The following is a 104,511-nucleotide window of genomic DNA, read 5'->3' as shown; positions in this document are numbered from 1 at the left end:
TGTTGAAGAGGTTTTCCCTGCTGTGCTTCATTTCACCCAGCTCCTTTATCTGTCTGTCTGTCTGTCTGTCTGAGGGCTGAGCTCTGGGATCTCAATTCTGTTTTATTGATCTGGAAGTCTGTGGTAATTCCAGCACCACAGTATTGATTTCTGTGACTTTATAGTAGAGTTTACTAATTTTATTTATTTATTTGTTTATTTATTCATTAGTGATGCAATATCATTTTTCTTGAATTAGAAAGTTGAAAGTTGCTGGTTTTTGGGAGGAGAAGAAAAGGAGTATGTGTTCAGGAGAAAACACGGGCTTGAGAGGCGAACACGAAAGCAAAGAGATACTGAAAAAGGCAGGTGAGATCTGTACTCCAGGGAGAACCGGGCTGGAAGGCAGGCCAGCTTTAGGGCATAGTTTCAAGTCAGGGAAAGAAATAACACCCCTACCCCCCCTGCCCCCGAACCCCTCCCACAGCATCCCCACTATCTTCTTTCTTTCTTTTCTTTTCTTTTCTTTTCTTTTCTTTTCTTTTCTTTTCTTTTCTTTTCTTTTCTTTTCTTTTCTTTTCTTTTCTTTTCTTTTCTTTTCTTTTCTTTTCTTTTCTTTTTTTTTTGTGTGTGTTTGTGTGTGCTTTTTGGGTCCACTCAGCGATGCTCAGGGGCTACTCCTGGCTCTCTGGCTACTCTGCGCTCAGGAATCACTCTTGGAGGTGCTCAGAGGACCATATGAAATGCCGGGGATGGGACCCGGGTTGGTTGCTTGCTCTCATACGGGAGAGTTTAATTACTCCATGTAAATTTTAACAGTCTTTTTCTATGTTCCAAAGGAATACTGTGGGAATTTCTGTGGGGACTGAATTGAATCTGTATAGTGCTTTGGATAGGGTGCTTATTTTAATGATGCTAATTCTTTCAATCCATGAACAAGTGTTATATTTCCATTTCTTTGTATCATCTATTTCTTATAATGGTAATTTATTGCTTTCTTTGTTTGCAAGCATAGACTGTGTATGACTGATGCCGGAAATTGAACCTAGGTCTCATGCATGCAAGGCATGTGCTTTTACCACTGAGTCATGTTCCCAGCTCTCATGTTGTTTTTCTTTTTCTTTCTTTCTTTTCTTTTTTTTTGCCACACCCTGCTGTGTTCAGGGCTTACTCCTGGCTCTGTGCTCAGGAATCATTCCTGTTGGTGCTCAGGGGACCGTCTGTAGTGTCGGGGATCAGATCAACCTCGTGCAAGGTAAGTGCCTTAACCTCTGATTCTCTCCAGCCCCCGTCATCCTAATTTTCATCCTAACTTCTCTGTTTTGGTCTCATTGATTTCTGCTCCTCACTTTATTTTCTTTCTTATAGATTCCTTGTGTGTACTAATTTGCTCTTTTTTTCTATTTTTAAAAATGGTTTCAGGGGCTGGAACAGTAGCACAGCGGGTAGGGCTTTTGCCTTGCACGCCGCCGACCCGGGTTCAATTCCCAACATCCCATATGGTCCCCTGAGCACCGCCAGGAGTAATTCCTGAATACACAGCCAGGAGTAACCCCTGTGCATCGCCGGGTATGACCCAAAAAGCAAAAAAAAAAAAGTTTCAATCAAATTTTTATTTATTTTTTATTCAATTATTATTATTATTTTTTGCTTTTTGGGTCACACCTGGCGATGCACAGGGGTCACTCCTGGCTCTGCACTCAGGAACTACTCCTGGCGGTGCTCAGGGGACCATATGGGATGCTGGGAATCGAACCCGGGTTGGTCGCGTGCAAGGCAAACGCCCTACCCGCTGTGCTATCGCTCCAGCCCCTCAATTAAAATATTTTTAACTCAAGGATTGTATTTAACTATGTTGCTCATTTTCCAAATATTTGAGATTTCTAATTTGAGTTTTATTCTATGATGGTACAATAAATGATTTAACGTGTTTCAAAAAGAATGTGTTCCTTTTAATGGCCCAGAATATAGTGTATCTTGGTGAATATTCCAAGTTTTCTTGAGATGAATGTGTATTCTGTTGATAGACCAAGTTTGTCTCTGCATTTGTTTCAGGATCCTGTGTCCATGGTGACTTTCTAACTCTACTGCCACTAGTTGCTACTGAGAGAGCTATATCTTCTTTCAGTTCTATTTGTTTTGTTTTGTGTTACATTAAGCTCTTTTCTTAGGCACCCATACATTTAGAATTGTTATCCTTTGGGATAATTTATACCTTTGTCATGATTGTGAAATGCTTTTTGTCATCCCTAAAAATATTCCTCGTTTTGAAATTTACTTTGCCTGCTATTAATGTAGAAATTCAGTTTTTTAAAGATATACACTTTTCCTCTTCCTTTATTTTTATCTTATCACTGATTTTTTGTTTTTGTTTTTTTGCTTTTTTGGATCACACCCAGTGATTCTCAGGGGTTACTCCTGGCTCTGCACTCAGGGATTACTCCTGACGGTTGGGGGACCCTATGGGATGCTGGAGATCAAACCCAGGTCGGCCACATGCAAGGCAAATGCCCTACCCACTGTACTATCACTCTGGCCCCTTATCACTGGTTCTATCTTTACTGTGAGTTGCTCATTCAAAGCACAAAGTGGGTTTTTCCTTTTTCCCCTTTGTTTTGTTTTGGTTTATGGCTTACTTCTGGCTCTGCATTCAGGGGTCACTCCTGGTAGGGCTTGGGGGACCATTTGGGTTCAAATGATTGAACCGGGGGTTGACTGTATTCAAGGCAGGTGCTCTGCCCCCTGTGCTATTACTCTGGCCCCTTTCTCCTAAACTTCAGTTTGTGGCTTTAGTTGGTATATTTAGACTCTTTACATTAAGAAAATAATGTCTTGTCTTCTGTTTGCTCATCTGTCTCTCTAGCTCCATCTCTGACTTCCCTTGGATCAAATTGAATACATTGTATAACTCTTTTATTTTTGCTACTGGCTTTTAACTTATATCTCTAAATTTTTTTCAGTGTCTATCCTAGATTTTGCAATAACTATCTTTAAGCAATCAGGGTATCTTGAAACAATATAAACATCTAACTCACTTAAATATAAACATCTAATACCAATATTCTGTAGATTATCCCCTTTATTATTATTATTATTTTTTTGTTTTAGGGCCACACCTGGCAGTCCTGAGCGCTTACTCCTGGTTCTGTGCCCAGGGATCACTCGTTGGCAGGGTTTAGGAAAACATATGGGGTGCCAGGAACCAAACCCGGTTGGTCTCATGTAAGGCAAAACAGTCTGCCAGCTGTCCTATCTCTCTGTCCCTGTCCCACATTTTTTGTAATCTTGCCATACATTTACTTTTTTTTTATAAGCTATAAACATATATCATAAGTTTTGGCAAATCAGCTTCCAAATCAGTACTTGGCAAACTACCTAGCAGCTGGCCAAATCTGGGCTGCTACTTGGTTTTCTAAATGAGGCTTATCAGAAGGATTACAACTGCAGCCAATAATTTATGGCTTCTATTGTGCTACAGTTACAGGGTAAGTACTGACCAAACAGACTTTATGGTCCACAAAACCTAAAATAGTTGCCTATTGCTCTTCAGAAAGAAATTTTGCCAATGTTTGCTTTAGACCTGTGTTGCCAAAGCCTGGTACCCAAGAGTGACTCAGGGGATGGTTGTAGCCTTGGATGTAACTGAGGGTGCTTTCTGATTGTTTGTTCAGAGCTCATAGAAGGTGAATTTTTTGCTTGGGGGTGAGAGTGTGGGGGGTTGTTGAGTGATTTTATTTTTGAAAGTGGATAAACAGGCCAAATAAGTTTGGGAATCTCTGGTTTAGACAGTCTTTGATCTTTTATCTTTCTGAGGAGTTAAAAGCAAAATTAGATAAAAATTAAAAATAAGCTAAAGTACTTTTAACATTTACCTCTTTTTTTAATTTTTATTGAATCACCATGTGGAAAGTTACAAAGTTCTCAGATTTATGTCTCATTTATACAATATTCAAACACCCATCCATTCACCAGTGCCCATATTCCACCACCAAAAACCCCAGTATACCCCCCACCCCCGCCCCCCCCATCCCCAACTGTATAACTGATGAATTTCACTTCATTTTCTCTTTACCTTGATTACGTTCCATATTTCAACACAAAACTCACTATTGTTGTTGGAGTTTCTCCCCAAGAAAGACAGCCCTACTACCAAGGAAGAATTTGATAATTAGTTTTCCATTAAAAGATTGTATGTTTTCAGTTTTTAGAAAAGGTCGCGTGGGCACGGTTCGGAGCTGTCCCAGTCCCGCATCCCGGAGCCGTGTTAGTTGCTGCTCAGTGTTGCCGGGGCTCCATCTGGAGAAGGTGTGCTGGCTGTACCTCCTCCGTCTGGATCCCCGGTGTTGTTGGCTCGGTCTCGGGTCCAGAGCATTCTCCGGCCGCTTTGCACACCAGAACGCCCGGCTTCTTCTCTGTTGAATGTGGCAAGATGGCGCCGAGGGTGGGTCGAGGGCGTGACTTCCGGCGGCCAGACATTTACCTCTTTTGTGGGGGAGGGTTCAAGTGGTGCTCAAGTGTCCTGGTGCTCAAGTGGTCTCCTGTCCTGGGGGTCGTTCTCCTGATGACCTCAGCCAGCCAGGCTAGCAGCTCCATTCAAGGACTGATGATGTGGCAGTGTTCCCGCCCTGTGGAACTGGGGATTACCTGGACCACCTCGGCAGTGCTGGAACCACTGGTGATGCTGGGAGACAATGTGGTGCTAGGGATAAAACTGGGGTCCACAGCATGCAAGACGAGCACCTTAGCCCGTGTACTTTCTCTTCAGCACCCTAGCCTCTATTTCTTTTGTATTGTTTTTGTTTTTGTCCCACTTCTGGCAATGCTCAGTGTTTACTTCTGGCTCTGCTCTCAGGAAGTACTCCTGGCAGTGCTCTGGGCACTATTTGGGATGCTGGGGATCAAACCCAGGTTGATTGCGTGCCCTGTTTCTTAAAAGAGAAAGTATGTTTCCAGAACTCTAGATGGGTGTACATAGGTTCTGTCTGTGTCATATTTTTGCCTGAAGTACTTCTTTTAACTTTTTTTTCTTTTGTAATGCTGTCTGTGGGCAATGAATTACCTGGGTTTGTTTTTTTCTAAGAAAATCTAGTTCTCTTCTTTTTCCAGTTAAGGAAAAATTCACTTAACAGAAAATTAAAGATCAACTTTCCATTTGGGGCTACACTGCTGGCTGTGCTTACTCACGGCTCCATGCTAGGGGATCACTCCTGGTTGTCCTCAGAACTGACTCTGTGAAGGATGGACCTTACCTACTGTACTACCTCTCCTGCCCTGTTTTATTATTTTATTTATTTTTAGGCTCCTCCCCAGTCCTTTGAAAGTACTCTGGTCTCACTCGCAGGGAAACCCAGCTCTGTTAGGGCCTAACTCAATGTTAGGGCCCAGTGGTGCCTGTGGTACTGGGGATTGAACTCAGGGCCTCACTCATGCCAGGCATGTGCACCAGTTCCAACATTAACTGTCTTTAAGAACATTTCAGTGGCATTTTTTTTTCTTTTTGGGTCACACCCAAAAAGCACAGGGGTTACTCCTGGCTTTGCACTCAGGAATTACTCTTAGCGGTGCTCAGGGGACCATATGGGATGCTGGGAATCGAACCCCGGTCGGCCGCATGCAAGGCAAATGCCCTCTCCGCTGTGCTATCCCTCCAGCCCCTCAGTGGCATTTTGTACCCCGAAATGTTGCACCGTCATCACCTGCATCTGCTGCCAAGACATTTCTTCAATCCCAAAGGAAATTGCATACTTCCCCATTCCTCAGCATCCACTTTCTGGATCTGAGACTTCATCTATTCTGGGTGCTTCAAATGAATACATAATGTGATTTGGAGATCCTTTGATTGGACTTTTTTCACTTGACATTGTATCATTGTGAGATACACAATTACAAAGTTGTTCATGATTGGGTTTCAGTCTCTCTCCCTCTTCTCTCCTCTCTCTCTCTCTCTCATTCTCTCTCTCCTTTTGGTATTATGCTTTGCAGTACAGGTGCAAGAAGGTTATTATATATGTCAGCACACAGTTCTTGTCTAGAGTGATCATTTCCAACTGTCATTGTCCTAGAGGTCCCTTCTTTTAACATCATGTCTTGAAGGTTCATCCATGTTGTGATATGTATCATCACAGCATTTCTTTTTTTTTTTCCTTTGATTTTGGGTCACACCTGATAGTGCTCAGGGCTTACTCTTGGCTCTGTGCTTAAGAGAGAGATTTTGGGGCCACTCCTATAGGCTTAGGGAACCATATGAGGTGCCAGGGATTGAAATTGGGTCAGCCACATGCAAGGCAAGTTCCCTCCCTGCTGTACAATCATTCTCACCCCATTCTGGCATTTCTTTATTCTATTGTATGAATATCCTTTGTTTCATCTATCCAACTGCTGGTTCCAATATTCGGCTATTGTGAATAGGCAACACTGAACATTTATGTGTGAGAGTTCCTGTTTTCATTTCTTCTGGGTTTACCTAGGAATGGAATTGCTGGTTCATATTCTATATTTAACTGTGTGGGGAACCATCAAACTGACGACCGCAACAGACATATCGCTTTACAGTCTGACCATCCTTACACAAGGTTCCTGCTTTTCCACGTTCTCCACACTTTTGTGATTTTTCTGACCCTTTGGGGTTGCTTTTGTTGTTGTTGTTGTTGTTTTCTTTCTTTTTGAGCCACACCTGGCAATGCTTAGGTGCTCCTTCTGGCTCCACATTCAGGAATGACTCTGGGTGGTGCCTGGGGGAACATATGGGATGCTGGGTGGAGCCAGGATAGAACCCCGGGTGGATGTGTGCAAGGCAAACACCCTATCCGCTGTGTTATCTTTCCAGTCCCAACCTTTTGTTTTGTTATGTTTTTTCTGGCAGTGCTGGGGATCAAACTCAGGGTGTGCACACAGGCAAATGCTCCACAGCTGAGCTACGTCAGGCTCTCTGACTCTGCACACCCCCTCCTAGCACCCGCCAAACTCCTTGGTGTGAGCCAGTATTTTGTTGTGGTTTTGATTTTCATTAATGATATTGAGAAAAAAATGTTTTCGATTGATCAAGTTCAGTTTATCTGATTTTTCTTTAGCTGCTTCTGCTTTTGGTGACACCTAAGAAACCATTTCAAAGAGTTAGCCGGAAATATCCCTACGCTTTCATCTAAAAGCTTTATTTTTATTTTTCATTCATCTTTTGTTAATTTTCACATGTTGTTTCAAAGGTTCAGCTTAGAAATTCCATTTATTTACATTTGTTAAAAAGACTATCCTTCCCGGGGCTGGAGCGATAGCACAGCGGGTAGGGCGTTTGCCTTGCACGCGGCCGACCCGGGTTCAAATCCCAGCATCCCATATGGTCCCCTGAGCACCACCAGGAGTAATTCCTGAGTGCAGAGCCAGGAGTAACCCCTGTCCATAGCCAGGTGTGACCCAAAAAGCAAAAAAAAAAAAAAAAGACTATCTTTTCCACAGCTTATGGTCTTGACATTCTCGTTCAAATTCAGTTGACCACTGATGTGAACATTCATTCTTAAGCGCTCGCTCTCTCTCTCTCTCTCTCTCTCTCTCTCTCTCTCTCTCTCTCTCTTATTTCTATTGATTGGGAACATTTTTTTAAATTTTTAATTTTTTATTGATTTATCTTTTGGAGGGGTCTCTACCACAGGGTGGGGCAAGCAGGGTAGGACCCCAGCAGGTCCAGGGATGAACAGTACACTATTTTGACCCCTGTCTTTTTTGGGGGTGTGGGTCTGGGATCACACCTGGTGGTGCTCAGGGTTTACTCCTATCTCTGTGCTCAGGGATCACTCCTGGTGATGTTTGGGGGACCATCTGGGGTGCCAGGGATTGAACCTGACCTGCTGAATGCCAGGCAAATGCCCTATGTGCTGTACTATTATTCTGGCCACTCTGATTCTTGTCAGTCTTTCCTTCTGCTAACACCATACAATTTTTATTTCTTTATCTTTGAAGTAAGTTTTAAAATTGGGAAGTGTGACTCCTCCAACTTTGTTCTTTTTGAAGATTGTTTTGACTATTTGAGGTCTCTTGACATATGAACTGAAGAATCAGCTTTTCCATTTCTCAAAAAAAGAGCCATCTGGATTTTGTCTTGGACTACATTGAATGTGTATGTCATTTTAGGAAGTATTGGTGGTGGGAAACGTACACTGATGAAGGGATGGGTGTTGGAACATTCTATGACTGAAACCAGCTTTGTAACTGTGTATAACTGTGTACAACTGTGCATCTCATTGATTCAGTAAAAAAGGGGGGGAGAATAAATCTCTTAGTCCATAATATTGAGATAATATTCCATTTATTTAGTTGTTTCATTTCTTTCAATAGTGTTTTGTGGACCTCAGTGTTTACTACTTACATTCCTTGGTTAAATATATTCCCAAGTACTTTATTCATTTTGATACAATTGAAAATAAAGGTCTTTGGGGCTGGAGCGATAACACAGCGGGTAGGGTGTTTGCCTTGCATGCAGCCGACCTGGATTCGATTCCCAGCATCCCATATGTTCGATTCCCAGCATCCCATATGGTCCCCTGAGCACTGCCAGGGCTCATTCCTGAGTGTAGAGCCAGGAGTTACCCCTGTGCATTGCTGGGTGTGACCCAAAAAGAAAAAAGAAAGAAAGAAAAGAAAGGTCTTTATTTTCTTTTTGGAGGAACAACATTGGCAGTGCTCAAGGCTTACTCCTGACTCTGTTCTCAAGGATTACTCCTGGAGGGCTTGAGAGACCATATGAGGTCCCAGGAATTGAATTCAGGTTGGATGCATGTAAGGCAAGCACCTTCCCCGCTGTATTCACTCCAGTCCCAATTTTTTAAGTTTTTGTTTTGTCTTGGAGTCACACCCAGTGGTGCTTGAACACAGATTAGCCACGTGCAAGGGCTTACTATCTCTCCAGCCCCAAATAAAGTTTTTTGTTTTTGTTTTTTGCTTTTTGGATCACACCCAGTGATGCACAGGGGTTACTCCTGGCTCTGTACTCAGGAATTACTCCTGGTGGTGCTCAGGGGACCATATAGGATGCTGGGAACTGAACCCGGGTCGGCCATGTGCAAGGCAAACACCCTACTGGCTATGCTATTGCTCCAGCCCCCCAAACAAAGTCTTTAAATATCCTTTTTGGGTAGTTCATTGCTTGCGTACACTAACTGTAGATAAATGTTTGGTTCTTGTGTGTTGACTGTATACTAAAACTTGGCAGGATTCATTTCTTAGCTTTAATGCTCTCTCTCTCTCTCTCTCTCTCTCTCTCTCTCTCTCTCTCTCTCTCTCCCTCCGTGTGTGTGTGTGTGTGTGTGTGTGTGTGTGTGAGAGAGAGAGAGAGAGTGAATTTTCTTTAGGTCATTTCCGTGTATAGGGTAATGTCAGCTGTGAATAGAGATAGCTTTACTTCTTTCTTTTCAAGTGGGCTGTCTTTTGTTTCTTTTTTTTTTAATTTTTATTGAATCACCATGTGGAAAGTTACAAAGTTCTCAGGTTTATGTCTCAGCTATACAATATTCAAACACCCATCCATTCACCAGTGCCCATATTCCACCACCCAAACCCCCAGTATACCCCCCGCCCCCGCCCCCCACCCCCAACTGTATAACTGATGAATTTCACTTCATTTTCTCTTTACCTTGATTACGTTCCATATTTCAACACAAAATTCACTATTGTTGTTGGAGTTTCTCCCCAAGAAAGACAGCCCTACTACCAAGGAAGCATTTGATAATTAGTTTTCCATTAAAAGATTGTATGTTTTCAGTTTTTAGAAAAGGTCGCTCAGGCGCGGTTCGGAGCTGTCCCAGTCCCGCATCCCGGAGCCGTGTTAGTTGCTGCTCAGTGTCGCCAGGGCTCCATCTGGAGAAGGTGTGCTGGCTGTACCTCCTCCGTCTGGATCCCCGGTGTTGCTGGCCCGGTCTCAGGTCCAGAGCATTCTCCGGCCGCATTGCTCACCAGAACGCCCGGCTTCTTCTCTGTTGAATGTGGCAAGATGGCGCTGAGGGTGGGTCAAGGGCATGATTTCCAGCAGCCGGGACCACCTGGAGGCTGGGCTGGTGTTGCCCCACTCCAGTGCCACCCCCCCCCCCGTCTTTTGGTTCTTTTTCTTTGCATAAGTCTGATTAGATCTTCCAGTACAATGCTGAATAGAAGAGGTGAGAGTGAGCCCAGACTGGAAACCCTAATATTGTTCCTGATATAAGAGGAGAGTACCCAGTATTTTACTGTTGATTTAACTCTGAGTTGTTTCCTATCTGTCTCTTCTCACATTAAGGATAGCTGCTTTTTATTTCTTTTTGGACCACACTCTGCAATGTTCAGGGGCTCCTCCTGGTTCTGCACTCAGGGGTCTGGGAATCAAACTGAGATCAGGTTTGTGCAAAGCAAGCACCTTCACCCCTCCTGTGCTATTCCTTCAACTCCAAGGATGTCGCTTTTCATTCTTAGTTTGATAAGAGGTGTCTCATAAAAGTGTATTAAATTTTTCTTCAACCACTTTTTCTGCATCACTTAATACGAATATGTGGGATTTTCTTCCCTTTCCATTGATGTGATATATTAGATTGATTTTTTCAGCTTAAATCATCTCACTTGGCCATGGTACAAAATTATTTCCTATGCCATTAAATTTGGTTTGCTGGTATTTTGCTATGCTTCCATGTATATTCATTGGTAGGTTTTTTTTTTTTTGTCTGCATGCTGCTGTCTGGCTGTGGTACCGAAGTATTTTTTACCTCATAGAGTAAGTTGACAAATACTCCCTGATTTTTATTTTTAAGATGAGTTTTAGAAGGCTTTGGGGTCAATTATTTAAATAAAATTTAAATTCTTAAATAATGAATAAATTCTAGTAGAATTTGCCAGAGAAAACATTTTGTCTTGGTTTTTCCTTTCAGAGGAGATTTTGATTATAGCTTCAATCTCTTTGTTAGTTATAGGTCCATTTAAATTTTGTATTTATTCTTTGTGTGTGTGATGCTGGGGATAAAATCCAGGGCTGCATCCATGCAAGGATCTACTGCTGAATTACATCCTCAGTCATCTATTTCTTCCTGAGTCCATTCTGGCTGTTATTCATTCATACTAAAGATTCAGAAATGCTTCCATAGGAAGAAACTTATAAAGTATAATATGTATGAAATGGATTCAGAGAACTCATGTTTGCATCTTCCTGCATTCATGGCAAAAATCAACCCTAAAACGTGGATTGATCTACACAGAAACCAACCTGAAACTAAACAGTTTCACAGTGAGAATCAGGAGATCCCTCAGAAGGATTGGAGGCTGAGAAACCCTCACCAATTAAGAAACCTCACTGCAGGGGCTGGAGTGATAGCACAGCAGATAGGGCGTTTGCTTGCACGCGGCTAACCTGGATTTGATTCCCAGCATCCCATATGGTCCCCTGAGCACCGCCAGGGGTGATTCCTGAGTGCAGAGCCAGGAGTGACCCCTGTGCATCGCCGGGTGTAACCTAAAAAGAAAAAAAAAAGAAGAAAAAAATAGAAAAACCACTGCAGAGCAAGAAACTGTGCTCAGGATAGATCTTTGTCCTGGGGAGAGGGAGTGTGGTGGAGTGCAGTGAGAGAGGCTGGGGTGAGAGAGAGAGGGTGCTAGTGGAGTTACGCTGAATACCCAGCATCCCAACCCTGCTTTACTTACGAAACAGGAAGTCAAGGACAGAAACTCAGGCTTAGACAGAGGTCAACCGAGGCCATCTTGATCACCTTCGGTTACCTTGCTGGTGGAAGCCACATGGAATTGTTTCCATAACAACAGACCCCGAGGGCACATTCTTGAGGAATTTCCTGATAACTCCCTTCCTGACACATAGCTATGCTAGCTGAGGACTAGGTGTCATGCTTGTTTATGACCTAGACGACACGCAGACCCATCCCTCTCGGTCCGCATCTGAGTCCTAGCAAGCAAACCGACCAACCAGCCGAAAGCATCCTGAGTCCAGAAGTCCGAGGAGAGCTTAGTCGATCAGGATTTCAGTTTTCCATCTGCTTATGGGCACTCTGTTTTACACAGTAGGTCTGCTGACCATGAACATCAGCAGCCTAAGGCATCCCGCTTTATGCAATAAAATAAAAACCAACTGGTCAGATAGCATAGGGGTTAAGATAGCTGTTTTACACTCAGTCAATCCCAGTCTGATCCCTGGCACTACATATGGTCTCCCAAGCACCTCTAGGAATGACACCTGAGCACTGAGCTGGGTGTAAGCCTTGACCAAAACAAAATCAACTGAGATAACACAGTATTTACTGCCCACAGTTATTTTTGATGAGTGTCACTACTTGCTTAGCTTGTGACAAAAGCATATAAACCTGCTGGTTTCCCCAAACCTATCTTGGGACATCTCTACTGACATTTTATTCAGTGCATTTGTCTGAATAAAACTTTCTCTGTTTGAACAACCCATTACTCTCAGCTCAGATATTTGAACCCCAATACTGGGGGCCTCCTAATGTAGAACAGGTCAGCAAGGAGTCCTCACTGCCTTCTTCTGTCCCAGCCAAGCCTGGAGAACACCCTCTTTTATTTCCGGCAGGGTAGAGGCCACGCCTAGCAGTGCTCAGGAGTTACTCCTGGCTCTGTACTCAGGAATCACTTCTGGTGGGCTCAGGGGACCATATGGGGATCAAACCCGGGTCAGCCGCTTACAAGGCAAATGTTCTGCTCTATCATGCCAGCCTGACGACCCCTTCTTCGACTGAAGCCCTGGACTCCTTTTAAACGCCCCCCGGCAGGTAGCACAGTTAGTCCTACCCGTGACTGTGACTGGGCAAAGGTGACCGAACCCTTGTTCTGTTCAAGCTTGGTGCATAGTCCCCGGCAGCCACGTAGGAGAGAAACACCCTTGATTGCCATCTGGACCTGTTCCAACTTGCCATCTTGAACCCTCCCCGCCCTCTTCACACCTGGCCCACAGGCACTCCCGGGATCTTGCAAGCTCAGATTTCTAGCTACCACCCAAGTCTGGTCAGATTTCACAAACAGATGCGCCCCTGCACCCTGACCACCAGGAAGTCAAGGCTTGAAACTTTGGTCGCTGCCAAGACCCGCCCAGATACTCATGCAGCCGACCAGTGCTCAGGTTTGCTTGCCCTCATCACTACTGTCACTCCAGGTATTTGCCTCCACGAATCTGCCAGTCACCACAGAAGCAGATACGGCGCTCCAGCTACCATGGCGCACACATGCTGACAAGCCTGTGACGGACCACAGCTGTGGCCAAATACTCGCACCTGTGAACCCGGGAGCTGTCCAGGACTGCTAGGTCTCATTTGCTGCTACTGGATGCTGGTGAGTGCGAACTCCCAATGGTCTCCCAGGCCCACATGAGCTCAGAGTCACAGCCAGCCCTGGTCCTTGCCTTCATGACTTCCCCAGTCACTGCTCAGACCCACACAAATATGAGTCCTGGCATCAGGACCTCACAGAGCACCAGATATAATAAGGAAACAGAGGGACTCACTCTCACTAGTGGATGGTGAGGAAAAGTCTAGAAAGAAACCCAAGTACTTCAGAGCTATGGAACCTCCCTGATGAAGACTTGAAGCAATAATCCTAACGATGCATGCAGAAATAAGGAAGTCAACTGAAGAGAACTGCAATAATAGAAGAGATAATATGCGGAAAATTCAAGCAGAAGTCAGTGACTGGAGGACACAGTGTCACTGTATCACTGTCATCCTGTTGCTCATCGATTTGCTCAAGCGGGCACCAGTAATGTCTCCATTGTGAGACTTGTTGTTATTGTTTATGGCACACCAAATATGCCACAGGTAGCTTGCCGGGCTCTATAGTTGAATTAAAAATTATAATAGATGTAGGAGCTTATTAGCAGAATGATGGAAACTGAAAATAAAATCCGTGAGTGAGGATAAAGTAGAAACCATGGAAAAATTACCAGAAAAGGGGAAACATTGGGTTTTGGATATTGGCCATACTAGGCTGTGTTCAGGGGTCTCTCTTGGTACTGTGCTTGGGAGTGACTTCGGGTGGGCTTGAGGGACCATGTTGGATGCCAGGATTAAACCCAGGTTGCTCATTCACAAGGCAAGCATCCTATTTATTGTACTATCTTTTCAGCCCCATAGAACAACTTCTTTGTTTTTTGGGCCACACCCACTGGTGCTCATGATTAGTTATGGCTCTGCACTCAGGGATCACTCCTGGCAGGGCTCAGGGAACCCTATGGGGTGCCAGGATCAAACCCAGGTTGGCCTTCTGCAGAGTAAATGCTGTACTATTGTTCCAGCCCCAGAAGACATTTTAAAAAATTATTTATTTATTTTATTGAATCACCATGTGCAAAGTTACAAAGTTCTCAGGCTTATGTCTCAGTTATACGATGCTCAAACACCCGTCCTTTCACCAGTGCCCATATTCCACCACCGAAAAAAAAACCCAGTATACATCCCACCCCCACCTCCCAAACACCCCCCCTGTATAACTGATAAATTCCACTTCCTTTTCTCTTTACCTTGATTACATTCCATATTTCAACACAAAACTCACTATTGTTGTTGGAGTTTCAACACAGAACTCACTATTCTTGTTGGAATTTATCCCCCAAGAATACAGCCTTATTGACAGGGAAATATTTGATAATTAGTTTTCCACTGATGAGAATGAAGAGATAAAAAAGTCACGCGGTTACAATTTCTGTATTTTATAGCTAAGTCCAGGGAGATTTAAGTTGGAAATTGAATCACTTCCCTTCCTGGAGCAGCATGGAGCAAAAGCTTAGTTCACAGTCTGGATACATGGTTGCAAGCACTCGCTGGAACCCCAAGTCATATAGCTGGCTCTGGATCCTGCTTGTTCAGCAGCCAAGCGGCTGTGCAAAGGCATGGCCACCCGGGTCGAATCTCGTGGAGCTCGAGCCGGCTCCGGCCCTGGCCCAAGATTCCCAGAAAAACATTTTTTACCGAAGATGATGTAAAGAGATTTCTGGAACAACATAAAAAGAAACCAAATTTATGTCTAAGGAACTCTACAGGAGGAGAAGTAGAGAAAGGGGCAGATTTCTTATTTGAAGAAATAATAGGCTAGAACTTCACCAGACTGAGGAAGGAACCAGAAAGCTAGATCCAGGAAGCTCAGAGGTTGAAACAAAATTAACCCAAATAGACGCCAAGATAAATATCATTAAAATGGCAAAAATTCAACATGAAAGAATCGTAAAAGCAGCAAGAAAAAAACGAAGACTCACATAAAAAGGAACTTCTGTAAAATTATTCTACAAGTAAGAAGGAAATGGTATGACACAGCCAACGTGTTGAATGGAAAAACCTCCAATCAGAAAATGAAAAAAATTTCAAACAATCTAACCTCACATCTTAGGGAAGTAGTAAAAAGAAGAACAAGGGAAACCCAAAGTCAGTAGAAGGAAGGAAATAATTTTTAAAATTAAAAAGCCAATAAAGGGGCCAGAGTGATAATAGAGCGGGTAATGCATTTGCCTAGCATGTGGTTGACCTGAGTTCAATCTCTGACATTCCATATGGTACCCTGAGCACTGCCAAGAGTGATGTCAGTAGTCCTAAGTGCAGAGCTAGAAATAAATCCTGAGCATTGCTACGTATGGCCCAAAAACAAAACAGAAAAAAAAAAGAAGGAAGGAAAGAAAAAAAGGAAGGAGGAAGAGAATGAAAGAAAGAAGGAAAGAAAGAAAGAAAGAGAGAGAGAGAGAAAGAAAGAAAGAGAGAGAGAAAGAAAGAAAGAGAGAGAGAAAGAAAGAGAAAGAAAGAAAGAAAGAAAGAAAGAAAGAAAGAAAGAAAGAAAGAAAGAAAGAAAGAAAGAAAGAAAGAAAGAAGAAGAAGGAAAGGAAGGAAGGAAGGAAGGAAGGAAGGAAGGAAGGAAGGAAGGAAGGAAGGAAGGAAGAGGAAGGAAGGAAGGACAAATTAAAAAGTATATATCATGGTATAAATACCATAGTATATATATTTTAACGCCACACAAGCCTCAACCTTTAACAACATGTTAGTAATCTCTTTTTTTTCTTTCGCTTTATTGAGTCACACCCGGTGATACACAGGGGTTACTCCTGGCTCATGCACTCAGGAATTACTCCTGGCAGTGCTCAGGGGACCATATGGGATGCTGGGAATTGAAAACGGGTTGACCGAATGCAAGGCAAACGCCCTACCGCTGTGCTATTGCTCCAGCCGCCCCTCCTTTCTTTTTTTTGCTTTTTGGGTCACATTCAGCAATACTTAGGGATTACTCCTATCTCTTTGCTCAGGAATTACTCCTGGCCATGCTTGGGGGACCATATGGGATGCTGGGGATTGAACCCCGGTCGGCTAGGTGCAAGGCAAATGCTCTACGTGTTGTACTATTACTCCAGCCCCTTTTAAATTTTTACTTATTATTATATACAAGGAGAGGAGGAGGAGAAGAAAAGAGGATAGAGAAAGAAGGAGAAGGAGATTCAAGGAAATGGGAAAATATTCCATGTGCTTTAATTAGGAGAATTAACATTGTTAAAATGATCCTTTTGAAAGCATTATGCAAATTCATGAATCTCTATCAAAATTCTAGTGGTGTTATTCAAGGGCATAGAGCAACATTACTAAAACTTTTATGGAACCAGAAAAGATCTCAAATAATCAAAGAAATTCTGAGAAAAGGATGGAAGACATCACATTCCCTAACTTTATACATAATACATAGCTACAGTCATCAAAACAGCTTAGTATTGAAATCCAAGCAAACCAACAGACCAATGAAAGAGAACTGAGAGCTCAGAAATAAATCCTTACAAACATCGCAGCTAATTTATGACAAAGGAGCTAAGAGCATAAAATAAAGAAATCTCTTCAACACAGTGGTATTGAGAAATCTGGTTAGTCACGTGCAAAATGACATGGGTCCACAATCTCATCCCAAATGAGATTGTACAAATGTCAACTCATAATGGATTAAAGACATAAATATTAGATCTGAAACCAGGAGAGGTTTCAAACAATTGAAGAAAACACCAGCAAAGCACTCCATAATGATGGTTTCAGTGGTGCCTTCCAGGGTTCTACTCCATCAGCAAGGAAAAAAAAAAACTCTAAAATAAATATTTGGTATTACATTTGAAAAAAACTTCCGCACAGTGAAAAAAAAACTATCATTAAAAGAACAACTAAAAAAAATCCAACATACTACTGAACTGGAGGAGATATCTGCATATCACATCTGACAAAGGGTTAAAACTTAAAGATATATGAAGATCTCACAGAACTCAAAACCAACAAAAACACAATCAACTCCTTCAAATAAATGGGTAGAAATCTAAAGAGACATTTATCCAGGGAAGACATGTGATGACCAAGAGAAATATGGAAAAAAAAAGCTCATTTTCACTTAATATCAGGGAAATGAAAATCAAAATGACTATGAAGCATCACTTCACACCTCTGGAATGACCTTTGCCAAAAAGGCCAGCAGTAACCAGTGCTGGGAGATGTGCAAAACAGAAACCCTCATTCAGCGTTGGTAGGAACGTCCATAGGCCCCATGGCATGCAGCTCTCTAAAAATTTAAAATGCCAGAGCTACCGTTCGATCTAACCGTTCCGCTGATAGCTATTGATCCCCAGAACACACAGGCATTAGTAGGAAAGGACACATACACACCTAATGCTCATCACAGCCAAGATCTGAAGTCAATCTGCATGCACAACAGAAAACTGGGCAATGAAAATGTGACAGGGGGCCAGGAAGAGGTCTGGGGTCAGGGTCCCATGCCTTGCGTGTATAGAGACCCGAACTCAAACCCTGGCACTGAATGCCCCACACCCCAGCGCTGTAGGGAATAGCTCTGCACCCCCTCAGAATCACTGGGCTGGGCCTTAAGCTGTCTAGATAGCCAGCTGAGCATGGCTTAGGAGAATCCTTCCCACGATCACGATGACGAAATCCCCGTTAATCGTCGATTTTTCGAACAGGCTCAGTAACCTCTCCATTCGTCCTTTCCCTAGGATCTTAGAAGTCTCTCTCAGCTCGGCCCTCCCAATGATGTCACACTGGGGGCTCTTTCAGGGTCAGGGGAATGGGATCCAGCTTGTTACTGGATTTAGCATATGAATACATCATGGGAAGCTTGCAAGGCTGTCCCATGTGGGCAGGAAACTCTCAGGAGCTTGCCAGTTTCTCCCAGAGGGAGACATAGGCTACAAGATATCACGTGGCCGCAAAGTGGCCATGCGCTTCTGGGAGCTTGCTTTTAAGTCTCACCTGGTGAACCCCTTCCCAAAACAAAGAAATCTGGTTTGCTTTGAGGCCACGCCCGGTGAGGCTCAGGGGTTCCTCCTGGCTCTGCATTCAGGAATTACTCCTGGTGGTGTTTAGGGGACCCTGTGGGATCTGGGGGTTGAACCAGGGCCGGCCGTGGGCAAAGCAAGCAGCATCCAGCCCGATGTACTATCTCTCCAGCCTCCAAGCGAGAGGGATTTGATATATGTGTACCAGATAACACCACTCAGTCTTTGGAAAGATGAAGCCAGGCCTTCTGCTACTCTGGCTGGAGAGGGAGCCGACGAAGAGAAATAAATCAGAAGGAGAGAGACAAATACTGGATGATGTCACTCATGTGCCTTATATACGGAAACAAAGAAAGGGAAGAGACCACGGCCACTGCAAGCAAGTCCTGGGCGCTGACCACAGAGCTGAGGGGAGGGGGTACGGCAGGGAGAGGGACAGAGGGTCGAACGTGTGTGGGGGGATGTGGGCACTGTGGTGAGACCTGCGGTGTGGGAGCAGCGAGTCCCCAGGCCTTAGAAACATTTGCATCTTGTAAGGCAACAAATCCCCAATAAAAATTAAAGAGGAGTGAAATGCATCTCACATGCCTGAGTGCATGGAATAATGAGCCTTTTCCTGGATCAACGCGAAATGCGACTTTTCCATTTCTAGCAGTGACTGTATACCATGATATCTGGAAATACAAGGGAAAGCTACTAGAGGCCGGAGTGATAGTATTGCAGGTAGGGCCAATCTGGGTTCAACTCCCAGCATCCCACAGGGTCCCCCGAGCCCTGCCGGGACTGAACACTGAGTGCTGAGCTAGGAGTAAGCCCTGAGTCGGGTGTGGCCCAAACACAAAAACATCATGGGAACTGCTGAAAGCCTGAAGAAAGAGTTAAGAGAAAGTCTAGGAAAAAGGGTGTAGAGGAATGCTAACTTCCTGAATAAGTCTAATAGATTCCCTAAAAATTAGCATGCTTGGGCTGGAGCGATAGCACAGCAGGTAGGGCGTTTGTCTTGCACGCGGCCGACCCGGGTTCGAATCCCAGCATCCCATGTGGTCCCCCTGAGCACCACCAGGAGTAATTCCTGAGTGCATGAGCCAGGAGTGACCCCTGTGCATTGCCGGGTGTGACCCAAAAACAAAAACAAAAAAATAATAATTAGCATGTTTGCAAAAATAATCCACTGAAGAAACCATCTCCAACCAGCTGCTTGGCTGTGGACCCCACATGTCCCATTTGTGACAGGCACCATGGCTGGGGGATTTGCTGTCTGGGCCTCCGCCTCCCCGTGTGTTGTGGGGAGTAAGTGGCCACCCAAGTCAGAGGGCCCATGGAGAGCCGGGGCTGAGTGCCCTGTAAGGAGAAGTAGCCGGGCTCCCCGGCTGCCCAGACCAGCCAAGGTCCCCTTGCCCAGGGCCACCGGAACACCTGAGAGACCCCATTGATGGTGTTGCCCTGGCCCTGGACATGTCTCCTGCCAGGGCTCTCACTTAGAGGGGCCCTCTCCCCACTCCTGGTCAGACGGGCCCTCCCCAAAGCCAGCCCCTCCCCCGCCCGAGAGCCTCGGCTTTGTTTTCTTCTACAGACCCAAGATTTCCAAACCCTGCGGTCGCCGCGCACTGATAAAAGGGGAAGACGCTAACTAGGAGGAGGAAAACAAGTTCCTGCCCCAGTGTGCGGGCGCCTGTCCAGCCGTGCTGGCCATCGGGAACCCCAGCCCGGCCGCAGCGCAGCCCCTCGGAGCCATGGGCCCAGCAGCTCTGCTCGCCCTGCTGGCCACAGCGTGGCAAGGTAAGAGCCAAAGGGGGTAAGCCCCCGAAAGGGGTAAGCCCCCAAGTGGGACTCCCGGAGTGAGAGGGCAGCGGGCCCCTCCCTAGTCTCTGCTCGCTGCTCGCATCTCCTCAGGCCTGGACAGCCGGTGCAGGGTGCGGGGGGAGCTCCGGAGGGGCTGCGGAGAGAGAAGAGGGGAGAGGGGTAGGACGCCCCTTGGAAGGGTCGTGGTGTGGGCTCGTCAGGGGCAGGGGCGCACCCACAGTCTGCAGGTCCAGGCTCAGCGAGCCTCAGGAGCAGCCTGGGACTCTACACGCGTTTCTTTTCCTTTCTTCCTCGGGGGACGCGGGGGTGCAGTGGGGAGTCCACTTGGCATTGCTCAGGGGCTACCCCCAACCTGATTTGGAGGTGTCTCCAGCAACGCTGGGGGGACCCTGTGGTGCCAGGGAGGCAGCCCAGGCCTCTCGCCCGCAGAGCCTGTGCTCACCCCTTGGACGGTCTCTCGGGCCTGACTGCGCTCTGCTGACGCGTTCGCAGGGGAGGCCGGTGCCGTCGTGAGGAGGGTGGGAGTGAGCCCTGGTCGCTGCCAGGGGTCCCGTAGGGAGACTGGGACACGGTCAGCAGAGACGAGAGCCCAGCCGCACTGGTCTGGGGCAAGCAGAGGCGGATCTGAAGGGGTGAGCATGCAGAGCTAGAGGACGGCTTGACAGGAGCCCGGTGCCTCCCAGCCAGACCTCACCTGCCTTGGCTGCAGGACCGCAGGGTGGGGACCGTGGCGGTGATGCAGAGCCCCGAGACGAGGCTGTATTGCATATTTAACAGGGGGTCTTGTGGGAGGCCGGGGGCTGGGGACTGGGGTGGGGGGAAGGAAGCTTCTGCTCTGGTCTCCCTTCATCCCGGGCCCCAAGGAGGAGGTGGCCCAGGGACGGTCTCTCTTCTGACCCATCAGCCACCCGCACGCAGTAGGAAGACAAATGGTTTGAGCTGTCTTGGGCCTAAGGTGCTGACCCCTGAGTCCATCTGAGGTGTGACAAAGGACTCCCCCGTTCTGGACAATCTGGGATGTCGCATGGTCTCTGCCCAGCTGCCCCTCACACATGTTTGGCACCCCAGCCCAGAGGGAACAAGAGATGAGAGCTCAGGGGGGCACCTCACTTCAGCCCCTAAAAGTGACGAGGAGTTATTGGGTACAGGGGCTGCTGTCACCCCCGCCCCCCCCAGACCCAGAGAGTCTGGCTTGTCCCTGCCACTGGCACCAGGGCCCTCTGTATCTCAGAGAGGAGGGCGTGAGAGTGTGTGTAGTTGTGTGCATGTGAGAGGTCCGTATTGTGTGGAAGTGTGTGTGCTTGTGTGTATGTACGTGTGTGTGCAGTTTGTGAGAGTATGTATGTGTGGTTGTGTTTTTGGCTGTGTGTGGTGTGTCCGGTTCGATTCCTTTGCCCCTCTCAGAGAGCCCAGCAAGCTACTGAGAGTATCTCGCCCGCACGGCAGAGCCTGGCAAGCTACCCGTGGCGTATTCAACATGCCAAAAACAGTAACAAACAAGTCTCACAATGGAGACGTTACTGGTGCCCGCTTGAGCAAATCGATGAGCAACAGGATGACAGTGACAGTGACAGTGGTCTGTGGGAGTATATGTATGTGTGTGGTTCTGAGTGTATGTATGTGTGGGGGGTGTGGTTGTGTGGTACGTGTGTGATTTATGTGTATGTTGTGTCTGGTTGAATATGAGTGCACTTATGTGTGTGGTTGTGTGTGAGTGTACGTGTGTGGTTGTGTATATATGTGGTTTGTGAGTGCATATATGTGCGCAGGTAGGGGTATATGCATGTGTGTTGTGTGTATGTGTGTGTTGTGTCTGTGGTTGAGTATGAGTGTATCTGTATGTGTGGTTGTGTGCGTGGGTGGGTGTGCTGGGGGGGTGTAGGGGAGCTGACGAAGTGTCTGTCAGACAGTCGGAAAGTCTGGGGGCCCTCAGAGCTTTGGGGAGCTGTGGTAAGAGGGTGAGGACTGGCCTTGCACAAAGGGGCCCTTGATGAGTGTCGCACAGGCCATGAGGCTGGGCCTGAGCTGTCGCGCCTTCCCGCCAGCCGGCCAGCAGGAAGTCGGGGGAGAAGTGGAGAGTGTCAGCCCTGTCCTGCGTGAACATCTGGGGCAGCAGGACAGGATGAAATAGGACAGAGTCTCTCGCCACCCGGGGGTGCGGGGAGCGAGGCGCCTGGGTGGGTGGAAAAGCAGAACAGAGTCTGCGTGTTGGATGCTCAGGACAGCGCCTGGCAGTCTGTTGGCCCGAGCCAGGAGTCACGCTGGGGCTGTGGACAGGGCTGCCTGGTGCCAGTCACTTCAGGGGTCCTGGGCACTCCTGGCCCCTCCCGCGGTCCCTTCCCGCCGAGCCATCCGAGGAGCTCTCTCCAGAGCTGGGGCCTGAGGAGGGGGTGATGAAAGCTGAACGTGGGAGCAGGGAGGTGGAGGGGACCCTGAGCACCTTCCCGACCAGGCCCACCAGCGTGGGGACGGACGAGGCCCCGGGGTGCAGTGGTCTCTGCCCCCAACCCATCCCCGTTCCCTCTGCCTGGAGCAGAGACAGCGGCCGGGGTCAGGAAGCAGAAGTGAGGGCTTCCTAGGAGAAGGGCCGAGCGGGCGGAAACAGGGGGGCAGGGGGCACAGATCCCTCAATGTGTTTCCGCCTGCGCAGTTGGGTGGGGGTGGGGCTGGCAGCCCCTCCGGGCCCTGAATCAGCTCTCACTTCCCTCCCGCACCCTATTTTCGTCCCTAGAAAAGTGCTGACGCGGCAGAGGCCACAAGGCCCTCTTCCCGGAGGGCCTGACATGGGTTTCAAGTTCTCTTTTCTCCTTCAAGAAAAGTTTCCTTAAAAGAGATTGGGGTCAGCCTGGAGAGACGGGCCAAGGGTTAAGGTCCCTTGTGGCTGGCCTGCCTGGGGCTGACCCTGGTCCTGTCCCCAGCACTACGTGGCTCTGAGCACTGCTGGGGAGACCCCGATCATCCCTGGTATCACAGCACAGGGCCCGAGCAGCAACCGTACCCCGGGGCCTTGTCATTGAACCGCCAGCCTGGTTGTCTGAGAGGTCTCCTCCTGAGCACTGCTGGGGAGACAAACAGCGTGATTGCAGCTGGGGGGACTGCCACGAGGCCGGGGACCCTTCTAGGACACTGCAGGGTTGGGAGGTTAAGAGACGCCTGCTTAAAAAAAAAAAAAATGCCTGCTGTTTGCCTGAGATTTCTTTTCTTTTCTTTTTTTTTTTGGCTTTTTGGGTCACACCCAGCAATGCACAGGGGTTACTCCTGGCTCTGCACTCAGGAATTACTCCTGGCGGTGCTCAGGGGACCATATGGGATGCTGGGAATCGAACATATGGGATGCTGGGAATCGAACCGGGTCGGCCGCATGCAAGGCAAACACCCTACCTGCTGTGCTATCGCTCCAGCCCCTGCCTGAGATTTCTTGTCCACCCCTGAGCATGTATGGAGGCTGAGCATTTGCCCAGAGAGGGGCAAGGCCTCCTTCCAAGTGACCCTGTGAACCCCAGGGAAGTCCAGCCCCACCAGTCCGCCTCTTGGGGGGATCCACTCAGGCCTGGCTTGTGTCCCCCAGCCCAAGGGGTCCCGGTGATCGAGCCCAGCGGGCCCGAGCTGGTGGTGGTGCCCGGCATGTCGCTGAGCCTGCAGTGTGTGGGGAATGGCAGCGTGGAGTGGGACGGCCCCATCTTCCCCCACTGGACCCTGGGCATGGACGCCCCCAGCAGCACTCTGACCACCACCAACACCAGCTTCCTGCATACGGGGACCTACCGCTGCACGGAGCCTGGGGACCCGCAGGGCGGCAGCGCGAGCATCCACGTCTATGTCAAAGGTGAGGAGTCAGCCCCTCCCCCCCCCACCCAGACCCGGCCCAGCAGACCCAGGGGCCCCTGGGTCACTGACACCCTCCCAGGAATCCCAGGATCAGACTTCACCACGGTGCCCATCTCCCACCTGCTCTGTGTCCTGACATGTCCACTGGTGTGCTGACCCAGTTCAGCGGCCCCGCTGGGCAGCACACACTGAGCCTCCCTGCCGGGGGCGCAGGCCGGACAGGTTCTCTGAGTCCCCCCCCTTCCCGCCGGGGCGGGGATGGAGGGCTGTGGTGAGCCCACGTCCCTCTGCTGCAGACCACCTCCGGCCCTGGAGACTGCTGGCCAATGAAGTGACGGTGATGGAGGGCCAGGACGCACTGCTTCCCTGCCTGCTCACGGACCCCGAGCTGGAGAACCGTGTCCAGCTGCTGAGGGCGCGGAACCGCCCCGTTCTGCGCCAAACCAACTACTCCTTCTCTCCCTGGCACGGCTTCACCATCCACAAGGCCAAGTTTATCGAGAGCCAGACCTACCAGTGCGGCGTGTTGATGGGCAAGTGGATGGAGACATCTCTCGGGATCAACCTCCGAGTGCAGAGAGGTGTGCAGGGCGCGGGCCGGGGAGTCCCCACTTCCTCCTCACCTCCCTTCCAGTCCCAGCATGGTCTTCCTTGCAGCTTCTGGGGGGACAAGAAGGGTCAGAGTGGACCCCAGCAGGGCAGCAGCTTGAAGAGCCCACCCCACCCCTCCCGAGACCTCAAAGCTGGCAGTGGAGAGGCAGGGCTAGGGCAGGACATGAACCCCCAAGCTAAAAAAATAAAAAAATTTCCCTGGGGCCATAGAGATAGTCCAGTGGGTAGGGTGCTTGCCTTGTATGCAGCCTACCCAGGTTCAATCCCCAGCATCCCTTAGGGTTTCCCAAAGCACGGCCAGGAACGATTCCTGAGCACAGAGCCAGGAGCAACCCCTGAGCATCGCCAGGTGTGGCCCCCAAACTAAATCAAATCAAATCAAACAGACTGAGAGGAGGAGGAATCGTGGAAGTGCAGCTTTAGCCCAGAGGCAGCCGCAGGGAGTCTGGGGGTGGGCTGGGCTCTTGACACCCCAGAGCACTCAGCAACTGTACTCATCACCCGCTCGTGTGCCTGCAGCTGGGCCCAGCCACTCGAGGGGGGTGGGGGAACCAGAGGCTGCAGAGGGAGCAGGGCTGGCCCCCAGCACAGGCTATCAGGGGCAGGGGCCCCGTTTCCCACCTGCCCGCTGGGTGGTGGCTGGATTCTGTCTGGAGTCCTGGGTCTTGAGCTGGGACGTGGTCAGCGTCCAGGAGCCCGGCAGCACAGCTCTCCTTCGGGTACTGGAAGCCACAGAGGCTCTCGGCTCCCCTCGCCTTGCAGTCCCGGGCCCTTGATGTGTGACCTTGATGAGGCTTTCGGTGTCTCTGTGCCTGGAGGATAGGATTTGATCGCCTTTCTACCCTTGGGACCAATGTGGATCCAATGCCAGGACTTGTCAGTGCCGGCGTGACCGCTGGTGGGGGGCTGTCTTCCCACCGGGAGGCAGGTTCAAAAGTCCACAACACGCCGATGAACAGGAAGCCAAGCTCAAGGGAGTTGCATGTGCGAGCGGCCAGCTGGGATTTAGCTGGGATCAGCTAAACGGGTGCAGAAGTCCTCACTGAGGATTTTTTGAGATCCAGATCAGAAGGATGGGGCTGGGGAGAGCTTAAGGGCTGAGGCACATGCCTTGCACGTGGCCAAGCAGGGTTCCATCCCCAGCACCCCATACTGTGTTCCTGAGCACCACCTGGAGTGCTTCCTTGAGCGCAGAGCCAGGAGTTCAGTCCTGAGCACCGTTTGCATGTGGCCCCCACAACTCAAGGGGTGTGAGATGGGAAAGATTGGGGGGCCAGAGCGATAGTGCAGGGGTAGGGGGCTTGCCTTGCCTGCGACCTGAGCACCACCGGGTGTGGTCCCCAAACCAACAAAAATGCGAATTTAAATAAAAGTACAATACATTAAAAAATGAAGAAGGGTGAGAATAGACACCCCTTCTGGCTGGGGATGCCAAGCGTTCCAGGAGGACTGGCAGATGCCAAGGCTGGCTCAGGGCAGGGCTGCCAGTGTGGTGAGAGAAAGGCTGTGTGGCAGGGGCTTTGCCTTCATTGCCGAGAGCCTCGAGGGGAAGCACGGGAGAGAGGCTTGATCCAACTGTCTCTGACGGTGTCAGGGTTCAGACCCAGGGCCTCAGCACCCGAAGGGGTGTGCTTTACGCCGGCACCTCGCAGAGGCTCTCAGACTGGCAGGCCAACGCTGGGCCTGCCGGGACGGCACTGCAGGGGGTCAGCTGGCACACTGGTGGTGCTGGGGGTCTCCGGGGCTACACCCACTGTACTCAGGGGCTGCATACACTGCGTGCACCTTAATCCCCACACTGTCTCTCTGTCACCTCTTTCAATGTATATTTTTTGTTTCTGTTTGTTTGGGGCTGGAGCGATAGCACAGCGGTTGGGCGTTCGCCTTTCACGTGGCCGACCCGAGTTCGATTCCTCCGCCCCTCTCGGAGAGCCCGAGTGGCAGAGCCTGGCAAGCTATCCGTGCATATTGGATATGCCAAAAACAGTAACAATAAGTCTCTCAATGAGAGACGTTACTGGTGCCCGCTCGAACAAATCGATGAGCAACGGGATGACAGTGTTTTGTTTTGTTTTGTTTCAGAAGGGGGGGCACACCTAGAAGTGCTCGGGGTTTATCCCTGGCTCTGCACTCAGGGATCACTACTGGTAGGAGTCAGGGAAGCATAATGGGTGCCAGGGATCAAACCTGTGTCGGATGCATGCAAGGCAAGCGCCCTACCCGCTGTGCTGTCTCTCTGACCCTCAATTTATTTATTTTAATTTTTTTAAAATAAATAAATAAATTTGGGTGCATGGCAGAGCCTGGCAAACTCCCCGTGGCATATTTGATATACCAAAACCAGTAACAATAATGGGCCTCATTCCCCTGACCCTGAAAGAGTCTCCGATACAGCAGTGTTAGAAAAGATGAGTAAGGAGAGGCTGCTAAAATCTCAGGGCTGGGACGAATGGTGATGGAGATGTTACTGGCACCCGCTCGAGTAAATTGATGAATAATGGGATGACAGTGATACACTGATACAGTGATATTTTGGGGTCACACCCAGCGATGCACAGGGATTACTAGTGGCTCATGCATTCAGGAATTACTCCTGGCGGTGCTTAGGGGACCATATGGGATGCTGGGAATCAAACCCACGTCGGCCGCGTGCAAGGCAAACACCCTACCCACTGTGCTATCACTCCAGCCGCCTCAATTAATTTTTTTAAAAACTCACTCTGCTGGAAGGAGTCTGCACTGCTGGGGGCAGTGGGCATCGGGGTGTGCTTGGGCAGCTTCTAGGAGGCTGAAGAGTCCAGAGCAGAAAAAGGAAGTGGTGGAGGGAAGTGGCCTTTCCTAGGCTACTAAGGAGACGAAAGGTGTTTGGGGGAACTGAGTCATCCAGGCCTGGAGCAGGTTGGGGACAGGCCTGCATCCCGGGGCACGTGGAGGGAGCCAGGGGCAGTGGCGGCTCCGGGTGTGCATGGTCCTGTCCTCCTGCCTCAGTCATCCCGGGGCCACCCACCTTGACGCTGGTGCCTTCGGAGCTGGTGCGGATCCGAGGAGAGGCTGCCCAGATCGTGTGCTCGGCCAGCGACGTGGATGTCCACTTCGATGTCTTCCTCCAGCAGGGAGACACTAAGGTCAGAAACCTCGGGGTGGGGGGCAGGCGGGGAGAAGAGTCCCTGCAGGAATCAGACCCCCGTAGCCACTCTGAACTGGTTCAGACGCACAATTCAGGCCCAGGCCGCCGCATGGTGGGAAGCCCACCCCATGCCCCCTTCCCGTGGCCTTGTCCCAGCCTGCAGACCGGAAGCAGCCACCAGCTCTTCCGTTTCAACCAGAGCTCCGGTGTTGCCTTGGGAGCCCGGGGGTATAAATAAGGCTGAGCTCGGAAAAAACTTGAAGGGCAATCAGAAGAGGGAGGGTTTCTGGGTGGGAATGGTGTCCGGGTGCCTTCAGCCCAGTATCGTCTGGGATGAGGCAGCAAAGGCTCCGAGTTTGGTCCCTTGCCCAGGGAAATACTACGGATCCCGAGCGGCGGATGGTTTCAACCTGGGCGTCCCTTTCTCTTTCCTTCTCGTCACAGCTCCCCATCGCTCAGCAGACGGATTTCCTCGATAAGCGATACCAGAAAGTCCTGACCCTCAGCCTGGATCCCGTCGACTTCCAGCATGCTGGCAACTACTCCTGCGTGGCCACCAACGCACAGGGCGTCCGCTCCACCTCCATGGTCTTCCGGGTGGTGGGTGAGTATCCAGGGGCCGGAGAGGGCTGGGCACGGGGCTGTTGGCAGGGGAGACACAGCTCACAACTTCTCTCTAGAATTGGTCTCTCTAGACTGGCATTAGGCTGGCCGCTGGGAGCCTTCCAGACCCCCTGGCAGAGACCCTCTTTTGGAGCCCCCCTAAGGCACAGCTACATTTCTAGTTTAGCTCTGCTTGCTGTGCTTGACACCACTGAACTTTGTTGTCACTCTTGAACTCACACTTTCAAGGAAATTTATGTCATACCGACTCTTGGACAGATCGTGACCCTTTAGGGTCCTGAGATCCCTGAGGGGGGGGTGCAGGGGTGCTCTCAACCAGGGTGGGGGAGCACAGAGGCCTCGGAGCGGAACAGGAAGAATGGAGATGGGTTAGCCAGGTAGAGGAGCAGGAGAAGCAAGCAATTGCATTTCTGGAAGAGGGACCAGCACAGGCGAGTGTCAGAGGCAGAGAGCGCCAGCGGGGCCGTGGGCTGGTGGCGGCGGAGGCCACGCAGGAGCGGAGAGGCAAGCAGAGCCCAGGCAAAGGGCTGGTTCGCACCAGATCCTGTCTGGAGGCTATACAGTTTTATTTAATTAAATTAATGGATGGATTGATTTTTAATCGAATCACAGTGAGATGCACAGTTATAAATCTGTTCTTGTTTCAGCCGTATAATGTTCCCTTCCCCAGTGTGCATTTCCCAGGACCAATGTCCCCAGTTTCCCTCCCACACCCCCCTCCTCCCCCACTCCAGCTGCCTCTGTGGCCGGCACTTTACTTCTCTCTCTCTCTCTCTCTCTCTCTCTCTCTCTCTCTCGATCTCTTGCTCTCCCTCTCCCTCCCTCTCCCCCTCTCTCTCTTTTGGGCCTTATGGTTTGCAATATAGATACTGAAAGATTATCATTTATATCCCTTTATGTATTTCCAACACTTAGTTCCTGCCCAAAATGATCATTTCCAACCATTATTGTCATACCGGTTTCTTCTCTCTCCTACCTGCCCTTCGCCCTCCACCCCTGACCCCCTCCCGCCACACACATACGCTCTTGTGGCAAGCTTTCATCCGTTGACCATTTCTCCTGGCCCTTGTTTTGTGGACAGTTCCAAAGGGGTGGGAGGTGGGGATGGGAAGGAGGCCCAAAGGACAGGAGAGCGTGTTTGCACACTGGAGCCCTGAGTCGGATCCCAGCACAGCAGGAGTGTCGCTAAACGCAGCTGGGTGTGGCCCAATAAAGCAAACGGGTCCATAAACACAGAGGTGTGTCAGGGCACCAGGCAGCGCAGAGGAGGCCCTGCACGGGGGTCAGGAGCCACGCGGTCCGAGCGGCCTTCCCGCCGCTCCACGGCTGTTTGCCTCCCTGAGTCTCAGTTTCCCATTGCAAAATGGAGACACTAATAGTAACTGCCTCCTGCTGTGAGAATTAAATGAGGATGCGTGAGAGGTGTGTGAGTATGCAAATGTGTGAATGCTTTTGTGTGTGAGAGTTATAAGTGAGTGTAGGTATGTGAGTGTGTAAATGCATGATTGTTTTAGTGCATGCATGAATGTGTGGAGGTGTGTATGAACATGTGCAAATGTATGTATGAGAGTTGTGTGTGAGTGGATGGGTCTGTGGTGTAAACATGTGAGAATGTGTGTATGAGAGCTGTGTGTGTGAATGTGTGAGTGTGAGTATCTGATGTGTGTGGTGTAAATATGTGTGAATGCGTGAGTGTGTGTGGTGTAAACATGTGAATGTGTGTATGAGAATTGTGTGTGAAAGTGTGAGTGTGAGTGTATGAGCGTATGGTGTAAATATATTTAAATGTGTGTGAGAGTTGTGTGTGAATGTGTGTGAGTGGTGTAGACATGTACAAATGTGCGTGAAAGTTGTGTGTGTGAGTGTATGAGTGTGTAATGTAAACATGTGCAAATGTGCATATGAGAGTTGTGTATGAGTGTGTAGTGTAAACATATGTGAATGCGTATGTGAGCTGTGTGTGTGTGAATGTGTGAGCAGATGTGTGGTGTGAACATGTGTGAATGTGTGTATGAGAGTTGTGTGTGTGGTTAAACGTGTGAATGTGTGTGTGAGAGTATGAGTGTGCGAGTATGTGTGTGTGTGTGTGTGTGTGTGTGTGTGTGTGTGTGATGTGTGTCATCTCAGAAGAGGGCCGGGCACAGAGTAATCACTGCCAAAATCCCTGTGAGGAGACTGTGCTGGGACAACTCAGTTCAGTACCTTGTGCGCCAAGAGGAGGCAGGAAGCTGGAGGAGTGAGGTTGATGTGGACCGGACTGGAGCTGTCTGGGAATGGGGTACCAGAGCCTGCGGCCCCCAGCAGGCAGGACACTGGGTGCTGGGGCTGCATGGGCACCGCCCCTGTGGTGCCCGCAGCTCAGTGGGACCATGGCAGCACCCGCGCTGGGCACCTGGGGATGGGGTTGAGGGGCAAGACGGGGCCAGCGTGAATGTCTCGGCTGGGAAGCTGATTCTGGAGGGTTGGCGGGGAAGGAGGGCGTCCTGCGGGGGAGGGGGGTAAAGAGAGCCGGGGCGGGCGCCAGCAGGACCAGCAAAGGAGACATCGCCTGCATGCCCATGGGGAGCATGTAGCAGGAGGCAGGGGGGAGGTGAGACAGGCCAGGGAAGGTGGAGCTGCCCTGGGCTCTGCAGGTAGAGAGGCAGGCGCAGGGGTGGAGTGTGGACCCAAGGACCCCACATCGGACTTTCTGGTGCTTTCCCGGGAACCCGGTGAAACAGGCCAGTCACAGGGCTATCGGAGGCCACAGTGGTTCAGGCCAGAGAGGGAAGAATCTAGAAGGATGTAAACTCGAAGAGAGGAAGAGGCACAAGAAATGGCCAGAGCAAAGGCTCCAGGCTGGGACGCCTGTGACATGCTCAGGGAACAGCAGGAACCCAGTGAGGGGTGAGGGGGGCAGGGGGCAAGGGGGTGGCCTTGGAAGAGGGAGTATGCTAGAGGGCAGACCGGAATCCTGCCTGAGGAGACCCTCGGGTGCAGAGCTGGGGGAGACGGTGGCTGCTCTGGGAGTCTTGAGCCGGTGCGTGTCAGAGGCCGGAAAAGCCTTCTTGGTTCCCTAGGATTGGATGAGGAGAGGGGTTCCCAGCGAGCGTCCTGAGACTCGCGGAGTTGGGGGGTTAAGGTACTGTGGCGGCTTCCTTAAGAGACCTGGAGAGGATGAGCAAACAGGACTAGTCTCGCCCCAAGTCTTCAGCCGAGCAGCCTGAGTTAAATCCATGCAAGGCTTAATGAGAAGGCTCCGGTCAGGTACAGGAAACAGAAGCCCACTCCAGGTGGCCTCGTCAAGGGAAGATTATACTGGGGCAAGAGTGATAGTACAAGGGGAAGGGCAGTCGCTTCGCATGTGGCCAACCTGGCTGATTCAGGTTTGATCCCAGGCATCCCATATGGTCCCCTGAGCACCGCCAGGAGTGATCCCTGAGCACAGAGCCAGGAGTAAGCTCTGAGCATCTCTGGGTATGGCCCCAAAGCGAGAGAGAGAGAGAGAGAGAGAGAGAGAGAGAGAGAGAGAGAGAGAGAGAGAGAGAGAGAGAGAGAGAGAGAGAGAGAGAGAGACCCTGATGTGTCCAGCTCCTCTCAGGTCCCCATGGTCCTGCAGGGTTCCTTCCTTCCTTCCTTCCTTCCTTCCTTCCTTCCTTCCTTCCTTCCTTCCTTCCTTCCTTCCTTCCTTCCTTCCTTCCTTCCTTCCTTCCTTCCTTCCTTCCTTCCTTCCTTCCTTCCTTCCTCCCTTCCTCCCTCCCTCCCTCCCTCCCTCCCTTCCTTCCTTCTTTTCTCTAAGTACTAAGCCATACCCCTGGCCCAACAAATGGTTTCTATTCCAAAACTACTTCAGAGAGAGTTTTCATTTCATAGCTCCAGTTCATCTCCTGTTTGTACACACAGGAAGGTGGGAGCACCCTGGAGAGCAGGACTTTGCTGAGGCTCTGCTGGGAACTCAGGGGAGGAAGTCAGGGCTTCGAGGCAGCGGGGAGATAAGGCAGGGGCGTGTATTCAGGGTCGGGGAGTAACTGGCACTTGCGTACCACTTTGCAGAGGGTCCCTACCTTAACTTGACCACCGAGCAGAACCTGTTCCAGGAGGTCACCGTGGGCGAGAGGCTCAGCCTCACAGTCGACGTGGAGGCCTACCCGGGCCTGCAAGCTATTAACTGGACCTACCGGGGACCCTTTCCCGACCACCAGCCCAAGCTCAACTTCATTACCAAAAAGGACGCCTACAGGTACATGTCTCGGTCCTGTCTGCACTGCCCACAGCCGTGGGCCCCGTCAGAGCCTTGGGGCCTGGGTCTCGTCTCCTTGAACAAGCTTTCTGGGTCACACTTTCTCTGGCGACATCAGCCATTGGTGTTCCCCCCCCGTGCTTGAGATCGAGAATTCTGCTCTCTCTGGGAAGGCCTCCTGGGGGCTAGACCCGCAGGCATGGCATTTTAGAAATCTCTTCTCTCGTCTCGCCAGGGACTCTGGACTCAGGACCGCAGTTTCCCATCCAAAGTGGCCCGGCCAGGTAGTTTCATTACAACAGCGTTTATCAATGACCTGGCCCCCAACACTGACATGGATACGGAAATAATACTTCCTCTTTGATTTGCATTTTGTTTATCTTTGTTTTGTTTTATTTATTTTTGTTCTGGGGGCCACCCCTGGTGATGCTCAGGGCTTAGTTCTGGCTCTGCACTCAGGGATCACTCAGGGTGGGCTCAGGGGGCCATAGGGGTGGATCGAGCCCAGGTTGGCCACATGCAAGGCAGGTGTCCTCCCCACGGTACTCTCCGCTCATGTGCTCATGTTTATTTTTATTTTAGTGCCATGCCTGGCTATGCTCAGGGATACTCCTGGCTCTGTGGTTAGAGCGATGGCACAGCGGGTTGGGCGTTGGACTTGCATGCAACCGACCTGGGTTCTATTCCCAGCATCCCCTGTGGTCCCTGAGCACTGCCAGGAGTAATTCCTGAGTGCAGAGCCAGGAGTAACTCCTGTGCATCGCTGGGTGTGACCCAAAAAGAAAAAAAAATACTCCTGGCTCTGTACTTGTGAGTTGCTCTCAGCAGTGCTCAGAGTACCATGAGGTGTCGGGGACTGAGCCAGGGCCTCCTGCATACTGAGTCGGGCTTCAGACCTTGGAGCTCTCTGTTTAGCTCTGAAGTAAGTTTCTTCACTGGCTTCTAGCCCACTCCACTGCCTTCTCCTTGAGAGAGGGTAGGGACCATGGCGGGGGTGGAAGGGGTAACCCCTGCTCCTGACAGAACTTTGTACCCCTTGCCCCATTTGGAGACATCTTGGGGCGGGGGCGGTCTCAGTCCCTCGCCAGTTTGCAGGTATGATCAGCTCTTTCCAAGAGAGCTGGGCCAGGCTGGAGCGATAATACAACAGGGAGGGCATTTGCCTTGCACATGGCAGACCTGGGTTCGGTCCTCATCACCCCATGTGGTCCCCTGAGCCCTTTAGGAGTGACCCCTGAGTGCAGACACAGGAGTAACATGGCTGCGTGTGGCCCCGAAACACCAACAAACCCACAAACAGAGCTGGGCCCGTTAAGGCCTCAGCCCGCTCCCAGCTCCCCATCGGCCTTTTCTCCTGGTTCTTGATCCCAGGCCTCAGTTCCTCCTGGATTCCTACTCCCACCATCAGATTGGCAGGGGCGCTCCATGCTCCTCATCTTCTTCCCAGTTCCATTCCCATCCTCTCTGCTTCATGCACAGGCTTTGGAGGCCTGTGAGCAACATGGGCCGAGCAGACCCGTGGGGCGGCCTCAGACACTAGCCAGGGCCACTCAGCCCAGGCACGGGCCCTGCAGCCTCAGAAAGACGCGCCCCGCCTCTGTGACAGGCGAGACGTGAGGTGAGGGATGAGCCAGAGAAGTCCAGTTGTCTTGCTGGAGAGGTAGAAAGGTCATCTCCAGGGTCCCCCTGTGTGGGGTCTGGAGCCTGGAGGCGGCCCTTGGAACACTGTGGTAATTCAGACATGGGGCTGCAATGTTTTCTAAGAGAACCAATTGCTAGTTTTCCTTTTTAAAAAGTGACTTAGTGGGGCTAGAGCGATAGCACATCGGGTAGGGCGTTTGCCTTGCACGCGGCCGACCCAGGTTCGATTCCCAGCATCCCATATGGTCCCCCCGAGCACCGCCAGGAGTGATTCCTTGTGACTCAAAAGTAAAGGAAAGATGTGGTGGCCAGAGTTCATTTTTATAACCTCCTCATTATAGATTTTTATTATTGTTCATATCATCTAGTTCAAGGGGTTCAGTTTATTTTTAAAAATTTTTTATTAGTGAATCACTGCAGGGTACAGTTACAGACTTACAAACTTTCCTGCTTGCATTTAAGTCATACAATGATCGAGTACCCATCCCACTACCAGTGCCCATTCTCAACCACCAATGGTAACTCTTGAGCATTGTGGGTGTGACCCAAAGAGCAAAAAAAAAAAAAAAAAAGTGACTTAGTGCCTGAACGATGCACAAAGCACAAGATAAGATAGAGCTTCAGGGCTGGAGCGAGAGTGCAGCGGGGAGGGTGTTTGCCCTGCACACGGCTGACCTGGGTTCAATCCCCAGCAGCCTGGATGGTCCCCTGAGCACCACCAGGTGTGGCCCCCAAACAAACACAAAATCGAGAGAGATGGCTCCAGGGCCTGAGCTCCTGCTCCACCTGAGCAGGCCCGGGGCTGTGCCCTGCTCTTCCCAGGTGTGATGTGTCCGAGGGGGCTCCCGGAGCAGCCCCAGTCCCAGGGCATGTACGGCTCCACAAGACAAAAGAAAGAAAAGGGGAAAAAAAGAAGTCAAACCAACAAAACCCTCTTTGGTTGTCCAACATTTGCTTCCGGGCACCCCAGGGGAAGAAAAGGCACACAGCTGAGCACCCCGAACTCACCGATTGTGGTCTGCATCGACACCGCAGACAGGAAGTGCAGGGGCAGAGGGAGGAGGACTGGAGAGAGGTCAGACAGAGAGCAGTGGCCACCTGGGCCCGCCCCCTCTCTCCTGTAGCCCCAGGGCCATGGCCAGCCTCCTCCCTCCACAGACAGTCCCTCTGAGCAAGGCTGGCCCCTGAAGAGCCGTAGCCCGGCAGGGGTGGTGTTGAAAGGTCCCCAGATTCCCGTGTCAGCCTCAGTAGAACTCGTGGTTTTTTTTTTGTTTGTGTGTTTTTTGTTTTTTTTTTGCTTTTTGGGTCACATCACACCTGGTGATGCACAAGGGTTACTCCTGGCTTTGCACTCAGGAATTACCCCTGGCGGTGCTCAGGGGACCATATGGGATGCTGGGAATCCAACCCAGGTCGGCCACGTGCAAGACAAACGCCCTACCTGCTGTGCTATCGCTCCAGCCCCCACTCATGGTTCTTTTTAATTTTATTCACTATTTTTTTAATTGAATCACCGTGAGATACAGTTACAAAGCTTTTATGTTTGAGTTTCAGTCATACAATGATCAAACACCCAACCCTCCACCAGTGCACATTCCCCACCACCAATGTTCCCAGTATACCCCCCCTTTCCCACCCTCCCCCTGCCTCCATGGCAGACAATTTCCCTCATACTCCCTCTCTACTTTTGGGCATCATGGCTTGCAACACAGACACTGAGAGGCTATCACGTTTGGTCCTTTATCTACTTTCAGCACACATCTCCCATCCCGAGTGACCCCTCCAACCATCACTGACTTAGTGATCCCGTCTCTATCCCAGCTGCCTTCTCCCCCAGCTCATGAGACAGGCTTCCAACCATGGGGCAATCTTCCTGGCCCTTGTGTCTCCTGTCCTTGGGTGTCAGTCTCACCAGGAAGGTCTTCCAGGCCCCTGGCACTGGCTGCACCCTCACCACAAGCCCGGCCACTCTCTCGTGCAGGTACAGCTCCACGCTCTTGCTGCCCCGCCTGAAGCCCTCGGAGGCTGGCCACTACTCCTTCCTCGCCAGCAACGCCAACGGCACCCGGGTCCTCACCTTTGCCCTCACTCTACAATGTGAGTGTTGGGGTGTGCTCAGGTGTGGGGTCTTCACAGCTGCCTGGAGAGATGAGCTGGGGGGGGGAAGGGGATGAATGTGGGGTGGTCAGGCCAGGGGAGTTGGGGACTCAGCCTAATCCCCCCCTTCCCTCCTTCTCCCTCCACGAGATCCCCCAGAGGTCCGCATCACCTGGACCCTCATTAACGGCTCCAAGGCTCTGGTCTGTGACGCCTCTGGCTACCCCCAGCCCAACGTGACCTGGCTGCAGTGTGGGGGACGCACTGACAGGTAAGGGGGCCCTGCTGACCTTCCTGCCCAGGCCGTGGGCCGGGGCGGGTGCCTCCAAATTCCCAGCTGTGCCCTGCTCTTCCCAGGTGCGATGGGGTCCGAGGGCAGCTGCTGGAGGACCCCCAGCCCCAGGTCCTAAGCCAGGAGCCCTTCCACAAGGTGACGGTGCAGAGCGTGCTGGCGCTGGGGTCGCCGGAGCACAACCGCACATACGAGTGTCGCGCTCACAACCAGGCGGGGAACAGCTCCCAGGCCTTCTCGCCCATCACCGTAGGTGAGTGCCGGGCACTGCCCACCCAGGGAGAGGCTGGCTGCTGGCCCCGACCACCATGCGCCCAACAGAAAGGTCTCCTGAAGGAGGAGGACACAGGAGGGGCTTGAGAGCCCGTGGGACTGGACATGTGGGGAGTGAGAGGAAGAAGGCGTGTGGTCAGTGGAAGCCTCACTCTGGTGCCCAAGCTAAGCTCGCCGTCAGCATGGACGGGCCCTGAGCTCACTCGAGTGTCTCTGGCACATGTGGTGCCACGCTGACCCGGCTCTCAGGACCTGGCGTCCTCCTGGAGGTCCCTGGGGGGTTGCTGCTGGCCATGGCACTAGCTCCGCTGCTGCTCGCAGAAGGGGGGTCTTCTGTGCGCGGTCTGGCAGCTCCCACAGTTCTCAGTCAGAATCTGGAGCCCTTGGTGCAGAGACCACCCAGCCCTTAGCACCCAAGAGGACAGAGGAAGTGGGCTCTGCCCGGCCCCGAGGGGCCACACCGCTGGCCTTGGTGCCACAGGCCTGGGAGGTGGTTCTGCTTCCCCTCTGGCTGGGCCAGCCCCAACCAGCAGAGGAGACTGGCCTTCGCCCCCGCCCCCCGGCTAAGCCAGGGAAGGGGCTCAAACTCCCAGAGAGAACCCGGGCTGTCCCTCGGGAAGTGAGCCGCTTCTCGACCTCGGAAGGGCTGGGCGGTTCCTCAGGGCACTTGGGGGGCTCCTGGGGAAGCAGACTTCAGGGTGACCTTCTGGTCTTTCTGCCCGAGCAGCGGGGACCACCCCTCCTTAGGGGGCTGTGGGGAGCACGGGGCCAAGCTGCTATCAAAGCGGGCTCCTTGCACCCCTCCTGATGTCAGGGGCTCCCCAGCCCTGTGGGGAGCGGGACTGAGTGTGGGGAGGGCTGGGGGCACTGCGGGGGGACGTGTCGGGGCGGGGGGGGGGGCTCCGCTATCGCCCTCGGGGTCGCCCGCTGACCCCGCTGCTCACTGCGCTGCTGCTCCCAGAAGCCGACCGGCAGCCGCCGCAGGAGACCCTCTTCACGCCCGTCCTGCTGGCCTGCATGTCGGTCACGGCCGTGCTGCTGCTGCTGCTGCTGTTTCTGCTCTACAAGTACAAGCAGGTGAGCCAGTCGGCGCCCTCCGCCCCGGCACCCACCTTCCGGCAGCAGCTCTGCACCTGGCCCCCAGGCTCCGGGAGGCGTGGGTGCGAGGGGACAGCGCCAGCAGCCTGGGGGGCGGGGAGGGGTTGGGGTTGGTGCTGGAGGGGTGTGCCTGCCTCGCCCTCGTGTTCTGGCACTCTGAGGGGCTGCACTAGCCACTTCAGGGCGACTTTTCTGACGCACGCCACCCACACCCGCTGACCCAATGCAGCAGGGGCTGTTTCTGCAGGGCTTGAGGGCTCCCAGGGCTGACTCACAGAGCTGCCTCAGTTTCCCCACTTTTCCCCCCGTGCTGTGAATCGCTAAGCCGCCTTCTGTTCGCCCCACACAAGCCCGAGGCCAGTGACCAGCATCCCGCTGTCGTCAGGAAATGGGCTCGCACTGCAGGGGGCTGAGGGGCCGTTGGAATCCCGGCATGGTCGGGACTGTGCAGGGCTGCCCGAAGCTGTAGGGAACAGGAGATTTCCAGGAGCCTGACCGGGGGGCAGCGGGAGGGCGGTGGGAGCCAACGAGACTCGGGCTGGGGGATCAGAGCGCCCGTGGGGGAGATCCAGGGGGGCCCGGGTTGCTGCTGGGATGTCTTGGTTACCGTGGACCCCAGGAAGGTTGCCCGCTTCACCGCCAGGTCCCATAGTCCAGGACCCTCGAATGTCGCACCCAACGGCCTTCTTAGGCAGGTGCACGCATGGGGCCTGGAGGAGGGGGCCCGAGGGGTGCAGCTGGCTGGACCCCAGCCTGTCAGCTCAGGGCCATTGTTGGGTTTGATGTGACTCAGGACATCAGGCACCCCGTGGGCCCCCTCTGCTGCCGCCCCTCCCCGGCTCCCCTGCCTGACTTCCCTCCAGTGTACAAAGAGCACCAGGAGAAAACAGCACAGGGAGGTATGGGGGGTGGCCCCAGCTCTGTGCTCAGCAGAGCTCCCCTAAAGCTGAGCCCCAGGTCAAGGCTTCGGGGGTGAGGGAATAGTTCTGACCCTCTTTCACCATGTTTTGACCTTTGGCCTCAGTTTCCCCACCAGCACCACGGTACCTGGCCAGAGTGAGGAGCCCCCGCCCCAGGGGTGGTAAGGTAGTACAGCAGGTAGGGCGCTTGTCTCAGAAAGGCAGCCCCTTGGGGCTGGAGCGATAGCACAGCAGGTAGGGTGTTTGCCTTGCGAATCCGGGTCGACCCGGATTCGATTCCCAGCATCCCATATGGTCCCCTGAGCACCGCCAGGAGTGATTCCTGAGTGCAGAGCCAGGAGTAATCCCTGTGCATCGCTGGGTGTGACCCAAAAAGCAAAAAAAAAAAAAAAAAAAAAAAAAAAAGGCTTAGGACAACAGGCACCCCGTGGGCCCCCTCTGCTGCCGCCCCTCAGCTTCTTTCTCGCTCAGGAAAAAAAAAGCAAAAAAAAAAAGAAAGGCAACCCGCTCAGGCTGGCTCAGGACTCGAAGGTTCTGAGGTCGGGCAGTCCTTGACAGCACCCCGAGTGGCCACTGAACCAGCTTTCCCCTGCACCCGGGTCCCAGGTCCTAAGTCCCCTCGTGGCCGTCTATTGCAAAATTCTTATTTATATGGTACTGAAAGTGGCCTCCTTAGCCCAGGATAGTCCCACTGAGTCCAGCCCTGCTGCCCCGGCTGCCCGGCCCCAGACCTGCGGGGCTCAGGGATGGACCGTCCTTGGTCCGTGGGACCATTCTTGAAACGTGGGTCCCCACTCAGCTTCTTTCTCGCTCAGGAAATGGCAGCTGCCCCCTTAAGACCCGAGAAGGAGGGCGCCCCACGAGACACGGCCTTGAGGGGTCCAGGTGGTTGTGCCCAAGCTAAGGAACTCTCTCCTCTGCCCTGCTCTGAGGCGAGGGGGTGGGGTTGGGGTGCAGGGACTGCTGTCCGGCGGGTCCTCACTGCCTGGCCGGTGGAGGGGGGGGAGGGCAGCCTGTCTGGGGGAGGGTGGTTGTGCCTCAGAGCTGAGTCATCACCCCAGAGACCACAGGGGCGCGGAGGGGGAAGAGAAAAGGGCAGAAGTCAGCAGGCTGGGGGGACGAGGGGGTGGTGCTGGGTAGCCAGGGCTCGGGGGACGAGGGTGAGGACATGAGGCTCGCGGGGTCCCCAGTGGGGGCTGCCGCGCTCTCTCCCTCCCCCAGCTGGAGAATGGCCCTGGCCAAAGCCAGCAGGCCCAGACAGGAGGCCTCGGGACGTACCTCATGCCCCTGCGTGGCCAAAGGGAGGCCAGGGTAAGCCCAGGCCCGTGCGGAGACCCAGGGGCCTGCGCGCACCAGCAGGACAGTGGGGACGCCTGCCGCCCTGGAAATGAGGCCCCAGCCCCACGCGGGCCCCGTTCGGGGCCAGCAGAGGCCAGCCGCAGGGGCCAGCCCCCACGGGAAAGGGGTGCATGCCCGGGGGCAGGCTGCAGAGAGCCGCTCGTCCTGCAGGTGGTGAGGGACTGACACCCACATCTAAGACCCCTGCTGGGGGCCAGGTGGACGGGGGGCTGAGCAGGCCTGGCTGCAGGGGCGGCAGGAGGGAGAAGTGGCAGGACGGTGGCAGCCTGCAGAGGCTCCTGCAGATGGAAGTGGCCGGGGTGGTCAAGGAATCCCGCCGCTGTCTGGGCTCCGGCAGGGAAGCGCCCACGCAGGACATGCGTCCCCATTCTCAGGGGTTCCTCCTCGAGCCCTTCAGCTAGGCCCTGGCTGCTGCCCCCCCCCCCCCCCGGCCACTCACCTGCCCTTCAGGGAGGCTCTGTTTCCCCAGCCGCACTAGGAGGGAGCCCAGCTGTGGCGGACCGCGCAGTGTCCCCCAGCTGACAGGAAAGTGGCCGGAGTGCTGACTGAGACTTCCACAGTGCCCCCTCCCCGCAGCTTGTCGGCTTTTGTCAGCATTTCCGAGGGCACCCCAAGCTGATGCCCACACCCACACTGCCACCCAGGCGGGAGCTCCAGACAGCAGTCCCGGCTGGCTCGGAAAAACCCAAGGATGAGCCCAGGTGCCCCTGACGGCTGCTCGCTGTCCCCCAGGCCCTCCTGTCCCAGGGAGCTGACACCTGCCCTGCCTTCCAACCCCCCGGACTGGCTCCACCTTGCCCTGTCCAGCCTCCGCCTCTCTGCTCGGTGGTCCCGTGCTGATCTCCTCCCACTCCCCAGCCGCCCCCCCCATGTTGGAGCTGTACCCTCACTGTCCTATTAAGCGTGTCCACTCGACCACAGGGAACTGTCCTGAGAAACAGGTTAGCGGCTATTGCTTTGTTCTGACTGTGTCGTGTGTGATCACACAAATTCTAGAGGGTATCCCGTGTTTCTCAATGGGTCTCTGGTTTCAGCTGGTCCCAGACTGATGTTTGACTGCAGGCATGTAGGCTTGCAACTGCTGGCCTGTCCCTCCTGCACCCCGGAGCTATGATGTAGAGGTACTGTGGTCACACAGGCAGTGCCCAGCAGTCCCTGCACCCCTGAGGCTCTGACGTGGAGGGACTATGGTCACACTCCCTGCTTCACTCTCCTGCCAGCACTGCTTGAAGTGCCCGCAGACACAGGGAAGCCCCTTCAGCCTTTGTCTGTTGAAGGTTGAAGGCCTGTCTTAGCCACTGGACGCAAACTCCCTGGGACAGGGACTTTGCCTCCCTCCTCTCTGGAATCTAACAATGCCTGGCCATGGTGCTGGGTAAGATACACGTATTTACCACTGTTTAAATGAAACAGGTCAGGAGATAGTACAGTGGTGAAGGTGCTCATCTTGTACACGGCCAACCCTGGGTTCAAACCCTGGCACTACACAGGATCCCCCATGCACTGCCAAGAGTGACCCCCGAGTCAGGAGGCAGCCCTGAGTACCACCGAGTGTGTCCCCTAAATGCCCTCCAAAATGAAATAAAAATAATATTTCGATGGACGGACGGATGGGTGAGTGGATGGATCAAGTTCCAGCCTCCCGCAGGACTCAGCGAGTGATCAGCGTCGGGACGCTGACACCTCTGTCCTTGTTCCTTGACAAATAAGCAGGGAAGCTGGAATTGGGGCAGTGACCACCCCACGGGCACAGAGCTGGGTTGGGGTGGCAAGGCCCCTCCCCACCTTCGGGGCCACACCTGCTATGTACACCTTCCCCCCCCACCCTGCACCCCTGCCCAGTGCAGGGACAGACACGGGCCTGTCCTCAGGAGCCCACTGCTAAGTCTACAAACTGCCTGTCTCCGGTCCCCCTGCAGAAGCCCAAGTACCAGGTGCGCTGGAAGATCCTGGAGAGCTACGAGGGCAACAACTACACCTTCATCGACCCCACGCAGCTGCCCTACAACGAGAAGTGGGAGTTTCCCCGAAACAACCTGCAGTTTGGTGAGATGCGGCCTCCGGTCAGAGGGCTGGGGGGTGGGGGGGTCACCTTTGCAGGAACTGGGGGCTCAGGTGGCTGTGTGCATGGCAGGAAAGACCCTCGGGGCTGGCGCCTTCGGGAAGGTGGTGGAGGCCACGGCCTTCGGTCTGGGCAAGGAGGATGCAGTGCTGAAGGTGGCGGTGAAGATGCTGAAGTGTGAGTGAGGGGACCTGGGTCGCGCAAGGGAGCCTCCAGGCTAGGGGGCAGAGCACAGGGCTGGGGAGGACCCCTGGGCCCCAGAGAAGCTTGGACGGCAGTAGAGCACTGGTCTTGCCTGTGGGCAGCCTTTGGCTGCGTCTTGAGTCAGGCCACCATCAGGAGGCAGGATGCCGAGACCCTGAGGGTCCCCGCCTGGCTGTTCCGCCACATCCTGTGAGCTGAGAGCAGCCGGTGTTGTCTCCCTGTCCGTCTCCGTCTCCCAGCCTTGGGCACCCCCTGCTCACTCCCTGGCTGCCTGTGGGGCTCTCTGCGTCCTGCCCTCTCGGGCCCCTGTGACTCTGGTCCCATCTCCCAGCCACGGCCCACGCAGACGAGAAGGAGGCACTCATGTCAGAGCTGAAGATCATGAGTCACCTGGGCCAGCACGAGAACATCGTCAACCTGCTGGGCGCCTGCACGCACGGAGGTGAGGCCCAGGGCCAGCTCCGAGCTCCTGGCGACACAGACAACTTAGCCAGGCCCGTGGGTGGTTCTTAGACATGGCAGGGCCCGAAGTGTCCCGAGAGACCCCTTACAGACCCCTGGGGCGGGCTCTGGAGAATCGCCCTCTGTGTTTTGGACGACACCCCTCGTGAAACGCTTGCACACCAGCAGGGTTTGTTGCGGAGGGGCCCGGGCCCGGGGCTGGCTGGGCCTCCTGGCCCCTCCTCTCAGCAGTGCTCACCAGGGAGGAATCATAGATTTTCTTGGAGCCCAGAATGTTCAGGCCTCCATTGTCACTTTGGATAGACGGGGGTCACTCAGGCCCAGAAGGCAGAGAAGGAGGCTCAGGGTTAGAACTCGGGGCTCGTGAGCCCCAGCTTGGGGCACCCTGCAGGTGGCACCCCGTGTCCTGGCTGGTCCCCAGAATGGGCTGGCAGGAGCTCAGCCCACTCTCGGCCACTCTAGGTCCTGTTCTGGTCATCACCGAGTACTGCTGCTACGGGGATCTGCTCAACTTCCTGCGGAGGAAGGCCGAGGCCATGCTGGGGCCCAGCCTGAGTCTGGGCCAGGACCCCGATGTGGTTTCTGGCTACAAGAACATCCACCTGGAGAAGAAATATGTTCGCAGGTACGCCCCTGGCAAAGCAAGTGCTGAGGCTTGGCGGGTTCCCAGTCTGTTGCTCAAGACTACGCCGGCCTGGGCCAGGGCTGGGTGACTGCAAACAGCTCTGTGGAGGAGCCGCTCTCATCCTACGGGCAACACGGTCCTTCTGTTGGTTCCCATCCTCTGATCAGTCTCTGGGCACCGGCAGTGCTCTGGAGTCCTGAGGGCAGAGCCGGGCAGCGAATGGTCTGACAGGCCCGATGAAACTGTCACTTCTTCAGAGTATCAAAAGGTTAGCCAAGACGGCCAGAGGCCTGCACTGTGGGTCCATCCTAGGTGAGGCCATGGAGTCCCCTCAACTCCACATCAGCAAGCAGGGGCCAAACAGCACGATGTGGCGTGGTCCCTGCCCCCTGGGGCCTCGGGCCTCAGCCTGCTCCTGCTGGGGTCTACAGGGAGGGGATTCCCGGAATCCTCCCAGGCACTGCACCCGAGTGGGGGAAGCAGCGAGAGGAAGTGACACGGTTCCCACCATGAGTCAGGGCACAGGTGCTGCTGTGCCCTCTCAGCCCAGGCCAGGGCCCCGCTGAGCCCACTGGCTCCCCCAACTCGAAAGGCCTGGTGCCAGGGGGCTGCTGGGGTCCGGAGTCAGGTTGTCGGGGGGGCTGGGGCAAGGCCAGAATGAGAATGTCAAGTGGGGCCCCGCCTTGGCCACTGCCAGCTGCCGGGCCTGGGCAGGCGAAAGGGGAAGGAGACGGTCTCCCTGCGTCCCGTGTCTGCTGGGCCCCGCTTCCTCTTCTGACTTGGCCAGATCCCGGCCAAGTGAGAGCCAGGATCAGGTGTGGCTCCGTCCTGGCGCCTGCGGCCAAGGGAAGCGTGGGCCTCTCCGGCCGGTGGCTGGGCCTCTCCCGGCCCGGAACCCAGGCTGTTCTGAAAGTAGTTTGGGGGGTTTGCAGGGTCAGATCGTATGTGGCTCTTCTGGACGCACTGCACAGTGCCCAGACGCCTGTCTTGCATCAGAAATTCTCTCGTTGGCGCGCCAGAGGCTGCTGGGCCCGGAGCGCTGCTTCTTTCTCAAGCTCACACCCTCGCCTGGCCAGGGCCGCGGTCCGGCTGCACGGGGCAGCATGGATAGCACGAGGGACGACAGTTTGCCGAGTTTCTGTAGGGGTCAGGTCGTGGGACTCTTTCCTGTCCCCAGGGGGATTCTAACGTTAAGCCAGGGGTCAAAGTCCCCGTCCAGACCATAAGATTGGATGAAGGGGTTCTAGAATATTCCCCACCGCCCACAAAGGCGGCTTGTTTGTGGCCGTGAAGGAGGACAGGTAGACACAGGGCAGTTGGGCTCTAGGGCAGGCCGGAGCAGTGTCAGCCGTGTCCTGAACAGGGTCCAGAGGGTCCTGCCCGCCTTGCCCTGAGGGAAGCGGGGGGCGGGGGATCAGGTGCTGATGGCTGTGGCTTTGCTCTTGCAGGGACAGTGGCTTCTCCAGCCAGGGCTTGGACACCTATGTGGAAATGAGGCCCGTCTCCACTTCTTCAAGTGATTCCTCCGAGCAAGGTGAGGTGGGGTGGGGTGGGGTGAGGGGCAGGGCAGAGAGGACGGGCGCTCAGTGGGGCCGGCCTGACGCCTCTCCACACGCAGACCTGGACAAGGAGGCGGAGCGGCCCCTGGAGCTGCATGACCTACTGCATTTCTCCAGTCAGGTGGCCCAGGGCATGGCTTTCCTGGCCTCCAAGAACGTGAGTCCGGTTTCACCCCCACCCAGGTCTCTAGACGGGGGTGCTGAGCCCCCTCAGGCTGACATGAGGACAGAAAAGTGTGTTCAGTGCACCGGGAGGGCACTGGCAGCTGTGCCCAGTGATCAGTGTGAGGCACTGTCCCCAGAAGGGGCCCTCTCCAACAGGGGGTCTCCTGCCAAAGCCCCCCAGAGCTGGGAGAAGGAAGCAGCCAGGAGACAGGGCTAGGCCTGGGCATCCAGAGCTGAGGGGCTCAGCAACTCCGCCAGCCTCACATCCTGCCCTACAGGGCAGCCCCTGGCAGTGCGGGGCACTGGTATTCCCCAGGGGGCAGAGGCTGCTCCGAGCACCAGGGCTCTGAGCTGGTCCCAGGGGCAGAGGGCTGCTGGCTTCCGAGTCACTTGGCTCAGCTCCTGGGCCCTGGTCTGAGGAGCAGGAGGGGCCAGGGAGATGGCCGAGGAGGGCCAGGCACGGTGACAGCGACCACACCTGTGCCCTCTCCTGCCCCCACCTCAGTGCATCCACCGGGACGTGGCAGCCCGCAACGTGCTGCTCACCAGCGGGCACGTGGCCAAGATTGGGGACTTCGGCCTGGCCAGGGACATCATGAACGACTCCAACTACATCGTCAAAGGCAACGTGAGCAGGAGAGCCATGCAGGGTGGGCTGCGGGAGGGGTGGGGCAGGGCGAGCGCCAGGCCCAAGTTGACCCAGACTGCGGTGCCAGGCCCGCCTGCCCGTGAAGTGGATGGCGCCCGAGAGCATCTTCGACTGCGTGTACACGGTGCAGAGTGACGTCTGGTCCTACGGCATCCTGCTCTGGGAGATCTTTTCCCTTGGTGAGGCGGGCTCAGCCTGCGCAGGGGCCGGGGAGGGGGGTGGCGGGCGGGGCGGCAGCTGCCTCAGCCCTGGTCCACCTGAGCACGCCTCCTCTCAGCCCGAGGGAAGGTGCTGCTTCCTCCCGCAGGGGCAGGTCAGCACGGGGCCTGACCTACCTGACGGTGGCCCTTGCAGGGCTGAACCCCTACCCGGGCATCCTGGTGGACCGCAAGTTCTATAAGCTGGTGAAGGACGGCTACCAGATGGCCCAGCCCATGTTCGCCCCGCAGAATGTGTAAGTGAAGGGTCCGCTGAGGCCGGGGCCGTGCCGCCCTGTCCAGAGCCTACTGGCCTGGCTCCTTTCCATCTCAAACCCATCTTTTTTTTTGGGGGGGAGGTCACACCCGGTGATGCACGGGGGTCATTCCTGGCTCTGCACTCAGGAATTACCCCTGGCGGTGCTCAGGGGACCATATGGGATGCTGGGAATCGAACCCAGGTTGGCCGCGTGCAAACGCCCTACCCGCTGTGCTATTACTCCAGCCCCTCCAACCCGCCTTTGAGGGAGCTCGGGTGGCCGCAGGCCTCCCTCATGAGCCAGACCATGCCTGTGCCTCCTTCCTGCGACCACAGCAGCCCCAGGCGGGCCCGAACCCTGCTCAGCCTGGAGCCTGCCCTTCCTGCGCGCCCCTCCCCCCTCCCCCCCACAGGCAGCAGGGACAGGCCAGAGGCCCGGGCTCACAGTGGCCTCTGCCCCACCCCAGGTACAGCATCATGCAGGCCTGCTGGGCCCTGGAGCCCACCCGCAGACCCACCTTCCAGCACATCTGCTCGCTCCTGCAGGCCCAGGCCCAAGCAGATCCACGAGCACCGGTGAGTGGCCAGGGCTGGGCGGTCGGCGCGAGTTCAGGCCGGGCCTGCCGGCCACACTGCCCACCGCTATGGCTTGGCTTCTCGCCCTCAGGACTACACCAACCTGGCGGGCGGCAGTGAGACGGAGGAGGAGAGCTCCAGCGAACACCTGGCCTGCTGCGAGCCGGGGGACATCGGCCAGCCCCTGCTGCAGCCCAACAACTACCAGTTCTGCTGAGGGGCCCCCCGGCACCCCTCACCCCTCCGAGCTCCCCTCCTCCAGGGACAGGTGCTGTGGGGAGAAGAGACTTCACCCCGGTCATCAGCGGCCCGGCCCAGCTCCCAACTCAGGAAGATGGGACCCGCAGGCGGCCAGAGCAGAGCCCCGGAGCCTGGGCCATCACTGCCAGTCAGGGGCCGGGGATGAGCCCCCCACCCCCACCCCACCCCAGGGTCCTCACTGCCGTGTCAACTGGACAAGCCCCTGCTCAGCCTCGTGCCCCCCACCCCCTTTCCCACGAACAGGGGCTGGAACGCACCGTGAACCCCAGAGCTGCCTCCACTGGAGACGGAGTTCCTCCTGGTCTGCCCCACGGACCCCCCACTGCTGTAGTGAGCCAGAGGGCAGCCCAGAGCTGGGGGGGCTGCCCAGTGCCCCCACCATGCTGAGCTGGAAGGCCGGGGACCCACGTGGCTGGCCACAGCGCACACCCCCTGCTGACTCACGTTGACTCACAGTCCCGCTGCAGGCGCCTCTCGGCTATTAAACTAACAGAATTAACACAGCCGGACTCGGGTTCTTTGCGGGGGGCCGGCACCACCTCCGCCCACCACACACCCACACTGCCCCGCAGGCCGCGGGGATCCACAGTGCAGTTAATAAACTTTATTCTCGTCGGGGGAAGAGGGAGGGGAAAAGCCACGGACTCGGCTCCTCTCAATAAATTAAGTCACAGCCACTTCCTGCGCCCCGGCAAACCGCAGGCACTGAGCAGCCCGAGTTCCCTTCCCGCCCCGTCTGCTTCCCCTTCACGGAAGGGAACGTTTCCTCCAGCCACCGGGTGCGCGGCGTGGGCCCGAGGGAGGGCAGGGGCAGGGCGGAGGGCAGTCCGGAGCAGCGGGAGAGAATCACACCCTCCTCTGGGAGAAGCCGGGCCCATAGCACCCCCCAGCCCCGGGCCCGAGGGACTGCTCCCGGGAGTCCCCAGCACCCCTCTCCCACCTGCCCCGCAGTCGGCCCGGGCCCCAGCCTCCCGCCCTCTGCAGGGCCCCCGCAGGCTCCCGGCGCCTCCCCCGACCCTGGGGGGGTGGCAGCAAGGCTGTGGGCCCGGGGATGGAAGCTCTTTGGTCAGTCCGGCATCTGAGGGCCCGTGCCGGCCACCCCGCCGGGCCTCGCTATGGCTTCAGAGATGTGCGGTCCCGCAGCGCGAGGCTACTCGGCCGCTGCTGCCGCCTCCTCCCCCTCCTCCTCCTCAGCCTCTGTCTTGATCTGAGCCACCCCGAGGCGGTACAGGGTGTCCCTGATGACCACCTCGCCCGGCTGGCAGCTCTGCACGATGTCGTGGATCTGCCGGTTGACGATCTCTCGGCTGGTGAGGAAGTCCAGGAGGCGGTTGTAGAGGTAATAGTGGGTGGCGTTGTCGAAGGCGATGGGCCGCTGGCGGACGCTGCTGGGCTTGCTGTCCGCAATGGAGGCCAGGATGGCCGCGTAGGGAGCCAGCTCGGGGCACAGGGTCAAGGAGTGGTGTCCGGCACTGGGGTCAGCAGGACCGGGCGGCGTGCCCGCGTGGACTATGCGCCGGGCAGTGGTCTTGGTGACCGGGTGCTGGACAGAGTGCTCTGTGTCCGTCATGTCCACAGCATAGTGCTGGTCCAAGAGCTCCGGGCAGGACACGTTCTAGGAGAGAGAAGCGGAGAAGCAGCTATGAAGGGAGGCTGGGGCAGCCTGGCTTAAACCCTAAGGTCACTGGGCACCAAGTTTTGGGTGTCAGGGACCAGGGAGCACCAGGAGCACCTCCCCTGCGTCCCAGCCCGGCATATGGTCCTGGAGCCCCGGGGCCCAGTGTAAGGGCTCAGAGGGCAGTGCCCTGCAGGAGCTGCTGACCACGCCGCTGCCCTCCAGCTGCACGGGCAATGCCCCTTCTGGGGAAAGGAGCAGGTCGCTCTGGTCCCTTTCAGCCCTGTGCCTGCGGGCGGACAGTCACACGGCAGTCCTGGTCAAAGCTCGGCCAGGGCCGGTGCAGGGCATGGGCGTGGCAGTGTGTCCAGAGACTACAGCGCTGGCAGAGTCCTAGGCCCAGCTGGCAGGAGTCCCGCGGCCCCCCAGGCACACAGCTGTGACACGCCATGATCCCAGGGCCACTGGTCAGTAGGGAGATGCTGGTTCCAGGCCACGGAGGCAAAAGAGAAGTGGAGAAAAGGGATGGAGGCTCCGAGGCAGCAGGGCGTGTGGTGGGGTGTGGGCCGCGGCCTGCCGTTCCGCAGTGCCGTTCCGCAGTCTCGGACAGGGACTCACCACGGGCGGCTCCGTGGGGCTGGAGAAGCAGCCCTGGTTCCTCCCCCACATCTGGCTCGTCAGCTCCGGGTAGCAGAGCTCAGCACACAGGGCCACGGGGGCGGCCATGTCCACCACGTAGACAGGCGGCCAGTGGCGCGAGGAGGCGAGCAGGTCCACGTGGTCCAGGGCGCTCTCGCCCCGAACGAGGTACTTGGAGCCGCACACCACCTGGGGACACGAGGACGCCAGGGTGAGGGGAGCTCTGCGGGGCTCCTCCCGCAGCTGGAGCGACAGCCCACTTCCCTCCTGCTTCTGACTAAGCCGGGGCACCCGCGCACCCCTGCCCCAAGAGAAAAGCAGAAGCAGACTTGGTCCCCACCCAGGCCTCCCGGCACCCTCCTCACGCACCCAGACCTCAGCTGGAGCAGCCTGGGCCCGGAGCCTTCTCCCTGGCACTGCCCCCCTCCCTGCATGGCGCTCAGGCTCCCGGCTCAGAGCTGTCGTCTCTCACCCCCGGGGCAGGACCCTCTGAACACGGGGCTTCCTCGGCTGCCGCTCCTGTTCGAGGGAGCGAGGTCTGGCTGACCTTCTCTGCCCACGCAAACCCCCACTCTTAGCCCCTGTTCGGCCCCGTCCCACCTCACATGGCTCATGGCCGTCCCAGAGCCCGGAACAGACCACAGCTATCCACGGTGCCCAAGGCTTCCACCACCCAACCTCAGGAAAGCCAGACGCCCCTCTGGTCTCCTGCTACCGTGGGGATGTTCCTTCCCCGGCTCCTCCTGGGGGCTGGCACAGGGGCATAGCTGCCCCTGCCACCAGCTTCCTCAGAGCGCTCACGAGGAGCAGTGACACCGCATACCCCCGCTGAGATCGGGGGTGGCACTGACCCCCACCAGCCCCAGGGACCCAACCCGGCCTTCCTCTTACCTGGTGGGGGCACACCTTGTAGATCTTACCCCCGGTGAGGTGGGGTGGGGGCTGCGTGGCTCTGGCTCCGTTCTGGACAGACTTGTAGAGGGCCAGCAGAGAGAAGCAGAGCTGGTCCTGGGGCAGGAGGAGGAGGTCACCGGGTGGGGCCGGCCGAGAGCAGCCGGCCAGCAAAGGATCACAGTCACAGCCAGCCCCGGGCTCGGGGACATGCCAAGCTCCAGCCGTCACACCCGGAGGCCCGAGCTCCCCCCTCCAAGACGGCAGCAGAGGACTCCGACAGGGGGGAGGGTGACCCCGGCACAGGCTCAAGTGTGGGCACTGCCCCCCTCCCGGACACCACGGCAGGAGCGGGTGGCGGGCAAGCGCCACGGTGCCAAGGGGAAAGCCAGGACCCCCGAGCGCAGGGCCCACGCCCACCCCCGGGACGCAGCACTGCCAGCCCACCTTGGAGTCCTGGGCCGTGAAGGGAATGGCACAGCGGCGCAGCAGCCCCCGCAGGCGCTCCTCGTCGTAGGAGCCGAGCTCCTCCAGCCGGCAGCCGCCCTCCTGCAGCAGCCGCACCAGGGCGCCGCCGTCTCCTGCGAACGGCCCGGCACTGGACTCAGGTGCTGTGGCCAGCCCCGGCTCCCCCCTGCCCAGCGGGTGTGGACACAGCCCGAGGCCCTGTCCCAGAACACTCCTGGGTGAGCAGCAGGAAGCCACCCAAGGGAGTCCAGAATGAAGAGCTTCCGGCCTGGTGCGGGTGTCAGCAGCCGGGGCTCGGCTGCTCACTAGGGTGTGGCAGAGGAGCTACCACTCTCTGGCGAAGGAGATGCTCTGTGCTAAGTGCTCAACACCATCTAAGGGGCCTACAGAGCAATTCCTGGGCCCCGAGGCAGCGAAGCGGTCAGTGGGCACTGGTGAGGAGGCTTGTTTGCCAAGCATGAGCCACGACACGAGGTCCTCTGGGGGAGGAGAGAGTGGGCCACACTAAGGTGCTCGGGGCTGACTCCTGGCTCTGTGCTTAAAAGGGACCATCTGTGGTACCAGGAACTGAGCCAGGCCGGCCAAACACAAGGCCTGGCCTTAACCCCTGTACTCTCTCTCTGGCCCCTTGTTAAGTTCGTTTTTATTTTTAGACTACCTCTGGCTGTGCTCGGGGGACCACATGGGATGTCAGAGATCAAACCCGTGTTGGTGGCGTGCAAGGACAGCGCCTACCCACTGTACTATCTCTCTGGCCTCGAACCATGTTAAGTTTTTAAAAAAACAGTCTGCACTTGCTAAGAAAAAGTGCCATCCTCTGGAAGTTTTCCGTTCCAGATACACATACAAATGCAGATTAATACAGGGCATCAAGATCAAAACCTATCTCTTACTGCAGATTGCAATAATAATAAAAAAAAAGCAAAAGGGGATCAGTCACTCCTGATGTCCTGGGGACAGCAGCAGCCCCAGTAATAAAAGGGACACCAGGGTCAACAGCTGGGATTCCACCTCAAGCTGTCAGCCGTCGTCAGAGCACCAGCACAGCTGGCCGGAACGTGGGACCTGGCGCTCCCCTGCGCGCATCCATGAGTCTCTGGGCCGGAGGCCTGAGCAGCAGTCTCCCTGGGCGGGCGTCCGGGGGTCAGTGCTGTGCTGCCCGGGAGCTGATGGGGACTTGTGGCTCCACCCTGGCAATCCGGCAAGCAGCTCTTCATACTCCAGACTCCTGTGCCTCAGGCTCTGGGCACAGGCTGCTGCTCCACTCCCAGGAGAGCCCTCCCCTGCTGTGCAGCCTTCCCCTGGATGGCACCCCGGACTCTGGACAGGCCATCCCGAGCCCGGCCGGCACGGGGAGGGAGAGTCTTACCTGGTGCTGGCTGCACATCCGGGTCCTTGTCTCTCTCCGTGTTGACGACCACGGCCCCTCGCATGAGTGGTGGGAAGAAGGGGGCGATGACAGACGCATCAAACTTGGTGATGGGGATGCTGGTGGGGAAGGCCACCTGCTCAATCGCCTCCGTCTCCATCGTGGCCCAGAAGTCCTCCACATTGACCTCACTGGAGCTCAGGAATTCAGGCCAGGTGAACTAAGTCAAGGGTCAGGACGGAAAGGGTCAAGCTGCAGAACCCACAGAAGAGCAACAGCAGAAAGGGGGCCTGCCCGGCACCCAGAACCCGGACGGGCATCTTCCGTAGCTCCCCTGCTCCAGGCCACACTGCCCCTGTACTTGCTCACTCCTCTGCCTGGGCAGGGAAGGGAGCCTCCGCGTGGTAGCCCCCTGCTCGCTGCTGGGTCGGGGGCTCCCACTCCTCCTCCCAAGACTGTGATACCACTGGAGCAGGGACAGAGCCTGAGTGCGGGCAAGGCTTGCGTCCCAAAGACCAAGTCCTTATCCGTGACAACAGACTGACAGGAAACAATAGCATGAAACTCAGTGACATTGTATCCAGATTCCAAGTCCTCTCCACCCCCACCCCCCACAGCAACTCTCCCTCATGTGACGTTTACACATCTGGTGTAAGCCTCTAGCACTTTATGATTTGGTGTTCCTCCCTGCAGACCCTCTATGGAGCCCTTACCCTGCACCCATCTCATGGTCTCCTCAGAGCTACGGGTCACCTAGTGCTGAGGGCTACCACTCAGTCGGCAGAACACCCAAGCAGGCACGTCTGTTTTCACGATGCCAGGCATCTTACATGGCATCATATTAAAAACATTCCGAGTGGGGCCAGAGAGATGGTACAGGGGGTGGGACACTTGTCTTGTTTGCGGCCAAGCCAGGTTGAATCATATAGTCCCCTGAAAACTGCCAGGAGTAAGCTCTGAGCAGAGCCAGGTATGGTCCCCAAACTAAAAAGTAGAGGCTGGAGCAAGTAGGGCATTTGCCTGACATGTGGATGACTTGAGGTTTGATCCCCAGCATCCCATATGGTCCCGAGCCCCGCCAGGAGTAACCCCTGAGCATCGCAGCTGCCCTGCAGGCAGGAACCATGAGTTGGACGTCGGGCACTGCCCATGTGTGGAGTGTGGTGAAGACAGGTGGGTACGTGCTGTGCACCAACCACCGGGGCCACTGTCACCAGCCAGGCGGGAGAGGAGTGGCCAGCAGCCAGTGACACCTGCATTTTCCTCCCTCCCTCCCAAAGAGAGTGCATGCGTGAGCCCTGACACCTCCAGGTACGAATCAAAAACCAAAGGGAAAGGGGGGGAAAAAGATAAGGAAAAACCAAAGACCTAAGTACTAACACTTTAAAATACAAAACAGAGCAGAGCAAGGCCACCAGAATCCCCGGGCACCGGCCTGCTTCGAGGTCCTATCATCTCAAACAATGAGTGGAGAAACACACCCATTTTTGGCTCATCATCTCCTAAGCCTGCAATCACAACTTGTTGACCATTGGTGCGAATTACCACAGAGATCCACAGCATTTATGATCTGTGTGAACACTGAGGGTTATGAATGTAAGTTGGAGCAGGTCACCACTTTCTTTAGCACTTCTGTCCCTGCACTTGGCTCGTGTGCAGGGAGGCCGCCCGTGGCTGCAGAGAGCCTGGCGTGGTGCTGGGGACCCTCCCACCCACTCCTCTCCCTGAGCGCACACACCGCTACACGGGCTTCCACGCTGCTCCCCGCCAGGCCCGACAAGCCCACCCCGGCTGCTCACACGCCTCTTTGCCTGAACACTGCCCCCCCTGAGTCACGTGGCCTTCAGCTTTCCTCCCAAATGGCACGGGGGCAGGAGGGCCATCCCCGAGCCCAGCTATCACCCCTTCCACCACTGCTACTCCGGTTGCTTCAGTTAGTCACTGTAATTTTACAACATAGAATACTTGCTTCCCGGTTCCTCAAACCAGTCCACGTGCATATAAGCAATAACCATGTGTTGTTTATCACCTGACTGGAGCGACAGCACAGCGTGTAGGGCGTTTTGCCTTGCACGTGGCCGACCCAGGTTTGATTCGTCCGCCCCTCTCGGAGAGCCCGGCAAGCTACCGAGAGTATTGCACCCGCAGAGCAGAGCCTGGCAAGCTACCCGTGGTGTATTCAATATGCCAAAAACAGTAACAAGTCTCACAATGGAGACTTTACTGGTGCCCGCTCGAGCAGATCGATGAACAAGTGCTACAGTTTATCACCACTTCCAAGGAGCTGTTGTTCAGTACATCAGCTGAATGAGGAACAAACGACCCCTCCCGTAGCAGTGGCCGGAAAAGCCTGCTTGGCCCTCCAGTCCGAGCCAGAGTCTGCTCCACAGGGACCGCAAGGAGCCCTGTGCGGGCCGGGCAGCGCTCACCTCCACACTCCTCAGTGCCAGCACATTCTCTTCGCTCCTCTGGGCCATCTCCACCTTGGGGGCCACGCCGCAGATGCCACAGATCATGTCGTTGTAGTCTCGGACAGTGAGGCACTCGAAGGCCCAGTAGCCGTTACAGAGCAGCTCCTGCAGCTGCCGCGACTCCTCGGGGCTCAGGGTCTTCTCTGGAAGGAGAGGGCAGGAGTGGTGAGAGGTCCCGGCACAGGGCCCGAGGAACGCTGGGAAGGGCGTTCCACATTGCACAGGAGCACACTGCCACTGGGCGGCATGAATGCCACACACGAATGGCCGGTGTGACCCTAGAGCTCCCCTTGAGGCCTTCTGTGCTCAGAGCAGGGAGGTGGGAGATGGTGGTCTGCTGGAAAGGGCAGCACACGCCGAAAGACAGGTGAGGGGCAAGAAGTTCTGTGCAATGAGGTAGGTGGTCCCTGGCCTCAGGTCTCAGCACAAGCCTTGCGACTGGCACGGACATCCTGACGCTGTGTGCAGAATGCAGTCCAAATGCCATTAGGCCAGCCCTACCTATGCTCACAGGACGGGCTTCCCAGTCAGTCTAATCTCTCCTCGGGAGACCAGACGCACACCTCCCACGGCTAGCCGGGCATTTGGAAGAGTCAAAGGAAGTTTATCCACAAGCGGAGACTGATTCCTTCTCGAGTCAGACACTCTCCCGAGATGATGCTTCCAACCCAAGTCTATCAGGACACAGTTCCGGGACACGGAGGGCCACCTCTTACCTGTCTGTTCCTGCACCGACTTCAGCACAGCGTTGATGGACACGCGGGGGTCCTCGCCCAGCTTGATCTGGTTTCGGATTGCAAAAAGCAGGTCCAGGCTCACCAACAGCTTGTTCCCCACATTAAAGAGACCTGCACATCAAAGAAGCACCAGGGCAATGCTCTGGAGCATCCGCCAGGGCGGCAAACCACGGGGAACAAATTACATGTCTGCCAGCTGGGGAATGAAACGCGGCATACTCAAAAGCAGAAAACTGTTTCATTGCAAAGCACAACAGACTTCTAAATCATGTTCCCCAGAGTTCCTGCCTCCAAACCCAGCTCCTGGGGGTGCTGCAAAGATCCAGCCTTGGGTGCATCTGGGAGTTGCTTTCTATTTGCTCACATGAAGGTGGCAGGGTTCCAGGGAGGCAAGGAGTGATTTTCCCCCTTCTGAAAAGGAGGGCAAACCAAATGAGTGTGAGAACCTCTGCTCTAAATGCTTCAGAAATAATCCACAATACACTATGTGTTTTGTTTTATTTTGTTTTTAAATAAAATCTGTACAGAAGAAACATTACTAAATGAAAAAAAGACCTCTTGGGGCTGGAGAGACAGTACGGGGGTGGCGCTTGCCTTGCATGTACCTGACCCAGGTTCGATCCCTGGCACCCCATATAGTCCCCTAAGCACTGCCACAAATAATTCCTGAGTGCAGAGCCAGGAGTTACCCTGCTCATCACTGGGTGTGCCAACCCCCGAGCCCCCCCCCCCTCCGGCCCTTCTCTGCCACCCAGCTCAGCCAGGGCCAAAGGTGTCACTTCCACCTCTCCTTCCAATTCTGGGATAAAAGGCTCAGTGGCAAGGAAATGCGGTCAAGCTAAGAAAAATCAAAGGGGGAGGTTTTCACATTTGCAAAAGCAAACTTTAAAGTCTGTGTATATGTTATAAGAATAGAGTATGGAAGGACTTTCAAAAAATTATACCAAAGAAGACCTGAAACTATACAGGAGAAGCTCTAGATTAAAAAGAATTTTTTTTTGTGGGGGAGGAGTGATTGTTTGACACCCAGCTGTGCCAGGCCTTTCTCCTTACTCCTGTGCTCAGGGATCACTCCCGGCAGTGCTTGAGAACCATATGTGGTTCTGGGGATCAAACCAGAATTGGCCATGTGCATGGCAATTCCTTTACCTGATGTTCGTTCTATCTATCTATCTATCTATCTATCTATCTATCTATCTATCTATCTATCTATCTATCTATCTATCTATCTATCTATCTCTCTGGCCCTTAAAATTAAAGACAGAGAAATCCTTTCATGTCTAAAAAAGAACATAAATTTAAGAAGACAACTGAGAAGCTGGGGTAGAACTGTCAAAGAAACACCTCAAAGAAGAATAGAAATGCTCACAAAATAAATTCTCAAAAGAAGGCCTGGAGAAGGAGTACAGCAAGTAGGGCATTTGCCTTGCACGCGGCAGACCTAAGTTCCATCCCTGGCATCCCATACGGTCCCGAGTCCACCAGGAGTGGCTCTGAGTACAGAGCCCTGAGATCTGCCAGGTGTGGGTGGTCCCCCACCCCTTAAAAAAATTAAAGAGAAAACAATATACACAATTTTCCTAGTAACCAAAAAAATACTATAAATTTAGAGATAATATACCAGTTTTTAGTACCTGCCAAATTGACTGTTGAGACATTTTAATACCAGCTATAGAAAGTTCTTAGAGCAAGTGAGATTAGCAAGATCACTAGCTAAAGTCACCAGACAAAACTCCCTGTGGCCTGAGCAGCGGCACTAAGCACCCGGGAGCTCAACAGGAAACACCATCACGAACTGTGTGGAGCAGAATCTAATATAATGTAAACTACTTTTTTGAAGCTATAATAATCAAGGCAGCATGAAAGGAAAAGTATCAGTTAGTGAAACAGAACAGTGGAGAAACAGAGCCAAGGGCCAGAGCGATAGAGTGTGAGGGCACTTGCCTTGCATGCGGCCAAGCACGCAGTCCCTTATGGTCCCTGGAACACTGCCATGAGCGATCCCTGGGCACAGTGCCAGATACAGCCCCTGAGCGCCGCCAGGTAGGGCTTCTGCCTTACACGTAGCTGACCCGGGTTCGACGCCCAGCATCCCACGTGGTCCCCCGAGCACTGCCAGGAGTTATTCCTGAGTGCAGAGCCAGGAGCAACCCCTATGCATTGACGGGTGTGACCCAAAAAGCAAAAACAAAAAGAAAAAGCAGAAGAGGTAGCGCCTCTCGAGGCCAGGACCACTCAGGGGTAGTCTACTGCACGCTCCTCCCTGCCTCCCCGTCATCCCGCAGGCAAGTGCGGCCACAGCCGCGGGTCCGAGTGCACCGAGGCAGGAATACAAGCTCCAGTAACTGAGCGTGTTGTTACATACACCTTCACTAAGCAGGCAGCCAGGAGAACACCCCGGACATCCCAACCAACGAAGGCAGGGAAAGGTCAAAACTAGACCTCCCTCCCCCAAATAAAAGGCCCGTATGGTTTGGGGTCACCCAAACCTTCCCCCCAAAAAAACAAACAAAAAGAAACCTATGCTGTAAGATCAAATTTGTTTGATCACGTATGTTTGATTTTCAACAAAGGCACAAAGAAAACTTTACGGAAAAATTAACACTTTTCAAAAACTGCAGAGACCTCAGACTTTTCACAAAATTAATTCAAAATGGATATATCTAAATAATAAAACTATAAATTATTCAGGAAAGCATGAAAAATACTCATCAAGATAAAGAGATCTTAGACACAACATCAAAAATGGTCCCTGGGTGAGAAGTGAACAAACAGGTCATTACTGTCACTCAGAACAATCGCCCAGGGCCAAAGACACTATAGGGATTAAGTAATCTGCCTCGAACCACATGCTGCTCGATACCCACTCAGGAGTGATTCCTTGAGCACACAGCCAGGAGTAAAGTAACTGCTTAAGAAGATTCTGTTGAGAATGAAGGCAAACCATACACCATTAGAAAATACTTGTAGATCCCTTGTCTGCCAAAGGACTTGTATCAAGATTATAAAAAGAACTCTCAAGATCATCATTAAGACCAGACTCACTTCAGTGAGTCAGTGACGTGAACAGACTCACCACAGAAGTCCATACAGAGGGCAAAACAAAACAAGGGGAAGATGTTCAACATCATTACTCATCGAGAAAACAGGAAGTTCAGACTACATATACGTGTTAGAATGAGTGAAACAAAACCTCAGACACTACCAAAAGCTCCCAGTGGAGGATTCTCTGGGATTCTTTCTACACTGTTGGAGGAAACTGACTGGCACAGACACTTGGCGCCTGGCTCAGCAATTTCTTACAGAATTAAACATAAACATCGCATGGGCCCGCAATCTGACTCTGAAATGCTTCTCCAAGAGACATTTATGTCCACACAAAAGTCTGTACACAAATGTTTGCGGCAGCTTCTTCCCGGCTGCTCAACACTGTCAGGCCAAACATGCTTCAACAAGCGAACAAACGGCCAAAACATAAGAATGGGGGAGAATTCACAGGCATTATAGTCCTGTGAAAGAAACCGCTGTGATATACTATAATTGCAGTTAATGGCACTGTCAAGATAAAACCACAGGGAGAGAAAACAGATCAAATGGTTGCCAGAGGCTATGAGCTGGGGATGGGTCTGATTACAAAGGGACAACATAAGAGAAGGTTCTGGGGAGACCCCGCTGCTCTCACGGCAAAAGCATGAATTCAAAACAAGGCACCGGAAGGTTTTCAACACGAAGCATAAACAACCATCTTCAGTTAAATTCTAAACATATAACTCAGGAGTCAAATTCACGCAACGGCTGGCCCACGGGGAATGCTCAGTGTCTGACCAGCGCCTGACGCTGACGAAGGCAGAGCAGGAACGGTGAATATGCACTCCACCTGCGAGCGTTCGCCTACAGGAAACCACGCAGGCTGCACACAAAGGCGTGAGGCCTGTAAAATGGACTGCCTGCCGCACACCTGGAAAATGCTCATGTGTTTGTTTCTCCAACCTGCTGACACAGGAGATGCCCGTAATAACACGACTAAGTTTAAAAGCACGTCCCAGGACAAGGAGCGTGGCTCACTGGCAGCGCAACCCCCCACACAAGCACCCTACAAGAGCTGCACACGCCCAGAAGCCTGGGAACGTCCGCCCTCAGCATACCCTCGCAGGAGTCAACACAGCTGATGACGGAGGGCTCAGCACCAAGTGCTCATCACATCACAGGCGGCTCACTGCTGCCTGGCAGTTACTCCCTCCACCTACCTCCATTTCCCAGTCTCCTCACGAAGCAGCATCTCTACACCAGGGTCTACACAGTCACAGATATTCCCAGGGGCCCAGAGGTGAAAATGGAGTAAATGGGGTGGGTGGGCACAGGAAGGAAACCAGGGCATGGCCCACGTGCACCTCGGCTATCACGCTCACACGCAGGGGACTAGGGTGGGGTGTGGGGAGACACCGCCTGGGTCATGTTGGGCCTCCCCGTGCTCTCTCACTCGACACAGTCAACCTGGCCTGGAGAAAGGTGCTACCTTTCAGTTCAGGATTCTGGAAAAGAGTCCTAATTCTTTTCTTTTTTTCCCCATTGGTTTTGGGGCCACACTCAGTGGTGCTCAGGAGTCCCTCCCAGTGACCCCTCGTGGATGTGTTCCAGGAATCGAGCTCGGGTCAGCCACATGCAAGGCAAATGCCTCCGCTGCTGTACTATCTCTCCGGTCCAAAGGAGCCCTAATTCTTAGGAGGCAAATATTCTGGGGCTGAGATATTCTAGAAAAGAAAAAAACAAAAAAACAAAAAAAACCCTCTTCCTCAAGAGCCCCTGCCCCCCTGAGAGAAGGCCCAGCACTCAGAGAAGTCCTGACACACAGAGCTGTGTTCTGGCCTGCTCGGAGCTTCGGGGGGAGGCAGGCACCCACCTGTATAAATGTCCATGAAGCTGTGCAGGGCCAGACAATGGGGATTCAGACACATCTTCACCTGGGCAGTCACCACCTGCAACCGACTGGCGGTCAGCAGCCAGCACTCCTGGGGCCCGGCCAGGGAGCTAGTACCAAAAACATCACCAGTAACCAAAAAAAACAAGAAAAAAAAAAGGGGAAATCAACCTCTTAATAAAGCAGTTCCAGGGCGCAGCGCTCAATGGTAAATTCTGGAGACATTACGCAAAGGCAAACGGAGGGGCTGCAGCTTGGCTGTCCAGCAGGCACCCCCTCCTTCGGCAACATGACTCCTTCTATGCCCTCACCTGACCACTCCCACCAAACTCCCAAATCCATGAAGGATGCTTGGGATGTTCAACCAGACATAAACATAAACTAATTCCTACACTGGTGACACTAACTTTCGATCATTTTCAACAGAACAGAAAACCACTTAGTAGCATTTTATATTTAACAATGGCAAAAAGATAAAAGAAACTTCAAGAAAAAACAAACAAACACCGGAATAGCATCTTCAAAGACTGTAGCTTTAAAGTCGCTTGAAGCAAGAGGCAGTGTGAGCCATGTGAGACGGGGGCTGGGGGCAGGAGAGTCTGAAAGGGGTGCTTACTTTTGTCCCCCTTTGAACAATGGGCTGCTACAGAGAAGGCACTGCGTGGACGGAGACTCATAGTAATTCGACCAGGAGGTCTGCTCGATGGTGACCGTCTCCTCACTCACGTTGGACAGGATGAGCCTGGAGCTGTTGAGCTCGTGAATCAGGGCGAAGACCTCAGCCAGCTCCGACTCGTTCTCGGGGATCTGCAGGACCTTGCGCAGCAGCTGCAGCGTGGACTGGCGCTGGGTCTCCCTCTGGGTGGCACTCAGGGGCTCGGTGGCACTCAGCACCTCCGGGAGCGGGGCGCTCGCCTCCTGGGGAGAGAGGGGATCTGTCACCAAACACACAGGGCGCACAGAGCCACACATGGCCGAAGGTCACTGGCTGAGACCATTCTGAAACGAGCTTGGCTGTGTAACTCAGGTCTTAGGCTTTCTCTCTCCCGCAGCCAACACACTTCCTCGTTACAGACTCAGCAGCGCTGCCATTCACCAGGGACAGAGTGTGGAGGAGAACAGACATAAGCTCTGACGGCAGATGCGCTCCTTGGGGCTGGAGAGGTAACTCAGCGTGTAGAGCACACGCCTAGTACAACCTGGGCTCAGTCCCTGGTATCCTACACGGTCCTCGGAGCTCACTAGGACTAACCCCTGAGCACCGCTGGGTGTGGTCCCCAAACACATATGCTACTTAAGCTGTTTGTGACCCAAAGCAATTTATCTTGCCAATAAGCCTCAACTTTCTCTCTTATAAAAGGGAGGGTCAAACAGAGCTCAACAGGGGCCAGAACAATAGTACAGCTGGTGGTGGGGGGGGGGGTCTGCCTTGCACACGGCAGACCCAGGTTCAATCCCCAGTATCCCATATGGTCCCCCAAGCAGAAGTAAGTCCTGAGTGCAGAGTGAGTCACCTGAGCAACGCTGGATGTGACTGAAAAAGGAAAAAAGAAAATAAGAGCTGAACAGGGAATAAGTGCTCTTACAAGCAAAGCCCTTAGCACAGCACTCGGGATGCAAGGAAAACCCTAGGAATGGCTGGATTTCTGTGAATGGTCATTTCAACAAATAAATAAACCTTTATCTTCAGTATTTGGTGGCTTCTGGGAACAAGAAAACTCTGATACCAGTTAGAGGATTTTAGGAGCAATGTCCAGAAATACACCCGAGAAACAAGTTCTTCCCTGCAGGTGCCATTCAGCGGAGGGCCCTACCGATGTCCGCACCAGGAAGCAAGCCCAGCCATCACTCCTCTGCAGAACTCTCGCCTCCCCCTCTCTGCAAACGGTGCCCTGGCTAAGTTACTGACTTTCAATACCAGCACAAGGTCCGAGGCACGCCAACCAATGCCAACTACTACCTGAAGGACTCGTCCTGCTCTTGGAAGCACCTGAAGGGAAGAGGTCGTCGTCCTATTCCTTTTCCTATTTTCAAAAGCCTACGCCTGGCTTTCAACGGATTCTTATGAGACACAGAAGAGATGGCTACAAACTGCCAGGTAGGGCTATGCTGAACCACGGAGCTGGAAGGCAAGTAAGCAGGAATACCTATCCTTCGGTTCTCAGCCACAAATGGAAAATGGGAAGGAATCGGGACGATTCTAGCTCAGAGAGCAGCGGTCAAGCCGAAGACAGAGTGCATAGGAAACACAAGGGGGGGGGGGGGGGGCTCCCAAGAGCAACACACAAGGGCTGCTGGTTCTCTGACATAGTTTTGTGGGAAAGTTGTATTTAACTTCTCTAAAATTTAGGAGGTCGAAGAGCAAAGGAATGTCTGGACATAACCATACTAAAGGGATGAGGTTTCCAACTACAATTAGGAATATACATAAAAAAAATGAATATAAACTGAAATCAATTGGCAAGAGGTCTCTAGACAATTTCTGCCTGGCCTGAAAAGGCACTTCATTACCCCAGACATAAAGGCCAATCTCCATTTCCATATTTTATGTCACAGCAACAGCTACAATGAAATAAGAGAATGACATTCAGAGGGCCTGTTACCGACACAGAAGTCAAGTTTCATCCTGATCCCACACATAGGCCTGCATGTCAGGAGAGGGGGGGAACAGACACTGCTGCCCTGGCTGTCACCAGAAGGGGTGGGGCAGAGTGGGGCACTCTTAAGAGCAGCACAGCTGAGGCCTGAAGGAGGTGCCCCGCCGCCCGGAGCTTGAGACCCCTCTACAGGTACTTCCAAGGGTTTACAAGTTCCTTGAAGCTCAATTCTCTCGAAGTTCATGGTCCAGAAAATAAAACAGCGTGAACCTAATCCAGTCTGCCACCTTCCCTCTCTGTACTCCTGATCCGGGGCCCTCTCCAGCCCTCCCCAGTGCTGCTATTTTCCCACTAAGCCACGAGTATCCACTTCGGTTCACTCCCCTATCTCACGAGCTCAAAGCACGGTCCCAGGCATGGAAACAGACCTGGAGATCAGGAACATTCCCGGGACTTCCAGGCTTAAAAAAAAACAAACTGCCCCAGAAGTCTGAGAAAGCTTCATGGGCTGGCGACGCAGGTTGGTTTGCGGACACTGCTCTGATCAACCCACCAGCAACGAACCTGGAGTTCCTGCATCCCCCAGGTGTGGCTGCCAAAGCAAACCAATGAGGGGCTGGAGCAACAGCACAGCAGGGAGGGCGTTTGCCTTGCACGCAGCCGACCCGGGTTCGATTCCCAGCATCCCATATGGTCCCCTGAGCACTGCCAGGGGTAATTCCTGAGTGCAGAGCTAGGAGTAACCCCTGTGCGTCGCTAGGTGTGACCCTCACAAAAAAAGCAAGCAAGCAAGCAAGCAAGCAAGCAATAAATAAATAAATAAATAAAGCAAACCAATGAAAGCACAGCTGTAGTAAAGATCCCCAGATGGGTCTGGAAACTGCCTTTCTTCACTTACTATACCCTTCCCTCCACTAGCCAATTCCCTCTCTCTGCATTCCCTCATGCTTGTCCTTGCTGATGCCATGCCCCAATCCTGCCCATTTCAAAAGGGCCAATTTGGGTTTGCCCAGGCCAGATTCCACCATGGCTTCCTGGCTTATTCTGGAGCAGAGCACTGACATTCCTTCCCAGCCCCTTCTCCTGCTCACTCTTAAAAGGGGCTCAGCTGGTGGAGGGGATGCCTCTAACGCCTGGCTTGCCCCCCGCATGAGGACAGCTCCGAGGGGAGGACCACACACTCTGCAGGCAGGAGCCCGGGCTCAGCCCCAGCACTGAGCCTTACTAGTGCCAAATCTGGTTCAAAAACCAAACCAGACAAAAGCCTCGGGGCCACAGAGCCTGGGGCTGAGGCACCTGTCGTGGACGTGGCCAACTCCAGTTCAATCCCAGTATCCCAAGCATCACCAGAACAGCCCTAGAGGGGTAACCCAGGTAATCTCTAGCACCAAAGGAGCCTCATGGCGACATTAGGCCCTTACAGGGAACTCTCAGGAGGCCCTCCCCGCCGCCCTGCCCACCTCCAACCCTGCCACAGGACACATACACGGAAACCCAGAGAACCTCAGAAAATTCTCCCTTTCCTAGTTCTGGTCATAAAACACAAGCCCTAACAAGTCAAGGGAAATGCATTTTACTATTCAAACAGTTTGGTCCAATTTCAGAGAACATGTCAGGTAAGACTACCAGAGGCAAATTTTAAAGCCCTACAAGCTACTTGATATCTGTTTTTGCATGAATTATGAAGATGTGGTACAAATACACAATGGAATACTATGCAGCTGCAAGGAGTGATGAAATCATGAACTTTGCAGCAACCTGGTTGGAACTGGAAGATAACGTGTCGAGCGAAATAAGCCAGGAGGAGGATAAATTCGAGACAATCTCACTTATCTGTGGAACACAGAATAACGGGATGAGGAAATGTAACGTAGTAAGGGTGGATGCCTAGACCCTGAAGTATAGGGAGGAAAAGGTCAGAGAAGGAATGAGATGAGGGGGGATGAGAGAAAAGGAAGCAACAGGGGAGTAGGGGTGGGGCCTGGGGTGTACTGGCGATGTGGGAGGTGGCACAGCAGTTTATCTGCAGTACAGACACGACACTAAGCATAAGATCTGAACTACAACCACCGAATTTTGAAATGTGTCTGTCAAGGGGGGGATAGGAGGGAACAAGGGAACACTGGTGCGGGGGCTGGAGGGGAGGTAGACATGGTGGTAGGATTGGTGTTGGAATACTGCACACCTATGACTCGACTATGAATAACCTTGTAAATCACAGTTCTTCAAGTAAAAAAAAAAAATTAAAGAGCAATTTGTTTCACAAAGTCCCATGTTGTTAGTTTCTAACCACTGGCCAAAATACAAGTTACAGGCCTCCCAAAGGCCTCAAAGATAAAAGGATGAAACCCTCACATCCCTCTGTCCCCAAGCCCTAAGGCCTGCTGACATTCTCTTGCTCTGGGAGATTTAGATCTGGGGGACAAGAAGAGTGTCAGAGACCAAAGTATCTGGTTCACTGACGCAGCTGAGCATTGCAGAAGTGCAGAGAAGAGAAGACAGGTTCAGAATGAACTTCTTTCACAGCCTAAAACAAAAAAAAAATCTTTTGATTTCTACGAAACCCAGCAGGGGGAAGTGTGGGGAGGAAACTCACAAGAGCCTTGGTGGTTTTCTCAGTCCGGTCTTTGGCAAGGTTAAAGCCACAGCTGGGGCAGATCCGAGGTTTGTGCCTGTTGGTGTAGACATAGCTACAAGAAGGATTCTTGCACTTCCCCCGGCCTCTCGATGTAGCCAGGCCCAAATCCTAAAAAGGAAGACCAACATTCAACTCAGGTGCACCTGGGCAGAGCCATCCACCAGGACGACCAGGATACCAGGATCAATAAACCAAAGAAAAGCGATTCTAAAGCCACATTTTTTTTTTTTTTTTCCCCTTTTTGGGTCACTCCTGGCTCTGCACTCAGGAATTACTCCTGGTGGTGCTCAGGGGACCATATGGGATGCTGGGAATTGAACAAGGGTCGGCCTCGTGCAAGGCAAACGCCCTACCCGCTGTGCTGTGGCTACAGCCCCCCCAAAGCCACATTTACACTAACTTCCATAGAGCCTTTATGCAAGATCCCCTTTCTACAATTATCTTCTTTCACTCTTAACACAGCCTGTATCAATCTTGGCAAGTCTTTCCCCAACTGTGAAAAAAGCGAATTGATCAGTGGTCAAAAATTTTATTGCCTTGGCACACTGCCGACCTGGGTTCAATTTCCAGCATTCCATATGGTCCCCCGAGCACTGCCAGGAATAATTTCTGAGTGCATGAGCCAGGAGTAACCCCTGTGCATAGCCGGGTGTGACACCACCCCCCGCAAAAAAAAAAATAAATAAATTAAAAAAATTAACTGCCTGGATTCTGGATTGGATTGATAGTAATAAATATAGGGTATTTGCCTTGCATGAACCGGCCCAAGTTCTGACCCCACACCCCACACGGTTCCCTAAGCACCACAATTAATTCCTGAGTGCAAAAGGAGGAATAACCCTGAGCACTGCCAGGTGTACATCTCCCCCCCCCCCCCCCCCGCGCCCGCACCGCCCAAACGGAAAGAGTCGACAATTAGTGGATATATATATGTAAAGGGGAAGAAAACCCCCAATGTGAGATCTAACTTTCACAGATGAGAAAAGAGACCAAGAGAGAGCCTTGGCCAAGGTGCCACAGCATGCTGCGGTGGAGGTCTCCCACCTCTGCTCCATGACGCTAAGGAACGACCCTGGCATCACACATCTGCGTATTAGAGTGTCAACATCTTCCATAGAAAAAAAGGAAGGGCGATTGGTGAAAAACGCCACGCTAAACAAAGTGCTTTACATATCTCCAACCCACTGACATACCAGTACTGAACATGACTCTTAAAGAAAAGCACAACACTCCCTAAACAGTTTTTTGGCGTTGTTTTTGGACCACACTTGGTGGTGCTCAGGGGTCCCTCACGAGGGCTCAAGGACCCATGTGGGATGCTGGAGATGGAAACCTGCGTCGGCTGCTTGCAAGGGAAGTGCCCTACCCACAGTGCTCCTTCTCCAGCTCCCCAAACACTCGTGAAGCTCAGAGACACTGAGGCCACAAAGGGAAGGCCCGGAGACAACCCAGCATCACTGGTGGACTCCGGAGGTTTCTGGCACAGCATCCCCAGCCCTAGAATGGAACTGCTGACCCAGCTGGCCACAGTTCAGGGAGTGGTCCGTCCACTCCAGCACTGCCTGGGAGTGATATGCCCACCCCAGTCAAGACCAAAAAAAAAACCCAAACAAACCTGGAACAGATTCTCATCTCTAATAACTCGCAGTCAGGAGCTCCCATCTCTGCTTCCTGCACTTTACAGAGCTCACCTGGGAAAGCTGCAGGCCCAGTGGGTGTGCCCAGAGGCTCTCATATCTTTCAATGAGGGTGTTCGGAGAGATTATCAGGCTGGGGTGCAGCTCAGGGGTAAACTACTTGCCTTGTACATGTGAGGCCAAGGGTTCCGGCACCACAAAAAATAAACACATACACTCTCTCTCTCTCTCTCTCTCTCTCTCTCTCTCTCTCTCTCTCTCTCTCTCTCTCTCTCTCTCTCTCTCTCCCCCCCTCTACTTCCCCCCTGTCTCTCTCTCGCTCTCTCTCTCACCCCTTTCCTCTGGCTCCTGGCTGCACTTACCAGCGTGACCGTGCAGCTGTACTTGTACGGAGGAAACACATCAGGCTTGACCTCCACAACTTTCACCTGAGATGTCCTATTGGCTGGGACATTTGGTAGCTATGGATCAGAACAAATTAGTTAGTGTTTTTTAGTGGTAGTCAAATTTCTTAAGTTCTGTGTCTCGAAATAGCTTGAGGAAAATAGTCTCCCAGGGTACAGAATTCCCCTCACCACCCATGAGTCGTCTGGGATACCAGGAAGCATTACCTGTCTTGACTGTCACTTTCAAGCCCTGGGCGACTGCACACTAGCAACCAGCAAGTCAGAAAGCATCTAAGAGCTCTCCACACAATACAGGACCCAGGGGGCCCTGCTGGGGGGCCACGCCCATCATCTGGGAGCCTGCCTCACTCTCCCTTCCTTTCGCTTCCTTAGACAAAGTCTCGTACTGAGTTTGACCTTTTGCTTTTTGGTCCCTTGCTTCCAATTCTGACTGTTTGATGACAAGAACTGAAAATGTTTGCACCTGCTAAAACAGTGGGCAAAAGCCAAGCAGAAGTGTGATGTCTTTATCATTCTCATCCACAGAATGACAGGCGAACGGGCTGGATTGAGGTTCTGCGTCTTTTCCTTCCCTCTCAACCCTTTCACTCCTCACTCCGCCTTCCAGATAATGCAGCAGACAGCGGCTCATTCCAGGAAAACCTACAGAGAGCCATCTACTCTCCCACTGACCACTGGTCCGGCCATGATGATAAAGAGGGGCACCGAGAACTGGCCATCTTGCCCAAGGCAAAATGGAAGACCCAAGGCTCCCCCGCCCCCAAGTCCTGTCTGGGGGCTCAATCACCGGCAAAAAGGCCATTAGATGCTCCTCACTCTAAAAAGAAAACATTCAAATTTAAAGATCATTCTATAGCAGTGAATTAAAGTTGCTTTTCAGTGTAAGATTCAATGTAACTGACTTAAGACCAGTAAAAGCCTTTTATCTTTTAACAAACTCCCAGAGCTGCCAAGTAACAAAAACACAAAAAGAACCAACTGTTTCCAAGAGTCTAGCCCAGTGAGGGGCACGGGAGGCACGGGCTGGGTAGATCACTACCCGTCTTTGCTCCAGGATCACGCCAGCACCGGGCTGACACAGCATCTGGCAGACAAACCAATCTGCCTTCCAAGTACAAGCCAGCTGGTACTGATGGGAACAAACTGGAAATAGCAAAAGAAAGCATGTGGCAAGGGAGAAGGCAGGCTAATTTCCTATTCCAGTTTGATTCATGATAGGATTTTTTTCAACTACAGGCCAGTCCACTCAGGGTCTGTGAAGTTAATGGACCGAAACAAGCATTTTGAGAATAGATACAGGAAATGTCAAAGTGGCTATATATAGAGGCTGGCTGGTACAGTGGGTAGTAGCGCATTTGCCTTGCACATGGCTGACCCAGGTTTGATCCCGGTATCCTGTACTGTTCCCCGAGTATTGCCAGAAGGAATTCCTGAGTGCAGAGCCAGGAATAATCCCTGAGCGTCACATCACTGTGTGTGGTCCAAAAACAAAACAAAAAGTGACCATATATAGTAGCACCCATGTCTCTAAGCTTTTTATGTAAAAAATGTATGTCTGGGGGTTGGAGTGATAGCACAGCAAGGAGGGTGTTTGCCTTGCACACAGCTAACCCGGGTTCAATCCCCAGCATCCCATATGGTCCCCGGAGAACCGCCAGGAATAATTCCCAAGTGCAGAGCCAGGAGTAACTCCTGTGTATCGCTGGGTGTGACCGCCCCCCCCCCGCAAAAATAATATGTATGCTTCCAAGACCATGGCAAAAAAAAAAAGTCTAGTGAAAAAGTATTGATTTAGGGAACTTTGATCATAATTATTCGAGCCACATATGGCAAAAGGGTTTTTTTCTTTAATAAAAATCTAAAACTAGATGTGCTTAAATACATGGAATTTTGATACCTGTAAGATCCTTAAAGCTGTATCATTAAAATTAACTGTGCTATCTATAAATCAGTGCAGAGTAATGGAGTAAGATGCATCTATGTTATTTCGATTAAAACACATATATGAGGGCTGGAGTGATAGTACAGCAGGCAGAGCTTTGCCTTTCACGTGGCCAACCCCGGGATCAATCCCCATCATCCCATATGGTCCCCCGAGCACCGCCAGGAGTAATTCCTGAGGGCAGAGCCAGGAGTAACCCCTGTGCATCGCTGGGTGTGACCCGAAAAGCAAACAAAACAAAACAAAACAAAAACCATTAAAAACGCTAACTTAATCGGTGTACTCATTCATGCCCAGCCTCCTCCCCGAGTTGCCGGCCCGGGGCTCGCCCTCACCTCGCTGGTGCTGGAAGGCTGTCGGACGGGCTGGCCCAGCTGCTTCAGCGTGCTTGGCTTCAGGCCACAGGTCCTCACAGAGGGAGTCTTATCTGAGATAACCAGACGCCAAAGTGTGACCCAAGTGCACCCAGAGTCTCCCTCGTCCCTCCACCCTTCCCCTTCGACAGCCCGCGCTCCGGGCGCCTGGACCTTCCTTACCATTCAGGGGAAAGGCCTGCCTGGCCCTGGGCAGTCCCATGCCGCTGCCGCGCCCCACCGCAGCTGGGGCTGGCAGGATCGCTCTCATGGGTCTCGCTGCGGCCAGTAAGGAGGGCTTGCCCCGCATTCTGCCTTTCAGCTCAGGGGCTCTCGGCCCAGGGGGGAGCAGGTCAACTCTGAAAAACACAAGAAGGAAAAGTCAAGAGATCCGGGACCAGAGTGCTATCTCCATGCAGCACTTTACCGAAAGGACAGTGCACTAGTTAAATGGCCAGGCTTTAGGCAGAGGGGGTCACGACATAGTTCTGTGGCCCAAGGCAAGTCACTTGACTCTTCTGCTCATCTCATGTTCCTAACACACAAAATTTAAAAGAAACAGGGGCCAGAATGATAATGCAGCAGGTAGGGTGCTGGCCTTGCATGTGGTGGGCCCCAGGTTCGATCCCTGGCATCCTTTAGGGTACCCTGAGCACTCCCAGGTCCCGGTATTCACATGCTCCCCCCCACCACCCCCCTTCCAAATGCATAAAAGACAGAAGGACAGAGCAGCTCCTACAAGCTCCTGTGGTAGAACATCAAACTGCCTATAAACAGAGCAAGCGATTCAAGTGTGCCAGTCTCTCATGGGCCCTGATGGCAGATAATGAAGAACCGAGTCGGCGTTCATTCCCTGGCAGTCGATGCTCAGCCCAGAGCCTGATGCACACAGGGCCCCACTGTGACGGCAGTCACATGCCCTAAGGACAGGATGAAGTACATGGCTGCCTATCTCTGCACACACACAATGATTTCTACACACCAGGGGAAAGATACTGATAGTGTTACGCTACTGATTTGTAGTTTGTTAAAAAAAGAAAAGGGTAAATATTAGTATATACATATCTGTATAAGCTTACGATCATCTCTGGAAACAGCTGGAAATACTGTCCCTTGGACATGGGTGAACAGAATGGAGACGCTCACACTGCCTTACCCGACTGACCCTGAACCATGACACTACCCAGGTCTTCTGGCACAACAGTAAAATCTTTTCAGTGTAAACTGGAATTCTGAAGTCCAGCTCTGTAAACACTTGGGCCACAAAGGCTGTTCTGCGGCATCCTGGGTGGCTACTGCTTAGAGTTAAGAGCAAGCTCATCGCCACCTCCCACCCTCGTCCCAGCTGCAACACCCCCAAAAGTCTAAACATTGCCGAGATGCTCCAAGAGTTTAATATTCCCCAATGAGAATCACTGATATCGCTAAGTCAGGGCCTTCAGCAACCTAGGGAAGTCAGCGGAGTCTTTAAAAAAGAGATGGCAGCGGAGGATGAAGAACCAAGACAGTGCTTAAGGCACCTGCCTTGTACTGCATATGATCCCCAAACACCACAGCAGCCCCCAGAGCAGAGAGCTAGGTGTCCCCAAGCACTACTGGCTGTGGTCCAGAAACAAAAAATAAACTGAGTGACAGGGGAGGAAAATAAGCCATAATGGGAAGTGCTGATCTGCACTGGCTTGCATGCTATGCATACAATTTTTTGGAGTTTGTATGGTTACTGAATATGAAGGTTTTTCAGAGAAGAATGAAAATCAGATGCAGAAAGTGACTACGCCCAAGGTCCAACAGAAGCCAGGAATAACACCTCTACGGGAACTGAGTTCTGGCCACAGCACACGCTCTAGGCGCACAGGCCCAGGGCTGATCCCTGAGCACTGCTACCCTGAATTCTGGGGCTGAAGCAACAGGAGAGCAGGGAGGGTATTTGCCTTGCATGTGGCCAACCTGGATTCAATCCCCATCACTCCATATGGGCCCCCAAGTCTGCAAAGAGTAAGCCCTGAGCATTGACCCAAAATACAAAACATAAAACATACAATGCACTGTAGCACTGTAGTCCTGTTGTTTATCGATTTGTTCCAGCGGGCACCAGTAACATCTTCATTGTGAGACTTGTAACTGTTTTTGGCATATCGAATACACCATGGGTAGCTTGCCAGGCTCTGCCGTGTAGGCGAGATACTCTCGGTAGCTTGCCGGGCTCTCCGAAAGGGACGGAGGAATCGAACCCAGGTCGGCCATGTGCAAGGCAAATGCCCTACCTGCTGTGTTATTGCTCCAGTCCCAAAACATACAATAAAACAAAAAATACTTTCTTAAAATTAAACACCCTAAATTGTGACTTCAGGCAGAAATCTCTCTACTCTTCGGTGCTTGCAGAAAGCTGCTGTTTACCAAGTTAGTCTCTAGGATCTGCTAGTATCACAGAACACTGCAATGGTCAAAGCAATAGTACAGTGGGCAGGATGTTGGCCCTGCATGCGGCTAACCTGGGTTCAATCCCCACACTCTCTAGAGTCCCTTGAGCACTGCCAGGAATGACCCATGAATGCAGAGCACTGCCAGGTGTGGCCCCAAAACAAAACTAATCAAAAAGAACCTAAATGCTTAGGGAGAAGGGTAAGGACTGGAGAACCCATGCACCGATTACCTGGGATGAACAGATAATCATCTCCAGAGGTTTCTCTATCTCGAAGACAGAACCATCAGCGACTCTGCTGTCCCTCTCAGAAATGTCTGAAGGGCTTAAGGCCAAACACTCGGGCCTGTTCCCGAGCTGCTGCTCTCAATACAATCCCATGTTACACGAACACACTGGCTTACCCTGTGGATCTTCGCGTAGCGGGGAGTGAACCAGAGGTGGTGGTACCCTCCGCTGAGGGTGGCACATCTGGTCCAGGAGTGTCTTTCTCGACTGTCCCCAGAGAAGCCTCAGGCTGCACACCACTCTTGACTGCTGGCATCTTGGTGACTGCTGTGTCCCGATTTCCAGGAGTTTCCTTGATCACCACTTGGGCATCTGAGATGAGCACTCCCTCCCACTCACTGTCCTCACTCAGTTCTCTCGTAGGGGTCACATTCAGTAGCTGCGTCACAGCTTCCGAGTTCTCTGAAGTCAGTTTGGAGGCATTTTCCTTCGGGGACCTTTGCTCGGAGGTGAGAGTCTGCTGATTTTTCTTAACCAGGGAGCCTCTGGAGGCAACACCAGAAGCCAACTCTACTCTGACTTTACCTGGTTTTTCCTAGGGGGGAAAAAGAAGAATACAATGCGTGCATCTGACATTACACAGCTGAAAACAAGTTCCCAAATGTTCTCTTTATTCTCATTCCAGCACTGACGGAAGCAGTCGATGGAAACTGGGATGCAGGGTGAGGGAGGCTCACTGGAAGTGCTGCCGTGGTCTGGCCCTGGACCCCATGACCCCAGAAGCCCCCAGTTGTGCATCGTGGTGGTCCCCCCTTCTGAGTTCAACTATTCCAATGAAAGACACTATGTCTCTAACTCCACAGAGAAAACCTTTCTGGGGTCCCAGACTCATTCAGGTGAGTGTTAAGATCCAATTAAGTGCTATTCAAAGTGTTTTTCTGAAAATAGCAGCTGCTGTCCCAGACCTACTTTTTAGACACCTTAGCTTCTGTACCAGAACCATGCTTGGAAACACAGCAGGTAAACACACAGACACACACAAGTACACACACAAACTTTATAAAAAGAAAAAACGAAGTGGTTTTCTCTAGGATAGGTCTTGGGTGAATTCCTTCCATGGAAATATAAGGATGAGTTCTAGGTTCAGCTTCTTTTCTAACTGTTCGTGTGACCTAAGGCAAGATTCATCTGAATCCTCACATTGCATTATAAAAATTATAAAAGAAATAGCTGAACTCAGTGTCAGCCAACAGAAGTTAGCATTTTAGAGGGCCCATTTCTTTTGATTTTTGTTTGGACCACACCTGATGATGCTCATGGGTTATTCCCATCTTGGTGTATCACTCCTGATAACGCCTGGGGACCACATGGTGCTGAAAATTGAACCTGGCCCCCACTGCATGGCAAGTATGTGCTCAGAGCATTGAGGTGTCTCTCTCACTCCAGCCCTCAGATGGTCCTTTTCTTCCTGACCTCCCTGACACTGCAGGAAGCTTACCATCTATGTGTAAAATTAGCATTACTTTCTAGTCACTGGCTGGAAAAAAAAAAAAAAACCACCCTTAATGAACCAGGGAGAAAATCCCAAGTATTAGTTTGGGTGCACGCAAAGCACCTCAGTTCAATGCCCAGTACCACATGCCTGGGAGCGAGCCCTGATCACAGAGCCACAAGTTTTCCCCAAGCATTTCCAGGTGTGGTTCCCTCACAAAAATCCACACACATCTTGTAATTCCAAGTTCCCTGGTAGCACACTGCCTTTGATTAGAACAATTAACAGAGGACTATTAAGAAATCCCCAGGATTGAGGATAGAGAGATAGTACAGTGGTTGGCCACTTACCTTGCATACGGGTAACCTGGGTTCAGTCCCCAGCATCCCACATGGTCTCCTGAGCACCCCAGAAGCAACTCCTAGAGTGGAGCCAAGAGAGATACCCCAGAGCACCGAAGGGTGTGGCCCCAAAATCAGGGGGAAAAAAGAAAAACCCAAGATGGAGCTGGAGCAATAGTACAGAAGTGGGTATGGCACTTGCCTTGCATGCAGCCAATGCAGGTTCAATCCCCAGTTTCCCATATGGTACCCAGAACACTGACAGAAGTGATTTCTGAGTGCAGAGCCAGAAGTAAGCCCTGAGCTCCACCAGGTATGGTGCAAAAAACCAAAAGGAAAAATAAAAGATATCCCAGCAAAGCTTTCTCAAGATTCTAAGACACAAATGTCATAAGGATGAAGAAAGAAAGAGCAATACTTCCAGATTAAATTGCACTGAGCTTATTTACTGCTAGAGATGCAATGTGAGTGCAACAAGTGTGTGTGGGGCGGAGGGTAGGTAAGACAGAAGAGACCAGCACGACAATAACAGCTGGGCATGATCATACTTGACAAGAACTGAGTCTTGATAACATTTCAGTATCAACCTTGCAAGCCACAATGCCCAAAAGGGTTGGGGGGAGAGAGAGAGAGACAGACAGACAGACAGACACACACACACACACACACACACAGAGTAGAAAAGCGCCTGCCATAGGGACAGGCTGGGGTGTAGGGGATGATGGGAGGGAACCTGGGGACACTGGTCCTGGGAAATGTATTGGTGGAGAGACGGGTGCTGGAACACTGTACTACTGTAACCTAATCATGAACGGCTTTGTAAGGGTCTGTCTCACAGCAATTCAATAACAAATAAAATTAAGAAAAAAAGGAAAAGAAAATGCAAGTGGAAAAATAAGAGACAAATTAGACAAAATCTCTGAGATGAGATTTTGGAACAATCCTTGACCACCCTGAATTCAGTCTTAGGTGCTAATGAAAACAGTCTGTAATTTTGCTGCCATTCTTGAGTATCAGGACTTGACGGATATAAATATTCTATTAATAATGAAAATTTGTGCTGGGGGTGAGGGAGGCGATGGACAACGGTGGGATTAAACTATGAGTAAACTCATTTTCTAGACTAAGATGCTTGTTTGTAAAAAATAGGGGAAAAAATGAGGTAAAACACTTCACTGCTAACTAATCATTAACATACAAATAAATGAACCACTAACCAAAAAAAAAAAATTCCTTTGCTGGAAGAGTGAAAATTCTAAGAGCAAAGAATAACTGCTTGAAGTCATATTCCTTCATTTAGCCTATCCCTTTAAATTTCCTTTTCAACTTTTTCTGTTTTGTTTTCTATCCATACCTGGCAGTGCTCAGGGGATCATTCTAAGTGCCAGAGACTGACCTGCATGGTCACCCCCTTGCAAGGCCAGTGCCTTAACCCCCGGATTGTCTCTCTGGCCCCTTATGGGTTAAGGGGCAGCGCCTTCAGAGTACTGCTTCCAGGATCCCGCAGAGCAGGGAGGGACTGAACAAAGCAAGCCCTCACCCCTCTGACCTATCTCCTGGCCTCCTGACCCCTCCAAGCCGACGCTTGCTTTCAAGACGGAAGGGCTCGGAGAGACTCCATTCCTGCCAGCTGAGAGCCCACAGGTGGGAAACCTTAAGTTAAAGAACCTTGAAGACAAAGTTCTGTCTCATTCAACTCATTGGGAACTTCAGCGCTAAATTTAGCCAAAAGAAGTCTAGAACAACACGCCACAAGGTGAGTCATTTCCTGACTGGCATGAACACACTTGAGCATTTAGGACCTATTTATACTTGCTGCTTCAAAAATAAAAACCCAAGAAACCTTAAGCTCCCGCAGCCGAACTGAACAGAAAGACCAAGAACTAAAGTGGCTGGTGAGCAGAGTCACTATCTCTAGAGTGATGCATGCACTCACACTGAAAGGGCACTCTTTCTTCCTACCGACATGATCCTGGGAGACGTGGAAATTACAGTATTTAACTCTTTATACAATGACTCCTGCAAAAGTCCTTGGGGAAAATATTCTGACTCAGCAAGTCAAGATGGAGAATAAGTAATTAAAAAAAAACAAGACTTATTTTCACATCATAAATTTGATCTCGGGGCTGGAGCGATAGCATAGCGGGTAGGGCGTTTGCCTTGCACGCGGCCGACCCAGGTTTAATTTTTCCGCCCCTCTCGGAGAGCCTGGCAAGCTACTGCGAGTTTCTCGCTCCCACAGCAAAGCCTGGCAAGCTACCTGTGGCATATTCAATATGCCAAAAAACAGTAACAAGTCCCACAGTGGAGACGTTACTGGTGTCCGCTCAAGCAAATCGATGAGCAATGAACGGGATGACAGAGACAATGACAGTGACACTGAGATGGGTTTTACAAAAGATTAAAATGAACGCGTGCTTTACTACTGTTAAAGGGACTGGGAAACCTACTTAGGAGCTTCCAAAGCAGAGACTGAGAACAGACTTACCTTTGGGATCCACTTCCCTCCTAGGAAGTTACCACAGGTAGGGCACTTAGGTGGTTTGTGCCTGGTGACGTACGTAAAGGAGCATCCTGGGCTGGTGCACGTCCCATGGCCCCGGCGTGTGTACGTGGTGGTCTGATACAAAGAGCAAACCAGGGTCAACAGCACAGTCTACTCTCTCACACCCTGGTGACCATGCCAACCAAACACAGCTTACAGAAAGAGCCGATGTATGGGCTTAGTATGGGGAAGATTCTAGAATATGAGCTCACCTTTTGTGTTTTTATTTGGGGAGGGAGTAGCAAATCAGATGGTTCTGGGGGGGTACCAGGGCCCCTCCTGGAAATACTGATGGTAGAAGAGGCACTGGGATCAAACCCAGGACCTTACAGGCTCCATCTACACTCCCAGTCTCTAGTGCACTTTTATTGACCACAGAAACGGAATTCAAATGAGGTAAAGACAATCGCCCAAGCTGATAGAGGTAATGCCAGCAGAATTACACAGTAACAGCAGAATTACAGTTACTGTGTAATTCTGCTGGCATTACCAGCGAGTGAGTGAGTGGATGCCACTTCACCAACATCTCACGATCCCCCGGCTATGTAGTCACAGCCGCTGCCAAGGGCCCCGGAGGCACTGTGTGTCTCTGGGCTATACAGTCACTCCACGGGAGTCAGAGTTAGAGCCCAGTTCTCTCCAGTTCTTGGTCCAAGATTTCTTCCAAGTACTCATCTATACAGCTCTGAATATTTCAAAGAATTAACCTCAGTTAAATGTCAGAATTCACGTCCAGAATTGTTTTGTTCAGAAATACAAAAACAGACCATATCAGCCAAAAAAAAAAAAAAGAGAGAGAAAAAAAGAAAGAAAAAAATGAGAAGATGGGTTTAGTAAAACCCAGGTCCTTTGACATTCAACAGTTTGTTTTCAGTGCTAGGGATAAACCAGGTGTAGAGCAGGCGGGTTAAATGCTTTCCCACTAAATCACTGGAGAGCCCCAAACAGTATTTAATTATTTGCATATGAATACGTTTAGCCACTGGCCCTAACCATCTGATTTCCCTTTGAACAGAATGTAATACAATGGGTTACATTTCAGGGGCAAATAGAAATTAGCCATGCTCCATTTCTAGATTAACACTAGAAAGAAAACATGCTCCACCAAATTCATTCTGTCAGTTATGAATGTTTATTGGGCAATTAATTCCAGCTTCTCTAGCCTAGACAAAAAGTAAAAACCTCCCTTGGGGAAACGGCAAGCTGACAGTAGTTTGCCTCGGCCAGAATGCCACAGTAGTGACAGCAAGTCACAGGGGAGAGTGAAGTGGCACCAAGACAAAAGCCGTGACCACTGAAAGGCCTGTGGCAAGCCTTTAAGACCCAAGGCCCCGGTTTTCTCCGCTTCGAGAATCATCTGCTCCTTCTACAGCGTGGATGGCCCCTGAGGAGCAAACCAAGGAAGACAGGAAGGAAGCACATCGCTCAGCACGTTGGAAGATTCTACAGGTCTGAGAAGGGCTTACGATTACTGGGATGTGGGCAGCTCACTGTCGCTCAGACTGGCCTCACAGAGCAGGGCCAGGATTTTACGTTAGGGTAATTCTATAAGTACATCACCCTGTACATGGAAATGGCCCTAAGTAATTGCTTAGGACCTGCCTCACAAGGTTTCATATCTGCACTGCGGGGCATGGCCCTGGTGGTCCCCAGCGCCACATGGCTGAGCAGCGCCCTCTACTCAGCCACAAGCACTGAGCTGTCTGCCCACCGGCTCAGTCTCGTCAGAAGTGGCCCTCAGCCCATTAAGCACTTTAGGGAGGCCCATTAAAAATAAATCTAAATTTTAAAATTACAGAATGAACCTGGAAAAAGAAAAAAGGAGAAATCAATGGTGAGGATGATACTGTCATTTGTTGGTTTCTTTTGTGTGTGTGGGGGGGGAAGGGGTGCTGGGGAGGGGTCAAACCCAGGGCCTCGCACATTCAGTCCAAGTGACCTGTCTACCACCAAGCTACAGTCCCAGCTGTAATGTTTCATTGAATATTATTCATAAAACACTTCTAGAAGAGTTTGAGTGACATTAGGTCATGAAAGAACAGAAATTTCTAGGAAAACAAAGGTTCAGGAGAACTAGGCACTTATATCAGGTTATAGTGACTCTTATTTAAAAACTGTAGATTGGGGGGCCAGAGCGATAGCACAGCGGGTAGGGCGTTTGCCTTGCACGCGGCCGATCCGGGTTCGATCCCCGGCATCCCATATGGTCCCCCAAGCACTGCCAGGAGTAATTCCTGAGTGTAAAACCAGGAGTCACCCCTGAGCATCGCTGGGTGTGACCCAAAAAGCAAAAAACAGAAACAAAAACAAAAAAAAACCCTGTAGATTGGAACTGGAGAGATAGCACAGCAGGTAGGGCGTTTGCCTTGCAGGTGGCCAACCCAGGTTCGATTCCCAACATCCCAACATCCCATATGGTCCCCCAAGCACTACCAGGAGAAATTCCTGAGTACAGAGCCAGGATTAACCCCTGTGCATAGCCAGGTGTGACCCAAAAAGCAAAAAAAAAAAAAAAAACCCAAAACTGCAGCTTATCTAAGGACATATTGTTCCTCCACAACAGGGCTTTAGAAGACATGCTACTGTGGTAAGTTAAAGACAAATATACTTGGCACACTCGGTGAGAGGATTAGTCTCTAAAGAAAAATAATAAAATCCTACACCAACTTCTTCAGAGAACTGAACAAGAGAAAATATTTTCTAACTTACCCTAAGGTAAGTCTACCTGAATGCTAAAACTAGACAGACTATAATGAGAAAGAAAACTGAAGACTAATGATATCCATAAATATAGATCAAAAGCTTCTGAGTGTAAGTTTAGCAAATCAAATCCAACAATCTGTAAGAGGTACATAACATCACTGCCAAGTTTAAGAGTTCAAACCCAAGGATACAGGGTTAGTTTAGCATTTGGGAAATAATGAAATTAACCACATTAAACTAAAAGAAAATTCACTTACTATTTCAATAGACACAGAAAAAGCATTTGCCAAAACCTAACATTCATTCCTGATAAAAGCATTCCACCAGTCAGGAACAGAAGAGAATTTCATGAACTTGATACATGTGTTCATGAAAAACCTGTAGCTAATATGCCGCTGGTGAAAGAATGCTTCCAGACCAGCAAGACAGTACAGGGGTTAAGGCACTTTGCCTTGCATGCAGTCAACCCAGGTTTGATTCCTGGTACATGGTCCCCCAAGCAACACTGGATGGGTGGGAGCAGCAATCCCCTCCCCCAAATGACTGAATGCTTCACCCTAACATGAAGAGTGAAACAAAGATATCTTGCTTTCATTTAAATACTGGCCATCAGGGGCTGGAGCAGGTAAGGTGTTTGCCTTGCATGCGGCCGACCTGGGTTTGATTCCCAGCATCCCATATTTCTGAGTGCAGAGCCAGGAGTTACCCCTGTAATTCGCCAGGTGTGACCCAAAAAGCAAAAAATAATTTAAAAAAATGATAAATAAATAAATAAATACTGGCCATCAAGTCCAGAAAGCACAGCAGCTAGCGTGCCTGCCTTGCAGGATGCCAAGATGGATCTGATACTCAGCACCCTATAAGGCCAGGAGTGATCCCTGAGCACAGAGCCAGGATGTACTTTGGGGTGTGGCACCAAAACAAAAGCAAAACAAAACAAGTAAACCAGGAGTAAGGCTTGAGCACTGCAGGCTTAAAACCAAAACCTAAAACAAAACTGAAAGTCTTAGATTTTAATAAGGCAGTAAAAAAAGAGCATGCCTTAAAAAGAAACCAAACTCCTTTTTACTCATACACAATGTATCAATTATGTAGAAGAGGTAACACTGGCTTCAAAAAGGCTATAGAGTAAGTGAGTTCAACACAGCTATAGGATACAAGTTTGCTAGTTTTGGAGGGTTGGCCCTTACCTCACTTGCTGGGGAGAACAAGTAAATACCTTAAATCCTGTACTATTTATCTAGCCCCAGGTACAGGATAATGTACTAAAGAAAATGAATTGTTTTACTATATACTGGTGTACATAGTACAGAGAGTCTCCACCGGAACCTAGCCACAGCCATGCTCAAGGCCCCTCTCCACACATTCGGACAAGCCTCACGCATGAAGGTACCGGCAGAGGAACCCAGGTGTGTGTATTCCCATCAATGGTCAATATCCAGAGACTTAAAAGCAAGCTCCCAGAAGGGCGCGGCGGCGCAATATCTTATAAACTACCTCTCCCTCTGGGAGAAACTAGCAAGGTACTGAGAGTTTACTGCCCACGTGGGACAGCCTCGCCAGCTTCCCATGGTGTATCCATATGCCAAAGCCAGTAACAAGCTGGATCTCATTCCCCTGACCCTGAAAGAGCCTCCAATGTGGCATTGTTGGGAAGGCCAAGTAGAGAGAGGCTTCTAAAATCTCAGGGATAGGATGAATGGAGAGATTACTGAGACCACTCGAGAAATTCGAAGATCAATGGGATTCCGTGATCGTGATATACTGGTGTGATCAACCAGTAAAAAATATTTCAATACCATTTATAATAGCATAAAGAAATATAACGTATTTAGGGGCACTCAGCCCAGGCTATAGCATGCACTGGGGGAAAAAACAGAATACTAACTTAGAATTAAAAAACCAAGGTTTGTTCTGTATCCTACAGTTTGAATCATAAGAGAATAAGGTCCTTCTCTGAGAAATTTTTCCTAATCTATACAACAGAACTGAATTACATCAGTTTTAATTTTTCTAAATTATATATGCATCTGCATATTTGAGGAAAATCACGGAATCTACTGCTGACAAATGTGCTCAAGGAGAAAACTTTGTATCAAGGGTAGGTTCCAGGGCCCGGGCAATGGTACACCCAGTAGGGTACTTGCCTTGCACATGGCAGACGGTGTTTGATCCTCAGCACCCCATTTGGTCCCCTGTGTCTGCCAAGAGTAATCCCTGAGCCCAGAGCCAGGAATAAGGCCTGAGCACCACCCGGTGTGACCCAAAGATTCAAAACGAACAAAACAAACAAAAAAGGTGAGTCCATGGATCCGAGGAGCTCTAGTCACAGCCATTCACCCCCACCAACAGGTAAGAATCTCCTGAGACCTTTGCCAGTTCTAGTGTCCTAAGACTTGGGAGGCTTTCAGAAAGTAACCTGGAAGATAATTTTCATGAAGCCCTAACCTCCCCCAGTTCCCCCCACACTGACCAGTTTGATGGAGGTGGGGTTCTCCACAACTGAGTAGGCAGGAAGAGGCAACATGATGAACTGTGTGGCTGGCGCCGAGGAGCTGCTCTCACTGGAATCCTGTGGGCACACAGAGGAGAACTCTACTGAGAGGGAAGCACACGCAGGGCCCTAGCCAACAACCAAGAAGATCTGCTCACCCTGGAAGCTTACCAGAAAATACAAGCAAAAGCAAAAGCAAAAACAACAACAGAACACCCTGAAAGCCTGTGATCCCAAACCGTTTACAACAAAGACAGGAGAAAAAAAAAAAAAAACAAAAACCTATCACAGGAAATGTGCTGGTCTTATTCTAAAAATCTAAAAACAAAGGTTCTAAGAAACCTAAGACCCCAAGATCACGTAAGCTAGCAAGAGCCCAGCCTCTCAGCATGCTCTCTGCCCTGACCAAGCCAGGGGCATGGTCATCATCAGTACCTGGACACAGCAGCACTGGGCACCAACGCTGGGCCCAATGCCCAGGAAGGCACCGCTCCTACCTGTGCAGGCAGCAGCACGCTGGCCCTCTGCCTGCACACAACTCATCTCCTTGGGCAGGTCACTCTGGCGGCTGCCTCTCTACGTCCAAAGAGCTGAGTGTCGGCTCTGAAACTGCTCTCTCCCCCAACAGGGGCGGCACACTACGGAGACTCGCTCCACACACCTGGGCTCAGGTTACAGTAACCTGGCACTTAAGAGGACTTTTCTTCTCCCTGCTCCTGTCTACAGGGACATCACTAGAAAATTCACCTGTGCAAGTGTTTGCTGAAATCTCCCCAGTCAAGTCCCAAGGACGCTAGACTCCTTATAGAGTGACTCCAGGGCTGGTTGGCAGATCTTGGCTTTGAGTTATAAAAAACCCAAATACCACCCCTCCCCGCTCCCCACTTTATATACTATTACCCATCACATGTGAAGAAAATGCTGGCTATGCTGGAGAAGAGTTGGGTAAAGTGTCTAAGAAATTGAAGAGGGGCTGGGGCAATAGTACAGCCGGTCGGGCACTTGCCTTGCATGCGGCCAACCTAGGTTCAATCCCTGACACCCCATATAGTCTCCCAAGTATTCCTTGGAAGGATGGAAGGGAAAGGGAGAAAGGGAAGAGAACTTTGTAGCACGTCTGGGGTCAGAGTTATACCCACACTAAATTTCCAGAATCCAAAGCCAGTGTACAGTGCTACTATCTTTTTATTTTTTATTTATTTATTTATTTATTTATTTATTTTTGCTTTTTGGGTCACACCCAGCGATGCTCAGGGGTTACTCCTGGCTTTGTACTCAGGAATTACTCCTGGCAGTACTTGGGGGACCATATGGGATGCCGGGGATCGAACCCAGGTCGGCCGCGTGCAAGGCGAACGCCCTACCCGCTGTGCTATCGCTCCAGCCCCGCTACTATCTTTTTAATTTTAATTCCAAATAAAGCCAATAACATCAGTACTGAAGTCACTTACTTACCCTCATGACTGTCACCACTGACACGCTCTCCCCAGCCTGGGGATGGGGGATAGCCAGGCTTCCAGTGGGGACGTCTGGTGAGTCATTCACTAAGGTCTCTTCAATTACCAGGCTTGTCTGGTAGGGCTGGTGGCTCTCTCCGACCTCCAGGGACGCCTCCTCCAGGACGACATCCTGGCCGAGGATCTCTGAGGTGGTAACCTCCTGCACAGTGCCTGGCTGGGCAAGGCCTCCCACCTCTTCCGAGAGGGCCTCCACAGCCAGGCACTGCTCTGCCACCCCTGCATGGCCAGACACTGCCTCCAAGCCAGTGCTGGACACCAGAGACGATCCTTTGGGGGCCATCTGGCTCTGGGCCACACAGAGCTCTAGCTGAGGGCAGCTCCGGTCCTCCTGCAGGCTGCTCTTGGGGATGATGATGTAATCTGAGCGGGGAAGAATCTTTCGGAAGCCAGGGATGTCGGGAACCACAGCAGTCAGCGCAGAGAGCTTTGAATTCTGGGGGCGAGGAAGCAGCAGGGGGAGACAATCAGACAAACATGACTTTCCTTCTGTGAAAGGGGCCAGAGTGAGTCTTAAGCAAAGGCCTACGCAGGGCCAGCATCTTTAAGAGCAATGTCACCTTCACTGGAATAACAGTAGCTAAAGTGGCTTCCTCACACAATCACACAGGAAATGACAGATTAAATGTGGAAAGGACACTAATCCGGGCACCCAAAACTGAACTGTCCCGGAACTGGGATTTTACAATTGGGAAACTACCTCCAAATAGTTAAGACCTTAAGAGCAAAACTATTAAGGACCATTATTATTCCAATTTCACATCTGAGGGAGGGAAACATCCCCAAATCCTCAGAAAGCAGCAGAGCTGGAACTCCAGACAGGTCCACTGAGAAGCAAGGAGACCCAGAACAGAGCACAGCCATGCAGAGTGAACTGGCACCCCCCCAAAAAAAAAATACGGTGGTTTTCTCATTTTCCAAATTAAACTGAAACTTGCCTCAAAAAGGGAAACAGAAAAGTTCAAAGTGAGATGTTAAGTGAAAACTGAAATTAAATGGTACGAAAAATAATTTCAGAAGTATCTTTGAAAAGGAACACTAAGTCAGTTACAAAAGGATCCTTAAATAAATCAAAAGCAAGATGTCGATGTGATTAGTCACAAAAGCAGCACTCAGAGATGAAAGTTAAAAGTACTCAAGTGAAACATTAAAGAGGACAGACCAAACCCTTTATGATTTATGAGCCTTTACGGAGACAGAATAATAAAGGAATGACATTTCCAAGTCATCCTTTGAAGCAGCCAAGTCAGAAGAATAAACTAAACGGTAGCAAATACATATGGTGGCTGAGACTTAATCAACAAACCTTTTTTTCTGCTGTAAGATGATATTCAATGTAAAACCCCAGAGTAACGCTGAGGCCATGGGCCCTGCCAGTCAGCAGGAGCTCTGGCGACCAAATAGAGCACCAAGTGGGTGCTCAAGGAAAGTCGTTCTTTCTTAGATGGGTCACTGGACAATTAATCTACTAAAGTCTGATATTTACTGGCCAAGACCTCGTTGGTAGGAGCTTTAGCCTATTGATTTTAAGCACTGTGAGTAAATAAACTACCCAAACCAAGACAAGAAATTCTTCCAAAGTCAACTCAATATCAACTCCAGTAGATATTGGAGCGAATCTTTTCATATTCTTAAGTCATGGACAAGAGACAGGGAAAAAGCCAATCTGAGAGATGTGGCAGGCCGGGAGCGCAGGAGGGCACGTGGGAAGCGTGGTGGGGGGAAGCTGGTAATGGTGGTGGGATTGGTGCTAGAACATAAACATGTCTGGAACTCAAGTATCGGTAATTTTACAAATCACAGTTCTTTAACATTTTTCCTTTTTTTCCTTTGGTTTTGGAGCCACACCTGGCTATGCTCAGGGGTTATTCCTGATTCTGCAGTCAGGAATGACTCTTGCTGTTGCTCGGGACCATATGGGATGCCGGGGATCAAACCCACATGCAATGCAACTGCCCCACTCATTGTACTATTGCCCCAGCCCTTTAAAAAAGTGTTTTAAATGTAAAATTAAATTTTTAAAAGTGAAAAAACTCTCAAGAAGAATGTGGACTTAATCAAGGAAGACCCTCTCTCCCTCCTAGGGTGCTGCCCCCCAGCTCCCCACTGAGGCAGCTGGCCCAAGTCTGTCTGTCACTTCATCACCTAAGCAGCCAGGAGCAGGAGCCCTCACTAGGCACCCAGGGCATTCCGAAGGGCCACAGGTGCAAATCACATGAATGGGGGCCAGAATACAGAACTAGAGGGCCAACCGTTAGGATGGAAGAGGGGTCCCCTAGGAAGGAAACAACGTGGGAAGGGGGCCACCGCAGGAAAAGCGTTGAGAACACTATCGGCATCAAACAGCAATTAAGATGGGCTCCTCAAAGGGAAAAGACAGCCTATTCGGAATGTGTGAAAGAGCCACTGTACTTCTGAGCAATCTTGTTTACCAAAAGCCAAATCAGACAATTGTTTCAGTTGAAAAAGGGGTTAAGGCTAAAAGGCTTCACGTGTAATAACAAGGTTACTTTCTCCTGTTGTCTTAGAAACAACCAAGTGGCTGTATTAGGAGCTGTCAGTGCATTTTGTCACTGAGGACACGCTAGAACAAAATGGCTGCCCCAAATCTAAAGGCCTTGTTAGCTCTTGAATCCAAGCATGCCAAGCGGCCTCTCTTCCATCATCTTCACACTTCTGTTTCTAGCGCACACCAGTTGGAACAGAAGAATGTGGCATTATAACACAGCAGCTGTATTAGCCTAATTAGCAACTGTGCAAGCCTAATTGCTGATTATATGACCACTGGTAGGAGTCACATTACATTAATTACATAAATCCAATTTACTACACGAAAACTCATGAAAACTCATTACGTAGGGGAAAATACCCACCTCAGCTACGACACCAAAGGAGAATAAAACTAACTACCCATGAGAATGAGGGGCTCGAACTTATGTTTGTTTGAGAATAAGAACATGTGCTCACTGACTCAGAAACTATCACTGCTGTGGACAAGGTGGGCAAGAAGATCATCAAAAAGAGAAAGAAAATTAATCCAGCTTTGTAAAGAAAATTTTAAAGGGAGGGCAGGGGGTAGGGGATTAGTTTCCCCAAGATCTTGCCATGAAAACCAAACCCCAAGGCCTTGCAGCGATGCAGCCATGGTGGAAAGCAGGAGGGGGAGTGACTCACGGGATCCAAGCCTTCTTTCTCCAGTTTGGCTTTCTCCAAGTAGTAACTCCGCTCCGCCACGCTGAGAAGCCGCCAGCTCTCACTAATCTTCTTATTGATCTCAGACTGGGGGAGGTGGGGGAGCTCCTGCTGCACTTTCAGGTAGATGTCGTAATAGTACAGCAGGTAAGCCGACCTGGGGGGGCAAGGACTCCTTACGGCTCTGCACCACAGCCAGTGAAGACAGACGACAGTAGGGGGGGAGCAGCCAAGCAGTAAATACCACACAGACCTTTCACTCCAAGATCATTATCCACACAAGAGAACACTCGGGAACAACCCAGATGGCGTACGGGAGGAGGAGGCAAGGGACGGTCTAGTTTTCCTCTCCATGGACCACATCTTCTGCACTTATGCAGGGATAAATTTTCAAACCCAAAACGTGCCCCCTTTGTCATTTCTCTCTCAGGGAAAATGTCCTCATGTTGGGCTGGAGCGACATAGAGCGGTAGGGCGTTTGCCTTGCACACAGCCAATCCGGGTCCAGTCCCCAGCATCCCATATGGTCCCCTGAGCACTGCTAGGAGTGATTCCTCAGTGCAGAACTAGGAGTGACCCCAGAGCACTGCTGGGGTGACCCCACAAAAAAGATTCCCCTTGTTATCACTCATACTTTTCATACTCTGAACAGCTGTTGGTCATTCCACTGGTCCAAAGCAATGACCCAAGGCTGAGAGAAAGAAGCAAGCAGACCCAGGAAGTGACCATCCAATGCAGGAAAAAGTCTAGAGTGTCTGCTAAAAGAGATGTAGCACTGTAGCACTGTCATCCCGCTGTTCATCGATTTGCTCAAGTGGGTACCAGTAATGTCTCCATTGTGAGACTCTTTGTTACTGTTTTTGGCATATCGAATACACCACGGGGAGCTTGCCAGGCTCTTGGTAGGTGCTGGGCTCGCCAGAGGGATGGAGGAATCGAACCCGGGTCGGCTGCGTGCAAGGCAAACGCCCATCCGGCTGTGCTATCGCTCCAGTCCAAAAGGGGAGATGAGAACTACAATTCTGGATGCTGTTTACAGAGATCACTGGTACCTTCCCATTTTCCATCTCCCTCCCTATCATAGCCCCAAAGGAGATGCCAACAATTGATAGGGTATTCACTACTCACGATGAACCCTGATACAGTCTTAAAGCCACCACAACAGCTTCTAGCAGCTTCTATTTACAAATTCCTGCTGCTATTGAACCGTGCTGGCTAGGGGCTGGGAGTGGCTTGGTGGTAGATCACTACCTCACCGGCAGAAGACCGGAATCCAAGCTGGGCTGTTGCCCCACCTGCCAAGAGAACAGTCCCAGCAGCCCTGCTGTCTGGGGGCCCCAGCTCCATGACAAAGTTCACCGCCCGCCACATCCCACTGTGTGTGACAGCCACTGCCGCCCCCCCATCCCATCAGCACAGTGACAACAAAGGAAGGGGAGAGATGAGTACGTCGGCTCACCTGGGTTTCTTGGCCTTTTCTCCATGTATTTTGTACTTTTTTTTCTTCTTGGGTGGCCCGGGGGCGGTGTAACAGTAGGCTTCCTCAATTTCCTCCATCACGACAGTTACCTCAGTACCATCATACGATGCATCCATGGCTGGAGGGACGGGAACACAAGCATGCTTTAAGACTGCCCCCAAGGAAGCAGGTGCCTCCTGATCCAGGGATGCCTAATCTCTACCTGCCGCTCACTCATTTCCCACACCCCACAGATCTTAAGAATCCAGTGCTCATCCACCAGGGGGTGGTCCTTCCAAATCAGACTCTCATGAGGGCATTGAGATGGGCACACTTGACACTTGCCCAAAAGATGAGTCCTCTCAAGAGGCAAATTTAGGGTCACCAGTTTATAGGCCATCCTTCCACTCACACTCATTCCTGGAATATACACAATAGACCTTCTCCTCACCAATCACCCCCATGCTGTAAGACTTCCCTATGGTAAAAGGCAAAAATACCTGGCCAAGAGTTGAATAATCTAATCCCCGCCAAGTACCAGTTCTATAGGGGTTACGGTACTTGGCTTACATGCAGCTGACTCTGGCTGGACCCCCAGGGTCCCACAAGCACCACCAGGAGTGACGCTGAGCACCACCGGTGTGGCCCAAACACCCTCCCCCTACATATTCTAGCCTCTCCCTCCTGCTTCATCCATCACCATGAGCAAACTGCTTCAATAAGTCATTCAGTAATTCTTCCAACATGCAGTTCAGACATACATTAAATGCCCATATGCCAAGATTTCTTCTTGGGGGAAGTCGAGGGGAGCATGGTGGTGGGTCCTCCCAAGCAGTGCTCAGGAGGTCTAGCAGACCCACCAGCAATTCTGGGCCAGCAGGCTGGTGGTTCAATGCAAGGGCCTGAGAATGGGGTGCTGTTCACTCTCACGCACAGGGCAGCATCTATGCTCGGGGGATCATGTGGTGTTGGGGATCAAGCTAGATCAGCAGGTGCTAGGCGTATACTATTTCCTTTCCAGTGCTGTTATTTGGTTTTTGGGCCATACCAGGCAGTGTGCAGGGATCACTCCTGGCAGGACTCAGGACAATATGGGGTCCTGCATGCAAGGCAGACACCCGACCCACTATACAATCACTCCAGCCAAGATTTCTTTATACTCTTGTTTGCGGTGACCTTTGATAGGTCCTTTACTGCTTTAAGTCCAATTCTCTCATATATTCAAAGAAATGTTATCAGGCTTCATGAATATCACAGATTTCTGGGAAGTGCTACATAAAATAAAGAGTTCGTTATTCAGGATGACTCATCTGGGGGCCAGAGAGCTAGCAGAGGAGAGAAGGCGCTGTCTTGCAAAAGGATGACCCAGGTTCAATTACCAGGCATCACCGCCAGGTGTGATTCCTGAGTGCAGAGCCAGGAGAAACCCCTCAGCAGCATCAAGAGTGGGCTCCCTCGCCCCCACCCCACCCCTGGCAAAAAAAGGACTCATGTTGCTGAGAAATGTAATGACTGGCCTGAAGCCACCTCATCCAAAAAAGAGGCTTGAAAAACAAGTTTTGTATTTAAAAGTTCTTATTTTTCAAGTCTTTTTTTTTTCCATTATACCATATTGTTCCCTATCTCCATTGGCAACTCTCTAAATCACAGCACTTTTCATCAACCTCTTTGGCATTTGGGGGCCAGAAAGTTGGTACAGAAAGTTGGCACTTGCACACAGCAGACACAGGTTCAATCCCCAGTACCCATATGGACCAGAAGCACCACCTCCAGGTGTGTGTCTACACACATACATACACATACAATACACACACACACACGCACGCACGCACGCACGCACGCACATACAGAATTAGATTCTTTGCAGCCAATTTTTTTACTCAACCCGTGGTGAGAGAAAAGTTCCTAGAAATTTGTAATTTTATGAAAATGAATATAATTGCTACTAAAAACCTGTAAGGCAACATTTTAAGATTCCCGGGAAAGGGCCACACACTGCTGTCTGGGGCTCAAACCACACGTGATAAAGTAGAATAAGGAAATGAGCACCTTGCCACAGCAGGAGATCTGGTTCCAAATCAAGTTAAGTGATCTCAGACAAGTACTTTCCCTGCCCCAAATTTCCCTGCCTCATGAGGATGCAGTGGCTGATGCGGTGGCTCCGAACTTGGTGCGAGACAAGGCTCGTTTCAGATGATTATGAATCCTAGGAAAATTCTTTTACGAACACGCAGACCAAAATCTCACCAACAATTTAAAGCCACACTGCAGGTCAGGCCCGCCTATTCTCTGCCTAGCTTTCTTTCTAGTTCCACGTAACCCTTCATTCCTCTCCCAAAGCAGACCAACCAGAGATGACTGGGAGAAAAGGCAACCCCACCACTGGGCTGGAGAAGCGAGAGGCTACAGCAAAGGATAAAGGAAGCGAGAGTTCGAGCGAAGGCGACGTAGGACTGCGCCACTTTTGCCCTTAGTACCTGACTTCTCAGCCCTTGAGAGTCCTGCGAGAAAATGCAGTGAACTGCGGGAGCGCATCTGTTTAAAGAAGAAGTAGGGGGGTGGGGGGAAGAGGCAACATGGGATTTGGCAGGGACACAAGGAAAGAGGGCCATTAAAAACCACCTTGAAGGAGCGCGGGCAGGGCTAGCTGGGTGGGTGCGTGTCCGCACCCGCTTTGAAGTCCCAGTCGAGACTGGTTCTCGGACCCGAGGCCTCAAAACAGCAATGCAAAAAAAATAAAGCAGCAGCAGCAAACTCACGCCTTACACCGGGGCCTGCAGAGTTCTATGACCTTGAACACGCCACTCTGCTCCAAGACCCGCCGTTCCCAGCCCCCCGGGCCCCCGTGCCGTGCGCCCTGGCCCGGGGCCGGCGCGGGCCCGTCCCCGCCGCCCGCGCCCGCACTCACCCGGCGCGGCGTGCAGGCGGCGCGGCTCACATCCCCCGGGCCGTGGGCGAGGCGACGGGGCGGGCGGGCGCGCGCGCGCTCCGCGAGGCTGGCGGCGGCCGGCGACGGGGCGGGGGCGGCCAGGGCTCGCGCGCGCATCCCGGGCGCCCGAGGAGCCCCGGCCCCGCGGCCCCGCGCGGCGACACACGGCGCGGAGTCGCGACGCGAGGCGGTGGCGGCGGGCGGGCGGGCGCGGGAGCCCCTGCCCCAGCGCCTGCGACGGCGCGGCGCGAAGGCAGCCTGCGCGGTGGCGGCGGCGGCGGAGGCGGCGGCGGCCCCGGATCGCCCGGGAGACCCGTCCCGGCGGCCCCCGCGGCGCACCGGAAGCGGCCGGCGGCGCGTGACGCGGCGGCTCCTGCGCAGGCGCGGCGGCCCCGGTTTCTCTGGGGGGCGGTGCGCCGACGGACTGCTTCCGGCCGGAGACGCGGGGGGCGGGGGCGCCGCGTGGGCCCCCGGCGTGCTGCCGGTTCCGGACAGGGTCATTTCATTCATTATATCATCATCATCATCATCATCATCATCATCATCATCATCATCATCATTATTATTACTATTGGGGTTAGGGGCCACACCCGGCAGCGCTCAGGGCTGACCCCTGACCCTGCGCCCAGGAATCACGCCCTGGCAGTTCTCGGGGAACCACGTGGAGTGCCGGCGGTAGTGCCCGGATCCACTGCCGCATCCCGCAGCCCTCCATCCCCCACCCCCACCCCCACCCGGGAATGTGACCTGCCCCCGCGCCTCCCACCGCCCCACACCGAAATGATCCCGTCCTGGGCTGATTCAGGCCGGATTGAAGGACCCTGTGGAGAGGCTCAGGAATCAGTTATTCGTTTGCCCCCCCACCTCCTCCCGCCCCCACTGATGTGGCCGACTGGCCCGCTTTGGTTTGTGCCCTCACCGATCTTCCTCCGTGACTTGCAAGTGTTTCCCTCTGCTCCGTGTTGTTGTTGTTGTTGTTGTTGTTGTTTGTTGTTGTTTTAACCACTGGTCAGCCCCTGGAGCCGCCTGCCTGCCTCGTCTGATACTGAGCTAGGCAGACAGATGGACAGGGAAGAGGGTGCATGGCCATGAGGCTTCTAGGGAAGAAAGCCACCAGAATTTAGGATGAAGTTCCTGGGAAGTAAAAGTCCAAAGGGCCAACTAGACCCAGAGGAGATTGGACCCCTCCCCATGAAGGAAGTTCCTCCCCCTTAATCTGGTTAATCTTAGTGGTTCAGCCCAGGGAAGATTCAGAACGTTCTGGACCAAGACGTCCCCAGAACATACCCTATAAAAGCCACCTTGAGCAAAGGAAGGGCGCATATGCTGTCTGAGCCCATGTGCTGTTTGAGCCCACGTGGCTGAGCACTGTGGCGCCTGCAGCTTCCTTCTTGAGATGTGTACATTCATGGTTTCATGTTTAAGGCTGGGATGTGTGTAGGGGCTCTCTCTGCCCGGGTTCTCTCTTGAGCATGCTCCACCCTCTCTCACTTTCTCTCCCTCCTTCCCTTCAAAACCTCCAAATAAAATGTTTTATTTCACTGCTTGTCTACTCCTGAAATTCTTTTCTGCCAGGGGAGACAAGAACCCAGTAACTCTGGGTCCCAGGTGGCAGAGGCAGATCAGGAGAAAGTGACGGTCTTTCTCCTCCCGGCTTCACATAGCCACCTTGTGGGGCCCACCGACATCAACACTGTCTTGCCACCTCCATTCTTGGTCCCCCTACAAACTGCTCTGCGCCACAACCAGTTTGATTTTCTTTTTTTCCTGGTCCCCTCTACAATCTGTCACAACAGGTGGGTTTTGTTTGCTTATTGTTTTCTTCCTCCACTGATTAGGTCACTTACCACTTCAAACCTTTCTCTTTCACCTAGATCCAAACTTCTCAGACTTGAGCTCCAAAATGGGTTTAGCTTTGCTTCACTCCCTTCCCATACCCCGTCACTGTTTAGGACAGTGCCTTAGTGCTTTGCCTCCTTAGGTTTGAATTCCTGCCCTGCCCTCCAGCATGTAAAGTAAAATCTGTTCTCAAAGTAGAGCCCCAATAACTGATTCTCATCTAGTAATTGGAACCATCAATCATGGAATTGCATAGTTCAAGCCAGAAATCTGGACCCTGATACTTTTGCACCCCCAGTCCCTCATGGGATGCCATATCCAGGGTTACAGTCAGCCCCAAAGTACCTCACAGCTGGATTCTGGTAGCTACTTCCTAGGTATCCTGTTTTTTCTTCTGATCTTCAGGCAGCAGTCCTTTGACTCCTTAAGGACTTCAGTAGCTTCCTGTTGAACTCAGCTGTATACTATTTGGGCTGCTGTGCTAGCTACTGTTATCTTCAAATGTAGGGCCACCTCTCAGGAAAATGGGCTTTATCTATTAAATTCTCCACCTTTCAACCAAAGGAATCTTTTTAACATGCTAATCTAGGCCCTGGAGATAGCTCAAAGGCCTGGCTTTGCCTGTTGGAGTAGTAGGCTAGAAAGGGTATGCTCCCACCCTCCCCCAAAATAAATAAAATGGAAATCTAATCAAGCCCTGTTTTTTGTTTGTTTTTTCAAAAAACCTTTAATTTTAAAAGTGTCCTTAGGAGGCTGACAAGATAGCACAGGCGGGCACTTGTCTGGCTAGCAGAGCCTGGTTCAATCCTCAGCCTGTCTGGTCCCTGAGTGCTGCTAGGAGTGACCCCCAAGCACAGAACCAGGCATAGCACTTGAGTACCACTGGGTACATACCAGTTCTCTCATGAACACCCTCCTCTCCCTCAAAGAAGCCAGAATCAAGCTAGAATTTGAGCTTCTCTGGACTTTGGCCCTGGTTCTAAGACTTGCTTTTTTTTTCCTGAACATGCCATTTTCTTTTGTACCTAAAAGTCTTTATTCACATTTCCTTCCATCTCAGGATTCATACCTATTATTTTGGGCTCAGAATCAGTACTGTTCCCTTTTTGAAATGTATTCCTCACCCATACCATACCCTAGTTGATCAACTCTACTTCTAGCTCAGTACCCTCACCTCCATTATAGCATTCCATTCATACTGGCTTTTGACTTCTTTTCTCCCCTGGTAGTCTCAAGAGTGGCACTGTGCTCCACTCATCTCTGCATTGCCAGCATCAGTGACAGTGTTGGGCACATAGAGAATACCATAAATAAATAGATAGGTTTGTGGCAATAATAGAAGTCAATTTTTTTTATCCTTTGGAGACCTCTCATGACAAAAATTCTAAGCAGGCAGTTAAGAGAACTGCTACTGTTGAATTCTGTTTTATTCCAGTAGGCTGAAGCAGGGCAGGATGCAATTTTAAAATCTGAATACCAGGGCCTATGAAGATAGCTCAAAGACTAGAGCATTTGACTGACTTGCAAAGGCCCCAAGTTCAATATCTGGCATTGCATGGTTCCCTAGCACCTTCTATTTACACACACATACACATGTTTCCTCATAGAGATTTTCATTCAGCCAATCCGGGTTCAATTCCTCCGTCTCTCTCAGAAAGCCCGACAAGCTACCAAGAGTATCCCGCCCGCACGGCAGAGCCTGGCAAACTCCCCGTGGTATTAGATATACCAAAAACAGTAACAAGTTTCACAATGGAGATGTTACTGGTGCCCGCTTGAGCAAATCGATGAACAATGGGACGACAGTACTACAGTGCAGTGGAGTAGTAATAGGGAGAAGCCCAAATCACTGTATCACTGTCATCCCGTTGCTCATTGATTTGCTCAAGCGGGCACCAGTAACATCTCCATTGTGAGACTTGTTACTGTTTTTGGCATATCAGTATGCTACGGGTAGCTTGCCAGGCTCTGCCGTGCGGGCTAGATACTCTTGGTAGCTTGCTGGGCTCTCCAAGAGGTGCTGGGGAATCAAATCCGGGTCGGCCGTGTGCAAGGCAAACGCCCTACCCGCTGTGCTATCGCTCCAGCCCTAGGAGAAGCCCAAATATCAGATTCCGATTCTAATACCTTCCTGGTTGAGTTCATCCTCTTCACTTAAAAGTGGGGCCAGAGAGATATTAAAATAGGTAGAGTGCTTGCTTTGCATGCAACTAACCCAGGTTCATTCCCTGGCACCCCATATGGTCCTTCAAGCCTGCCAGGAATGATCCCTGAGTGCAGAGCCAAGAGTAAGCCCTGAGCACCACTATGTATATGGCCCAAATACTTAAAAATTTTTTTTTAATGAGAATGGGAGAAAAAGACATTCTGAAGTCACTACTTTTTTTTTTTTTTAATCGAATCACCATGAAATAGACCATCACAAAGCTATTCATGATTGGGTTTCAGTCATACAATGTTTCAACACCTATCCCTCCACAAGTGCACATTTTCCACCGCCAATAACCCTGGCATCCCCTTCAGTTTACTTTTCTACTTAAAAGTCGGAGATTGCTTTCTTAAAACTTAGTACAGAAATTGCAGATGAAAATGGATTAAAAATTTAATTACATATCGTAATAAAACTCTAAAAAGAAAAAAAAGAAATTGCAAATGATTACTATAATACTTCTAAAAATTGTGGTTAATCTGAGTTACCAGAAAATGTACAGAAATGACCCTCATTCAGTAATAAAAACCTATCACCACATAAGTACCTTTTTATCTTTTTGGAAGTTTTGTGGCCACACCTTGCAGTGCTGAGGAGTTATTCCTGGTTCTGCGTTCAGGAATCACTACCGGCGGTCCTCCAGGGATCATATGGGATGCCTGGGGTCAAACCCAGGTCGGTTATGTGCAAGGCAAGTGCCTTAGCTGCTGTACTATCTCTCTGGCCCCAATCTTTTTGTATTTAAAACTAAAAGATAAACCTGAGATGTTAATTGACATTTATGTGAGGATAGGGGTGTAGATCTTTTTTAAAAAAATTAGGCACATAATTTGCAATACTGTCAATGATGGGACTGGAGTGATAGCACAGAGGGTAGGGCATTTGCCTTGCATGCAGCCGACCTGGGTTCGATTCGTCCGTCCCTCTCGGAGAGCCCTGCAAGCTACCGAGAGTATCCTTGCCAGGCATGGCAGAGCCTGGCAAGCTCCCCATGGTGTATTCGATATGCCGAAAACAGTAACAAGTCTCACAGATGTTACTGGTGCCCGCTCGAGCAAATTGATGAACAACAGGAGGACAGTGCTATAATATCTCTGGTTTCCCTCCCACCCCTTCCCACCCCCACCTCCACACCCCTGTTTGCCTTTGTGGTAGACATCTTTCTTCTTGCTCTCTCTCTCTCTCTCTCTCTCTCTCCTTTTGTGCATTATGGTTTGCAACTGGATGGTGGTTTTGGATTATGGACATGACTGTCAGGGCTTCCGGAGATGCAGGGAGGTGAGGGGGGGAGGTAGGCCATCCCAATCCCAAAGAGCCTGGAGATTTCAGTCACAAAACCCTCATACCCGAATTTTCAGCATATTGCATCTCAGTGAGGTCCATCCTGAGACTGTGGAGTCTGGCTGGGGGCATGGAGGCAATTTTGGACTGTGGAAGCAAGTGACTGCTTGTGACTCTGATTGGGTGGGTGCCGCAGTCCAGCTGTGGCAAAAGTTCAGGACCCCTGAGCAAATTTTTTCAGGTGTTGAAGGAGATCTCTGCTTTATTCCATTTTGTGTCTATATTTATATTCATTTTCTAAGTATGCATCTAATTTATGACTTCATTGCAGCAAGAGATTAGGCAAAAAGGCTTCTGTCTTGCTTGTTGTGATTGCACAGAATTAAAACTAAGTTGCTGAAGCATGGCATGCAGGGTTCACAAATACAACTCATAAATTGCGTCAAATTAGCACAAAGGGTTCGTTAGACATTGATTTATATCTAACTATATTTTGAATAATATTTTTCGTTCCATATCGTAGCATGCTTTTTAAGGCTTTCAGGATATCTGGGTCCCTTCGTTCTTTCTTGTTAAACTGTAATCAACTCTCTTTCCCCACCAATGATTCCAGGTTCTAATTTGCCTTATAAGTTCAACCTTTTGTTTTATATTTAACAAACACCACAATGGCCTGCTGCACCTTTTTTTTTTTTTTTTTTTGGGTCATACCTGGTGATGCACAGGGGTTACTCCTGGCTCATGCACTCAGGAATCACTCCCAGTGGTGCTCTGGGGACCATATGAGATGCTGGGAATCGAACCCGGGTTGGCCGCGTGCAAGGCAGACGCCCTACCCGCTGTGCTATCGCTCCAGCCCCTGATGCACCTTATTTTTTGCCAAAGACTCAATGTATTCATATATTTAGTCATTATGGTGGGCACTACATTTTTCCTAATTCGGGGCCCATAGGGAATTTTTCAGTTTCTATTTTTTTCCACTTTCTGACTTCCCAATGCATCGTTAGGTGTTTGTGTAAATGTTAATTCACATTTCTCTCAGCCATTCATAAATTTCCTCATAGATCCATCTAGTTTATATCCTGTTGCATATTTCGTAAGGGCCGAGTCTCCAATCACCATTTTTCTGGAACAGTCCAACATCTCTCCTGTACTGGGCCCACGGATAATTGGCAGTTATAACCAGCACAGTAGCGGTTTTCAGCTTTTCTATGCCCGCGGACTGGCAGCTGTCCATGGCCCAGCAGTTTAAGGCCATTGACCGTAGGCTATCTATAATGTCTCTTCTATTTTAAACTGTGTTTATATATGAATATTATATATAATATTATATATAATATTATTATATTAATGATCTCTCTAAAATGTCAATGGCATGGAGTTGGAGAAATAGTCCAGTGGGCAGAGTGCTTTCCTTGCACATGGCCAACTCAGATTCTATTTCTGGCTTGCCATATGGTGCCCAGAGCACTGCCAGGAGAGATCCCTGAGCTCAAAGCCAGGAGCAAGCCCTGAGCACCACTGTATATAGTCCAAAACCAAAACAATTTTCTTCATAGAGCATGAAGCCTATCTTCTATTACGTATAGCCTTACGTTCTCATTTCCTAGAAGCAATTTTTAAACTGTACAAAAACCTTCCTTTGGGGGTCTTCACTGTCTTTGGTTCCTGATTAGCACCCCCAATTTGTCTTCTCAGTTTTCCACATTTCTGGCATCAAAAGCCTCCAGGACGAACTGCCACAGCCTTAGTGGTTGTGGCCTAGCCCTCACGCTGGATATGGCTAACGTGGGGAACAAGAAACACTGGCAATTCTCCCTGGAAGAGAAAATAAAAGTTGTGGGAGCGGGAAACTCAGGCAAGAAGAAAGGCCACGTAGGGGAAGAATTCGGTTTCACTCCTATTTTGTCTCCGTTCTTAAAAGATCCTGTCAAGGGTCTGGAGCGATAGCACAGCGGGTAGGGCATTTGCCTTGCACTCGGCCAATCCGGGTTCAATTCCCAGCATCCCATATGGTCTCCTGAGCACCACCAGAAGTAATTCCTGAGTGCAAAGCCAGGAGTAACCCCTGTGCATTGCCGGGTATGACACAAAAGGAAAAAAAAGATTTCTAACATCTAATAATAAATATCTTTATATTAAAAAAAAATCCTGTCGGGGCTGGAGCGATAGCACAGCGGGTAGGGCGTTTGCCTTGCACGCGGCCGACCCGGGTTCTAATCCCAGCATCCCATATGGTCCCCTGAGCACCGCCAGGGGTAATTCCTGAGTGAAGAGCCAGGAGTAACCCCTGTGCATCGCCAGGTGTGACCCAAAAACCAAAAAAAAAAAAAAAAATCCTGTCAAATTTGAAGAGACATCTGTGGGATCCCAGCAGTCAAGAATGAGGAATGCACTCTGTGATGACACTACTAAGGCTCTTTTTGCTTGGTTTCAAGAATTGTATGCCTAAAAGTTCTGTGACTGGCTCTGCTATTCAAAAGAAAACACTCAGCTTGGCCAATATGTTTGACTATGACAATTTCCAGGCTAGTGTGGGCTACTTCAACCTACCTAGGGCTCATCATGGAATTGCCTCAGAACCAGTCTGTAGAGGGGCTGGAGGGAAGAGTCCAGGGGGTAGAGCACTTGCCTTGCAATGCGGCCTACTTGGATTCAACCCCCAGCATCCCATATGGTCCCCTGGGCACCGCCAGGAGTAATTCCTAAGGGCAGAGCCAGGAATAAGCCCTGAGTACTGCCAGGTGTGGCCCCCACACAACATAGGGAATCTGTGGAGAGGATAGTGACAAGTTAATAACTGGGCTGGGAATAGATAAGGCTAATGAGTGGCAAGCCTAGGAAATTATAAAGCTGACTAGAACCCAGATGATATCTTTACCACTGATAAGCCGGGGGTGGGGGGGAGCAGAGCAGGAGGGGGGTTCCCAGTTGCTTCTCCAGCACATGCTTACTACTAAAGGAGTCCATTGTGGAGGGGGCAAGGAAGCAAAGCAATTGTTGACAGCACTCCTTTGTTCCAATGCGTCAGGGACTAAAGAAACGAGACCATTGACCGTTGGGTAAGTCAGCCAACCCTCACTGTCTCAGGAATGTCCAGGCCCTGCCTTGTGATTTCTGAGCTGACCAGGGGGCCTGCATGACCCAGGAGCTGTTCAACAAGAGGCTGATGCAAGTGGATGCCGGGATGAAGCAGACAGAAAGCTGGATCCCCCTGCTGACGGGCAACTGCCCCCTCCACAGGCTGCCAGGACCAGGAAGGATTCGAGGGGGGCATCTGCCTGCAAACTCCACTGTGATTCTGCAGCCCCTGAATCTTGGCGTCGTTCACAACAGGACAGTGCTGTACAGGAGCCTCCTCCCAAACCTCCTCAACCCCAACAGCAGTGAGGGCAAAGGAAACGTCAGCATCAAGCTAGCTGCAGCCATGACTGCTGCAGCCCGATAGTAGGCGGGGAAGTGCTGGCCAAAGGCAGGCATTGTCCCTGTGGATATGTCAGATCCTAGCACAGGAGCAAAAGCCCGTGAACTGGATACCACCATTAAAAAGTTGGGGCACTCGGTGGCTTTTAATGGCTGTGTCCTAAAATCAAATCAATTTCCAGGATCTTGTCACTGCTGCTGATGACTTTTTCTTTCTTTTACTTTTTGGGTCATAACTGGCGATGCACAGGAGTTACTCCTGGCTCTGCACTCAGGAATTATTCCTGATGATGCTCAGGGGACCATATGGGATTCTGGGAATCGAACTCAGGTTGGCCGAGTGGAAGGCAAACACCCTACCCGCTGGCTATCACTCTAGCCCCACTGCTGCTTAGGACTTCATCCCTCAGTAGCTAATGGACACAGGAGCCTTCAGGGCATGTGGCTGGCAAAAACACTGATGAAGCTGGATGGAAAGATGCAGGGGAGGAGGCCTCTTTACCCCAGCAGCCAAAAGTCACCATCTCAGAGGCCGTCTCAAGTGTACAGAAGATTGGGTACTTCCTTTACTCATGTGTAGTTGTTCCAGATGCCATTTTTGGACACCTAAATAGTATAAATGAATACTTAATGAAGATAATGGCACAAAACTCTTGTTGATACCAAAATGATAGATTTTCTTCAAAGAAAAAGATATAGGAATTAACTGCTTCTTACACTTTCAAATATGTAGTTTACAAGCATAAATTTTTAAAAAATAGGCATTGGACATAAATTGTCAATAGTATATCACAACATTTGAGTACTCTGAAATAATTAGGGACTTCCCTGAATGGTGTTTTTGTGTTTGTTCTGGGATCCACCCAGGGATGCTGGAGGGAGCTGCTACCAGCTGTGCTTGAGGGTTGCTCCCAGGTGCTTAAAAGACCTTGTAGGGTAGGGATGGGACCAGAATGACTGCATGCAAGGCGAATGCCTTAACCCTGGTACTATCTCTCTGAGCCTTAAATGAAATTTGGAAATGGAATTAAATTCCTATGTTTAATTGATACGCTTATCATCATTTTTTTTTAAGTACAAAAGGAAAACATAAAAGCATAAGGGAACATTTACACTTGAGCAAGGTGATAAACAGGTGTTTTGCAAAACAAAACAAATACAAGGCATGAGTTTTTTAAATTCAAAAACATTTAACAAAAAACAACCCAGGTTGTGCATTATTGCCTGAGGAAAGGGAACCAAGAGGAAAAGGAACTGGAAAGAAACACAGACAACTCAGCATTATCTCTGTTCACCTTTGAGTTTACAAATAAGCTTGCAATGTAGCACTCTCCTGTTCATCAATTTGCTCAATTGGACACCAGTAATGTCTCCATTGTGAGACTTGTTACTGTTTTTGGCATATTGAATATGGCACGGGTAGCTTGCCAGGCTCTGCCATGCGGGCGGGATACTCTCGATAGCTTGCTGGGTTCTCCAAGAGGGACAGAGGAAATCAAACCTGAGTCAGCCGCATGCAAGGCAAATGCCCTACCTGCTGTGCTATCGCTCCAGTTCACAAATAAGCTTAAAATAAGAAAAAAAGGGAAAAGTTACACTTAATGTCCAAATTTATATAACTAGCGGTCATACAGTTTCTGTGCTTGAAATGGCTTTAGGTCACTGGCTGATCTGCCTCCAAGGTCCAAATTACCTTTTCAGGTCACAATTTTCAAATGGCACTTTCATGTTCCTATGTCTATTCAGAGCTCAGGGGATTTTAGGTTGAGCTCATCCTCTTGGCATGTTTTTACAGATTATTGCCACCACTCTATAGGCATCTGCTTATCTTTCCATTAAACCAGTGATTCCCAAACTTGTCTGTACTTCTGTTCATTAGAGGAACTTTATTTTATTATTGATTGATTGGATCTTTCTGTTCACACCCTGCAATGCTCAGAGGTTACTCCAGCCTCTGCACTCAGGAATTACTCCTGGCAGTGCAGAGCATATGGGATTCTGGGGATTGAACCCAGGTCAGTCACATGCAAGGTAAATGCCCTACCCACTGTACTATCACTCCAGCCCCAACTAGAGGAATTCTAACAAATTTCCAGGGCTCAGGAAGAGAGCTCACAGGACAGAATGCATACTTTGCATGTTGGAGACTCAGGTTTGATCCCTGCCACCTCAAGCACTTCTGGGAGGAACCCTTGGACACCACTGGATGACGGGATGGAATTCCTTCTACCACCACCACCCATGTTTTATTTATTTATTTATTTATTTATTTATTTATTTATTTATTTTTTCTGTAGAGGAAACAGAAGATGGCTCATTGGTTCAACATGCTTGCCTGACAAGCACAGGAAAATGAGTTCAAAATCCCGTGCCATCACAGGCACTGAGGTGACAGGACAACCCTGCTCTTTTTGATCCCCAGCATGAGGGATCCCGAATATGATTTATAGTGATCCAGCAAGTGCAAGGCTGCTGGTTAAAACTAGTGCCGCCCACAAGGCAATTATGAGTCTGCTGATAGGAATTTACAACAAGAGACAACCCAAAAGATGTCTCAGTCGGCCAGAAAGCACCTAGATCAGATATAAAGGCCTGAGCATAATCCCTCTCATCATTTGCTAAGGTGGTTTTGGTAACTTAATGGCCTCAGGTCATTGGTTAGGGGAAAAAAAAAAAAGGAATTTCCAGAATATTTCCAGAATTCCCAGAGCCTAGTCCTTATCATGGATCAAACAAATAAGTCTTTGGTAATGCGTCCTATGCATTGATTGTTTTTAAAATTCCCTAGGTGATTTGAATGAGCAGAATAATTTGGCAACTCAAGGATTAATAATAGGAGAAGCACATAAACTTACTGGAGTCAACTTTTTTTTTCCAGCAAGCTCTGTGGTTTCTAAGGTTTAGCTTTCTTCAAAATGACTTGGAAAGTTTGCTCAAACCCACCTTCACAATTTCTGTTTCAGTGGGTCATAGATGAGGCTCAGTAATTTGTATTTTAACAAGTTCCCAGTTGATGTTCATGTGGTCCAGAGACCACACTTTAAGAATTAATGGTCTCTCTGTGACTTTTTGAGTTAATTTTTTTATTGAGGTATTATAGATTATATTTTTTTTTTCTGGAAGAGCCTGCCAAGCTCCCTGTGGCATATTCGATATACCAAATACAGTAACAACAGGTCTCATTTCCCTGACCCTGAAAAGACCCTCCAATCCTTGGGAAAAACGAGTAAGGAGAGGCTGCTAAAATCTCAGGGCTGGGACAAATGGAGACGTTACTGGCACCCGCTCGAGTAAATCGATGAACAACGGGATGACAGTGATATAGACAGTGATAGTTTATAATACTATTGAGGTCTTCTATAATTGCAGAGTTACTACGCTATTCTTTCAAGATCCCTCCACCACTATCCCACAGGTTCCCCTCTTCAGCCCCCTTAGTTCACAGTTCTCTAGAAAATATCAGGGTTTGTTAGTGTTGGGATTGTCAAATCCCTTTCTTTGTTGCTTTATATTCCACATATGTAGCTCAGTGATTGAAAATTAAAGATTTTCAACCACTTGACCAGTAGTTGGAACCTGCTGGTCTAGCTGGATTCTAGCACTTCTCTCTTTCATTGTCATTAAATACTTCCCAACAATATCTATTACAAAAATCATCTGTTCTCAGTCCAATGCTGTTAATAACGGTTGATTTGGTAACCCTGGTACATTCTGTTTTTTTTTTTTTTTAATTAGGGCCACACTGGCGATGCTCAGTAGATATTCCTGACTCTGTACCCAGGAATTACTCCTGGTAGTGCTCAGGGACCATATGGGATGCCTTCTGCAAGGCAAACACCGTACCCACTATACTATTGTTCTGGCTTAACCCTGGCACCTTCTAATTCTCTTGAGTGCCTTTCCTGCAACCCAAGTATTCAGTAGAGGCATATCCCTCTGCATTCAAAGAATTAACAGGAATCATCTAATGTAAGAAGAAGTATTTTGTGCTTACAGCTCAGTCTTAAGGTTGGTGCATTAGAGGAAAAAGCTGAAGCGATTGGAAGACAGGGTTAATCTAAGAGTCATTTAAGCCAGGATCATGGGGGACAGAGCTCAGCGTGCCTCTCAATTTCCAGACAAGGAGAATGACCGGTTGTGGAAAGAGAAGACAATAAATATGAGTGTGCAAGTCATGGGCTGGAGTGATAGCACAGCGGGTAGGGCGTTTGACTTGCACGCGGCCGACCCGGGTTCGATTTCTCCGCCCCTCTTGCAGAGCCCGGCAAGCTACTGAGAGTATCTTGCCCGAACGGCAGAGCCTGACAAGCTACCCGTGCCATATTCAATATGCCAAAAACAGTAACAAGTCTCACAATGGAGACGTTACTGGTGCCCACTGGAGCAAATTGATGAGCAATGGGATGATAGTCCCATATGGTCCCCTGAGCACCGCCAGGGGTAATTCCTGAGTGCAGAGCCAGGAGAAACCCCTGTGTATCACTAGGTGTGACCCAAAAAAGCAATAAATAAATAAATAAATTAATTAATTAATTTAAAAAAAGTATCTATTCCTAAGTCATAAGAATGTAAAAAAATTTAATTTTTAGAAAGTACACAATACTCATT

General features: G+C 51.5%; 3 protein-coding genes across 3 annotated transcripts; 2 read left to right on the top strand and 1 right to left on the bottom strand.

The window, feature by feature from the left end:
* Window positions 1–19,851: 19,851 nt before the first annotated feature.
* Window positions 19,852–47,650, top strand: CSF1R (colony stimulating factor 1 receptor). Its single transcript, XM_004620605.2, has 21 exons — window positions 19,852–20,014; window positions 23,607–23,864; window positions 24,163–24,447; window positions 27,467–27,603; window positions 28,050–28,209; window positions 32,262–32,448; window positions 36,071–36,186; window positions 36,337–36,457; window positions 36,544–36,731; window positions 37,713–37,828; window positions 42,048–42,174; window positions 42,263–42,367; window positions 42,726–42,836; window positions 43,319–43,481; window positions 44,930–45,015; window positions 45,100–45,197; window positions 45,711–45,833; window positions 45,922–46,033; window positions 46,209–46,308; window positions 46,778–46,886; window positions 46,978–47,650. Exons 1-21 carry the CDS (start codon window positions 19,969–19,971, stop codon window positions 47,101–47,103), a joined length of 2,874 nt encoding a protein of 957 aa, XP_004620662.2. The 5' UTR covers window positions 19,852–19,968; the 3' UTR covers window positions 47,104–47,650.
* An 86-nt stretch (window positions 47,651–47,736) lies between these two features.
* Window positions 47,737–91,280, bottom strand: HMGXB3 (HMG-box containing 3). The gene is made up of 20 exons (XM_055141345.1): window positions 91,131–91,280; window positions 88,223–88,361; window positions 86,746–86,920; window positions 83,510–84,007; window positions 82,034–82,132; window positions 76,801–76,932; window positions 72,656–73,074; window positions 70,013–70,188; window positions 69,812–69,903; window positions 67,490–67,588; window positions 65,449–65,598; window positions 60,872–61,173; window positions 60,238–60,365; window positions 55,317–55,448; window positions 54,559–54,743; window positions 52,130–52,349; window positions 50,740–50,873; window positions 50,293–50,409; window positions 49,381–49,590; window positions 47,737–48,762 (listed from the first exon to the last, which is right to left on the bottom strand). Exons 2-20 carry the CDS (start codon window positions 88,357–88,359, stop codon window positions 48,298–48,300), a joined length of 3,870 nt encoding a protein of 1,289 aa, XP_054997320.1. The 5' UTR covers window positions 88,360–88,361; window positions 91,131–91,280; the 3' UTR covers window positions 47,737–48,297.
* Window positions 91,281–98,259: 6,979 nt separating this feature from the next.
* Window positions 98,260–100,609, top strand: TIGD6 (tigger transposable element derived 6). Its single transcript, XM_012935482.2, is given in 10 exon segments — window positions 98,260–98,434; window positions 98,835–98,928; window positions 98,930–99,077; window positions 99,262–99,337; window positions 99,340–99,377; window positions 99,412–99,540; window positions 99,542–100,066; window positions 100,068–100,112; window positions 100,330–100,551; window positions 100,553–100,609. Coding segments are annotated over 10 exon segments (1,509 nt in total).
* The last annotated feature ends 3,902 nt before the right edge of the window (window positions 100,610–104,511 follow it).

This window comes from Sorex araneus, chromosome 6 (assembly GCF_027595985.1).
Source record: "Sorex araneus isolate mSorAra2 chromosome 6, mSorAra2.pri, whole genome shotgun sequence".
NCBI classification, from domain to species: domain Eukaryota; kingdom Metazoa; phylum Chordata; class Mammalia; order Eulipotyphla; family Soricidae; genus Sorex; species Sorex araneus.
This window is presented reverse-complemented; position numbering and strand designations above follow the sequence as displayed.

Coding starts and splice junctions, on each gene's coding strand:
- CSF1R (XM_004620605.2), top strand. CDS start 19,969: ATGGGCCCAGCAGCTCTGCTCGCCCTGCTGGCCACAGCGTGGCAAG. Junction 36,458..36,543: donor TGTGGGGGACGCACTGACAG/GTAAGGGGGCCC, acceptor TGCTCTTCCCAG/GTGCGATGGGGTCCGAGGGC. Junction 42,175..42,262: donor CCGAAACAACCTGCAGTTTG/GTGAGATGCGGC, acceptor TGTGCATGGCAG/GAAAGACCCTCGGGGCTGGC.
- HMGXB3 (XM_055141345.1), bottom strand. CDS start 88,359: ATGGATGCATCGTATGATGGTACTGAGGTAACTGTCGTGATGGAGGAA. Junction 55,449..60,237: donor CTTCATGGACATTTATACAG/GTGGGTGCCTGC, acceptor TTTGATGTGCAG/GTCTCTTTAATGTGGGGAAC. Junction 50,410..50,739: donor TCACGGCCCAGGACTCCAAG/GTGGGCTGGCAG, acceptor CTCCTGCCCCAG/GACCAGCTCTGCTTCTCTCT.